General features: G+C 38.9%; 5 protein-coding genes across 8 annotated transcripts; 3 read left to right on the plus strand and 2 right to left on the minus strand.

Moving 5' to 3' along the window:
- Positions 1-5,241: 5,241 nt before the first annotated feature.
- wdr41 (WD repeat domain 41) lies at positions 5,242-14,226 on the plus strand. The gene is made up of 13 exons (XM_086301426.1): positions 5,242-5,603; positions 7,673-7,788; positions 8,672-8,720; positions 8,829-8,957; positions 9,056-9,118; positions 9,684-9,795; positions 9,897-9,959; positions 10,046-10,150; positions 10,693-10,877; positions 10,976-11,097; positions 12,863-12,948; positions 13,384-13,517; positions 13,599-14,226. Exons 1-13 carry the CDS (start codon positions 5,556-5,558, stop codon positions 13,737-13,739), a joined length of 1,353 nt encoding a protein of 450 aa, XP_086157552.1. The 5' UTR covers positions 5,242-5,555; the 3' UTR covers positions 13,740-14,226.
- Positions 14,227-16,495: 2,269 nt separating this feature from the next.
- Positions 16,496-62,273, minus strand: pde8b (phosphodiesterase 8B). Of its 3 annotated transcripts, none has more exons than XM_086301424.1 (22): positions 61,426-62,260; positions 48,950-49,006; positions 42,629-42,819; positions 41,090-41,149; positions 40,034-40,091; positions 39,661-39,749; positions 39,451-39,529; positions 38,876-39,016; positions 38,700-38,788; positions 38,565-38,619; positions 34,753-34,804; positions 33,646-33,723; positions 32,878-32,954; positions 32,116-32,280; positions 30,607-30,652; positions 29,752-29,881; positions 29,371-29,569; positions 28,470-28,687; positions 28,199-28,337; positions 27,382-27,549; positions 27,058-27,187; positions 16,496-20,177 (listed from the first exon to the last, which is right to left on the minus strand). In XM_086301424.1, the coding sequence occupies exons 1-22, from the start codon at positions 61,705-61,707 to the stop codon at positions 20,068-20,070; spliced, it is 2,613 nt and encodes an 870-aa protein (XP_086157550.1). In that variant the 5' UTR covers positions 61,708-62,260; the 3' UTR covers positions 16,496-20,067. The 3 variants fall into 3 exon arrangements, with proteins under 3 accessions (XP_086157550.1, XP_086157551.1, XP_086157549.1); XM_086301425.1 differs by lacking the exon at positions 61,426-62,260 and adding an exon at positions 49,098-49,492; XM_086301423.1 differs by lacking the exon at positions 16,496-20,177 and having other exon boundaries at positions 20,184-27,187; positions 61,426-62,273.
- Positions 62,274-84,153: 21,880 nt separating this feature from the next.
- crhbp (corticotropin releasing hormone binding protein) lies at positions 84,154-88,016 on the plus strand. Its single transcript, XM_086302591.1, has 7 exons — positions 84,154-84,268; positions 84,355-84,448; positions 84,858-85,015; positions 85,477-85,687; positions 86,293-86,438; positions 86,984-87,101; positions 87,188-88,016. The coding sequence occupies exons 1-7, from the start codon at positions 84,179-84,181 to the stop codon at positions 87,340-87,342; spliced, it is 972 nt and encodes a 323-aa protein (XP_086158717.1). The 5' UTR covers positions 84,154-84,178; the 3' UTR covers positions 87,343-88,016.
- Positions 88,017-94,238: 6,222 nt separating this feature from the next.
- Positions 94,239-97,022, minus strand: s100z (S100 calcium binding protein Z). 2 transcript variants are annotated; one of them, XM_086302593.1, is made up of 3 exons: positions 96,991-97,022; positions 96,712-96,887; positions 94,239-95,236 (listed from the first exon to the last, which is right to left on the minus strand). In XM_086302593.1, exons 2-3 carry the CDS (start codon positions 96,850-96,852, stop codon positions 95,081-95,083), a joined length of 297 nt encoding a protein of 98 aa, XP_086158719.1. In that variant the 5' UTR covers positions 96,853-96,887; positions 96,991-97,022; the 3' UTR covers positions 94,239-95,080. The 2 variants fall into 2 exon arrangements, with proteins under 2 accessions (XP_086158719.1, XP_086158718.1); XM_086302592.1 differs by lacking the exon at positions 96,991-97,022 and having other exon boundaries at positions 96,712-96,927.
- Positions 97,023-111,494: 14,472 nt separating this feature from the next.
- Positions 111,495-112,972, plus strand: ch25hl2 (cholesterol 25-hydroxylase like 2). The gene has a single exon (XM_086302594.1). It carries the CDS (start codon positions 111,628-111,630, stop codon positions 112,528-112,530), a length of 903 nt encoding a protein of 300 aa, XP_086158720.1. The 5' UTR covers positions 111,495-111,627; the 3' UTR covers positions 112,531-112,972.
- The last annotated feature ends 7,981 nt before the right edge of the window (positions 112,973-120,953 follow it).

Genomic DNA, 120,953 nt, shown 5'->3' on the forward strand with positions numbered 1-120,953 from the left:
CTTTATGCCAGCAATCTTACTGACAATAAGATGAAATTAGTCTGCTATCAGTCTGCCATTGGTTTGCTACTGAATGGGGTCAAGTCCTCTGATGCAAAGAGACCTGTCACAGATGTGTTGCATTCATCAGTGCAGACTGACTGTTTAAGGAATCTGTCTATATTTATTTATTAGACAGCAATTATTTGCAAACCTTCGCCAATATCTTTGAGAGTGATTGCAATCAGTCTGATTCCCATTGCTGCTGTCTGTAGACTGGTTACTTTGCGCCAGGTGATTTATGAAATCATCCAGAAACAAGCAGTTTTTACTATATTGTGACTGAGCGACACTGACTCTCTTCTTCTCCCTTGTATTGATCTCTCCTCGACTAATTGCATCCACTGAGGTTGACCTGTTCACCATGCTTGCAGTGCTGGTGTCTTTTGGGGGCATTTTTAATAGAATTATGAAAGGCTCCAGCCTTTCACCCAAATATGATTGTATCTATCAATGCGATCATATCAAATCAGACTTTATTTAACATGAGCATAATAAGTGCTCTTTGAAGTTTACATTGCTTAGTTATAGTCTAATATAGATATCAAGCTGACACTATTAAAACCAATTGACCAATACTTAAATAGCAGTGTAAAAATTATATAAAAATTATAATGCAATATATCTCATAAAACAAGCTACAGAGAAAAAAGAAATTTATGTCTGAAGTCAGTTCAGGCCACACGTCCCAAAAATCTTATCCTCTTAGTTTTAAGGGGTACGGATACATTGGTGGCTTCAGATCCATGCTATGAATCCAAATTCATGGGAGCTTTAATGTTATTTGACAGGCAGAGTCTCGTAGTGTCTCGGTGATCGTTATTCCAGATGGTGGCAAGAAAATTCCATTTGAAGGTTTTATTAATTTTCGTTAAAATGGGGAGGTTCGCTGATGCTGTCTTTGCTCACTCGCTGACGAGGCTGACTGACATCTCGCTGCTCCCTCCATTTGTCTTTGTTTGAAAAGGTCTTAATTGTATTACATGCAAATGAAGAGATTTGATTTTTGTCCATTATCTATTCATAAGAGAAAATGAACAGAACATTAGAGGGTCACCAAATGAGGGAGGGGGGAGGAGGAGGGACGAGAGACTGAGACAGTGATGATCAGTTAGGCAGAGAGGAAGATAATACAGAATAAAGGAGAACTGGCAGCTTTATATTGTATTGGTGTAATATCTCCCAAGTTTTGGTGCTGTGTAAAAATAATCTTTCCACCCTCATGTGTAATCTGTACGTATGTAATACTGCAGGTCAAGGCTGATAATTAACCCATGATGACTGAAACACAGCAATTAGAGTCATGCTCATGTGACAAATCACAATGACAGATGCTTAAATGCATTCCTCCGTCCTGGTCAGCCCCAGACCACCATTACCTGCAATGTAGATTAAAGTCAAGTGCACATCCTGTTTCTGTTTAAATTAGGCGCAGGAGGAACCTACGAATTTAAAGGATCAGCACAGGATAACGAAGAAAAGACAATTTTGATGTCAAGAGAAAGCTCAAGATGCTGCTGACAGTCACTTCTGTGGGTTTTTAATCATGACAGCAGCAACACAAATAGACACAGACGTCTCAAACAGCTCCAAAGGTTACTTGTAATATGGAGAAATGTTAACAGTTACAAATAATTATGTGTTTCTAAGGTTTGACTGTGATTAGCTTATTTAATAAACCTAAACTTGTTAGCTAGAGCTATTTTGCTAACTTTCTTGCTATGAGCCTGAACACATCTTACACAAAGGCCTAAATTGCTACTTGCACATCCACTGCATCTACAAGAAAGGAAGGGTACTCTGGGATCATCCTGAAGTAAAATTCATAATAATTCCAAAATAATTCCAAAGACCAGTTGAGCATTCAGAGGTATGCATCAACATCAACGACTGGGTGACCATTTTTGATCACAAGACAATTGCACAACCTGTCTCCAAATTGCTATAGTGTTATATCACCGTCACCAAAGTCAGCCTGAAACTAGCAACTGACTGCAATGGTTGGCTACCTGACGCCTGACTTCAAAACAACCATTTCAAAGGCAACAAAATTGCATGTTCACTGCACATTGTGGCAAAATATTTGACAATGCTCTGATCTCCATCCACGACTTTACCAAGTGTGTCTGTTGCATATAAGAAGGAAGTAGACTCAAAGGTCTGTAAAGTAAATCAAAATGGGAAGTGCCTTAAACATGCTTATCTTCTAATAGCCAGTAAAGGGTGAATCTTCTGGTTTCAAAGGGAACTCTGTACATAAGTCTGTAAGAAAATTACCAAACCTTTCACCATACTCTTCTTTCTTAATTTATGATGGTAGTAAAAATCTTTCGATGAGTTTACAGTCTCAGTCATTTATTTATTTTTGGTGGTATTTAGGTCATTATACTCCCATTTAGAGTGAAATAATGCTAAATGTTACCTTGGTTACCTTTCTTTCGGACAAGTGACTACTATCACATTAAAATGGAGCATCCTCAGCATCCCCAAAAAGAAAAGACGAAACAAATAAACAATTTCAAAGATTTTTATGCAATGAATGTACATAAAGCTGAGTGTCCCCAAACAATTCAGAGAAGCAGAATATATTAATTAAAGTAGCTTTATAAAGAAATTTACAAAATAGGTTTATGTTACATTTTATTTATTGATTTATTGATTTATTTATTTTTTCAATTTTACGTGTGATTTTCTATTTGGCTCTGCAAAGAACTCTGTAATTATGTTTTGCCCTACAAATAAAAGAATATTATTATTATTATCATTAGCTGCGAACTTATAAAGGTGCTGCCCTGTGTGTTCAGGTCTAAGTGGAGCAGGCCCTCAGTAGATAAAGCAGAACACAGTGAACGCCTGATGAAGAGGGACAGTGAAGTGTGTTGGTCAGGAATGAGCCTATCTCTCTACAAGACCCCTCTGAACAGCAAGGGAGGGAGTGTGTTATTGAATACTGTTGTTGGCCCTTTGTTAAATTACTACTTAATTTCTTTTCCATCATCATAACCATTTGTTTTCCTTACAGGCTGGAGATAGGGGGTGAAATCAGGCACTATGGTGGAGAAAGAGGGAGCACACAGACTTCTTTTCTTTCTCACCCTGAATCTGTTGGTCTTTAGTGCTTCAGTGACAATCACATCAGGGCTTTCACATCTTAGATGATTTCTACCATTGGTCATATTTGACACCTCGTCCTCCTCGGCTACTGCACTCAACAAACCCTCTTTTCCACATTTCTTCCCACTGCGCACCTGAATCTGTTCTTTAACTTCTGTTCTCTCTATCAACCTTATTTCCTGTATTTTTCAAAAATCTTGGATTGTCTACATTGTTTACATAATAATATCTGCCACTTGATCCAATTCATTCAATCCTGAAACACTAACAAATGCTACCATCATGGCCACATGTTCTTCTGATTTTTCTCATTCTCTGACTTTTCATCTAGCACAATTTATTCAGTAACAGTAGACTCTCAGTAACAGGATCACGAGTCACAACTTTTCTAATAATTATATATTGATTCAAAACAGTGCTCTGCAATCTAAATTTTTGACCCATCCATTCAGATATCTAACAGATACTGTAGTAAAACAAACATTCTCACATCTAAAACCCATTCACTCCACCTCAACCGATCCCTTGCCCTAACCCTCCTCCTTTCTCTAGCTGCCCTTGAGCTTTTCTATTACCGCATGGAAAGCACCTCGCAGCCCCTGACAAGCGCAGCGGATCGACACTAAATCAGAAATCAGTGCCAGCCACAGATCTGAGCCACCATGAAGGTCACAGGCCCTACACTGCGTGTCGTCTCAATTGGGGGAGCAGGAGCAGACTCAGCTAGGGGTGCGCGTGTGTGTGTGTGTGTGTGTATGTGTGTGTTAACAGGGAATACACTCAAAGAAAGAGATTGTAAAGCTGAGGAAGAAGGTTTGGTTGAAGAGAAGGTCAGCATTATTGCAGAAGTCGATGAAGGAAAAAAAAATAAACAAGAGGAAGAGAGGAAACTGTGGGCAGAAAATGCTGAACTGACCCATCTGTATATAAAAAAAAGAATTACATCATAATTTTTTTATACAAAAGGAAACAACTGATAAAAAAAGGATTTTCCTCACTAGTAGAGTTTTGAGACTTCTTCTGATCTTGTGTTATTGTTACACACTGCCATCTAGTTGTACGAAGAGGAATGACGCTCATTTAAAGATCTGACCTGATTCCAAAATGTGTTTTAGCAATCTTGAATGTTTGAGCTTCATTGTGCAGACTGATGAATGTAAATAATTTGATAGTACTAGGCTGTTTTCATGTATATCTGCAGAATATTTCTTAAAGTGGAGCATAAAAAGCTTCATTTTTGAGTAATAACTGTTTAAAATATTTAAAAAAAAATACATCCAGCTTTCCCAGATTAGACTGTTTCCCTCATTTTCTCAACAGCAAGTAATTTTTGCTGTGGATTTGCAGGCCTTGCATCTGACTCGCCTATGTACCAAAAAGGCAACCTGGGTTTTATTGGTTATATTTAACTAAATCTGCTTATATCGCTACTGAGCTTAAAAGTGCACTGAGACCCAGGTTTGGTGTGACCAACATAAAAAAGTGATTTCACTTTTGACTGAAATTCAACATGTGTTACCTTTGTAACAGGATTCATTGAGGTTGTTCCAAAGACTGACCTTGCTCAAGACCAGATTTCTGTCAGTCCCTGTTCGAGACGGAAATTCATAAATGAGAATCTCAAAGTAAAAAACAAAACAAAAAAAACAACAAAACAACCCCTCCGGATTAAGTTGTTTTTGGTTTCTACAGGTCCACTGCTATTTCTATCAAGATCTATGCTTTCAACGTGTGTAGCTTATTATTTTATCATTAATTGCATTTATGTCGTTATTTATTTATATCGCCCAATTGTTAATTCAGTATTTTTATTATTATTAATAATACATTTCAAGGTTTAATGTAACATTATGCTGAAAAGTAAAGCAACTTCGGAGTGCAGATTTATTAGTTTTAAATAGGCATGGGCAGATTATTTTAAGCAAAACACACAAACGAATACAAACACTGCCTGAGTGGATGCTGGGTTCAGTTTTCCAAGTGTCGCAAAAGTCCATGAAATCATTAAAATGCGCAGCGGTCTAAATATATTTACTTCCCAATTATCATTCGACTTCAGTGAATCGTGTCCATGCAAAGCTTCCGTAGTGCGAGTCACATGAATGGTTTGTTGTGGTCGTGACTGAAAACCTTTTGAAACATGTAGCTGAAAACTGCAGTATTAACGTGACTCTCTCAGTTCTGGCGAAATTAAATTATCTGTCCAACAAACCGAAGCGTTACCCGCCGAAGCTTCCTCACAGTGAAAACGGCGAGAGGCTGTTTCTGTGTGACGCTGAGGACTTTTCAGATAGAGAAGCTTGTAACGTTAGCTAGCTGCTTTGTTGTGCTTTGAGTTTTGGGTTCGTGTTCAGAGAAGCGTTTGTAAAAACTGGCTTTACTGTGTTTGACCGGCTGACGTCATGCTCCGGTGGATTCTCGGTGGTCGGGAAGCTCAGAGCTCAGCGGAGGTAAGCTGAGCCTGGGAGCTCGTGTTTGCAGCATACCTTGTTTGGGAATGCATGTGATGATTTTATGAGTCTACCTTTGTAACTTATGGAAATATGCTGTAATTTGTCCCATAAACGCTCCTCTCCTCCAAACTCCTCCAAAGACTCATGTATTCCAAAGCAGATTGTACCTCCATGTTCAGGAAGCCTGTCTCAGTATGTGATATAAATATCCACTAAATACAGGCGTAAACACTCACCGGTCACTTTGCTAGTTACACATTGCTAGTACTGGGTTGGACACCCTTTTACCTTTGTAGTGGTCACACACAGTTGCTGCCATCTTCCATTCCTTCACATCCCAATCCCATGGTAGACTGGGATTTGGTGACTGGAGACCATATGAGCACAGGAGCTCATTGTCATGTAAAAGAGACCATCTTAATGTGATCTGAGCTTTGTAACATGTTGTGTTCTGATGGAAGCAATCATCGGAAGATGTGTTCACTGGGGCCATGAAAAGATGGACATGGTCAGCAACAATACTCTGATAGGATTTGATGTTTAACTGTTGATCACTTGATACTGAGGAACCCAAAGTGTGCCAAAAAACTATCCCCGACACCGCATCTCTGTGAAGGTTCACAGTCATCCAGGTCATCCAGGCTCTTTTGACTATCCCCAGACCATTTTATCACCACCAGACAGAACTATTCCATGCTTTCAAGTTTTGTTTTGTTTTTTAACTCCCAAATTCTGACTTTACGATCCAAATTTTAAAGCAGAAATGGAGACTTATCAGACTGGGCAACATTTCATATCTGCTTCAAGGTTTGGTGTGTTGTGTCTTCAGAGGTGCTCTTCTACACGCCTTGGCTGTAATAAATGGTTGTTGGATTTGCTTTTATCCCCATTTTAGGTCAAAGCAGTCTGGCTGTTCTCCTTTGATCTCTGACTTTTTCACTGCTGTTCACTAGAAATTTTCTCATTGGACATTTCTCTGTAAACCCTAAAGATGGCTGTGCAGGAAAATCCCAGTAGATCAGCAGTTTCTGAAATAGTCAGACCAGCATGTCCGGCACTCCACGTTCACTCACTTAAATCACTTTTCTTCATCCTTCGCATGCTGAGTTCGAACTTCAGCAGGTTGTTTTTACCAAGTCCACCTGCTAATGAATGCACTGAACTGCTGCCATGTCAATGATTTATTCTGTATTTACTTTAACAATCCGTTAAAAAAGCAGTTAATAATAATAATAATAATAATAATAATAATAATAAAGTGATAAAGTGTTTTTTTGTTATTTTCAGTTTGATAAAAGACAGATAATTTCCTTGTTACTAAACTCAATGCTCAAAATATTTTATGCTGGCTTTATTCTCAAAGTAAGGCCAATATCAGAGATGTAGTATTTTAACATGGTGGTGTCAGACCATGCTTATACTTTGTGGACAGGACATAGACTGAAATGTATGATGGTTGCTGAGAAGCCCACTTACATTATGAAGTAGAACATGAATTACCTATATAATATGTATATCGCTAGCTATTCCAAAACAGTTTAGCCTATAAAACATAGGCCTTATCAGCTGTGTCAAAAAGGTATTTCAGGATAACAATGCAAAGTGCTTCCATAAGAAACCTGTAACAGGCACTAAATGTTAAGCACGTTCATGAGTAGTAACAATATCAGGGAAGTAATGAAACCCTCCACCCATCTTATTGTACATATGACAAAAAACTCCAACATATTGCCAGTTGGGATTTAAGTATGAGAAGCAAAACAACTCACTCTACAGAAAAAGTAACAATTGAACAGCTGGTATATTTGTCATGTTTTTGATATAAAATCAGAATGCAGCGATGGCTATTCTTTTTTTGTAAGATGGGTAAAGTAACAAAAACAAAAGTGAATAAAAATATAAATGCCAATTTGTATCCCTTAAAAATATATTTGCTTAGAAGTACAAGTTTGCTTTCCACTTCTTTCTTCCCGTACTCTTGTCTTCCCTATCTACTCTCAGCCTCAGGGCTGGGTGTACAGCACCGCGGCCTGTTTGTCTCACTGCTTTCCCTCTTGTGTCTGCAGAAAAGCCCTGTGCTGTGCATTGGAGAGGAACAGCCCAAAAACTGCTTCACTGAGCTGCAGGTGCTGAAAGGACATTTTGACATTGTTCGATTTCTGGTGCAGATTGATGACTTCAGGTAAGCCGACCGCAAACGGCCCCCTCTCCCCTTCCCCAACCCTCCCTCTCGCCTCTCCTGCCCTCTCTTATCTCTCTTTCCCTCTATAACCTTTCTCCTCTCTACCCTTGGCTGGCCTCCATCCCACTATGATTGACAGGAGATCCTCACCTACAACAAACTTACAGAGCATGACAGGAGCCCAATCATCACCACTATGTGATGGTGTGTGCATGGTACAGTATAACCAAAGCCTTTTAATACTGTCCGTACACACACACACACACACACACACACACACACACAGGTTTGCACCTGCTCTCCTCGTTTGCGCTGTATTGTGGAAGCATGCTACACACTGGGATGGCAGAGTGGACCTGCATAAGTGTAAGATTGGGATTTATACCCGACCTAAGTGTGTGTGTATGTCAGGGTGGAGGGGGGGTTGCTTTACGCCTGGTCTCCTCCAGTAATCACCTCCTCCTTTGGGTCTCGTCCTCTCTGCTCACAGGTCCACAGTTGGGGGCAAAGGCCAGAAAATTCTCTCCAGATTGCTTTTGAAGTCTGAAAATGTATCCTCAACACTTCCTCTCTTCTCATTTTGTCTCTGTTTTATCCGCTCATCCTGTCTGTTGGTTTTGGGAACAGGCAGTTTGGATGGTTCAGGGTCAGAAAGCAAGTAACGCGATAAGCCCCAGGACAGATGTATTTTTTTTTAACATTTCTCGGTGGAGATGAAGCTGCAGGAAATGATTCCTTGTATGAATAGGTTGTATCTGCAATTGACTAGTCGACCTGCTAAAGCAGAGTCCTGCCAGTCCTACAATTCTCAGCTGAGGGGCCAGTGTGACACAGGAGTCTAAATTCAAGAAATAACTCTTACCTTTCTTCTCATGTTACCCAGATGTGCCTCAGCAGGGGATGATGGCCTTGTTTTGGTGTGGAATGTTGAGGTAATATGCTGCCAGTTTTTTTTCTTTCTTTCTGCGTCTTGCGAAATTGCACACAGCACAGTGGGACTAATTGCTAATTGCTTTTATTTTTGCTTGTCCGATTGCTAGACTGGGGAGAGGCTGCAGGAGCTGAGAGGCCATTCTCAGCAGATAACAGCCATAACCACCATCACCTGCAAAAATGAAGTCACACTGAACACCTCGCTTATCACTGCCTCTTCAGACCGAAGCCTCAGTGTATCCTGAAACAATGCACACAAATGTACAGCAAGTGTTTCATGAGTAATTCATGACTTTGTGATTCAGGCTTGATTCTCCTTAATCCTGCATGTCAGCTGTGGGACCCTGATACAGGCAACAGGGTCCAGACCATTTCAGATCTTCATTCTTCTGTAAAGGTAGCAAAAAACACCTTTGAAATCCCTAAAAACACAAACACACACACACACACACACACACACACACACACACACACACACACACACACACACACACACACACACACACACACACACACATCTTGCATCTGTATTATCAGCTATTTATTTTTGGAAGTGAAAATGGAAAACTGTGTATACACAGTTTTAAAATGCGCTCCAATCCTGGATATACAAATAGTAAAATAATACCAAACTGCCCCACTGACATCTTCAACAGTGTTGTACAAATGTACTCATGATACAGCTTCAATTGCTGGATCAAACCATCCAATTGTCTCTGTCGCTGCCTTCTTGTGAGAATTGGATGAATCCAGAATCTCAGTTTCTTCCTTTTCTTCATTAGAAACGTCAGGATCTGCTCATCATCTCTTGATGTTGGCATTTTTTTCCTTAGTGCCTTTCTTAAGGATGAATTTTCCACCAAATTATTTTGGTGTATATAGAAATTAAAAATCTAAAACAATTAAAAAAAAAAATCTAAAATGATATTTCACATCCTGATCCAGCTGTGTGTCTGTCTCAGTGTTTGCTGGTGCTCGAGCGACTGTGTGTGTGGCTCTCTGGTGGGGAAGAACTATGCGTGTGGAATAGAGACTTTCAGCTGCAGTGTCAGCGACCCAACCACAGTGATACTGGTGAGAAAAAAATGTCCGTCGCACAACCACATTTTTACTGTTACACCAACCGTGCTGGCCGCTGACGCTGATCAATGTTTTTGTGTTTTGACGTGTCGAAGGAATCACTGCTTTGATTGAACTGCCGAAGAACTACATAGCAGCTGCCATGGATAAAAAAATAAGTAAGAGCACAAAATATGGTGCGGATGAACAGATCAGTAGATTAAAAGTGCGTTATTTGAAACAAAATATTCCTTTGTCTTTGCAGTGATCTACAGCTTGACAGTTTCTGCTGATTCCTCTCTGTCAGTGGCTGAGATCCGCTGCCTCTCCGACCACCAGGATCAGATCCGAGCTCTTATCAACGTCAATGGTCAGTCTGAAACTCGGTGTGTCTGTTTGATTTTTAAGCTGCAAAGAGACTGCATTTTGAACCCACAGACCGTGTAAAAGGTGGATGTAGCTACTGAAGATCTGTTTCAAAGGCTTGAGATTAGCGTTTTCACCCTTTGTTATCTTGATTTAAAAACTAAAAAAACTAAAACGGGTCTGACAAAGATGTGCGTGTCTCACTGTTAAACTGCTTTCTCACTGGCTGTCGACTTTCCAATCACCAGCCGTTAGCTAATTAGTGGCCACAGATAATCCTCCTTGGTGAAACATAGTCCAAGATTTACAAAATAGACTTCACTTTTTATCCGAGATGGCCCAAAATGAGGAGCTGAGACCGTGAACTCATTTTTACAGAGTATTTAAATCGGTAAGCTCTTTTCCTGTAGAGTCTCTAGGACTGTTTGCAGCCACAGCCGCCATCACCTGGTCACCAGGTTTGATACATTTAGAAGCTATGTCAACACTTTATTCTCACTGTGTTTGTAGCCCTGGACTCATGCCTTTTCCTCTTGTGTTCTTCAGACGGGCTCTTCGCCAGCGGGTCCCATATGGGTGAGTTGATCTTATGGAATGCGACTGAGTGGAACCTCCTGGCCTATGAACACATTCTCTGGGAGGAGTCTCAAGACTACAATCAGACTGAAATACGAATGGGGGCTCCTAAACCCAGCGAGATGTCCATTCAGCACCTGACCACCAATGGAAATGTGAGGACAGGAAAGGGCAGGATGGGCTTGTATACTGGGACTACTCTGTTGTTTTATTGTCATTTAAAATGAGAACTTTCTGTTTGTGTGTTTTGTAGCTCATCCTTGCTGCTGTGGGCAGCGGTCTCTACGTCTACAGTGTTCAGACCAGAAGCGTGGTGGCCTACAGAAAGGTTGCCCACGACTCTAATGTGTTACACACCATGCTGCTGTCTGACTGGTAAGATCTTACACCTTTTCTAAGACTTCTTTTTTTTACCCTCTAGAACACACACGGGCAAAATACTTTCTGAAAGGAAAACTAAACAACCCACCTAAAAATCAATAGCTGTAGCTTGGGCAGTTTGCACATGCACTCCACGGTGATCTATGCTTACTTGAATACATTCATAAAAAAGAAACCCTCAGAGCTCACTCTCTGGTTAGTATTAACTTTTAAAGGAATACTTTTGTATTTTGTATGTATTCATTTGGTTTTTCTTTGTTCTTTTGAAAAGTACTTGAGCGGTTTGTAGTGTAGTAAAAATCAGATAAGGGTAGCATGATGGAGTTTCTTTCAACTTGAAAGAAAGGCAGATATGAAATGAGGTCAAATGTAAAAAATGAAAAATCTTTATGTGGTACTTCCTACATGCTGACCATAGACACTACAGTTGTAAGAATCATAGTGTCTAAGTTATACCTGCTGTTGGTTGTGGTTGGGGTGACCCTCCAACTCACAGCTCATCTTCATAACCGAACAACTGCAGATCAAGATGGTTGAGTTGGAGTTTGTCCAACTGAAGGATGAGAGTCTGGTGATTGCTATGACGGCAACGTGATTAGATTACTTGTGGGGAAACGTTAGACACAAAGGATCAGTGAAAGCTTAGTACAATTTACTCAACTTTCAAGAGGGAGTGAGACTGACTCTATAGTAACATGTTCATGTTAGAGTAACATGTTCATGAGCAGTGACTGTTAGCCAAATTAATTCAGAGAAGCAGGTCAGCACTGTAATGTTATTAAAGTCTGAGTTAGCCGCAAAATTAAAAACAGTCTCAGTCAGGTTCATAGGTCAGGACATATTTTACTTAATTCTTAAGAGCATGTACAGTACCAGTCAAAAGTTACTTTTATCTTACCAAAGTTTGCTGATTTTACTTCTTGTTTTTTGTCCATGGTTTTATACAGGGCACCAACCAATTCAATAAGTCTTATTGTATAAAGGATCTAAATGTGCAAAATAAGTAGTAACTACAACTTTGAAATAAATGCGGTGGAGTAAATCTCTGAAAGCTGCAGGTATGAAAGACTGGGCTTGTAGACAGTTTAAAAAGATATCTTCCAAATATAAAGATTATGGAAAACTAAACAAGCAGTCATACAGTCAGCTGATGTTTTATCTTGTTCTTAACATATTGTCTTGCTGTGTGAAACAAACTTGTGGTGGAGCTGAAATAATTGCTTTTCCTCTGAAGTTGTTGAACAGGTGTTTTGATAAAGGACACTTTAATGGAGTTACAGGTGCTCAAATCAACTCCAGGCTGAAATATTTTCTCTCTTTCACTGAGTCAACCCTCATGTAGTTCAGCTGTAGCGCCAATACTGCCTTCCTGCTGTTTTCATCCATAACACTAAGGGAAGCCTCATTATTCCTGGTTTATGTAATGTTGAACCCTCATAGACTGAATCTTAAGGCTTTGTTGGCTTCTGTGCCTTCTCTACTGTGAATCAAGCTTCTGTTTATTATCTAAACATTAGTAGATTTATGCCTACAAGACAAGACGGCCACATGATAAATATGTAGGGAGTCATATCTTTCACTGATAAAAGATTTTTTTGGACAGCCATGAACCAGTGCATTTTTAATCAAATTTAATAATTAATAGTTTTGTTTTCAATATAATTATCTAGCAGTAAATCAGCCTGCGACTATTATTCAAATAGCTGTTGCTATGCAGACAATCTGTGTGTGTATGTGTGTGACACTGCCTCTGTTTTAGTGAGCTGATGTCCTGCTCTGAAGATGGCAGTGTGAGGATGTGGGAGATCCAAGACTTGCCTTTGCCGGCTGAACCAGCTTCTTCAGGTGAGACACACACACACACACACACACACACACACACACACACACACACACACACACACTGCTAAAACTAGATTCCCCATGATCTATTACTTACTTATGAATAATTATGACTGGAAACTTTAAAGACTGAGGAATGTGTGTGTGGAGGTGGGAGTGCTGTAATGTTGGCCAGACGTGGTATTGTGTATATGAAATAAAAGTGGTGTGTAGCAGGTTAGCACAAGTCAGTGTTCCTGTCACATCATTATTATGACGTTTAGAGCAGACCTATTAGTTACTATTCTGACAGTCATGGTAATGCTGTTTTTAGCCTATCCTGTCATCTGTCATCTCTACCCGTAAACACAGAAAATAAATTTTTAACAGCAATATCATCAGCAACAAGTACAGTTTCCTTGGGTATCCTGTAACAGTAATTTTCTGTCCACGCGACAGGGTTCTTTGGGATGTGGAGTTTTGGCCGTTCAAACAAACAATCTGGGCCTCCTTCAAAGAAGGTTATAGACATTCCCAACATTAGGATGCTAGAGTTGACTGGAGATCTGATTGGACACTCAGGAGCAGTCCAGGTACATAAGGCTTAAACTAAAGTTCTTTCTTATAATTATGTAATGCCAGGGCTGCAGTAATGTCTTTTGGACTTATTTCAGATGTTCGTAAGTTTCACGGAGAAAGGTTTGGTTACATGCTCGGCGGACCACCTGCTCATTCTGTGGAAGAACGGAGAAAGACAGTCTCGTCTCCGCAGCCTGGCCCTTTTCCAGAAATTGGAGGAGAGGGGAGGACTTTGACATTTATGTCACTCGCTTTAAAAAAAAGTTGGGAGGTTGATGCTTAATGGTGTTCACAAATGATTTAAATGTTAGTGTAATGGTTGGTGTTTACATTTATTCACTTTGCCTTTGGACTGAAGATGTGTATTACCTTAAATTCTATAAACTGTCTGTAAATACCTCATCTTCCAAATGTAACAGTACTTTTGTTTCCACACTGGAGTGTTTGAGCACTGTGATGCTGACATAAGTCATTTTGTACCAAACACAGTCTGTTATGGTTTTACATTAGTACAGCCCAATTCAATTCCTGCTCAGGCTTTACTGTAGATATACATTTGTGCCTCTTCATGTTGTGTAGGTCTGCTTCCATGTGCCAAGAAGCACTGTTGTGATCATCTAGCAGTGCAATGAGAGGAAGGTTCAGCAGCTTATACGTGTAATCATTTGCACTATTGCTGTTTTTGTGTGTTTGTTTGGTTTTTTAATATAGTTTGACAATATGCTTTGTGTTTTTGAGAGTTATGAGAATGACAGTGCTTTAGCAGTGGCATCATTCGATAATGCTTGTATTTTTCAAAAATATTTTCCACACTATACATTATCACTTTTTAATTATTGCCATGATTATGCAGTGTGTCTGGAAAGTATTTGCAGAACAGGTTCCACATGTTTTTCCTGTTACAGCCTTATTCCAGAATAAATTGAATTAATTTTTACTTAAAATTCCACACATACTACCCCATAATGAGTGAAAAGAGTTGAAATTCTTGTGAATCTATGGAAACTAAAAAATGAAAATATAAGATTTATATAAGTATTCATGGCCTTTACCTCAGAAACTGGTATCGATGAAGAGATTGGGGGAAAAAAGAAACATATCTGCAGCATTAAAGGTCACAGTGAGCTCAGTGGCCTCCATCAACCATGAATGGAAGACATTTGGAACCACCAGAACTCTTCCAAGAGTTGGCTGCCTGGCCAGTCTCAGCAATAGTCAGGGAGTTCACCAACAACCCAATGGCCACTGACAGAAATCCAGCGTTGCTCTATGGAGAGAGGAAAACTTTCCGGAAGGACAAGTATTTTTGCTGCACTCTACCCAGGCCTGTATGATACAGTGACCAGATGGAAGTGATTGCTTAGTAAAAGCCACATGATAGTTCAGCTGGAGTTTGCCAAAAGGTACCTGAAGTGCTATCAGATGGGAGCCCTTCCTTTTTATCAGATGAGAAACAAAATTCTCCGGTCTGATGAAACACAGATTGCACTCTTTGGCCTGAATGCTAAGCATCATGTCTGGAGCATCAGGTCTTTTAGTTGCCCAACCAGAGTCCAGACCGGAACCCATACATCTCTGGAGAGATCTGAAAATATCTGTGCGCCAACGTTCCCAACCAACATGATGGAGCTGCAGAGGTGCTGCAAAGAAGAAAAAAGAATGACAGAAACTTCCCCCAAAAAGGTGTGCCAAGCCTGTAAGGTCACACTCAGAAATACTTGTGGGTGTTAAAGACTTTTAAGCATTTTTTTCATTTGTCATTAAGGGGTGTTGTGTGTTAAATTATGTATGAAAATTAATATTATCCATGTTGGAATATGGCTGTTTCATGTGGAACAGATTAAGATGCTATTATTACTTTCCAGATGGACTGTAATATATATAAAATACAGAACTGGCACATTATTGCACTGATGGACATCAGTTTTATTGATGAGAGGAAAATTTGCAATTGATGAAGGATTTTCTTAAAATATAACAAGCTGTTATACAATCTGCTTCTGGCTCAGTAGATTCAAAGCAAAGTGTTCTGTCACTGGCTGTAGTCGAATGTAACTGAGCTCATCATATTCTGCTTCTTACTGCTCATGGAAAAGACTGTCTGACATTTAAATCTGAAATATTTAAATTGTCTGTGTGAATAGAAATCTTTATCGTATACTAGCAAAAATATCTTCTCATAGTCAGTGATAGCAGCTATGAAACATTCAGAGGTGGAACTGCTTTTCAAGTCACCTTGAAAAACAGCAGGAGCACATAACATCCACAATAACATCCACAATAAAAATGTATGAAAGCAAAATATGTAGAAAGCTAAAGCAAAAATAATATTGGCTTTAAAAATCTCGTAGTTGTACAAAACATAGGAAAAAGTCTTGGGAGCATCATCACCGACTCAGAACTGTAGCATAAAAGTGTGTATCACCTCTAGAACACCACTAGATGGAAGTCAAAACATAGAAATCCCCCCCACTGGAAAAAAGAGGCCAAATGTCTTCAGCGTGAATTTTGGTTGCAGAATTCAAGCCGAAGTAAAACTGCTTAATCAAAAACCACGAACGAGAGAGAGATGCTGACTCTGCAGCTCCTTCACACCTTTGTCAGCCCAATGTGGGCTTTATTTAATCAACACGTCAACTAAAGGACTTGATGCACTGCATCCTGATCACAACATGTTTTGTACAACATTATATTATATTATAAAAATACATCCCAGCTGTAGTTTATGTCAATTAATGTCTCACAGATCGGAGATGGTGGACAGTTTTAGTTAATTTTGGAATCTTTTCCAACAATTTTTAAAAAACATTAGTAAATACCTTTAAACAAAATACACATAACTTATTCAGTTAGATTTCAGGATGCTGGTAAGTGACTCCTTTTATTTTGTAAAGATGTATCGTTTAGATTTTGTCCTCCAACTTTTGGGAAGAAGGCAAACATTTCAGCTTGAAAGGATTCCTGTAAAACATCTTTGTGCCAAAAACGTAACAACTTTATATTGAAAGAACTTTTTAATTGTCTCTCACAATACAACTTTGTGTTTGACAGAAAACATCAAAATAAGACCAGAGAGAGCAAAATACATTAAACCTTTTCAACAAACATGGCGGCTCTTACGGAAAGCTTTTGTAACTACTATGCTTGAGGCAGTAACATCTTTGAAAACATTACAGTTCTCATGGCCAATGACCCTCATATTTTTCAAAAAATATTTTTCCGCACTCTATACTATCTATCAATCACTTTCTAATTATTGTCATGGTTGTAAATGATAGAAAAGATAGAACTGGCACGTTCTTGCAGTCACGGCCAACAGTTTTATTGATGAGAGGGAAATCGAAATCTTTGTAAGTGATGAAAGCGTTATGTCACCAGCTGTAATCGAATGTAACTGAGCTCATCATATTCTGCTTTTTACTGCTCATGGAAAAGACTGTCTGACATTTAAATCTGAAGTATTGTCTGTGTGAATAGAAATCTTCATCGTATACTAGCAAAAATATCTTCTCATAGTCAACGATAGCAGCTATGAAACATTCAGAGGTGGAGCCGCTTTTCAAGTCACCCTAAAAAAACCCGAACAAACATAACTTTGGAAATTAACAGCAACACATAACATCCACAATAAAAAGGTATGAAAGCAAAATATGTAAAAAGCAAAGCGAAAATAATATTGGCCGAGTATTTACAAGAACAGCAGATACATTAGGTAGTTTACAGTGTATTGCAACAATAGCAGAGCTACACAGTGAGACGTAACAAGATTAAGGCGTTGATTAAGACCTTCATCGTCAGCATAATGACAACATCAGTGTGAATACATCGAACATGGAGGTGAACAAACAAGGAACGTGCGTTTTATCCAACTGCACCTGGTTCAGCTTCTGTCGTTAAAAATCTCGTAGTTGTACAAAATACATGGAAAAAGCTTCGGGGGCCGTCAACACTGACTAACTCAGAACTGTAGCACAGACCGTGATGCATCAGGCCAAATATCCTAGTTTTAAAAACATCTAAAACACATATGGCTTTTCTTCTTTTTGTGTTTTTTTTTTATGTTTTTGTTTTTATGTCTAGAGGAGGAAATGTTTCAACAAAAATACTTGTGTTCTGTAAAGATGACCAAAGAATAAGGCACCCTAAAGAGCTCTCTGTGCCTTTGGTTAATACTGCTTGATGTGCGTCTCCTGGATTACCACGCACATACTTGCACATGTAGACCAGCAGCTGAGCTGGAGAGTTGGGACAAGAACTGGTAATTACAGAAGTTCACCACATTAGTAGCCTATAGATATCTGGATATCGCCATTTTGATTTTTTGAATTTGTAAAATAATTTATTATGAAAGTCTTTTAAAGATTCTGCTGCTGGCAGTAGTGGATTCCAGTGCTGTTTTCACCTTCTGATATTAAAGCTTAACAGAGGTGATCTTAAATATCCAAGTCTAGTGACTAGTATTATTATAGTAGTATTCCATCCTCAGTCATAGTAGGATGAAATATAATACTAAACCAATTCCAGTCCAGCCACCTACACCCTTTCACTTTGTTTGCACTTTGTGGAGGCCACATTAAGTGCTGTTCCAACAAGCATTATGTGGTGGTGGGCTCTAGAGTCCGCAAAACACCAAGTGTGCACCTGTGCTGACTTACTCGCTACATGGAGGAAACACACTTACAGATAAGAAGGACTGTTTGAAGACTATCTCAGTATGAAAAACACTTTTGTGGAAGTTTTCTACATTTGTACATGTTTTTAAAAGTGCATCTGAATTTATTTGTTCTTATTTTTGTTGCAACAAATTCTAATAACAGAGAGCAGTATGTAAAATCACCATAACGACCTGGAGCATGTTAAAAATACCTGAATCAAACTGAAACACAACACGGCGTATTTTCCAATATGTCATGGACATATTAATACATTCATCTCATAGCGGCGCACATCTCCAAAGGAGCTGTTTGGAAGTACCTGTTTTCACCTGAGAAAGGTGAGGGCATCCCAGACTTTTTCCGCTTTATTTCTGCCCTCCTTCATAATTAACAGACTCTTCCACACAGTGGAAGTGCCAGATTGAAATTGGGCCTTTGTGTTGGTTTGATTTGATTCACGGACAACATGACAAATTTAGAGTCTACCACCTGTAGATGGAAGCCATATCATTCAAATGACACCCACCCCACCGAAAAAGGGGCCAAATGTCTTCAGTGTGAATTTTGGTTGCAGGATTCAAGCCTAAGTAAAACTGCTTAAGCAAAAAACACAAACGAGAGAGAGATGCTGGCTTTGCAGCCGTGCTTTTACAATCTAAACACGGTTTAGCAGCTCCTTCATCTGTTTGTCAGGTCAATGTGGGCTTCATTTCATCACTAAAAACATGTCAACTACAAAACCTGACACACTGTACCCCGACCAATTGCCAAGCATAGGCTCAAATAGAAAGCCAGTAACTATGTTGTTCAAATACTCGCAAGTCAATCATTTTTGGGGGGAGTGAAAATGTCTACAGTTAGTGTCACAAAGCTATGAGTGTAACATCTGGTAACTAAATAGCTCTGATACAGTGCAATTCTGTTCCTCCATTTGTTCGGACATGCAGGTTTGACAAGGATCTTCATTATCCTCACTAGCTGCTTTCACAGTGCACGTAAGATGGTGATGTAGAAGAAATGACAGTAGGTTATCAGGTGGCATTTTACAAGGTATTCTGCAGCTATATGATCTCAGGATCCAGCATTTGTCACGAAAATAGCCCTACAATCGGCAATCTGTGGACTGCACCCTGGTACATAGGTAAGTACTCCTGGAAGTGCCCTTTCTTTTAGATTTTGTCTGAACAGGGCAAATGGACAGGGATTGAAGGGAATTTGGTCCCAGACACAAGTCTCTACGTTGTTTCACAGCTAATGCAAAGATTAATTCCAGCTAAGCACCTTTTACTAGCTGGAACTGTGAAAAAGGAAGTATGGAGATTTGCACTCGCTTGTACTAAAATGCATGCCCAGATCACTTCAGATTCTTGTTTTCAGTCAGTGCCTCTGGCAATTGGCACGTTTTACTTTCCATATTTCTTTTATAGCAGTATACAGATACAGAAAGGAAATATTTGCTTTAAAGAAAACTTCCAAAAGCAAAGTCAACAAAAAGGGAGTTCAAAATGTAAGATGTCATGATTAGCTAAAGTGCAGGTTTCTGTTGTATTACACTGTATGGTACAGATTGTCAGGTGACCTATCAGGTCCACACTGTACCATGGAGGTGCTATCAAGATATACTTTAGGGGGCCATAAAGTGGCAACAGGGAGACAGCCTCCAGTGACCACCTGTTCTCTACTGGTACCACCTCCAGCTAGAACCATACAAGAGGCTGTGATTTGAGATGGAAACGGCATATCTGTGTTCTTCCGATTATAAAATTTTCAGGCCGTATCCAGGAACCCCTGAGAGGTCACGGACTTCTGTCAAATCCCAGCTGAAAAGAGTAACTGTTCCACCGCAGGGCTTCATTCACTGTCCTACCCTGCTTGGAGTGATATATGTAAGGAGGGGATGTGGACTCGGTCACGAAGGAGGCGGAGGACGTAGACTCTTACAGTTCATCTCATCCAAGGTCTTCCAGTATTTGTAGTTCTCTGACAGGTGCTCCATTAAGCCAGGAAGAGTGGCAAAGGCTGCAAGGAGACACATTGAAGTTGGTAGAATTAAAAACAAACATGGCTACACAGATGTGTGTTGTTAGGCAGATTTCAGTCATAGTTAGTAACTAATTATAAATTCAAACCATTAAATCATTGAAATAATATTGCACAGATCCTCTTGGTTTCACCAAAATAGCTCAGACAAAAGACAGTGGACGATATCCTGTGATATCTGGCACCAAAGTGTGAAAGGCAGGAGATAAAACCGTCCATGGTTTGGACTTGATTTTCCATTACATCCCACAATTTCTCAATCAGAACATTTGTAGGCCAAATCATCATCTTGACTTCTTTGTAATCTTCCTCAAACCACTTTTGGACAGATTTGGTGTGTGTAATAGGTAATGTGCGCAGTGCCTTTTTCTCATAGTCCCATGGTTTTCCAGGTAAGCAGTTCATCTAGCTGTCCATGTGACGAAAAAGAAACATCACATTTCTCATACACGGCCATTACTTTATGATCCAGTTCGGACATTGATGGCATATTTGGTGATTGATTAGGTAAGCATGAGCACTCTGACTGGTCTGCACTTATATAGCCCCACACACATTACTCTGACACCTTTGTCATACAAGCAGAATTAAGAAATGACCAGACAGATCAGCCTTCACTCCCCACAAGCATGAGTTAGTGTTTGCCGCCAGTGACCACGTCACTGATTCACTGGTTTTTTGTCCATGGTTTGTTTTTTGGCACTGGGATCTAAACAATAAATACCAGGGACACAACAAAGGAACTGCTGTTTCGAAACCTTCTGCCTTCCAGCCTTCACAAATCAGCCCTTGTCACAGACTCTTGGATACTTCACACAAGCTGAGAGACTATTTGTTGACACCCCTTCAAGATTCAAGATTTACTTTATTGTCATTCAGCACTACCTCAAAGACGCAATGCAGAATGAAATTACGTAGCACAAGCTTACATAAAGACATATAAAAATGTCAATAGAGTTGAAAAAAAAGGCAAATATAATAATTAAATAAATAAATACATATAAAGTCAGTGGTACATATTTAAAAAGCACAAATAAAAAAACAATTCAATTACTGCAAAAGAGAAATGCTGATTGTTGACCGATTGGTAGAGTATAATAATCTAGAGAACAGAAGCTGTTTTTGTGCTGTTCAGCAGTTCGATGGCTGGTGGAAAGCGCCTGAGGTGCGACCTGCACCTCAGGCTATGATACCGTCTGCCTGAGGGCAGAAGTGAGAACAGGCTGGGGTTGGGGCGGAAGGTGTCCCTGATGATGTTTTTTGCTCTGGATAAGGAGTGTTGTTTGGCTGGACCCTCAATAGATGGCAGTGTGACCCTAATAGTCCTCTCAGCTGATCTCACCACTCTTCTCAGGGCCTTTTTGTCTGAAGCACTGCTGTTCCTGTGCCAGAGAGAGATGCTGCTTGTCAACACACTCTCAATGGTGCCTCTGTAAAAGGTGGTGAGAACCCTGGCAACCTCCGGTCACTTAGGAAAAATGTCTACTCTCTGACTAGTTGGCAAATAGTTGTTGGAGGTTGTTGTCAGTTACTGGAAATGGACAACATCAGCCTTCAGCATTAAAAGCTTCAACCAAAGGTGCAAAGGGTGCAACTAGAAGGCATTCTGGTTGTCCTCAAAACTCTTTACAGTATGATTAGTGTCTTTGTAGTGTTTGCAGACAAATCCATGTCAATCAAAGCATTATCAGAGTGCTTTTTATAGCTATGTGCAATTTCTTGCTAGCAACTGGCAATAACCTTCAGCAGCCGGTTGTGGAATACGCACTTTTCCTAGCCATTTCTGGTTACCAGTGGGTCACTGAATGGTCTCTTGGCCTGCACAGCTGGGGCATTAGCAATCGCTTTCACAGCTACTGCCAGCAACTGCACGCAACTGGTCTCGGTATATGTTTTTTTTCCCCAAGTGACTGGCCTCTAGGCCCCTATCCCTGTGTGACTGAAGCCTAAGACTGCAACTAAAAAACTTACTGTTCCCGTTGACACTGTAGTTTTTATTCATTTCACCTGATAGTGGTTTTAAAAAATGTGAAACATATATGGTGACAGATGACAGCTGGCAAAAGATTAAAGGGACACCTGCAGACATAGCCTGGTTGGTCATATGTCTCATATCTATACAAGTAATTTTAATGTATCAAGTCTCAAAATATCAGATTATTCAAAGAACCATGAATAATCCCAGTAGAGAGAATGCAACAAACACATATGTAAATTATATTTTCAAAAAACAAAACAAAAAACAAAGTAACAAACAAACACACACACACAGACACACAAAAACAGGAAATCAGGGATAAACACCTACATTTGCCACTGACTTCCTGTTATCATTCCACACGGACTGTTAACATTTGTAAGCAGGCTATGTGCAGTCAGTTTGTGTACAGTTGCTAATGCTACATAGACTCTACAATGGTTCTCCCACATTAAAGGTCAGCTGGGGCTCAAAGGTCTCTCTGCCTCTCTCTCTCACACACACACCCACAGCCTGAGGCACCACAGCTTCGGCTTGTGTTGTTTACATCCTTGTTTCCGGCCTTGTTGATGAGCCACACTGCATCTGTGGAACTAACAATGACCCCTGCCTTGTCCTGACAGTGACCCTGGTGAATTGAAAGAGGCTGCATGTGTGTTTTAGTGTTTATGTGCAAGTGAAGTTCTGCTCGGCTGCTTGTCGAGTGATTGTAGCCAACCCCTCCACCCTCATCCCTGCCACTATTTCCCTGACTTCCACTCCCCTGATACTCTTGTAATTTCTCCTGATCCCACTGGCGTTTGGAATCTTTCCGTGACATCAGAGCTGACAGTAAACAAGCTGCCTCTCGGGGAGACTATGCTAAGAGGGGAATTCAGTGGGAATGGGGAACTAGTACAAGCAGCATACTATCCCGTTCCACTCATCATCACTTTCTCTCACTATCTCTTTCCTGTCATTTTCTCTCTTGCAATCTACTAAGAAAAAAATCACTGACGGCAATAAAAGAGGCCAGGAGTCAAGATGGCACTGTCAGAGGTTTTGTTTTAGTTGGACTGAAATGCCTAATTGTTTCAATTATTGCATTTGAGTTATGGAACAAACTGGAAATGTGGGAAGTGATTCAGAGGTCTTAACCCAGACTGGTTTAGTGTCCCCAAAGAAAGGTTACACTGAGCAGACACAACATTGCAGTAAGTAACATTAATCATGTTACAATGCAATTTCCTGTTGGGACAGGGTAGGTCCTGGCATTCATGCGGATGTTACTTATCCCCCTATCCAAAATCAAGTGGGATAATGCGCCCCACCACATGCACAAATACAGCTTGAGGAACATTAGAGCTGACCATAAGGCTGTAGCAGGAAGCAAGATTAATAGGTTAGTGAGCTACGACGAGCTTGGAGGTAGAGTCTTCTGTGTCATGAAAGTGGCTCCCTTTCTACCTGGCTAAATCACTATGGTAACTTATGCTGAACAGACAGCTGGAAGAGTCACGTTTTCATTAACGCTTTTATTTTCAGCATATTTTCTCTGGTAGGTGAATAAGTTTTACATGTGCAAGCTGTTAAGCTCTACCTTACTAATGCAACAAATGAAGCCCAGCTGTAAAGTTAGAGGAGAGCAAACTGTTCAGTGATGATAACAAACTGGAGCAAACTGCACTCATAGTAATGATTTTGTGCAGCAGAAGAGTTATATGTGAATGCGCTCAGATCCTGAAAACTAAAACCTGGCTTAACAGAGAAAGAAACCATTAATACATAAATCAGCAGCCATTTGAAGATATTAATGGAGGAGCTTCTTTAAACTGAAATCAAAGCAAGTAGGGATGGGTATCGTTTAGGTTTTATCCGATACCGGTGCCAAATCGGTACTTTTGAAACGGTGCCGGTGCTCAAACGGTGCTCGAACCGGTGCTTAAAGAATGGAGAACACAAACTTTGTCCAAAAACCTCTCATGTTCAGCTGGTTTTTTTTGTAAAAAGATAACAATGTTAGCCTTTTCTGCAGCTATGTGGCATATATGGCATCACTCTTGGCTGGAAGCAGTGCTTAAACAATGGAAAAAACACAAACTTTGTCCAAAAACCTCTCATGTTTAACTGTTTTCCACTTTTTCTTTGGTCATTTTAGCCTTTTTGGCCAGGGTGAAGGGAGTATCTGCCATCAAACAAGAAGACAGCCGCATGTAGCTATGATGATGTTTGCTAGTTCACCTTACATGCATTAATGTAATAACGTGGTTAGCCTACTCAACGTAAATTACACACGAACAACATGAAGCTACTCATGCAGAGAAGAACGGCTGCTGCTGCCATCATCATCCGTCATCATTTCTGCTACACTGGCAGGGCTAGGGGCCAGGACTCTATTCTTCGGGTTTTTGGGGGATGTTGCTCCGGTCCGATAACTGGCAACCCACCCAACGTGCACGGTGTGAGGTCTCGCAGCAAGCTATCAAATACGGCGCATTTCTTGGCTTTTAAAAAAAACGCTATGCGTCGCCAGCTGTTTAATCGGATTCTTGGTGTTACCTCCTTTGACAGTATCACAGTATCAGCTTAAAGCACTTGTTGCAGGCTGCTGAGTTTGCATCTTTTGCTGTGAAGTACAGCCAGACTTTTGACCGCTTCGACTTGGACATTTTTAATCTGTAGCTCTGCTCTAACAGCTCAGGAAAAAAAAGCACCGAAATAAAGCACCGAAATGTGCGCTGCTTTTCGGTCTGGTTACTACCGTTTATGTCAGAACCGGTGCCATCATGGCACCGGACACCGGTACCCATCCCTAAAAGCAAGGTTTATGGTTCAAACAGAAATCATCATCTAGGCTGATGAGCCGAGCCACTGCAGTCTTGCTGTTTTGGAAAAGGATAACTGCAGGACCCTGCACACTCACTGGCTATCAATTTGTGATTGATCCGTTGTTAGCATAACCTGGATAATTCTCCTTTTTCTGATCCAGAAAAATTTAATTTTTCCTGTTTTAGAATCCTGAGCCACAGTATTTCCTAATAATAATCATATTTAAGAAAATGTATATGTTTTATTTCAACATGACCTGACACTTGTGACTGACCACACAAAGTTATTAGGAAAGTGTCTACTGAGATCACAGCACACGAGAGCAGAGGGCTGTTTTCCCATGGACCTCTATGTTACCAGAAGTTGTTTTGCGGGGGCGTTGCATCCTATTGACCACGGACCGGTTTATGTCCGACAGTATTTTCACGGACCGGCCTTTAAGGTGTCGCGGATAAATACAACAAAATAAAACCAGTACCGGTACAAAAAAAATAAGATTTATTCATAACACACGGGAAAAGACCCAGGGAAACCGAGTTAACGATAACGCTGTCAAGTCGAAGCCTTGCAGGCTCAAAGTTTTGTATTATTATTTGATTCATTCAAAGCACCTTCAGGCAACTGTTGTTGTGATTTATTGCAAGTTATTAGGGGCTTGGCTTTGAGTGACAGGTGGTTGCTGTTTTGTCTTGTTTGGTATATAAATTTACAGTTTAGGATTTTCAGTCGCCAAATTTAGTGTTCCAGTTAATATCAAGCTGATTTATGGATGCAGCTTTCTATTCTTTCACTCAAATCTGGCCTTTTCTGGCATCCCAAAAACGAACAAACAAAAGAAAAAAAACCCTTTTATGTCATGGTCTGGGTGTGTGGCTGTAAAATTCCTGAAGGTCTGGACCTCCCTGGTATCCACCCATGGGCAGGGCCTACAGCCTCCCTCACCTGAAGCTGATTGAGGCAATCAGGTTGGAGATTTAAGCTGCTTGCTGACACTGCTTCCTCACTAGTTTGTCAACTACCCTATTTACTCCAGGAAATTCCAGCACACTGAACCACTCATCTTGGAAATCTGGTTAACCCGCCTGCTTTCAGAATCATCTCCTTGCCTCACCTGCCTGCCCTCCTGCCCTTGCACCACCTCGGGACCTTCACCGCTCAGGACAGCTGCCACACACCACCAAACCCACCTGGACCGCACCACCTCTCCTTCAACGCTTCCATCTCCCACCTGCACATACGTACCTAATCACCAGCCAGCTGCTGTTGCTTTCTTGGACCTGTCCCCTTGCTTATCCCTCTCCCCTGACCAAGACCCTCACGCCCCATGTGTCAAGCCTTAAGTCAGGTACTATCGTAAATGTCATTTTTGTGCTAGTTGATAAACCTTTGTTAAACCCTTTCCTCAGCCTCCGCTTTGGGTTTTCTGCACGTGGGTTTGATTTTTGGTACTCGGCCTCCGGCCGTTTTGTGACATTTTAAATGGTGGTCTATGAACCAGTCAGCAACTGTCCAGCTTATATTACTAGTTTTTGACTTTGTCACAGTCTTTATTTTGCAATCTGAGCAAATCTCACCAGTTTCTGTTGATGACAGTGTTGTCGGGAATGCATTTTCTTTTTATCAATCTCACATCCACAGATGTATTTAGAAACAAGAGAACAAGACTGCTTGGACTAACAGAAGCAGGCTGGTAACTTTAGGACATTTAGTAAAGATTGCAGTCACATGTAGAATGTGAAACAATTATCACTTCAAGAGAAAAGATGTGAAAGATCATTTGGGAAATGGTCTGAGTGAAAGCATTAGAGGAATCCTTAGCAAGCAAATGGCTTCTTATAGAACAACAGTTACTTTTGTTCTGTGAAAGTAAACATTTAAACTTGTTAAGCAGCAAGTCCCAATCTATGATTTATGATCCTGACCTTTTAGCTGCACAGTCAGACTTAATATGTGTGTAAATATAATACTCCACTCTATTGAAATGGAAACAAAGAAGAAAATGACTAAGAAGACTGTGTGGAAAACCACCCCTGAGAGAGAAACACAGAACACAGTTGAATTTTTTGCTCTTACCATCCCAGGCGTCAAACATATCAGTGATGAAGTAGTCTATGAAGGAAATCTGAGATTTGGGGACACTGCAGGTGTTCCTGTCGAAAACGGGCATCACCACTGGCAGCCCTTGTCTCTTCTCCTCATCTGTCTGCAGGGAAACACACATAATTCAATAAACAGGGAGCTTAGACGGCAGGAGGCCATTTATCTAATAAAGTATGCAAAGTGATTAAGCAAAAACAAATAAAATTAAATGAACAGTTAACTATCTTCACAGTAATGATTCTGTTCTAAGCTTTAAACCCGCTATTAAACTAAGCTGTTTTACTGATGCTCCCACACCTGTGCAAAGTACTCCTCAGAGATCCGTCCAGCCCACTCGATGCAGAGCTCGAGTGGTCTGCAGGGGTTTGCCACATCTGCACACTTGATCAGCATCCTCTTTATCAGCAGACGATTCTCTGGAGAGTTTCTGATGTTGGCCTGACCCTCACAGTCACTGTTCACGCTCTGTGGGAAAGACACAGCAGATATAACCATCTGGGACATCCAGAAAAATGAAGGACATAAGACACACAAACACATATACTGAGACATATAGTCTCATCACATATCTGTTTTGTAACTCTGATTTCTAATAACTTCCTGGAACGTTTCCTGGAAAGAGCTAATGTGGAACCATTTGTATTGTTTGCAAAAAAAAAAAAAGAAAAAGAAAAGTAAACCAAACAGGAAGTGTTGCTCTTTTTCTCCCCAGGCCTTCATCCTTCGGCAGACTAAGCAAACTACTGCTGACCAGTTAATCAAATTTTAATCTCAGTCACAGTTTCCCCCTCCAGTATTCAATGCATGAGGTTTTGGGAGTTTTTGCAGCAAAAGAATGATACAAATTAAAACTAATCAAATTTAAAATTGATATTTCATTTCTTGTCCTTCAATAAACACTCCAGTTTCAAAGATTAGAACATTCTGGCTACAATGAGTTCATATTTCAGGCTTTATGGGGTTAACACATATATAATAGTCGAGATAAAACAATTAATTACAACAATTAATAATTCTTTCTTTTAAAAAGTTTATTACATTCAGTATTTTTCCAAAATGTATACACCTTATTATTTGCTCTTACTGAGTGTCTCTGAAGCTATCTGACACTTACACTCGTGCTGGTCTCCTCTATGGCAGCCATTGGCTTGTTGATACTATTCACAAATTTGCTGACGTGTTCAAAGTGTCTGGTCATCTCTGTGGCCAGCACCATGTCTATGATGGCCTGTCGCAGCGTTCGGAACTGAGTCCTGTATGCAAAGGGTAAAATAAAATCAGCATCTATTCACATTCTGCATTGTTGCTGCATGCTAATGTAAATCAGCTGTGACTAAGAAGAAAACAAAAAGAAAAAAAAAAGCAGGTGTGCTGCTTCTACTGACCTGTCGATGTTCTTGAAAATGTTGCTCTTGCTGTCACGGACAGTGAGCTGGAAGGCGAGGGCTGCGTGGTGGCTCTCCAGAACGGCCGTGTCATTGTAGAGTATGGCCAGTTCACTACCTGCATTACACAAGAAGGAGTTGGTCCTGCCTGGGTGGTCCACATCGTGGACTGCTGCTGCTATCAGTGCTGCCACCTCATCCAGCTGGTCCAGACTGCTCTGAAGAAAACAGTGGAAACAAAAGGCCACATCAGTACTGGACTGCTCTGCATATATGGATGCAAGAACTTGCTGGAATAGGTCCTGGCATCTCTGTTTAGATTGCTCCCCTCGTGTTCCAAAGCCAGTAGCAGAAAATGATGGATGGATGGATTTTATTTAATCTTCATAATGAATACTATATCTGTATTGCACGATGCTATATGAGGCTTTTTTCAGTTGCAATTGCAAATAAAATAAAAAAGTGAATTTAAATCCATCCACCATCATTTTCTGCTGCTTATCTGGTTTTAGAACACAAGGGGTGCCGTGAACAGAGACGCCCAGTCCTATTCCAGTTAATCTGTATGTGTATCCCATCTTTTTTGGAATTGGGATTGTACAATGAATCGTATTCAGATCTTTTGCTTGTGTTCCTTTTAATAAATGCTGGTATGCAAACATATCTAGAGTTTTTTTTAAATAATCTGCACAAGCAAACAACATCTTCTATCAACAGTATCATTACATTTTTTTGTTAGTAGCATAACATGTTTTTTTTGGGTATATTTTTGGTATATTTTCCTTAATAAACCAAAATATACAATTCATTAAATGTGTATATATTATTTAGTATCTCCTGTTTTAGATTTATCATTCTCATGTGCCGCTCACTCAGTTTATATGTGTGCTTTTCTTCTAACCTTGACTCTCTCTTTGCGTAGGAAGTAGGCTGTAGCGTGCAGCACATCTGCAGCGTGTGTGGAATTGTGGTAGGAGTTAGAGGAGTGGTAGCTGGCCTCAATGAGCTGCAGCCAGGAGCGCAGTGTAGCCTCCGAGCAGTTTAAGAACTCACACACTCCAAAACTTGTGCAAATCTTCAGGCCTAGGTATGTCAGTGGTCTGCAGGGGATCACACAAAGGACTGGATGAATATGCGTGGAACAGGTTAAAGTAAGAAAAATGCAGCAAAACAGATCACTACTGGATAACGAAATGAATTGAAGCCAATAAGCATACGTAGCTTTTTCGAATCCAAGGAATTTGATATTGTTTGGACTCTCTGGATTAAATCATCTTTGTACCTTTTGTGTGTAGCTGCCTCCAGCTCCAGGATGTTGAATTCCCAGCACTCCTCATCATTCAGCATCTCAGCGATGTTTGGAGGAACATCATTCAAAGTGACTGGGATAGCCAGCTGGCTCTGACTCATGTCTAATAGACACACACACATAAAAATGTCACCATAAAAAGATCAACGAACTATTGTACCTGTGTTGGCTCTGTAATATTTATACCAATAGTTGTTCTGAAAATGTAAAGACTGTGGTAGCAATACAGTGTGCAATAAAATTATTTAGAGAAGTGAAGGAGCACCGGTGGTGTTGCAGTTACACTTACAAAGACACAGCTTTCAACATAATGACAAATTAGACCATATCTCAGAAAATTGACTCTTGCTTTGGGTCATCTCTCAGTTAAGTGCTCTTGTGACTGTAGTCATTATAATGGGGTTATGTAATAAACTGAGATGGAAAAATACACACTCTACAATGTTACAAGAACATTGCGACTCTTTCATCCTGCCAACAACAACTTCAAACTTAATATTTATTCAAGAGATTCCATCAAGACAACAGACCACATTCAACACCCAAAAGGCAACACCCAAACATATCTCTAGTCCCACATGTTTTTAACCTAATGCTTCATTAACAGCTAGCTACTATGAAGTTATTGCCCCGGTGTTGCCAATATATTTATACATACATTGAAATATTTACATAATGCACAGGATTATTGTGCAATATATATTGATTTTTCACCCCCTTGTTGTGGATATTCACTCATGAAAACACACCAGTGTGCAATAGTACCCACTGTATTCCTCTGTTTCTTTTTCTTTGTTGCCATTGATATTACAGTGCATTAAAACTTACTTTTGCAGAAAACATATTCATTCCCAGAGAGTCTGCGCAGCCCATCCTGGAGGGGAAAAAAATGAAGAAAATGATTTTTTGAAAATGATTTTGTTTCTTGAGACAGACAGTGAGCCTATTATTCTTAACATCTGACTATTCCATTAGAACCCCAAAACAAATAATGTGGCAGCCATGCTCAATATTTCAACTTGCACACACAGTGCAACAAACTGGAGTGAAAGATGCATTTATTGGGGAGAGTTGGTGGATTAACTAAGCATCAAAATAAACCCAACATGGAAGACAAGAAAACTGCCGTTCTCTAACTGACCACTCGAGTCTGCTTCCAAAAGTGAGCCACTCCCCACAGAGATGGTGAAACAAGTAAAACTTCCAAGGAGAGAAAGCTTTTTAAAACTTTATTTTGCAGAGTTTCTTTTGTAGTTGTGCCTCTGTATACCATTAAAAGTGTGTTTCAATTATTGTAATTCAGTGCAGCGCTTTAACCAATGGAGTTTAAAAGTACTGCATTAACTGTTTAGTTTAGATATTTTTATATACAGTACCTCATCATCAGAAAGGCACTTTCTGAAGCTGATTTTGAGTGTTGAACTTGCATTTGGTGTCTTTGCACTGGAACTCTTAACTATAAGGTCCACAGAGATATTGATGCAAGTGAAGGAGGCCATAATTAAGCAGTGGAACTAAAATAAACCCATCAGAGAGATTTTGATGTGGCCAAATCAACAATCTGGTATATTTTTTAAAAGAATGAATGCACAGCAACACTGAAAGACAACTAAAGGGGATAATTAAAGAATTATGTTCTTGGTTAAGACAAACCTCTTGACAAGAAGACTTTTGTCAAGACTCAAAGTCTTTAAGCAAGAGACGCCTTCATAAACGGACATACAGTGTTTACAACAAGGTGCAAACCATTGGTTACTTTCAAGAACATGAAGGCCAGATAAGACTTTGTCAGAAAGAGCCTGTTTTGAAAAAACTTCTTTGGAGAGATGAATACAAGATGAGCCTGAAGGATGAGCCTGAACCATAACAATAGGAGGAGAAAAGTAGAGCTGGTATCTCCTTTACCATCACATTGTCACTGAATTGATGTACTTTTGGTAGTTACTAGAAAACACAGCAGATCTATACTGCGGAGAAAAATCATACATTAAACAATTTGACTGATAGACTGCATCAGCGGTCTATAATATTGCTGCTGGAACCTAAAACTTGCTTTCAAAACAGAAATGTATGCGTGCAGTGACTCACCTCATAGTTGGGCTTATTCAACAAATTCAAATTAAATAAAAACTGTTGGCAGTACAAAAACACAAGCGTGATTGCTGAAGGCAAACATTTCTCGGCTGAATGAAAATACCTTTTTATATTTTATATGCATGAGGTAACAGTTTTACACTGTGATTAAAAACAGCCTGTTTCTTATGTCTCCTTATAAAGTGTTTCAGGCATCTCAACTTACGAACCAATGTTTAAGTACGTATACTAACTAATTCTTACACTCATAAGCCCGCCAACCAGGTCGCTTGTGTGTGGGTCATCTTCTTTGGAGGCAAGCTGAGGGGAGTAGAGCTCAGTGGTCCTCAGGATCTCCAACACACGGTCCAGAGCTTCGGCTACTGTTACTGGACTGCTCTCCTGAGCTGCATTGATGATGTTTATTACCTGGGAATGAGGGAAAAGAGTAGCCAGTTAGCAGTTAGCACTTCCTGTTATTGCTGTGAAAGGTGGTCCCTCAAGCTACTAAATGCTTGATATGTTAGATATTATAAATGTGTCCAAACACTTCCAGTTTGTTCCTGAGTTACTTGGACAACAGCCACAACAGTGAAAAACATTATGAAGTCACAATAAAGCTGACTTTGGAAATAAAATGCCACTATTTTACTTTTTCACAAACGGATGTTTCATTTTATTTGTGTACAATGCTGTCATCAAAAGAGTATGAAATTTAAAGAGTTATAACCAAGAAAAAAAAAGTGTTTTCGGAGCTTCAGTGACCTTTAACAGGTTAAGTCTTCTAAGTTCTTTGTTGAGTCATTGTGACTTCTTGTAATGAAAAAAAAAAAAACCCAAAACAGATGGATGAACGTACATGCTGAGGGCTGGACAGACAACCCACAAACATATTGTCTCTGGCATCGAAGGATAAAAACACAGTGCAAGTTGTGACTTCTGGTCATTTTTACATAGCATTTGCTTTGGTACATTTAAGGTTTATTTTACTGTAAATGATTAACTCCACTGCTTAAAGCAGCATACCTTTGTTATTGGAGCCTCAATGGTCATAGAATGAATCCTGGCCACAGAAGAGTATCTTCGATTTTGTAAACTGGGAGCTGCAATGTAGAAAACATTATGGTATTGGTATTGTGATCACTATATTATGGCTTGTGGATTATCAGTAATAATAACACGATTTTGGCTTTCATCAAAATGCTCATGAATGAAAGAGATAAAAAAAGAGCAAGAGAAAATATTTTGAGGGTGAGCAGAGGAGAAGCAGCATGCAGCTGAGATAACTTAAAATAGCAGCTGCGTCAAAGTGAGTGGAAGAGGGAGGTATGCATGTTATCAGCCCTCAACATCTCTCTGTACGATCTCTTTAGTTCAAGCACCTACCATAACACAGTCTGACTCACTCTCTCATTCGCTATCTCCAATCATTCCTTCATTCTTTCTTTACCCACTCCTATTTTGTGTTCTCCTTTGCTTTATTCACATTTTTTTATTATGTTCAATCTACTACGGTTGTTTTGTGTTCAAACATCTTCTTCAGATATTTAGCTGTAGACCATGGCTCCCGTTACATTGTGTTGTTTAGTTAGCGCTCCACACTTGCCGTACATCAGGATTGGGGCCTGTTTTGTTTATCTTCTCCTCATTATAATCTTAACTGTTATCAGCTTTAGCCAAGCCAATTGAAAATATGTTTAGATGTCTGGTTGTGCTTTTGGAGTGGCGCAAACTAGAGTTGTACCAATTTAAACAGAGGCTCAAAAACGTAAAACACATTTTAAATATCCTTACCGTCACTACTACGGGAGCTCACCGATCGGTCGTCCATCGAATCTTTTCTTCTGTCTCGGTGTCGTAGAGAATAGCACTCTGCGGATGGAAGTAATGCATGTAATACGATCAAGTAATTTCATCTTTGAGAATAATAACAAACGTGGACTTGTTTACTTTGGTGACCCCCTTACAATATCCACTGACATTTAAAGAGAGCATGGATAGGACAGCGGAATTTAACAAAGTAGATTTACTCAAGGACTTAGCTCGAGTACAGTTTTAATGTACTTGTAGCTTGTTTAAAGTTCACTGTTATTCAGCATTCTGCTTCAACTCCATTGCATTTACAGTGTTTTACTTTATACTCCATCACATTTATTTTAAAGCTAAAGCTACGTAACAGTCTGCAGTCTTAAATACTGGAAATAAGGTTACCCAGCAGTTAATAAGTCATCTACATGTGCAACATTAAAATGAAATACACATTAATGAACCAAAAATTATTAAACCAACAGTGTCATTTATATATTCTGCATAGATAATACTTTTGCTTTAGCTGCTTGATTTGATTTAATTTAATTTAATACACTTAACAGCCACTTTACTAGATACACTTTACTAGTACTGGGTAGGATCCCCTTTTTCCTTCAGAACTGCTTTAATTCTTTGTGACAAAGATTCGACAAGGTGCAGAAAACAGTCCTCAAAAATTCTGCTCCACATGCATTTGCTTTATGTTTGTTGGCTACACATCCATGATGTAAAACGGTTGGTTACAGAACACCTTTGGGATGCGGTGAAACGGGAGTTCTCTATCATATCGAGACTATCTCTCCACTCAGAATATGTGACATTCTCTCACTCAGAGAACCAAGGTTACAATGCCTTATGCATTTGAGTACAGCCCGCTGTCATATTCAAGAAACCAGTTTGAGATGATCCATCCTATTTTCTCATTGTCAGACCATTGTGGATGAACTCTATAATTTACCTTCTCCAAATGGAGCCTATCCGAAAATAATTCCATATCATTCTATATTTATCTATTAGTTCTACTTGCGAGAACCATAAAATACACCTCTGCAATAAAGGAACTGTGAAAGAAAAAAAAATGTTGTAAGATACCTGAGTGAGAATTTTCCCCGCTGTATCTCTCCTCCTTGTTGAACTTGTGGAGCTGGTGGACAGAGAGCAAGAGATGATTAAAATTTAGGTGTGCACTGTGGATATGCATTTACTGTGATGGATATAATCAGACGCATTTGGGGCTAAAGCAAAATGCTGGATTTATTTTAACATTCTGTATATTTTAAGAATTTGTTCCAATCTTATTTCAGCCTTCTGTATCATTGTTAAGATATAGCAGTCTATAAAAATTATTGATTTAGGCAAAGGAACTGCAAGGAATATACAGGTTTGTATTACTATAACAGAGCATTGTGAATACAACCTATGTATGACTGGAGAATTCAGTATGACTATGAATACAGTATTAAAGTCGTTAAGTAAGTAAAGTGGATAGCCTGCAAAGTGATCCAGTGTGTTACCAACGTGTTTGATCAGAATGGATTTATGTAGTATAAAAATGGCATATCATAAAATGTATGTCTGCAGGACAAGATCTTAATAAATATAAACCCACCCTGTCTCTGTATCAGTGACATAGCACTTCTTAATTCAAAGACTAAAAACTAGTAACTACTTAGCATGTTAACACACACTATAGGCTCAAGCGCAGTGACACTAGCAGTATGCTAATTGCGTTTGATTCTTTATATAGTGATATTTATACAATTCTTATGAGTCAAGCTAATGGTAACATACATTTCAATGCACTAAATCATAGATTCATTTATTTTTTAAAAAGTTAAGAAATTTGTGTTTGGTGGATTATGTCTTTATTGTAAGAGTGCTTCTTGGGAATAAATTTTATTTCCTTGTAAGTAAAACACATCTGTGGGTGGAGCAACAGAGTTGATTACGTGGGTTGTGCCCATTAAGAACTTGCAAAATGTCCTCTGCCAATGCTAAGCAGCTTATTCTGTTATTTTCTTTTTTGTGCTAAGGTCACGTGTGGGAGTTCCCTGCTCATGCCCTGAAGCTCTTGGTACACGGTTTTCATGCTGATGTTAAAGGAGTCTGAAGTCTGCACACCGATGGAAAACTTTTTTTCGCTGTGCACTTCTTTGCACTCAGCAACTTTACATGGTCTGCTACTTTGTGGCTCAGGTGCTGTGGTTCCCAAATGTTTCCACTTTGCAATAATGTCTCTTAAGGTTGATTATGGAATATCTAGGAAGGAAGGAATTTCAAGAACTGACCCAGTACCATTGTCACATTCTATTACAGTAACTACTACACGTGATTCAGTGAACCTTTTAGAATGCCCCATTCTTTCACAAATGTTTGGAAAGGCATAACTCATGGCTATGAGCTTTTGTGTATTTCAAATCAAATCAAATCAAATCACTTTTATTGTCACATCACATGTGCAGGCACACTGGCACAGCACATGCGAGTGAAATTCTTGTGTGCGAGCCCCACAAGCAACAGAGATGTGCAAACACAACAACACAAACGAGCAAAATACAAGAAACTTGTTTGCTGTGTCTGCCTCTCTCTCAATATATATGTGTGTTTGCATGCATATATTTAATACAGCATATTTATATAGGTAACAATTTGCATGGTACATCCTGTTAGTCACACTCAGGTTCTTCGGATGGGTAGAGCCTCTAATCAGGTTAAGAAGATTTTCCTTACCCAGTGACTCACTGCACCTATGCAACTTGCTGACAGCGCAACCTGCATGTTTATGCAATCATTTATGCATGTATACAAACACTGTCTATAACTGTAAATCATTTTTACATATTTAGGAACGTGTAATTTCGCTATGGAGCAATGAAAACTATCCCTTGAACACTTCAGCTACATGTCATTTTTAAAATCCATTTCAATCTCATAGAATTGGCTAGTTGGTCTTTCTTTATACCCCCTTTGCTTAAAGTTTTAAGCAAAGGGGGTATAAAGTATTAGGCATTGAGTGTGTCTCATACTGAGTAAATAGGATTAAGACAGTGTAAACATGTCTAATGACATGCAAAGTTTCCAGATTTAACTGGCTACAATTTAATGTTCTTCTTGGGCTGCAAAGCACAAGCAGACATCTAAACATCTTTTAAATTGGCTTGGCTAAAGCTTGTAATAGTTGAGATTATAATGAGGGGAAAGACAAACAAAACTGACCCAAAACCTGCTGTAAGTCTGGAGTGCTAACTAAACAACACAATGAAACGGAAACCATGGTCTACAGCCAAACATCTGGGTGGGAAAAGATGAGGAGTAATGTGGGGCTTTAAGTGCTCAGAGGAAAAGATCTTAAGCGGGTATCCAATGTCACATAAATGGTATCCTGAAATGGCCTTTGTGGCCTTGGGTTGTCAAATAGATAATCTCAGTGAAGATGTACTACATGCCTCGGGTCATGATTTAGTTCTAGAGAGCCATCAAATGCTAAAACTTTGTTGCTTCTTTGCATCAATTCTCTATGGTGTGGTAAAAAATGAATAAAATCTAGAAATGACACTGTGATAATACCATCCAGTTTGACACTGCACATCTTAGGTTGTGGGGGATGACTAGAATCGGATCAGTCGCTGCCATGCCTAAGGATTCCCAGCCCCGACAAGCAGGAATGAGTGCCATTTGGCTTTGGCAGTCAAATGTCAGTGGCTGACTCACCTTATGCACACACGATGAAAGAGAGCAATGAGCTAAACCTAGTGCCTGTGCAGCTTTGCCCAGGGTATAAATAGCCTTGGTGCCTGGCTGCTCGCCTTCCTTAGGCCTTAGTGGGAGATCCTGGTGCTTAGCTGTAGCTTAGCATAGTATGACGTTATTGGCTGGGAACCCAGCTGAGCGTAGCGGCACCTGCTTCAGAGTAGCTGTGCATGGTGCTCAATAGTGCTGGAAGCCTGTGAGCCCACATGTTTTGTTGAGGTATTGAAGTAAATCTGACACTTTAGCCTACAGATCATTTGACGCATTTATATAGATGTAACTGCCAGCAGAGTTTGCAATCAGTGACTAAGTGCAGTTTGGACTCAGTGGTATATTTCATCACCAGACTTGATTGGGCCAAAAAGCACTGCAGCATTAGCGCTGCTGATAGTTTGACATTTGTTTAAGCTCCACAACACAAATAATATTTTGTAGCTGCCCGGTTTCTTCTTCTTCTTCTTCTTCTTCTTCTTCTTCTTCTTCTTCTTTTTTCAACTACAAGCACCTGCACGTAGGAGCTGAATATTTTTCATTTAGGGATGGGTAATAACCAAACACAAGAATATGATTTTTTTTTTTTCAACAATATGACTTTGTTGTTGAAATTGTTCTTGTCTCCTCACCCCCAACTTGGTTGCGGCAGATAGCTGCCGCTTTCTGAGTCTGGTTCTGTTGGGAGGTTTCTTCCTGTTACAAGGGAGTTTTTCTTCCCACTGTTGCCAATTGCTTGCTCATAGGTGGTTGTTATTGTGATTTGGCACTACATAAATATATTAGAACCGAATCATTTAAAGATGTGGCTATAGCAAAACCCAACCAAAACCCCAAGTAAGCAAAGAAAGAGAGTCCCACATTAGAATCCTTAAGTACCTGAATGAGTAAATATTTGATTAAAACCTTTAACTTCTAGTTGTTATTGCCGAAGCTCCTGTTTCACTCCTTGTATAATGACCTCTCCTTTGCCAAGGTTTGTACAATTAGCTTCTACACTAGGTACAGTATTATTAAAGAATTAGCCATGCCTCACTCATACTAAAATTCAGATTGGTATTTCTTTTTTGCAGTGTTAGTGACAAACTGATGGAAATGATTGTCCCTGCCTTGGGTGGAAGGAAACTTTTCAGAGTAAACGATCAGATGATCATTTCACCAACCTGATTGTTGTTGTCAATATGCGGTCTCTTGATGGCTACAAAATGTCGAATTTTCCTGTGGGAAGAGGACAGGAATCAGAGATTTCTTTCTAGGAGCTGTACACTAACAACGTTCGCTTGTTTAACTTGGCTTACCCTCCTTGGCCGATGACTGGTGTTATCCTCACATGCTGTTGTATACTGTCCCCTGATTTCTTTCTGGCATAATAAATGCCCTGCCATTCCTTCAGAGACGACAGGCCAGTCAGGGTATGAAATGCTGTCAGATCTCACAGATAGGTTGGATGGAGATGAATGGGTACAGGACTGACCTTTCCTTTTTTGATACAGTTGTTGATGGTGTCCAGCAGATCAGCTCTGTTCTTGTCACTCTTGGGAAGTTCAGTCAGTTCTTTCCCGATCAATTCCCCTTTGTGATAGCCCATCATCCGTTCAAATGCTGGATTCACGTACTGTGAAATAACCACAAAACTATTAGATTAAAGGAAAAAGTTGTATATTTTTCTTATTGTCCTCTTATGTCTAAATTTCCCTGATCACCTCTTCCCCATACAGAGGGGGAAAGGATAATCTGTCTATAAGGAGGTACATGCTGTTTTGCGGTGACTCGACTTCGACTTTTTTATGTAGCACATTGTTGTTAATGTATGTAAAATCTGTAAATGTGATGCTTTGTTGTGTTTCTATTTATTTCACAATTGCCGCGACCAAGACAAAAACTAAGAGAGACACAGTTTATATGTAAAGGTATTAAAGTCATACACAGTTTTTTTGGATTAACTACTTGAGGATGAAAGCCACAGATATTACACAAATACTGACTATCACTAGCTTTGTGATTTAAAGAAAAGCTTTTGCTGCATTGGAAGGTGTGTAATATGTTTACCTGTATTATGTGGTCCTCACTGGTGATCTCCACAGCTTCTTGGCAGTGCTCCAAGGCAGTGAAGATGGAATTACAAGCCCTGTGGATGAATAAAGCCACCAGACTAAGAATTAGGAAAGTCAGTACCAAAGAACACTTACACAGTATATGTCTGTGCATGTTCACATAATTGCATGATATGATCTATGTGTCTTTGCCCTCCACTTGTACCTGAGTTTGAACTGGCAGCGCACCTCTCCATGCTCCATCTGTATGAGCTCATTATAGCATGCTGACACACTGTTGTTCTCCACAAACCTCTGGAGGCCAAACAAGGTTAAGTGACATTTGAAGGAGAGAAAGGGGGTGGAAAGATTGAATGAGTCAGTAGCAAATCGTATTGAAACCTCCAACGTCATTTTCACACCATTAAAAAACATGGACAATAAGTGCCTCTTTCAAAACTGGCAACACGCTGCTGTTTAAGTGTTTAAAACCTTTAGATGATCAATGAAACGCCTCAAGGAGAAACAAGCATAACACATTGAGGGCTGCATCTGATATAAACAAAGTCACAAGCACAGGCAAAAGTTGTTGGACGTACTCTGCTAAATCCAGCGCAGAGGAGAGGAAGAACAGATGGCTCTTCTTGGTCAGACGGTCTATACAGTGACAGAAAAGAATGATTACCATCTGCAACCACAATCATTTTTCAAAATCATGCTTGGAGTGGTCTGCTCAAACAATGAATGGAAAACTGTGCAGTTTAAACTCTCAAAAGTCAGTCAACTTTTTTTTAATATGAGTGATTGCATCCAAAATGAACAGCACCAATTGAAAATAACAATTGTTTCAATGGAGTTTGCAATGTAAGGTAAAGACTCTACAATAATATAGAGAAAATCCCCAAAATCTGACAACCCCCTATGAGCAAGCACTTGGCAACAGTGGTAAAAAAAACTCCCTTTTAACAGGAAGAAGCCTCCGGCTGAACCAGGCTCAGGGGGGCGGAGCCATCTGCCGTGACTGGGTTGAGGGTGAGGAGACAAGAAGATTTTCAACAGCAAAGTCATATTATTGAAAAAAAAAAAGTTCTTGCATTTGGTTGATACCCATCCTTTTTTAATAGACATTTCTTCTATTTTGAACAAACAATCTTAAAATCAAAAAGTAATACTAAATTATAACATCATCTCGCAACTGAAAATTTGTCTGTTTACCATGTGACTAAAATAAAATCCACCATCCAACCATAACCGTAGACAGGTTGCTGTTGACCTTGCAGATTTTAAGAGAATTATATAAAAATATATGAAAATATTTTGAGGAATAACTTTTTTTTTGGAAAGTGTTGGAATAATCGGTTGATGTGCTGATTTTCAAATTAAAAGTCTAGTTAAAAAATGAACCTGATAGAGTTCATGGTTGCTTAATATGGTTAAAAAAAGTGTAATGCTGTACATGAACCCAACATAGTAAGATAAAATGCCTTTGAAAGACTACCCCATTCAAAGGCATCCATACTAATGGGATACTGTAAACATCTGAAGTTTGTTTTGAAGTTGAGCCTTAAAGACCTTAAAGTCTTATGTGAATAATTTTCTAATTAATTATTAACACAGAATATTAAAATTTACAAAGAAGATTAACTCAGACTTACTTTTGTGGCACAACAGCTAGAATAACTGTGTTTTCAGAGGGCTTTGTGGCACGGATCATCCTGAAAATAACACAAATACAGATACAAAGTCAGCAGGAGTTCAGGAAAAGTGGCTTGGACTCATGTACAGGACAAACATGTGGACAGATTTGGGGGTTGATGTCATTGCCTCAAAAGGAGGACAGAACATTTCTGCGTTTTACACAGAAACACCAAACCAAACATGTACCTCAGAGGATTGGCCACAAAGCCACAAGGCCACTGGCAAAGCGTAAGGGAAAGGGGCCAGGAGGTGGAGGAGGAATGAGTATGCAGTGTTAGAGAATGAAAGCAGGAACAGAAGGAATGGATTATGGAAGAGATCCTCATGGTGGATAAGGACGGGAGGTGGAAAAGGCAAAAAAAAAAAACACATTGAGGAAAGGAGCGAAGGAGGAAACAGGGAGGAGTTGCCAAACTGTGGTATTCTGGAGACAGGGGAGATAAATGGATCTGTTCCTTTACTTGAGGAAATAACGAAGCACTTAAAATAAATCACAAGAAAATATATGGGCACAGCTTTTTACTATAGGCCAATAACTAAAAGGTCTGGAGGAAAACTAAATCAAACACATAAGTAGTAGTCACTTGTCTTGGCTAAAAATAATATGGAATAAAGTTTTTCTTTAAATAGATGCCAAAAAATCGAAGGAACATCCAGCTTCGATTTATTTATTAAAACAAAGAATAAGCTGACTTGAAAACCTGAAAGTCATGTTATTTATGTATCCAGAACACAGGACTACAGGTCGTTCTCAGTAAATAAATAAGTAAATGAATAAACAAATGCACACAACTCTATGAGCAGTAAGGATTTAACATCTGGCACAGGACTGGGAGTGAACGGGATCATTTCGCAGGCGCATATACTTTTGAAAAGCTGCCAGCACAGCCACGGCCACTTTGGACAAATGGGCAAAAAAAGCTTTTTCAGGCTTTTGGCTGATTTCATGTCAGCAAAGTGCAGACTCACTTTAGTGCCTGCTCAACTATGGCTTCCTATAACTTGGGAAGTCAAATATCTTGTACTTCCTTTTGGAGAAAAACTGAATAAAGAAATCTGTAAATATAACTTGGAGCATCAGGTTTCAAGTTGTAGACTTCTGTGTTGCTTTCAGTGAACACCAGATGGCACCAACCAGTTCTTCACAACAGAGTCCCAAAGCTATAGGAGCTTCAGTACTCACTGCTCCTTGCTATAACTTTTGACTGATGTAGTTTGATCTATATATTGCACATGATTACGTGCAAAAAGATATGGATTTGGTTAAATCATTTCTTTGCTAGTATTTTTTTCTTTTTCAGTTTAAGGAGATGGTTTCCAAACATTAAAGAAGTATCAATATACTCTTAAATATGTAATACAACACCAAATTACTTCCTAAAATGTCTTCTCCCAGCTGCTGGGAGGAAACACTCTCAAAACATTCACTGAAGTGAAAATAGAGAAATTACAGAAAATATAGAACCAGTGACTCTGGTCAGAAAGACTTCACTCACCGGCAAACAGCTTCAGGCTCAAAATAGCGTGAGTGACGTCCATCAATGATTATTATCTCATGGTGCTTGTCTAGGAAACATTCAACAGCAGACTCAGGCGTCCGTGCAATGTTGCACCTGAAACCAGCGCGGTCACAGGCCCACCAGAAGGCATCACTTTGGCTGTCCTCCTTTGCAAACACGAGCAAGACCTGGAGAGAGACAAGGAAATGGGCATGGGGGTAAGAGAGTACTTCATTTGCTGGGATAATTATAAAATAGATATTTTACTTTGTCTACTACTCAGACAGGACACTATTCAGGACAGCAAACCAAGAACATTTTATGTGCCGGTTACATTTTTCACAAGGTTACAGGACAAATGAGGCTACTGACATGTATCAGTGAATAGCAACAGGTACAAATTCTGGCTTAAATTATATCCACTCCTCCCTTTTTGTAGATTAACATAATGCACTGTTTATGGAGTAAGTAAGTAACTGGCTGCATGAAAGAAAAATTAAACAGCCTTATGTTGACGTAATGCAAAATTATTACGCTCAAATCCACCGTTTTAAATCCAAATCACCACTTAATCTACCATGCATATCTTTGGACTGTGGGAAGAAACATGTAGAACATGCAAATGGCAAACAGAGAGGCCCCACCCTAATGAAGAAACCAAAAAGCACGAAATACTGCTCGCATCAGGATCGCTGCCTAATGTTATTCTTACTGGAACCAAAAACAGCTCCTTCCTTTGCCTGTGCTTAAAATGTCAACAAATTTTATGAAATCCAGCCTGGTTGTTTCTTGTCTTTTGCTAAGAACAATCTATATCTTATTATCATTATATTACAAGGCTACGAAACATGACAGTACATAGAGAAACGGCTAAAAAAACAGAAACAATTTATTACCTTTAACATGCATTACTCATAAAATAAGTGTGTTATTGTACCTTTAGGGATAGCCTTAGTGATGGCATGTCATGGGGGCAGTAACCTCTTAAGTCTTACCACTGTACCCTCTTTCAGGGTATTTATAATCTGGTGGTTTGCACACTGCAGGGGCTGGTCTTGGACCTCTGGTGTCAATTTTGTATCTTAATCTTGGGGTCTATCTCAGGAGCCTTTTACAGGCGACATGCAACAAAATGTACAGTACAGTCCACAGAGGTCGGCAGTTCATCACAGGACGAACACATGGAGGCTGCCTTTTCACATCCACACCTACATCTAATTTTAGAACCACCAATTACCCTAACATGCATGTTTTTGGACCGTAACAGGAAATCAGAAAAACAGCCTCTCGGCACGGGAAGAACAAAGATCCTAGAGAGACTTTGCTTGGGAACATCTATCTGTTTGGCCCCTGAAATGGTTGTTCCCTTGAGGTCTAATAATGAGCCCTAAGGAGTATATTCATAGATGCACAGAAATCGAATTTTAACATTTCTGAGAAAGTAATATATAAGAATGTATCGGGCATTTGTCTCTAGTGATGGTTTTCATTTTGAAATGAGCACATAATGTTCCCTTAGTGTTCGTGTAGGCTTGACAAAACAGGAAGTTTATCTGGATGTAACGAAAAGCTAAAAAACCGTACTTCATTTGTAAAGCTTGCATAACTGGGTAAAGTAAAACATAGTATTACCACCTTTATTTGTTTTGTTAGTATAGCGATGTGAGTAAAATCAAAAACTGAGAAAAATAAACAGCGGGAAAATGGTCAACTGTGTCATCATCAGTCTTGATTTTCAGTCTCAGCTCTGTTGCTTTTTCTGGGTTGAGTTTTAATTTTCTCTCTGGCGATTTGTGGATTTCCTCCCAGAGTCCCAAGACACGCATGCAGCTTGGGAGAAATATTGGAAATTGTGTGTGCTCATCCGTGTGCTTGACTTTCCTTAGATAAGCTGGCAAACTGTGCATGGTGCCTCTCTATCTTTTGTTAAAAGCATGCTAGGAGAGTCTCCACCTGCCTGTCCCCCCGATTCTGACTGGGGAAATTTAAAATGGATGAAATGAATAGCTGAATAACCGCCATCATGTAAACGTCATGGTAATGCCTTCTCCAAGAGGTGAATTACTGCTTTGACTGAAACTGAGCAGCGCAGAATCATGACAGACATGAAACCTGCAGAGTGAGGACATGTTTTAGATCCCACACTGTGTTTTGACCATGAACACACCAACCACCTTTGGTACAGTGGTGAGGAAACACAACATATACACGCAGGCAGCTGGACTGCAGCCAGAATCAACAGTACTCAGCTCTGCCTCGCAGCAGCATCACCTCCTGACTCCCTCTAAGGACAACAAAGGATAGAGTGACAGATAGAGTGCATGGAAGCACAGCAGAGAGAGGGGAAAGCTAATGAGTGAGTGGGTGAAATAAGCAGAAGGGAGTCCAAGTCATGATTCTCCACAGTAAAATCAGGCAGAGAGCATTTCAGAGTGTTCATATGTTGTCCTTCACAGGCGGCGACAGAAACAATAGAAAATGAAAAAGAAGAGGTGAGACTGCCAAAAGATGATGTCAGAAGGAGAGGACAGGAGGAGAAAATGGGCTCCCATTTTCGAGTGCCTGTGAAAGATCTACAGTCTTTGATCCTGTGCTGGCTTGTGTAACCATGGTGCTAACATGTGAAATTCCACACACACAGTACCTAGCGTACCCTGGGACAACACAGACCGCACACATCTCTGACCTGCCACCCAAATATGTCACCAATGACAAGCCTGATAGGAGGCGCCGTTGGTCTTAATACCACCATCTAATATACACACAGTCAAACATATTTAAACACATGGTTGCACTCCATCACACCAACATCGTATCTGTCAGAGCTAGACGCCTCTCTAAATGCAACTCACTGTTAATGGTAGGCAAATGGATGTGTGTTTATGCAATTAATTGGTTACAATACCCTTAAAATACAATTTAAGTTTTTAAACCTATCAAGCCACCCAAATGACACAGTTAAGTCACAGCCTTCAAAGTTTACATGAAAACACTGTTCAGCTAGCACAAAGGCTTATCCTCCTGGGCTGCTGCTGTTTTCAGAGTTCAGAGGTTAATCTGCCATGTTTGCACACCCAAGTCAGATGCCATTTAACACTGGGAGACTTCCAAACAGATGTGTCACTGGGATAACTACCTTTGAGCCATTTAACTGTATATCAGGTCAAAGGCTGGCCAATGAAATCTTTTCTTTCAGCTTTCCAGCATTTTATTTTAACAATCAACTTTTTTGGGATTGCACAGCATTATCATCCCTTGTTCCCCTGTCCCGACTCTTGTATGCAAAAGCACACACTGCAGGATGTGCATTTTTCTGGATTTTAGCCAATGGATATGGAGAAAGTAGGGGAGGTTTTTATCATGTTCTCAAGCAGGTTAAGTCTTTGCTGGCAATGCTTTGCTCAATGGGGGAAGTTGCAAGACACTACAAGGTCATAAGCTCTGTAGAATTTGGATGAATATGATGGAAACTGCCCCAAAGATTAGAAAATGAAGTGATAAAAAACTGCAGAACAGGGAAACTGTAGTGTGCAGTGATACAGTATTTAAATGTGGGATAAAAATTAGAATTGCCAGGTGTGGCTCAAAAGAAACTCCACATGTGCACGCCTATTGAGATCCAAGGTAATTACAAGACAGAACAGCAGCTCAAATAGCGGTTAACAACAGTTTTGACTGAGCTAGATATTACTGGGATAAAAAGAGAGTACAAGAGTGTAAGATGACTCTCACGTAAGACTATAACAAAAGCAACTTTCCTCACTATAGCTGGGGAGTTGGGAAAGTTAGTTAAAAAAGTTTTTTCCTTCATATGAATGATGTCAAAACTATAACCTGCATAGTTTATCATGTATATTTTGGAGTACCTCCCAGCTTAGCATATTCTACGTACACATTACACACACATCCCAGAATTAGTTTGAAAATTGTAGACAGTGTTTAGGTCAGGCTGTTAATGAAACACTGATTTCATGCTTTTTAAATATAATTATAAAGTAATGAATTCATTAAAAATTACCTTTCAGTCAGCATTCCAGTCTAAACCTTTTTTCTTTCTTTTTTTTTACTTTGGCATATTTTAGCTCTGCTACTTATGTTGAGATATTACAAATTACTTTAAAGTCCCATTTTAAGATGACTTAATGATGATAATTGCACTACTGCAGTTTAAACAGTTTAAAACAAACTCATTACATTTTGCATTGTACAATTTTATGCGCTCCAATAAGCATGTTTTAAAAATTTATCAATAAATTAAAGAAAAACAAAAAATAAGAAGCACAAAATCCTAACACCGCTTACCTAACTAGTTGTGGTAGGATTTGGTTAATGGCCATCAATTTTAACTGGATTTTTATCATTTTCTGAATATCCACATGGAAAATCTTTTAAAAAGAAAAGAATTGCAATAAATAAATAAATGTCTGAGGACTTATTTCAGATAAATAAATAACCAAGTAAATCTGTGTCAAAGTTAGAGGACACAAAGTCTGTATGAATGAGTTGTTTTTCAACATATTATATCACGATAAACTAGATGCAAATCAAAGGTGTGATGCCTTTAACTTACATATAAAATTGTCAAGGATTAATTAGACACAGAAACATTGCTTTTACATTTAACAAGCTCTTATTTTTAGTAAACCAATGATAAAACTTCCTTCCATTAAGGATTCTGCTGATGAACACATGAATTATTTGAGCAACAGCTTCAACTGCAATTGCAGTTGTTTATATAGTTGAGCTTACACACAAAAAGGCATTAAAAGTTTAAAGATACAAAATGACAAAAGTTTTCAACAACAGAATTACCTTTCTTTACATGAATCTGCGATATAATTACAATGCACTTTAGATTATTAATTATGTGTGTAACAAGTGAAACCACATGAAGCATTAGATAAGCTGATGGAGGAGGTATGTAGCAAATCTGAAACTCTCCAGGGCCACTAGGCAGTAATAGTAAATGTCAAGGAAAACCCACAATATATAACTCTCTGCTGCAGAACATTTTATCTCTCTTTTCATCTCTCTGTTCCTGTGGAAGGAGTGAAGTAGAGGAGGAGCGACTCAGGTCATGGATCCAGCAGAAGGTTGGACGTAAAACTAAAAGAGCAGTTTTAGGGTTTTATGGGCCATGAGATGAAGTCAAAAAAGGCTTTTTAATAAAGCCCTCGGTCCCACCACCTGCTTGCATGCTGCCAGAGATTTCAAGCTATAGTGCTTTTGGGTTTGGTAAATAAGGAGGAGGGTGAAGGGATAGAGTGGGATTCTTTAGCTCAGCATGAACACGAGTGGCATGCCAGGCCTCTCACATCACCACACTGGAGTGGGAGCTGAACTGAACTCAAAAACCCCCGGAGATGGGTCAAAGCAGCACAGCTCAAACCAAAGCAAATCAAATAAAAGCAATAAACGAGCAGCTAATAAAGTAGCAGAACTGCTGGAATAAGGAATGCTTTGTAATCTAACCAGCTAGTCACCTCCGAGAGCTCTTACTTTCTCTGTTACATAAGGATAAATCTTGTTAGCACATGTCCTAATCCCTAACCAGAAGATGAGTACAGACAGTCCCTGACTCAACCCTGCCTAACCTCACAATATTACTCGAGTTCTTGATAGGCAAGATGAAATCTTAGCTAGACCGAAATTACAGAGGACGGACAAGGTGTCTACAGGTATTTAAGATGCATAAAATTAATCTAAAATGGCAAACTATATCCAGAAAACATCACAGCAAATATGTCTTAGAGCACTGATTCAAGAATGAATGCAACGCAAGGGATAGAAGATATTATTTCGGGGACATACAAAAGAACATTTTGGACTACAAAGGCAAACAGGGTTTATGTGGCTAAGATCATATTTTACTTTAAATCAAAAAAGTAAATTTATCTTCAACAACTTTAGTCAGGTAAATCATTATCACAGCAAATACTGTTAACCACACTGTGGATAAAGTCACTTTACGAATAAAAATCAATCTGCAAAAGTATTCTCGTCCTTTAGTAGAGATGGAAGGATTTTTTTCTGGGATAAAATCTGAAGAAGTCCTAATGTGATATAAACTATAAGCAGTATAAATGGTATAAGTAGCATAGGCAGTGTATTTGTTTTTCCCTGTTTTAAATGAAGTTGCATATAGAAATTCCAACTGGACACAAACAGGGAATTCATAGTACATTTTGAATCCGTTTTGTTTATCTAGGAGACTAAATTACACTTATGGGGGTGGAAATTTGGTGCCATAAACTGCACTCATCAGTTGTTCTTAAACATTAGATATGAACATGACCCAACGGGCTGTCTTACTCTTACCTGAATTGGCTCTTGAGACAATCTCATGGGTCCTACACATTCTTCTGTAGCTGAAACCTGTTGAAGAAACATGACAGCACTGAGAATGGATAAATCACTCACTTAAAAAAAAATACAGACAGAGCAAAAAGCTGTGAATATTTCTTACCATTTTACCATTAATGTCCAGCAGCATATTAGCATATTGCTTTTCCTTCCACAACCTGTCTGCCCCCGCTGCACTTCACAAACTTTAATCGTCTTCCTTACCACCCACGTTCAGTCCCCAGTGCAACAAGCCAAGTACTTCCTCTTACAAGCCAGATGCGTGAAGTCAAACAGGATAACAAATAGCCTTTTAAATCTACAACAAATATCTGTATGTCTGGAGCCTTAACTACAGATTTTGTGATGACTCTTCTATGCTGCAGACACGCATATTTTCATGCCACAACACCAATCCAGAATGGAGCCGCCCGCTACAAACTTCTTTAGAAGGTATTAACCACCAGCCGCAGATTGAACTCACAGGTTTACCTGATAATCCCACTGCAGGAGCATCACATTCTGCGCTCTATATGTGTGTGCGTGTGTTTTTGCAGCTTGTCTGGACAGCTTCAGCAGGCTCCTTAAGCACATGCGTCACTCTGATGTGAATAAGCAACTCAGCTACATGTGCATCTCTTGAGCATATGCATGCACACACATGCTTACACCACACTTCAAAATACACATTGAGTCAGCAGTGCACCATATCATACTGTATCATAGTGGCCAACATGTGTGCAATACCCAGTTATTTCTTTCTTTCTTTGTATTAGTGGCTTTTTTTCTCATTAAAAATGGAACTTGTTATTGAATGCCTTTTGCTGCTAAAGTGTTCATAAACACAGACTTTTAAACACTCAGTATTAAAATTCCCCTCCCCATGGAGAGAAGCTTGTACTCTTTCTACACGTAAACAGAGAGAGAGATGGAGAAAGAGTGGGAGGAGGATGTCTGTTAATTCCACAAGAAGCACCAGTGCCATAATAACGCATGCTATACACAAACTCTACTCGCAGTCATACAAATTGTATGACTAAAGCAGTGAGGCGGGCAGCAGTCGATGACTTAACCACCCATCATTACAGCATTATTTGTCAGTGGTGCTTAGGCTTGAAGCTGAACATATTTCTGCCCACATTTCAAGAAGCCACTATCACAAACATCAAGACTTCTGGTACAGCACTTGAAATATAAGAAGCTTAATTTTATTAAAGCAAACAGCGACTTCCAGGACTGAAAACTGAAACTAATGGGGAAGTGGCAAAAATGACAATTTGTCAAATAGCCACTTGAGGTTTTAACATCTATGTTAAAATGCAGCAAAATTAGCATCTCTGACTAATATCATAGGCTGCTGTGTGAAGTTTACACTCTAGTTTTTCTAGTCTGTTGCTCAGCACCAACCAACAGATAACTGTGTCTTTACATTACATCTGAGTTGGTCACTTCCACACTGGCTGGATGCTACATCCATTGCATATTCTTCTATCTCTTTTCTTTTAAATGCAGTCTATTGGGCACACATTAACCCATCTTTGCATATTTCCATTTAGTGCCCCTGAACCTTTTCAGCCTCATATGTATAAAGTCCAGCACTGTTTCACCTCTGAGCCACGTAGGCTGAAAAAACCCCCCCATAAAAGCACACACAGAAAAACACCCATTGTCCCATGTTGTCTTGCAAATGACAAAGTACCACAGTTTACTCATGCACAAGAGCATGTGCATTTTCAACTAAAGCAAAACTACTAACTTGAAAAAATAATAAAGCATGTGCACAGAAAGAGAGAGAGGGAGACAGAGTTATATATGGAATGCCTGATTGTAATATAGTGGAGACAATATGTTTAATTTTTTCTCAGTAATAACTTGGTGAAGTTCTGTCATTTTCCAGCAAATGCAAAGCAGGTGTGCAAAGTGCTTTGTGATTTTTCTGCTTCACAGTAAGAAGAGAACTAGTCGCTGTTACTGTAAAGCACCTGTAAAAAGTAATACGTGGATTAAACTTAACATTGCAGACATGCAGGACTGTGTTGTCTCACACTTGTGGTCCTTACATCAGAGATGTTTGTGTCTAAGCACAAAGACATTCCTGGAAAGCTGAGTAGGGATCACTATCTACATAGTGTGGTCTAACAGGACAAAGAAACAAGGTCAACCAAGTAAGAAATGACCCAACAGAGTTGGTAGGAAAGACTCAGAGCATCTGGTGGCTCGGTGTTAAAAGCATAAACGTAGTTATAAGAAGACTGAGGGGAATGAGTCATTGTTTAGTGCTTCAGTGACAACAAGAAGCCCAGTTTCAAAATATATAATTGGGTTTGAGTGTTGGTTTCTTGAGTATACGAGCAATTTTGTTTTACTTGAGGACGATACAGCCAGATGTGAAACAGAACAGGAAGGAAGGCAGTAGAAATGGGACTGTTAACCAGTGCTGAGAGATCAATTTGGAGAAGGATGAGTCAGCTAAGTTAGTTAGAAGATGATGGAAGAAGTGTTAAGGAAAGCCATCATTGGGGACCATCTCTTCTTAGAATAGCTGACAGAGTCCTCACGAATAGACATTAAGAGGAAGTAAGTGAAAGAAGACTTTGGATCGAGTGCAGAGACAGATGCTTCTTCGTGTTAAAATAACAGGTATAAATGAGACTATGAAAGCTTTCTTGTATATCCACAGCAGCTGAAAACCAACAACCTAGCTAACAGAAAATGAAAAAAATAAATAAAGTTGATGCCGATGGCTTATAAATTAAACTTGGTTGAAAGACTGACTGACCTAATGCTTTATGGAGTATTAAAAGAGGCCCATTAACCATGACATGAGACAAAATTTGTTTTCAAAGAACATAATTTGTATCATCTGTTTTTTGTTTGAATCCAACACCAGCAGATATGTAGAATGACAGAGAGGGAACAGAGGATTCTCAAAGTCACTGAACTGAAAAGCAACTACAGCATAATATGTTTATTTAAGCTCAGTCTCAATGTAATGCAGCTGTAATACAAGTTGAATTATATCGTGCAGCCAGTGTCCTGGCAGAAAGGTAAGGTAAAAGTTTTTTCACTCTTCTTTATAAAGTATTCAGTTGTCATGTCCAGGTTTGTGAAACAAGCCATATAAGCCTTTTCTCAAGAACAAGATAAAATAAATTATTGGTTTTAATTAAATGTCCCATACTACCAGCAGCTGTCAGAAATCAGGCAGGTCGTTTTAGGACAATCTTCTTGTATAGCTCCTGTACAGAACTTTTGCTCTGTTAAAACCTTTAAAAAAAATCATAATCTACTTTTACACACTACACTGTTACAGCAACAAGTCGCAAAATATACTGCAAAGATACACTTTAACAAAATGGCACAAAAATACACTAAATTACAGTAATATGTTCTTTGTAAACAGAGCTAAACACTGTAAAAGGATGCTGCTGCTGTACAACGTACAGTACAACACAAATTAACAAAAAAAATAATCAAGTCATTTCTGTTTATTGATTCAGGCCATAATTAATTGCCAAATTATGCTGCATGTCCCACTACCTCATGCGATGTAAAGAAATTAAGAAACAATGTTTGTTGATTACACAAATGAATAATAGGGGTTTAAAGATTTATTGATCTACAGTATTTAAACACATATCACATTTTCATAACATCTTATTATGGCGATTACAGTGGAAACAATAGTGTAATAGCAAAAATTAGCAATATTAAACAGTCACTCAATGACCTCGCTCTGTAACTTTCTGTGTTCTGACACTTGGCAGTTGCTGTGGTTCCAAAATACCATTTACACTTAATTGCAGGATATCTAGGAGTGAAGAAACTTGATTTCTTGAAGAACTTGAAGAAACTGATTTGTTGCAATGGTGGAATCCTATTATAGCACCACACTCAAATTCAGCGAGCTCTTTAGAACAAACCATTCTTTCAAAATGTTTTGAAAGGCAGACTGCACGGACAGGTCTTTGACTAACTGTAGCAATGGGACTAAAAACACATGAATTCAAAGATTAAGACGTGTGGCCCATATAGTGTATGCTAGTATCTATGATCACAATGGACAAATAAGCTACTTTGCTGTACTGAATTGCTGGTTACGTTTTAAGTGAGCTTTCAAGGATATCTGTAACTCTGGAAAACAAACAAACAAAAAACTACAGAGTATAACTTATTATAATTGTATATGTACATGTAGTATATGTACCCTATCTCCTCCTTAATGGGCGAGCCAATCTGAACAACACTTTGCACAAACATCGTCACACACAAAGTGACTATTATTTTTTATGTGCTTTTAAAAATCCAATCTCTTTTGATTTTCATGAAAATGTACATTGAGTGATTCTTATATAGCGTTTTTCTACTCTCCCGGAGTACTCAAAGTGCTCTACACAACATACCACATTCACCCACCTATGCTTTTAAGCGCTTACTAACTACCCAAGGATATTTGGCATGCAGACAAGTGGGAGACAGGGATCAAACCACCAACCTTCCAATCAGTAGATGACCTGCTCCACCTCCTGAGCTACAGCCACCCCAAAATGTGATGTTATACTCTCCAGTTGACAGTCAATATGCAGTGGTTCTGTATATAGTGTTTGATTTGGCATTTTAAAACATGACACCGGTGTTCACAAAATTCAGAACAACTCAGCAGTAGATAGATAAGTATACAAATAGTTAATATGAATAATCATTTGAGTCTCTTTTCTTCCAAGCAAAAATGGGAAACAAAACAAAACAAAAATCCCCTGAAAAGGGACGGTTTATTGGTTTTTGTTTTATTTTTGTTTTTTCACACATTTTGCTAAATTAATTATACCACAAAGTAACATACAACACACAAACCTAATATTTCACGTCACACAGCCCTTCCTTCCCACCCCCCTTAAAAATGGCTTCGGTTTTTAAGCCTATGACTTAGATCTTCGACTAATTACAAACTTCTGAACGTTGGAGCTGCCTTCATCTTGGAGTAATTTCAGTCTTTGTTTTTGTGAAGCACTTTGTAATGTTGGCTTTGAAAGGTGCTGTATAAATAACCCCTTAATTGTTTCCTGAGGCCAGGTATATAATGTCATTGCATATACTGTACACACATTGTTATGATACAGATCAAACATTGCTTTCATTGTGAAGGACCATCAAACATTTCGCAGCACATTTAATTGAACAGTTTATTCCCCAGAATGCAATAAACGTAACAAACTTAGTGTATGTTTGATGTGGTCCTTTGAAGGTGTTTTCTCTGTTGATGTTAGATTATGAAGATGACTAGCTAGTTTACAGCATGGCTAGAGAACAGAAACGCTTACGGGCCAGAGTGTAATTGTTTTGAGTAATGACAAAGCGGGGGAATTTCTCGTGTAGATTCGACCTTATGAGTGGCTCTTTTGTTGAAAGTCAGACTGTTTAGAAATCAGAAGTGATACAGAATGACGTTACTGTGTCCTTCAGAGCAGGGATAAATCTTTTTTTCTGCTTCTATGCATTATGTCACTTTCAAGTTTATCGAAACCAATAAAGAAATGTTTTGGATTTTCATTTTGTATATTGCCAGATAAATACCAAACACTTGGCGCTTATCGAATTAGGTTCCTCATCATTGTTAACACCAGGCCTTGGTGTCTGCATGAATCACAGTCCTTGCAACAAGGCCTCACCTTATCTGCACTGAAGTGGCCTTCTTAGAATGTCTACATGGACTTGAGGTCGGCCTCTGTCTTATCTGTTAGACTTCTGTCCACAGCATGAAGTCAATGATAAGCTTTCAGTGAGAGTCTGATATTTTGACGTGGCTTAAAGCTGTCGTCTGAACAAACTTCTTGACTGCTACCTTTAGATGTTAGGTTCATCCTACAAGTAACAGCAAACTGTAGAACTGTAGAGAATAACAGCTCTTGATCACGTTTCTGGATTTATCATGTTTGGTTTGCATAATTTAGCATTTTGAAAACATGCTAAGATATTTTTATTAGAATTGTCAATGTTATTAGTTAATGTCAGGGAATAAGTTAAACATTACATGTTAATCTAGTCATTGTTAGGAAGCAGGTTGGCACTCAAAGAGCTGCCACACAGAACAGCATTTGAAGAAATCGGTCAAAATCAAAGCTTCTCAGTATGCCTCTATGTAACGATCTAGGTATTTGCCTTAAGGTTGAGTCGGGTTGAGTCCAACACTTTGCACGCCATGTTGACTGAGGAGTCCAATTTGACTGGAGCTGTAAATATTAACAGTATCAACATTCACCCTGTTTCAGCTGCAATGTAACTGCGAACTGTTTAGTTTATTCTGTTCCTATTTATATGCTGGGACTTAAGGAGGTTGCTATTGTAGTGTTACTCTCCAACTTACATGAGTGGATTGGGAACCCAACCTAAGTCCTGCATCATCCTGTAGGTCTCAAGCAGGAGGAGCTTTCAGTCAACTTTATGTGGAGTAAAAAATACAGTCGTTTACCATTTGGCGAGGGAAACTCAATTTCAGTATTTAAGCATGATTGTTCCTGGTACTGCTCAGTCACCATAGAAAAAAACTAAATAAATAACACAGAAAAGCTAAGTACACCCTCACTGCTTCATCTTGCAATTAAATGCACTTGATTAACTGATCATCAGCAAGGGTGAGCTCCTCTACAAAAACAGAAGTATAGGTAGTTTACTGGCCTGAAGCATTCAGGTGTGTGTTAACACAGTGCCAAGGAGAAGATAAATTACCGATGAACTTAAAAAAGGAATGTATGCTGCCCATCAGTCTGGTAAGGATTAAAAGTAATTTCCAAACAATTTGAAGTCCATGATTCTAGACAAAGAAAGATTCTTCACAAGTGGAACACATTCAAGTTCCTAATAATCCGCTGACTGGATGTACCAGCAAATTGATCCCAATGCTCAGAAATCCTGAGAGCTACATGTCAGACTCTACAGGCCTCAGTTAGCATGTGAAATGTTAAAGTTCAGTACAAATAAGCCAGACAGTACAATTAGAAAAACACTTGACAAGTATGGCTTGTTTTGGAGGGTTGCCAGAAGAAAGCCTCTTCCCTCTTAAAAATAACATGGCAGCACATGATTGGTGAAAACCAAACACAGCATATTAGCACAAACAGTGTTAATTATGATGATGGTGTGGGCTTGTTTTGCATTCACAGGTCCCGTGCACCTTGCAGTCATTGAGTTGACCATAAACTCCTCTAGAGGCATTCTAGAGTCAAATGTGAGCCCATCTTTCCAACAGCTAAAGCTCAGCCAAAAAGGCTTCGTGCAATAGGACAATTATCCCAAGAAACACCAGAAAATCTGTAACAGAATAACTGGAAAAGAAAAGAATCACAATGCTGCAATGGCCCAGTCAGAATCTAGAGCTGAGCCTGATCAAAAAAGAAAGCTGTGCATAAATGAAAGTCCATAAACCTCAATGAACTGAAGCAATGTTGTAAATCAGAGTTGGCCAAAATTCCTCCATGGTGATATGAAAGACTGATGAAGTCATACAGAGAAAAACTACTTCAAGTTACTTCAAGCTATTCTGCTAAAGGTGGTTCTACAAGCAAATGAATCACGGGGTGTAGTTAGTTTTCATAGTTTCTACATTTTGGCTCAGCTTTTGTTAAATAAATAATGACACTACAATACTTTGTGACTATTATTTAGTATCTATAAGATTTAAGATGATTTTTATTATATTCTGACATGTAAAACCTTAGAAAATGAAACCCAATATATCAACTTAGGGTTACCTAATCTAGCTACAAGAGCATGCAAATACATAACTACATATGACCACTTACAAACATGATAAGTCTAACTGCAGCAGAGCAGCATATTTTGTAAATAAAGAAAAACTATATTAGAAAAATATGAAGAGATTGATCACATAGTGCAGACCCAGAGCAAGACAGCCACAGCAGTGCTGTGCTAGTGTGTTTGTATGTGTATAATAAAAGTGCTGTATTATTGTGTGATTCTACTCAAATCAACGAAGGAAAGATGAGAAGAACTGGCAAGTAGGCTAACTTCAGGAATGGTGAGACTATGTGCCAGAGAACTGCCTGGCCAATTTGAAGTGGTTTTGTATGCGATGATCTCTTATCTCAAGCAAAACCTCTTCACGAGTAGGCTAAACGTGTTACTGTGACGATGAACCCACCTTGGTAACACAGAAAACCCAGGGTTAAAACTGAAGTTGGCTCGCTAAGCCCCTAATCCTGCTTTGTAATGCAGGCTTCTGTTGAATTCTTCTTCTTGAACCTCTGCATTAAGATGTCCATGGGCCTTTCCCATCTGTGACTTTACGATTCACTTGTTCAGTGCTGTCATCCTTACAAACAGCTAAAAAATTCACTGCTGCATCAGTGCTGTGTAAAACACTGACATAGGTTTCCCACCCCCCATCCAAACAAAAAGCTCATTTGAATGTTTTTAATATTATATTTTATATATATATTATATTATATATTTTTATGTTTTTAATCTTATATTTATGGCAAAAAAAAGTTGTTTTTTAGTGTGAAAAACAGGCTCATACCTAAAATAAAAAGAGAACACAGAGCTTGCAGTGGATGTACGAGTTCTCCTTAATAGCAAAATAAATTGTTACATTGTTACTTCTTACTGTTATGCAAGACATCACTGATGTGTTTAAATGAAATCAATAATCTGAGTTAAAGAGTAATTAGAGAGGAGGAGGGACTCTAATGCTTGTAGGGCTCTTGCTTTGGTTTTGATGCATTACAAAGGACGTGAGGTTTGTGTATGCTTAGCTTTGGTTTGGTGTGCATACTTGCACAGTTGTCATGTGTAAATCAAAATTACAATCTGGAAAGCCAATGAAACAAAGTATAATGGATCCAGTCTCACAATTTATATGATAAACATTTTCTTGGTTATTATGTGTTTTGTCTGTTTATTAGATATGCTGACTTTGCAGAATAAATAGCATCTTCACAAATTATATGGTGTATCTTCTCATCATAGCACTGGTCTGTTTGTTGCTGACCTACAACTTTATGTATTACCAGCAGCAACATTCTGTTCCAATCCTGATCTCACTTTTGTTTGCCAAAGAAAAAACTTAAAATAGACCTTCTACAAACTGGCATGAATTTATAAGAATTGTGTTAACTGGGTTTGGTCTGGTTTATTTTATTTTTTAAGAACACAGAACTTTATCATTGCTGAATTTTTGCATGTTTAATCCACGTTGGACTTGTTAAATATGAGTCAATCCCCAGGGACTATCACGTTATAACATGTAAATAATGCATAGCCTGGTACAAAGGTTTTTGGCCTCTAAAGCCGATTTGCTCCAACAATATAGAATTCATTAAATAATATATAATTAACAATTAAGGCCTAGAGTTAGAGGCATGGCCTCTTTTTTAACAGGAGTGCTAATATGGGCAGATCGTATCTGCTATGGCTCATGTCCTCTAATTAAAGTCTCTATAGTTGTGGTTATGATTGTTGTGTTGGTCATTGCGGATGCCAACTGTGACATCAACCTGCAGAAATGCAGTGCTTGAGGTACGTGGGATTTTCTGCAGTTTTCTTCAGAACGTCTCATCTTTTCCAACTGATGCGGCACACTCCCTCTCTGTCATCTGACAATCTCTATTCCCCTACCCTGAAGTGTTATTAAATGCTAGTAAAGACAAACTTATTTGTACATTTGTGTCTCTAACCCAGCCTCTAACACTGGGTTACCGAAACTAAACTAGGTGCCGAAACAACACCAAATGTGTTAGCATCTGCTACTATGCAAGTTGACATTTGCATGAGCAACACTGACAACCATAACGTACTAGTGAACTAGCCGTCTTTAGAGTGTTTGCGCTGATTTGAGCATTTTCAATGAAATTATCTAACAAATAACATGCGTGCTGTCTGAAACAAAGACTGGGATTCCGGTATTTAAGTTTGTTTCTCTGCAGTATAAGCAGAAATGTGAGTCTGTGTAATGCAGATGCACCTTGCTAACCAAGTTTGCTAGCATAAGCTGATAATTTTGCACTTCACCCTATGGTCTGAATATGGTCCCTTGTGACCTTGGAAACCATCAGCACCAACAAAGAGGAGTTGCAGACTCCAGGAACCAGTGGGTCACGTCACAAAAACTACTTCCATCTTTTAAATACAGTCTGTGTTCTAAACAAAATGTGTCTGGTTGATTGTGAGAATCTGCCAATTCATGCTTTTGTTGGTGTATTCCTTTTTTAAATCAGCGCCTTGGCATAAAGCCCTGTGGGGAAACCAGTACCGGTTCTTTACATGTGACTGTTCACACTCCTGATGTACTGACCAGAGGGGTAAACAAATGACTGGTGTATATAAACATGCACACACACACACACACACACACACACACACACACACACACACACACACACACACACACACACAGGAGTGTGATCAACACTGTGTCAGATGATCAAGATCCTGCAGGGTAAGGCAGATGGCTTTAATAATAAATGGCATCATTGATCCTGTCTCAGTCATGGAGGGGGGTACTGAGAGAGAGCGGTAAGGAACTGCTGACAAACCAGGACACACACACACTGTCTGAGCTACACTTAACTCATGACACAAATCTATAAAAAGTACTCAACTGCTGAACCTAAATGTTACCAAACTGTTTGCTATAATTCCAGCTCCTGGCAAGAAGTCTAGGTTAAGGTGACTAAATGTTTTCATTCGTGGGAATGACTCATGTCATATCGATGTCTTGTCGTTTCACGCGTGCCAAATTTCTTCCATATTAGGAGCAGACAAGACAAATATCAGGAAAAATGAATGAAAAGTGTTAAAGACTATCCACAAATGTGAAATAAGGACAATTTAAAAGCTTTTTAATATGAACAATCAAAAACAACTGGAACCATGCTAGCCTCAGAGATAAAAGTCTCTGAATCTCATCCAGGCCTGAATGGGTTAATGTATTCTCAGAGTCTGATGACACGATCATCTGCTAGACTACTTCTTAGCAAAACACAGTTATATCCTCTGGGGTTTGATCATAAATATGAAGAAGTATCTGTTCACATGCTTCCTCATGAGAGAAATCCTTCATCAAGTAAAAAGCACACGAACTTCATGAAAAGATTTGAAAACTGCTAAGCAGAGCAGAGCAGCGCTGTGCTCAGTTTTGTCTCAGTTTTCACGTGGTTATCAACGTTTTAAATATCTGCAATATGTTGATTAAGTGAGCCGCTTACCATTTTTTTCAGTATAAAAAATAGTGTTTATTTTTAAAAAACGTGTTCTCTGAAAACTTTGAAATACATTTAATGTACTTATCCACAAAAATGTGGCTGTTTCCGAAAGCTTGACTCCTGCATTACAGATTATTACATTAAATTAATAGCAATTAATTCTTTTTTCCACGATGACTCAAATAATAATCCTCTTCATAATGACTTAATTTATTAGATTAATAGGTTTTTACACATCTTAAAGCAAACAGTGTCATAAATGGGGTTGATATAAAGGATATAAACCAAAGTTATCAAATCTGAGCTGATCCTCTGACTTTAGGCAATCTGAAACACACTTTGCATTTTGTTGCTGAAGTACTGACCCACTGCATGTACAGTTGCTCATTTCACGTCTTTGTCTGCTTCCGGGAACCTCTGCCTGGAGCTTTGGGGCTGTACTCAGAGATAATAAACAAAAGCCTGCAAACAAGCTTTTGTTATAGCACAGATTTAGACTACAAGAGATGGCTGATGGCGAGAAACACGCTAAGTGGGGATTTCAGGGAAAGCTAGACCCGAGTTTGGGTTTTTTTGTAAAGTAAAAACTTCTGGTAACTCTTGCCTTTAAAACTCTGTAGTACTTATATAGAACATGGTTTCATAACACACTGCAGAGTACATATGTAATCATGTATAAGTGCTTAGTAACGCATTTATGAGCAATTATAACTCTCCTGTGGATGCAATGAAGTGGAGTGTGGTGCAAACACGTGTTATAAAGAAATACTAAACACAAATATGGTCCATCTTCTGCAGGTACTCTTCAATAGAAACTTAAAATGCCCTTATCTTCTTACTGTGTTACACACTGCTACAGAGTCCTCAGTCAACGTGTAAGCTCATTCTTAAGATTAACACATTTTGTGCATTAAAATGCAATTATGCAGCATAACACCCTGCCTACACCAGATCCTTTAGTAAGGCCACTGTCATATGTCATACATTCAATTATCATCATTGTTACACACATGGCTGGCTGCAGGCATGGCTTGACACAGGGCGAATTAATGAGGAGGGATTGAATGAACTGCAGCCAGATTTCTAATCCCGGACCCACAGGTTTGGGCCTCATCAACTAACAAACAACAACAACAATGGCCCTCTCGCAAGTGCGCTTTTCACTCACGACTCTGCTGATGCGGTGACCATATGCCAGCACACCCATGTTCGGTTCTGTCACAGCCACTGTACCTTGACGCTGGTGTGGCTGGTCTGCGTCTCGGCCTCGATGCGGATGTGCCCTCCGCTGTTCTCCTTGCGATCCCGGCACGAGTTGTTGCGCGAGTGCCGACTCTGGTAGGTGATGACGGAAGGGATGGTCTCGGCCGCATCGGTCTTGATGAAGAGCCCGTGGAGCGTGGTTGCGTTGCCCTGAGAGATGGTGGTGGTCTGGTGGGGGGAGTTGGATTCGTCTGAGTCTCGGCAGTAGATCACCCCGCTCTGAGAGACGTGGATACTGGGAGCGCAGCCCATACCTCAGCGACGTGCCTCCGGAGTCAGATCCCAGATAATAAACACCGACTCGTGGGTACCACCTTCCTGTTGTCCACAGCTGCCTGCACACAGGCTGCTTTTTTCTCCGGGCATCGGCTGCAGGGTCGAATCGCTCTGTTCTCCACACACCTCCGTTCGAGAACATCAAGGGAGGGAAAACGTGAGATGTAGATAATTATTTAAAACATGCGACCTACGAATTCGGTTTTGTTCCCAAGCTCCCGCTATTGGCGGATTTTGGACTTCGACTTCATATTGAGGACAAAATGTGTTTCAGGCTATGATCTAAAGCTTCCCGATAACCCGTTCTCCCCGCCGGCGCTTCCATCAAATGACCCGGACTAATGAATAAAATGAATAGATGGTCTAAACCACCTGGCGGCTCTTCATCACCTCTTGCTTCATATCCGGCTTTATTTCTCCGATCGTCCTCGGTGACATGGTCGCATTATCGGCCTGTGATGAGTAGCCTTTATGAAATCTCTTCTATCTCTCTACTTTAGCTATTCTGCTTGCTGATCATTGGCCACGGTCCATCTCCCTCTCTTCCTTTCTGCTTCCTAGTCTCTCTCTCTCTCTCTCCATCATACCAACATTGTATAATTTTTGACTCTGCAGAAAACGAGCATTCATAACTCCCAAGAGGCCATGCTGTGACTCCAGGGGTCCTTTAAAGCCCCACGTGAATTATGCATAATGCTATCACAGTAATGGGGACCTGATGAAACACCACTTACTGTTCAAACAACCCCCTGCCTCACCTTTAGGCACGTGGTTAATTTAGAGAACAGGGTATATTTACTCTTCAGCCGAAATGGGGGGGGGGGGGGGACGACGACATAATTGTTTCTTGAAGAAAATGTTTTATAAAATGTGCTTATAGACCATTTTTTATTGCCTTTTGTTACAGTTCTGCTGCAAAAATAAACTAGCGTTTGACATGTAAGCACAATAATCATTATAATATTTCTATTTAAACATTCTACTATTCTTCCACTCAAGATTAGGATAGTTGGTAATAACGTGCTTATTTGTTTATTGAATGTGATGCTAACTGGATCAGAAATTCTGTAAATGCCAGTTATTATTTGATATTTTATAATTTATCCTTAAACATAATTATGTTTTTCAACTGAGTATCTAAGCAGATGTGTCACATAATGCATTTAAACTGTAATAAAACTGCACTCCATTGTATTTTGTATTAAACTATTTGCTTTGATATTTTGGATAAAAAGATATTATTATTTTCCATCACTAAAATTAAATGTGGGCTCTAACAATGTGGGCTTGTTACCGAAGCGTGACCCGGTGATGGGTGTAATCTTAAACCTCTCTGGTCAGTGGTCAGTTCTCCATATATATATATACATATATATATATATATATATATATGTGTGTGTGTGTGTGTGTGTGTGTGTGTGTGTGTGTGTTAGGGAACAGGGCATTAGGGAACAGGAAGTGAAGTATAGAGCTGAATAGAATAGAATAGTCACAAAGCAACATAAATTCATATTTGGCACATTTGGCTTTAGAGTAAAAAATTGCAGTCTGTAATAATACAAGAATATGACAACCAAAAAAAGTCTTCAAAATGAAAGCAAAATTAAAATAACCATCTTCCATGACATCTTATTTAAAATATTCACAGCTGTAGGAATAAAAGATGTTTTTGTAAACCCTTTTCTTACCCAACACGACTACATAACACTAGTCTGATGTTAACAACTGAAAGGACTGATGGTGGGGAATTAATCTGACCTGATGTATAACTCAGAAGTTTTCATGATACTACTTGCATATTGCTGGTATTCCATTACTGAGTTCATGATGGCCATAGCGTCCAGGTCTGAAAATCATAGCCATAACTACAATGAACATGCATTTTTTTGTGGCCCCTGGGGGCGTTACCTGTGGTAGCAGAAATACTCCAGTTTCTTTGGGAGAATGATCCTCTGCCCTGACCTCTGCAAATACTTTCCTGATGTATTTATTGTCTTAGTTATACTTTTTAAGTCATATTAAATAAAACATTTAGTGCACGTTAGTCCATATATATCAGAAAAAGAGATTTTTCAGTTTAAGCTAACTTGTGACTAACAACTGATTAGACAACAAGAATGTGGTTTCACAGTCAGATCCACCTCTAGTTTGTCATACATGCTTTCAAAACACCAAGACGGTGACAGCATGAACACTCAACCCGAGGATTCAAACTGAACCTCACCAGCCAGTTGGTGATGTCATGGTGGCTATATCCATCTTTTATACTTTGCACTTTTTGGTAGGCTACCTATTACTACAGGATGCAGAATGACCATCAAAACAAAATAACAATATTTCAGGAAAGGTACAGTGATGATTTCTACATCATTAATAAATGCCTGATATACAGTCCATGCACAAACTCTTAAACTTACTGTGATGTTTAATATACTCATTCAACATGTGATAAACTTATTTTGCTCTGGACATACAGTCAACTGCATATCATTTACTTAAAATCTAACTGCACAGTTTATTCATATTAACTTATGTTAACTTTGTGCTTTAACTAACTAATTTAACGAGGTACTTTGTCCTGAATTATTTTTTCACACTAGCAATTAAGGACTTAAACCACTAACACACTTTGCTCAATATTCTATTATTATTTTCAAGTTTCAATCATTTTAACCATCAAGCAAAATGAATAAAAATTACATGAACTGCTTAATAATTCCACAAACAAAAGAGTTTTTGTTTTCTTTTCATTGTCACTTTATGCTGTGAATTTGAAAGCACTGGATGACAAAACAAGCAAACTGAAGACATTGCCTTGGGGTCTGGGAAACTGTGTTGCACTTTTTCCCCCCTTTTTTGTGAATTAAACAATAAATTAGTCAATTAAAATTATTTTGAGGCCATACCCTCCATTATAATTTGTAAAACTTTACAAATATGAATGACATAATCTCAGAACATATAACAAACATTTGTTTAAACATATTCTTACTTAGTGCTGCATTTAGCCGTAAGCAAAACAGTCATATTTAGCTTTTTATTTGCAATCACCCACCCTTTATTCATTTAGGCAAGACTCCTAAATGAGGACTGCACATAAATAAAATATTATTTTTCCAATCTATTCTATAATGTTTAAAAAAAATTGCTGGTATATTTCGTCAGTGGAGGGGGTAGTGTTAAAACCTTTCGAAAGTATTCCTGCTGATAGTGCTTTAAAACAGTTATTCATATAACTGTATGAATATAGGGAAAAAAAGGCTAGCCATCAAAACAAAGCAAAAACATATACAGTTACAGAGTGTTTTCTACATGAGAATATATTAAGAGAAGCACTTTAGCAGTGCCTCTAGCAGCAGGTCTGGTTTATGTCCATGTGGGCAAGCAAAGCATATAATTTCAGTGAATGATTCTCTCAGCATCACTTCAGCCATTCCATCCACATGTACCACATAACTATACAACTGATTTGATTTATTGACCTGACAGGTGATCCCTAGAGACAGACACATAGAAATAAGATATGGAAGAAATGGTCCCATACTTTTGGAGGTTTAATATTCAAAGATGAATAGGGAGAAGTGAAAAAGCTGTATTGATAAAGTTTTTGTCCTTTGTCAAAAGTAGCCACGTAGTACAGTTAGTAGTTGTTTTAAGCTGCTTTCCTTCTAATTCACATTCACTATGGGATAGTTTACTTTTGCTCAGCAAAATATGTTTATTTATATATATTTATTTAGGCATTTATAATATATAAATGCAAATAATTAATTAATAAATCTTTATAAATTCCATCCATCCATCCATTCGCTTCCGCTTATCCTTTTCAGGGTCGCGGGGGGCGCTGGAGCCTATCCCAGCTGTCATAGGGCGAAAGGCGGGGTACACCCTGGACAGGTCACCAGTCTGTCACAGGGCCAACACACAGGACAGACAACCATTCCCACTCACATTCACTCGCACATTCACACCTAGTGGCAATTTGGATTATCCAATTAACCTATCCCCACAAGCTGCATGTCTTTGGACGGTGGGAGGAAGCCGGAGTACCCGGAGGGAACCCACGCAAACACGGGGAGAACATGCAAACTCCACACAGAAAGACCCCGGCCTGATGGTGGAATTGAACTCAGGACCTTCTTGCTGTGCGGCAACAGTGCTAACCACCGTGCCACCGTCTTTATAAATTAAGTTAAAAAAACCATATAACATGTAACTACACTAAACATGTGATTTTCTTATAATTTGTGTTACATAAGTAACTCTATTGAACCACTTAACAGTATGTAAAAAACACTGAGCTCTCACAGTTGCAACATTTGAAAGCTGTGTACACATGCTGTCACACATACGTCACTAATACTACAATGTTACATTCAGTTTTTTTGTTATCAGCTGCAACAGCGTAGCACTATTTCCCTGTGTGATACTGTGTGTGGGTGTGTGATCATGACAAAGGCAATTTTGAGCACACTGGCAGGAGTTTATGTGCCTGTCAATGCATTTGTCAGCACACTAGCGTCAAAACACTTCAAGATGCAGTCATAAAACTTTAGTGGTGTCTAGCTGAGCGTAGAATAAAGATTATGTTTATGTGTGTATATGTTTGCACTGATTGCCTTAACAATGTGTGTAATCCGACCCAGTAAAGAATGCCAGAAGTAGGGGCTTAGATAAAAACAACAAACATTCTGGCACAGTTTTTTGTTTTAATCTGGTGTGTAGTTTGTTCAATTTCACACATGTATGTAGTCCAAGAACTCACTGATGTCACTCCTGTGAAGTGATCGAAATATGGTCTCTGGTTTAAGGATCTAAATAAATAATAAATATATGGATACCTAAATGAATACAATTCCTCTAACGCTGTTTTTAAATACAAAATGTCTGGTTACTTGCATATAAGAGCACTGAACCTACAGTGAAACCTAATTTTACTTGCTCAGTATGCAATAGGCTTCTGCTTAGAAGGCCCTCTGGTGGCCGAGCTCATAAACTGCTGGTTTACATGGTAAATAAACAGAAAGAAACACAGTCAGGTGGTTGTACAGGATAAAATATCCTCATACGTGCTGAGGGTTCGTCATCGCAGCTCTTCAGTTATCTAGGCTATATTTTAGGGGAAAATACTTGCTGTTCATTTGCCAGCTTGGCTGACGACAACTACAAACTATGTAGCGATGTTAATGAGCTTTTCTGACGTGGTCTGCTCAGAGTTTTACACATGACGCGTATAAAACAAGACAATCTAATTTATGATTTGATTATTTAAATAAAACAACACAACGTTGTTTTTTTCAAGAACTACACAGAAATAAAATAACGGCTATGTTCCAATTAAGAACAGATACTACCACTTTTCACGGTAGTAAGTGTAATTTATAATCTTAGATTTCAGCCTGTATTATTTCCTCTTTTTTAGTTCCTTGCTACTAGCCTTAAGCTATAGGCAGTAAGTCTGGAAGTGTACGGTGACAACTAACATAAAGTTTTTTCACTTTAAGCCCAAAATAAGAGTTGGATTTACTTCGGCAAGCGCCTACCTTTCGTGGTCCATTAGGGGGGAAAGACTCTGGTGACAGTCCGCTCATGTTTCAAAACCAAATATTTTGTCCTTCAGTATATAATGCAAGCAGCGGGGAGTTTAAGTAAGCACTGGTTCCGCATCTGAGACCTGTAGGAAGAGCGGCAGAGTTACGTGGAGCTCCACAGGTAGAGAGTGCTGGATGGTTAGTTAGACGCTGGCCTCTGAACTCCATAACCTAGGTTCAGATTGCACCGGGCAGGCCCGGTGTCCGTGCGGCCCTAGTGCCCTTTACACGGCCTGGTGAAAAGCAGTAGTAATGTGATATTCTGTGAAGTTGACACAAAAAGAAAAAATGGAAAAAGTTCAAAATTTTGTATAAAGACATGTAGGAGGCATTCATACTCCACCATCAGGTTATTTAAAAACCAGTATATCCCACAGTTATAGTCAGCACCGCCTGAGCTCACTTTCCAGTATTCAGCAACACATTTTCAATATAACTTTATGTTAGTAATAATACCTGTGCATCCTTGTAATTTTATAATCTGCATTTACCACAAACTGCAGTCTATTTTCAGCCTGTCCCAAGTCTCTGCCTTATGGTATATTATTATACAGCGCACAGCATATTATATGACTATTTGAAATTGAAATCTCAGAAGCTCAGAAGAGTTTATCAAACACCACGATTGCATAATTTGAATCTGGAAAGTCATGTGAATACATTTCTTTCACCAGCTGCCGTGATACTGGCTGTACTTCCTTTTATTTGTTTAACAGCTTTAAAGTGCTCTGCTTCTAAAGAGCTCATTATCATCACAAACTGTGTTCCTATAGATTAAACTACCAAAAGAGATATTAAGTATATTTAACTCCACCCTTAGCATCTACAACAGTACAAGACTACTAATAGTACTATTGGGTTAATCAGATGCAGTATTTGATTTGCATGTTAAGCAAAGTTATTATAACTTTTTAAAAAATCACAATGTAGTAATTTAGTTTATTTTTAGCATGATTTTGCTAATTTCATACTAAGAGGGATTTTCAGGAGGAAGACATGAGAACTTTAGAACAGAAGACAAACTGTAGCACAGAAATGCATAATCAGTTTGTGAAATCCTCAGACTCACAGTCAGGTAGACATTAAAGTCTCAATATGCAACAATGTCTCCTTAGACTAAAGTGACCAACTGTTAAAGAGAATCTACCTGTCCCCCCTTTAATTTTAGTTTCTTTTGTAAGTGCATAATTTTGTTTCAGTACTTTTTGTTTGTGTGTCTTCACACTTGCAATAAGTTAACAATAATAACACTGACAGTAAGACACCAGCTTTTACAGTCAGATAGACAGACTGTTGTTGAGACTGAGTCAAAGTAGTAAAATGATATTCTGATTAAAAGGGACCTTCAGAAGTCAGACTTTCTGTTGAATTATGCATTTAACCTTTCCTGTGAGAAATAAAAGCATATAGCCTACAATAATGACACATTAGTGTCCTGGACATGTATTTGTCTGTGTGAATACAATTATTTTCAAGACATATTTAAAAAAAGAAAGAAAAAAGACAAGAAAAGCAGAATGTTTTGCATGTAATATATAGTATTGCTTCAGGTTTGCTGCTTGTATACTGGCTGGGAGTTTTTATGTGTGGAGTTTGGAGACATGCATTAATTGGTGATTCTAAATTGGCTATGAATCAATGTCATCTCTGTTTTAGCTCTGTAATAGACTTGGGCCCTTTTGATGGTGTACATACCCTGCTTTTTGCTCTGTGACAGCAGAGGATAGGCTCCAGCTCCCCGTAGCTCCTAAATCAAAGAGGAGGATCATAAGATGAATGCTTTTTTATGATAACTGCAGTGGAGATAGACACAAAAATTGCAAGCAGAGAGGTTAAAGAAGAATTCTCCCTGAGAGGGAGTGGAATGGGGGCTCCATGTGACCATGTGGTCTTAACCACTGTGCCTGGAACCTGAAAAATCATTTGAAACTGAAAAATAATGGACGTCATTTTGTTATTCTTTAGGCTTTTATCTCCACACTATCCATATTAAGCTTGCTGAAATCTGATACAGTAAAGTAAAAAAAAAAAGCAATATGATCCTTAATAATCTACATATTTACAAGTTTTGCTGTCTTGTTCAGTTTCATCAGTGGACTCTTTAGTGCTATCACTAAACAAGCTGTAGGTCACATACAACTGGAAAGTGGGATGCAAGAAAGCGAGGGCTTAAAATTTTTAAGTCACTGATTAAAATGTTATGAACAATATTTACAAATGAACACAAGAATATTTACTTTCAATTCTGGAGCTTGAAATTTGCTAAATGGTAAATGTGCTTTGTGTGTTTCTTACTCTGTTTGAGCACTCCAACCTACTTCTATGTTTAAGTGCTTCCTAGCAAACATTCACCTCCTGATGAATGCATCAGGAGCAGGTTGGGGTTCAGGATTATGCCCAAAATACTGAACCTGAGAACTGCAGACTGGATGGACCGACCTTCTGAGATGACCTGTTGGATGTCCTGAGCCACAGCCACATCCATTTGCACAAGTCTTCTTCCGCAACATTTCCAGATATGAATTTTATTGAAACATTTTATATCTTAACCACTTATCCAGCTGAGCTTGGATGTTGTTTAGTCAGCAGTCATCACAAGGTTAACCACACACACTCTCGCCAGTTACTCTAATAAGCACGCTTTTGGATTGTTTCCTAGAGAAAACCCACACAAACAGAGGCAGAACATCCAAAGATCACACAGGAGGTGGGAACTCAGAACCCTCTCGCTGTGAGGGTGCCTATCTAATGAAATGTATCTCATTTTGTGAGTCAGCAACACTGCGTGTGCATACAGTTTGAGCAGAAGCTGAAGTTAGAGCCAGCACATGCATTTAAAATATGTCATTTGTAAAGAGTGAAGATGCATGATTAACTTTGCAAATGATAACTTTCAGCTAACTGTTAAACTTCTGTCTTTTGATTTGCACTGAAAATTCACAGAAACATTAATGATCAGTAAAATATGTAAAAGCTGGTGGACAAGCTGAAAAAGGTGGATGTGAGTTACAGGTCCATCATCCAGCCAGCAGAGGGCATGAGAAGTACAGTGGATGACTTCCCATTACTGCAATATATACTGACCATTGAGAAGTTTTTCTTTTTCTTTAATATTATTAAAAATTGTTGACTGTGTGGAAAACAACATATGCAGTAGTTATAATAAATATAAACACATGTAAAGGGCTATAAAAAGGCTTGCACCAATTTTGTCTGCTTAAAAAATGAGGAAATACCTTTCTAGGAAGACACCTACAAGCTAAAGATGCTGAATATGCTCTCACCCTGTTTACCAGGAAGCTGGATTTTAGTCTCTTCTGCCTAACGTGCAAGAATGTGTAGCTTAAACTGTTATGACATAAGCAGGCCTTTGTTTCTCTAAATCTGAATTATGCATGGCTGAACTGAATCCTTCTCACACACACACACACACACACACACACACACACACACACACACACACACACACACACACACACACACACACACACACACACACACACACAAAAGCCTACTTCATCCATCAAAGTGTACAAAACATAAGCCTTTGTGTAAGTGTGTGTGTGTGTGTGTGTGTGTGTCTTTGTATGCATGTTTGTCCAAATATGCATGAGTCCATGGATACATACCTTTCGGTTCAATCATCACTTTTCTCTGTGGATGTCACTGTGTAGGACTGTTTCATAGAAAGCAAATGTATTTTAAGATTATTGCATTATTATTATAATATAACATTGCTGATGTAATAATACATATTCTAACAATTTCTCACCCCAGAAATAAATCTGATATGTATGTTCAGTGGTGTAAGAAGTGTAATATTTCTCTGAAATGAAATGTAAGTGTATTAGTATCATGAAAAGTAAACAGGAGGAATACGATACAAACAAATTCGAGTTGTCAGTGGAGCAGGATACAAACGTGTTATTAATATCCCTCCAAAAGTTGTCATGTTTTCTTCACTGTTTATGTTTGTGTCTTCAAATGAGCCTTTAGTGTATTTTTTAGTAACAGGGTAATATCAACAGCTGTCCCAAGGATCCACAGTTCATTGCTTCTCTACACAGAAAGGCCATGACCAGATGGTGGATTTGAACCAAGGACCTTCTTGCTGTGAGGCAACAGTGTACCATCACACTACCCAATATATATAACATTTTTTTCAACAATCTACATCATACAGCTCAAAGACAAGCTATGTTATGCTTGAAATAATATCACATCAAAGCATGTAATAGACACGCCGGTCCACTGTGTCCTTTTCACGCTTTGCCTCTCCAAAACATGAAATGTACACTCATGCAGAAGTTGTACTAAACTGGAATAACAGCAGAGGGAGGTATTTTATTTCAAGCCAACATGAAAATAATCATGAGAAAGTGTTTAAACAGAGTTATTAATGCACTTACATGTAAACATATATTATCCCCATAGCTAATGATCAAGTACTTTGTGGCTTTAAATATATTATCTCCCCCTGCTATTAATGCAACTTCTGCATGCCCGTCCATTTCATGTTTTGGAGAGGCAAAGCATGAAATGGACACGGTGGACCGCTGTTGCCTTAATGCTCTGTGAACTGCAAAGTAAAGAGCCTGCAATATTAATCCAACAGTCTCATTTGCCTCCATGAGCAAGCACTTGGTGAGAGTGGGAAGGAAAAACTCCTTTTTAACAGGAAGAAATCTCTCCAGTGGAAGTAGCAATGACTGAATGAGGGTGAGGGGAAAGAATCGTCAATAGTGATGCTGACTTGCATTCAGTATACTCATCTGTGCATATTTGTTTGCTTACTACTGAATAGCAAACATTTGTTGCAAACTTGTATTCTGTGCATACTGAAACACATTTTTATTATTTGTGAGTGTTATGTATAATTGTGTATTTGTTTGCATGTATCGGCTTTAAAATAACAGTTCATGTAAGTTCCAGGAGCTGCTTTGTGGTTTGGATATCACTTAGGATAATTAGCAAAAAGAAATCCATACAGTAAAGCAGAATTTTTTAAAATCCATTATTAAGTTCTCTATAAAGAGGGTCATTGTTCTCAGTATCTTCCACTGAAAATTCAGTTCAATTAGTGCTAATGAGGCGGACAACACCACAAAGTCACAAAAATATGGATAGAAATTGTAGCAAGATTATACATTAGTGGCAAAGCTTTATCAGTGAGATGAACAGGTACTGGTAGATGTGTCTCTGCATGCCCCCTCAACAGGTGGTGATTGAAGAAGATGGCACTGTGGCTTAACAATAAGCTCAGAATGATATGATCAAACCTGGACCTGTTCAGCTATTTATATTGGTGTGAGCATCAAACTGTAGAATCGGGGGACTATCTGTAAGGTGTGACAATTTATGGTGTGATGAGAAATGCAATTTTTTTATTAATGAAAATATATTAGCGCCAGAAGAACTGCAATTTTGCTAATGATTTAAGTTTTCATTAACTGACTTTCCAATGATTGTGAAGCCATTCATCAGTGTCAGAGAAGAGCAGATACAAGACAGTGTCAGAGTCAAGTCACAGCGTATCAGTCACACTGTTTGGCTCCTGTGAGGCAACATGTTCAGAATTTGTATTGGCACATTGAGTGCTGTTATCTGTACTATGCATTTATCTGTTTTGGCACATCCATCTTCCCAAGAGAATGTGTTATAATGATTTGTCCTTTAGCTCAACCAGCAGGTCATGGTTTCCACTGACCTGCACATTATCTACACACAGTGGATTAACACTTTGTTGTCTGTCAAGGATATTATCGAAAAACCACTGAGCTGGTGTCGTGAAACTTGGAAGAAAAATGGGGACCAAGCAAAAACAGAACCCAGTACATTTTGGTTTGGATCTTTAAAGCTGCCATAGCTCATTTGCTTTGTTTGATGGTGAGGTTTCCAAAAGCCCTTCTAATTATTATTGTTAATAATTTGCCATTTCATTGTGTACACAGCATTCTGCAACATACGTTCTGTGTCAATGTTTTTGGACAGAGTGATGGATGGATAGATGGATGGATGGATGGAACCGATACTAAGTCCGTCTTTTATGTAAATTCGATGGACATCACCTACGCTTAGTGACCCCTGCTACTCAGCAAAAAGTCTTACTGCCAAACGAAAACCTACAGAATCCCTCAGATGGCCAGAATCTTCTCAGATTAATTAGCTCATCAAAAGACTTTTTCCACACATGGCTTAAAAGTGACAGAAGATATATTGCTCGAATGCTAGAACGATAACAATTTGTGTGCTTCGTGCAAAGTGTATTTGCGATTGAAAATATATGTTCTTTGCAAATTATGTGCATGTAGAATTTCTACCATAGAAACGGCCACAGTATATTTACAATAATGAAAAACACTTTGCCTTTGTTAGCAGTTAGGTCCCAGCTACCAGGTGAGATGCATATAGCATTTGACATTTATTACTATTTACAATAATAAACAAAGGATAAAAGCTTGTTTATTACACTCCATTTAAAAAAATGGTGTGTGCCTGTTCAATATGCATAGCAAGAAAAAGATTTAATTTGTTTGCATTTTAGCCTCTATGTTTTTACTTAAGCGTAATACAGCCGACTAGCAACAGCTTGACCACAGCTCTGCCTCACAAGAGAGTAAAGACACAGTAAACTCAGCTCCTTTACTGTTTGAAAGGCACTTAGATTAAACTTTTATTTGGTCAACATGATGATAAGCTTTTATAGACTGATGTCTATCATCTCTGTCAGGAGAAATTAAAATCTCACCGAATAAAACTTAACTTGCATATCTCTATGATGCTCTTTTAAAAAGGCAAAGTTTCTGGTTTCTTCATGAAGTTTGGATGGTAGTCCAAATGTCTTTAATGACATTTGCCATATAACTAATTCCATTACATAACATTTAACTAATAGTCCATTGACAATCTGTAGTTTGAGCCAACATAGTTGTTTTGTATGGATAACTTTAAAAGCCAAACCATGCTGCTTACAGACTACTTCAAATCACTGAGAAGAATTTAGGAAAAAAACCCAAATGCACAAAACATCTTCTTGAATCTCTTGCAGTAGGAATATCTTATACAGTTACCCATCACTTTATTAGGTAAGCCTGTTCAACTTCAAAGCAACATTAACATAAATATCTAATCAACCAATCCCAAGGCAGTGAACCAATCCTCTTGGGCATCATCAAAGATGATATGAGTGACTTTGAAGGTGGCATTGTTGTTGGTATCAAGCAGGCTGGTCTGAGTATTTCAGAAAACAAAGTATTCCCTCTCATTATTATTAAAATAATATTGTTTATATCAATATATTACTATATTTGCTTTTTAAATAATAACCTTGAACAGTGGGGGGACAGGTATGCAATTACTTTTACAAATGCTATATTGCAAAAACATACATAAAAATTCGATTTGCCTTAAGGGTGTGTGAAAATACGGTAATACATTTTCCAGTTTCTTTAAACATAGTCTTATCTTGGAGAAACAAACATGTTGTTTTGAGTGTGGATTACACCGGCATTAGAATGGATTGACCTTTTCAACAGCCAGAGGCACCTGCAGACCTCAGGGACTGAGCCCAGACAGGTGGGAGACAAGTATTCTGTGTCCTTGACTCTTAATGAGAATGCAACTTGAAACTTTTCACTGCAGTATTGCACTTTACACAAATAATGTGTGAATATGCCTTTTCAGACCCGGAAAATAAGCAAACATTCTTTACAAATGCAATTTGTTTTTCTGTTAAATCATATTAATTAACTATGGTATGAGTTTCTCTTGGATGAAAAATTTTAGGATGACATTTTAAGACACTGCGTGGTGTTTTGTGTTTGGCTCGAGTTTTCTCACCCTAAAAAACAAGTCAGACTACAGTGCTGAAAGCCCCCAGGGCTTGTTATGACTACATAACATGAGGCAGGCGTAGTGAATGAACTCTGGGTGAGAAGTGAATGGTGTGGAAAACATTGAAGGTTGTTACATGAATCAGTGTTTTTTTGGTATAAACTTCCCATTAACCAACTGTGCTGTGAGACAATCATCCTCTGTCTCAGCCTGTGTTAATCTAGTTTCTGTTGTGTTTGACATTCTCTACATTATTATTTGAGTTAAGAGTAAGCTACACTGTTAGTTTAACTATATATTTGTGCTTAATCTACTAAAAAGTACAAACAGTTTTTGCATACATTCAAACAGTCCAGAGTAAGAATGATCTGACTTTTTCATTCATTTTCTTCAGTCCTTATCCAACTTATCCAAAGCTGACACTAAGAAAGCGACAGGGTACATCCTGGACAAGCCACAAGTCTGTTGCAGGGCTAGCACCATGCCTCAACAGCACTATCTGTATAGTGCTGTTGAGGCATGGTGCTAGCCATGCCTCAACAGCATAAAGGAATGGAGATGGTTAGCAACAACACTCAGGTAGGTTGTGGTGTGTAAGGAAGAGGACTCCCTTACTGCATTTATTTATATTGTATTGTCTGTATAGCACTTTAGAGCACACCTTTCACTTTATTAAAAGCACCTTATCAAGCACTTTATGTAGCATTGCACTTTAAGCATGGATTTGCACACAAGAAGTTTAAATATTTATTGACTATTTATTGGGAATTTTAAAATCAGTTGGTGGCCTTGTTTCAGATCCTGCACAGCTGCTCCTCATCAAGGAATGTGGTGGTTGTCTGTCAGGAGAGAAGAATGGTGATTGAGATTGTGATTAAGGTTTACCAATAAGGAAAACTAAGGCAAATGTGTGTGTGAAATCTAGGGATAAAAGTGGTGCAAATAAGTGTTTGTAAGTTAATGATTACTCACCTTTCTTGCCTGTGTCCTCTTCAAGGTGTTTGGGCAAATGTTTCCCCGGGGGTCCAAACACCATTTAAAGGTTCCGGGAGAGACCATGGTGGTGAATCTTTTTGTGCTTGGGTTTCTGGGTTTTTATAATATTGGGTTTTGTGTAACATTAAAGTGTGAAATATTTATTAATATGTAAATGTGAAGATGTATTTATGTATTTATTTATTCTTATTGATATATTGTATACTGTGGTGGAAGGTTGGGATTTAAGAATTTACCTGAGAGTGGAATAATGGTTAAGTCTGTGACAGCTGAACATATTTAAGGCTGCCAGTTGTCATTAGGGGATTTTTGTGCTGTGAAGAAGCTCGACAAGTTAATTGTTTTAAGGAGAGCCATATAGCAAATAAATACTTTGTTCCACTACACTTGCCTTGGTCTGTCTCACTGTGTTTCCAGCCGCTAAGGGCTGCCCTGTTACAAGTGGTGTCAGGAGTGTGTCACTCATGCCACAGTGAGAAGATGATGACAAGAGGTGGAAGAAAGCCAGGCCAAGAGGAGCAGCCTGATGAAGGAGTTGGAGCTTCATCTGAGCTAGAGGCCATGGCAGCAACAAGCCCTGAGGACAAATTGGAGGAGTTAACAGGGTTGGTGAAATCTCTTATGCGGTCTCAAGCAGCCAGAGACCAAAAGTGGGAGAAGGATTTGTCACGTCAGGAGCAAAGGTGGAAAGGCATGCAGCATCAATTTCAGCAAATCCAGCTACAAGTTAACGCTGTAACTGATAAGCCTGACCCACCAGAGGCGCCAGCGCCCCCTACAACATCTGAAGAACAAGAACTTGGATTCAATGGTGAAGACATTCCAGTGGCCAGTGGGTCCAGGTCTTTAATTGAACCAAAACTTTTTCCTCTGTCACCAGAAGATGACATTGAACATTTTCTGACTACGTTTGAAAGAATGGCAAACGTGTGTCGATGGCCCAGAGATGAGTGGGCTATTCGTCTGGTTCCCCTGTTGACAGGTAGAGCCCGCACAGCCTACATTCTTATGGATTTAACAGACTCTGAGAATTATGATAAGGTGAAAGAGGCAATTCTGGCAAAATATGAGATCACTGCTGACACCTACAGACGCCGCTTCAGATCTCTGAAAGTTGAGCCAGGTGAGACGCCACGTGAACTTTATGTAAGATTGAAAGACCTGTTTTCAAGATGGATTAAACCTGAAAAATCAACTGTAGAAGAAATATCTGAGCAGATAATTCTGGAGCAGTTTTTGAGAATGGTTAATCCAGAGCTGGAGATTTGGATACGTGAGCATGACCCGAAGACTGCAAAGGAAGCAGCTAGCCTCGCAGAGGTTTTCACTTCAGCCAGAAAAGGAAGCAAGAGCACCTACTTCAGCCGGGAGACCCACTACGCCCAACCAAGTAAGTCCATTGGGGGTGAACAGGGTTCTGGTCAAGTTCAGGCTAGAAATCTTTCTAGTTCTAGGCAGCTCCCTTCCCATAGACCTCACAATGTGAAGAAATCCTTTAAGTCTTCAGTTCAGGATATTAAATGTTATCACTGTCATAACTTTGGCCATACACAACAATTTTGCCCTGCACTTAAGTCAAAACCATCTCTTTTATGTGCAGTTCCAAGACCAGCCACAGAGCCAGTAGGAAAGAAAGCTTGTACTGTCCCTGTTTTAATTAATGGGCGTAAAGAGGAAGCTTTGCTTGACTCTGGGTGCTTCCAAACTCTTGTACACTCTAGCATAATTTCAGGAGAAAAGCTAAGTGGGGTTGGGGCTACAATAAGTTGTGTGCATGGAGACGAACACAGGTACCCCACTGCTGAGGTTTACTTGACAGTAGGAGGTCAAACCTACTTGTTAGTGGTAGCTGTTGTTCCCAGTTTGCCATATTCAGTGATACTTGGTAATGACATCCCCACTCTTTTTGATCTAATACACCAGTCAGATTATGACCCTCAAGTGAGTGCTGAGAAAGACATTCAAGGCTTAGGTGATGAATCTGGAAGCTCACTTCCTCTAGATATGACAGTTGAACCATTTAAACCCTGTCATGTAGTCACAAGAGCACAAAGTGCAAAGGAAAGGATGCAAGAATTGCCCTTTTTTGAGGAGTCTCTCGAAACGGAGCCAGGGAAGATTAGGAAGTCTAGGGCTCAGAAAAGAAGAGAAAAGTTCAAAGGCTCAGGGGAAAAAGGTACAGCATTGTTCCCTAAGCCAAATAACCAACTTGAGTTTGATGTTCCCTCAGATTTAGGTGCACTCCAAAGAAGCGACCCTACTCTAAAACCCTGGTTTGAGAAGGTAACAGAGGTAGAGGGGGCTAGTCAAGGTCAGGTAAGCTGTCTTGCAGACACTGTTTACTTGATTAAAGGAGGCATCTTGTACCAGAGAAAGGGGAAGTGCGAAGCTGTGGCACTCCCACAACAGTTCAGAGACAAAGTTATGGATTTGGGTCATTCAATTCCATGGGCAGGTCATATGGCTTTTCACAAAACACTGAATAGGATCAGCAGCCGTTTTGTTTGGCCAGGGATATATGTCCAGGTTTCTGAGTTTTGCCGTTCCTGTGAAAAATGTCAGTTGACCTCAGGCAAAGGAGTAGCACGAGCCCAGTTGCAACCACTGCCAATTATTGAAACACCGTTTGAGAGGCTAGGCATGGATATCGTGGGCCCTTTAGAGAGGAGCTCCACCGGTCATCGCTACATATTAGTCATATGTGACTATGCAACACAGTTTCCTGAGGCCTTCCCACTCAGATCAATTAAAGCTCGTCACATTGCTAATTGTCTTCTGCAGCTTTTCTCTAGGGTAGGCATACCAAGAGAAATTCTGACGGATTGTGGAACGAACTTTCTATCCAAGTTGTTGCAGCAGGTTTATAAGTTGTTAGGGATAAAGGGACTTAAGACCACCCCTTATCACCCCCAAACGGACGGGCTAGTGGAGAGATACAACCAGACTCTCAAAAGTATGCTGCGCAAGTTTGTCTCTGACACAGGTGCTGACTGGGATCAATGGCTGCCATACCTTCTGTTCGCCTACCGGGAGGTCCCGCAGGTTTCCACTGGCTTCTCGCCTTTTGAACTTTTATACGGTCGCCAAGTGAGAGGCCCCCTGGATCTGCTTAAGGACTGCTGGGAGGAATCCAAAGCAGAGGGCGAAAACATCGCAGCCTACGTCATCACCATGAGAGAGAGGTTGGAGAAAATGGCATCATTGATGCAAGACAACATGAAAGCTCCACAAAAACATCAAAAGACTTGGTATGATCAGAAGGCCAGGGATAGGGTCTTCCTTCCAGGTCAGAAAGTACTGTTATTGCTTCCCACCAGCGATAACAAGTTGCTGACAAAATGGCATGGACCATACGAGATCGTCAGACAAGTGAGTAAAGTCACTTATGAGCTGAATATGCCAGAAAGAGTTAAAAAATATCAGACATTTCATGTGAACTTGTTGAAGGAATTCCACAGCCGACAAGAGCCGGTCTATCAGTTACTGGTGCGTTCGGTTAAGGATGAGGAGGTGACTGAGAAGTTCTTTCCAACTAACATTCAAGTTTGTGCTTCAGTTGACCTCTCTCATTTGTCTCCTACTGAGCAGGCTGATATAAAACCACTTGTGGACCCACAGCTCTTTCGAGAAACACCAGGCTTCACATCACTGGTTCAGCACAAGATACGGGTGAAGGAGGATGCACCCGTTCGACAAAAGAGTTACAGAATTCCTGAACGGTTGGTGCCAGTGCTACAGAAAGAAATAAAACTGATGTTGGACCTGGGAATCATTGAGGTGTCAAGCAGTGAGTGGTGCAGCCTGATTGTTTTGGTACCAAAGAAAGATGACACCCTGAGATTCTGTATTGATTTCAGATATTTGAATGCATTATCCAAGTTTGATCCCTACCCAATGCCCAGGGTGGATGACCTGCTGGAGAGAGTTGGATCAGCAACGTACATTACAACACTTGATTTGTGTAAAGGATACTGGCAAGTGGCTTTGGCACCAGAAGCGAGAGAGCTGACAGCCTTCAAAACTCCTTTTGGTATGTACCAATTTAAAGTCATGCTATTTGGGCTTCAAGGTGCACCAGCGACATTCCAGCGATTAATGGACCATGTACTGAGAGATGTGTCAGCATTCTCTGCAGCATATCTGGATGACGTGGTGGTGTACAGCCAGTCCTGGGAAGAGCATGTCATTCACCTACAGAAGGTGCTACACTCCATCAGAATGGCTGGACTGACTATCAATCCCAAGAAGTGCTCCATAGCCAAGAGAGAAGTGGAGTACTTGGGCTGTGTAGTTGGCTCTGGGAAGATAAAGCCGCAGGTTGGAAAGATTGAAGCAATTCAGTCCTTCCCAGTTCCGACAACTAAAAGGAAGGTGAGAGGTTTTCTGGGTCTAGTAGGCTGGTACCGGAAATTCATACCTTCTTTTGCGGAGCGATCCACTGTACTTAATAACCTCACAAAAGGCTCAGCCCCTAACAAAGTGCGTTGGACGGAAGACTGTGAGCGAGCATTCAGAGACCTCAAGGAAGCAGTTTCCACACATCCAGTTCTACACAGTCCAGACTTCAACAAGCCATTCATCTTGCAAACTGATGCTTCGGGGGTTGGCCTTGGTGCTGTCCTTCAGCAAGAGGTGGATGGTGAAAGAAGGCCTGTGGTGTTTCTGAGTCGGAAACTACTCGACAGGGAGACGAGGTACTCGACGGTGGAGAAAGAGTGCTTGGCCATGAAATGGGCTATTGAGGCCTTGAGGTATTATCTTCTGGGACGTCACTTCACTCTGGAGACTGATCATCGTGCCCTCCAGTGGTTGAACCGCATGAGGGATGCGAATGCCCGCATTGCAGGATGGTACCTGTCTCTGCAGCCTTATGACTTTACGGTCCAGTATAGGCCAGGGAAGTCAAATGTGGTTGCTGATTGTTTATCTAGGATGACAGAGGACTGAAGCACTTCGTGCTTAAGAGAGGGAGGAGGAAATGTAAGGAAGAGGACTCCCTTACTGCATTTATTTATATTGTATTGTCTGTATAGCACTTTAGAGCACACCTTTCACTTTATTAAAAGCACCTTATCAAGCACTTTATGTAGCATTGCACTTTAAGCATGGATTTGCACACAAGAAGTTTAAATATTTATTGACTATTTATTGGGAATTTTAAAATCAGTTGGTGGCCTTGTTTCAGATCCTGCACAGCTGCTCCTCATCAAGGAATGTGGTGGTTGTCTGTCAGGAGAGAAGAATGGTGATTGAGATTGTGATTAAGGTTTACCAATAAGGAAAACTAAGGCAAATGTGTGTGTGAAATCTAGGGATAAAAGTGTTGCAAATAAGTGTTTGTAAGTTAATGATTACTCACCTTTCTTGCCTGTGTCCTCTTCAAGGTGTTTGGGCAAATGTTTCCCTGGGGGTCCAAACACCATTTAAAGGTTCCGGGAGAGACCATGGTGGTGAATCTTTTTGTGCTTGGGTTTCTGGGTTTTTATAATATTGGGTTTTGTGTAACATTAAAGTGTGAAATATTTATTAATATGTAAATGTGAAGATGTATTTATGTATTTATTTATTCTTATTGATATATTGTATACTGTGGTGGAAGGTTGGGATTTAAGAATTTACCTGAGAGTGGAATAATGGTTAAGTCTGTGACAGCTGAACATATTTAAGGCTGCCAGTTGTCATTAGGGGATTTTTGTGCTGTGAAGAAGCTCGACAAGTTAATTGTTTTAAGGAGAGCCATATAGCAAATAAATACTTTGTTCCACTACACTTGCCTTGGTCTGTCTCACTGTGTTTCCAGCCGCTAAGGGCTGCCCTGTTACATGGTGTCTCAACATTGCTCAGGTGGTATTAAGGGGTCCAGAATATGCAAAAAAAAAAATCCCTTACACAATTGTACCACTGCCAGCAGTGTGATACAAAGCATGTCACAGTAAAAATCTAGACTCATCAGACCAGCTAATCCAATCTTTTTTTGTGCATTCAGAGATGCTCTTGTGCATATTCTGGTTGTAACAAGTGGCTATTTTAGTTATGCTTTGATTATACTCCATTGCAGAAGCAGACATGGAAACCTGAGAGTTGAGTAATCATTCTTATTATGCTTCTTAGATGTCCACCACCTGGATGCATCAGTAGTTGGTGCATTTTAATGTAAATTCTGCGCAGACAAGTGTGAATGGTCACAAAAAGCAAGCAAGTACATGGATGCCCACATTGAAGGTTCTAGAATATCTTTTACCTTGACAAGACCAAGGCCATGGTTGACTACAACTGGTAGTTTCTCTTTGCCAGGGAAAAAAGGATTTGTTTTAGAGTGCTTATTGTTTTAAACAGTGCCAAGAAAAATGAATTTCAGTGAAGGTCTAAGAAGAATTGTAGATTTATACAAACTGGGAAGGTCTCTTGGAGTCATTTCTAACCAACTGCAGATTCCAAGATCATCAGTTTAAGAACCGCAAGTTCAAGTTATTTGCATTTATGATGGTGTCGACCAAGAAAGAAGGCCCTGCTCCAGGACTGACACTTTCAAACCTATGAACACTGTACAAATGTCAAGCATGGTGTTGGTAGTATTATGCCACCATGGGGTTGTTTTGCTGCTTCATGGTACAGTTACATTACCTCCAGGAAAATGACCAATTTAAATGACTTCCATCCATCCATATTCTAATGCTTGTCCGGGTGTTTTGATAGCATAATCATTTCTTGTTTGCTCCCAAATAAAATTTCAATTAGAATTTATTGACATAGGTCTTAGAAATTGTAAAAGGAAAAAGAATATTCAGTGTGTCATATTATTTTCATAAAAGATAACTGCCATCATTAATATTTTGTCCCACGAAGAAACAGTGCTTTAATTTGTCACTTACAGATGTAACTTCTGATTCATCAATGAAAGTATCCATAAAGCAGAAAGGGGAAATAGGTCATGTTCAGTTAAGCTCAAGTAAGGAATGTGTATTTTGATTAACAACACCATTTAAGAAGTCATGCTTTTAAAATTTTTATATTTCCTATAATGAATGGGCAATGCCTAACATTTCCAAACATGCATCTAAAGTCATTTAGCCCTGGGGCAGACTGACAGAAGCGAGGCTGCCATATTGCGTCATCGGCCCCTCTGGCCAACACCAGTAGGGTAAAGTGTCTTGCCCAAGGACACAACGACCAGGACAGAGAGCCCGGGGATCGAACCGGCGACCTTCCGGTTACAGATACACGTCCTAACCCCCTGAGCCACGGTCGCCCCAAGTCATGGACATCAAGTCATGGACCACATCAAGTCATGGACCATGGATTGGCCTCTGAAGAACCCAGACTATAGCAATATTGAGAACTGAAGAAAAGGTAACCAACATTCAGACAAGAGCTTTGAATGTCCTCTGAGAATCCTGGAGGACTTTTTTTTTTAGCTAATTCTGAAGACTATTTGAAGAAACTGCAAGAAAGCATGAAAGGTGGTCATAACAACGATGCACAACTATGTTTTTGTCTTATATAGTTCATGTTCATGTGTGTTTTCACATTTCTCAATAGATCATTGCACCTGTGTTCAATAATCCTATACAATATTTTAAAAGGTGTGGCTCAATACTTTTGCACAGTACTGAAAGGATTTAATATCCTTTTTGTTACACAGTGTAAAAGGCCCTTGTGCATGCATCACTCGTTTCACTTTTGATTTAGAACAAAGAGAAGAGGGCAAACATGTTCAATGTGAGTTGTTTAATGATCGGTATGAGTCTGGGAGGGCTGCAGCAGCTACCTGAGTCGCTTTGAGGGAAGATGAGTGGGAAGGGAAGATCAGCTTTTCCCTTTCTGTCTTTGTTTTTTCATCCATTCGTCCCTTGCTCTCGTCACAGCTACGCAATTGGCTGCTTAAGGAGTGGATCGTATGGGAGGGGAGGGCGTCCACGGTGGGCGAACATGTCACTTGGTCCTTACAGTATTTGCTCCTATAAAAAGCAGCGCTTGTCGCGGAGGAGCTCAGACTTTCTCCGCTCAGGTGAGCCTTGCAGACAGAGATGCGCGTTATGGAGCGCACTTTCCGGGAGCAGCTCTTCTTTCTGGTGTTGTGCTTGTCCGTCCTCAAGGGAGACTCCAGGTATATTGAGGTAAGTGTCCGGACAGATACAGAAACTTCTTAGAAGATTCAAAGGTACAAACGAGACGCGCCAAACTTCTCTCCCACTCTCTGTAGAACAACGAAATCACAAAAGATGAATTATATTCATTTTTCAACTCGGAACTCAAGAGAGAAATGCCCGAAGAGTTGATGTATCGCCGACCTTTACGTAAGTCACGTGACATCTATCTATAATATTTTAAATAAACATATAATTGATGGTTTATGCTGGTTTTCCTTGTTTTTGTTTTTTAATTTTTGCAACTTATGCGTTTGAAGAACAGATAAAAGGGGAGGTAGCGTTTTTGTATACTTTTGGTAAATTAGACTTGTTTTCTGTCTCTTAATTTTGGTTTTACCAAAATTGCTCTCGATAAACACCTAAGTATAATCAATAGGCTAAAAGAGCTGGAATGTAGAGAATGAATGAAAACGCAGCAGAAAAAGATATTTATATTAAAAAAGGATAATAAATATAATAAATAGTAATTAGAGTAGATCAATGTGTTTTCATTTATTTATAATTTTTCATATTTGGTTGGCAAAGTTTTCACATTCTTTCCTGGAATGCCTTTCAGGTTGTCTGGACATGGTTGCAGTGGAGGGCCAGTTCACCTTCACAGCAGAGCGCCCTCAGCTCAGCTGTGCCGCTTTCTTCATGGCAGAGCCCAATGAAGTGATCAGTGTGGATTATGACAGCGTTGACATTGACTGCACGGGAGGAGACTTCATCACTGTAAGCTAACAGCGCTTCTCGTGAAACACCTTCCCCCTCCTCTTATATTGAGCAAAATATCACAAGATGGGTAGATGCATCTGGTCACGTTGAGCTTGAAGGGCTTAAAACGTTATTTTATTGCATAATTTTTGTATAATTACAGGAAATGACATAGACTTTTTTGTGCTTTTGTGATAAAGCTTTTGCTCTGTGTTTCCATGTCACCAAATACTGGGGTCTGTTATCTTGGTTCCTAATTAGACAAAATGCTCTTTAAACATAAAGTAATTGGGCACAAACCTGCTTCCTTTAGATGAGCTACCTGAAAATCACTTCCCTATTGTTTGCATACTGGTTAAGTTTCGGCCTAAAGAGTTTAATATTCTTTCTCATCATTAGTAAAACCATCAAGAAATAATTTGCGATTAAATATAAAATTCTACTTAAAGCTTCTGTCTTTTAATATATATCCCATCAAGGTGTTCGACGGCTGGGTGATGAAAGGGGAAAAGTTTCCCAGCACCCACGATCACCCACTGCCTTTGTTCGAGCGCTATGTGGATTACTGCGACTCTGGATCGCTGAGGAAAAGTGTGCGCTCTTCTCAGAACGTGGCCATGGTCTTCTTCCGCGTTCACAGTGCCGGCAGCAGCTTCACCCTGACAGTCAGGAAACACACCAACCCCTTTCGTATGTAGACGGTCATTTTCAGAAGTAAACTCTAAAATTCCCTGCATGCACATAAACATAACCATTTGAGCTTTCAGCCCATTTACACTGCAATTAATGTGTAATTCAGTGGTGATACTGGCAGCCTGACATGGTGCTTTAGTCATCACTTGCACCATTAGTAGACAGTTTGCCACCACTGTGTTCCTGGATGAGGACCAAGGACAGGCTGCAAATGCTCTCCCACAGTAACATGAAAGGAAAGGGCAACTTAGATGATGAACCTGCTTTTTAAGTGTTTTTGAGATTGACCTCAGTGAAGGCATTAAAGTTTTCTTCATTTTCTTTGAAACTACCTGATCTTTACTAATTAGATATAATAATAATAGTGAAATAGTGCTTTGAAAAATGCTTGTGTAACAGACCACAAGCATAGAATTATTTTTGACCTTTTGACATTTGTCATTCAATGCAACAAATTGAAGAGGTACTTTAACACCATGTATATATGAATCATGCATGTACAACCCCAGCCTTTAGGTTATGTGTACATTCCTATGCTTCTATCTGAACATCCATCAAAGTGATCATATTTGCAACATCCACCCTTGTCTATTGTTTTGCAGCCTGCAATGTCATGTCACAGTCACCAGAGGGCAGTTACACAATGGCGATCCCACAGCAGCACAGAAACTGCAGCTTCTCCATCATATATCCAGTAGAGATCAGCATCTCAGAGTTCAGCCTGGGCCACTACAACCACCTCCCCAAGGTAAAGAAAGTCACTAAACACCCTTGAATATTGCCGCAGTGCTTTTAATTCATCTTCAGTGTTACAGGGTTTCTCAGTTTATATAGCAACTGAAACCTTAAGTAAAAAGTGATTTTTGCATTGAGAATATTAGTGATTTTAAGTGACCAGACCCCTAAAATTATAACAAATTCAGATCTCATACTAAGGTATAAGGTATATAAGGAATAAGATTCAAATCAGTTATGGAGTGATTTAAATGAGAGTCACAACAAGGTGTAGCTCCAAGAGATGAAATGGCACCAGCCTGTGCTTTCTCTTAGCTCTAAACAGAATAACATCAGCATAAAAAAAGGTAAAAAGCTTTTAAAGTGTGCTTGGTAGGACATTTTCTTTTTTTACAAACTTAAAATAATTTATCTTAGGATATTTTTTTATTAAAAAACACATATTATCATAATATATGTTGTCCTTAAAAATTCACTATATGTACCTTTATTTTGCACAATAAGTATTTAGTATTTGTTAGTTAGTATTTGTATCACACTCTATGTTGATTTCCATAGAGATCCATGCCCGGATGTGCAGAATCAGGAGACTTTGTACAGCTGCTGGGGGGAAACGGCATTGATACATCAAAGCTGCTTCCCATTACTGACCTCTGCATCGCTTTCACTGGACCAAGTAAGTGCACACCATCTCTCTGCCTCCTCTTCTCTTTAAATAAAACACCAGTCAAGACTTAAGATTTCCTTTTGCTCTACCTGCAGCTCACATGAAGATTGGCTGTGATAACACTGTGGTGAGGATGGTGTCCAGCGGGAAGTTTGTCAACCGCGTGTCTTTCAGCTACAGGCTATTAGACAGCCAGGAGCTACAGACGATCAAACTCAACAACGTGGAAGATTTCTGTTTCAATAACTGATCCTAACAGGATCTTATGTGACAAATGTAGCATTTGACTGCAAATGTTTTTAAAATGGCTTTAAGTGAAAGTAACAGTCAGTCCCTCTGATTAGATAAAATGTCTGAGGACATTGAAATAAAAGTGTATGAAAAATAAAAGATAAGTGTCATAGGACTATTATGATATTACACACTCGACTTTACATTTATTAAAATAGATTTTTCTTTTAAATTTCATTCATCTTATTGTAAATACATTTAATTAAGTGTCCTTTTGTGTTTGGTGGAACCACACTTGTTTTTATATGCTGTGAGCGCCCTGTGTGCATTTATCAGAATTAGACTTATAATGTTGTTTTGGGAGTTTGTCATCAACATTCTTGATAAGGAATGGTGCTAAAATGAATGTCACCTTCTGTTTGTGTGAGTACTGGTGATGTGCTGAATCATGGACATGGAGGGTGAACGTAAAGTGAGGGAGTATGCCATCGCCATTATGAGGGGATTTGATTAAAAAAAAGACCAAAAATGTTTTTTGTAATAAAATGATATTGCATGACAAAGCACTCAACCGGGGTTTTCTTATTATAAAAAAAAAAGAAAGAAAAAAATGGACTCTCTTTTAATTCATTCATAAAAAAGCAGTCAGATCTCAGGTTTTAAGATATTACCTTTATTTGACCTTTTGACCTCTACTTTGACCTTGGATTTGATCTCCTAGTACCAGAAAAATTTTTAAGCATATTAAAATATCCCAAAGATAATATAAGCTATTAACGTGGGTCAGATCTATCTATCTATCTATCTATCTATCTATCTATCTATCTATCTATCTATCTATCTATCTATCTATCTATCTATCTATCTATCTATCTATCTATATCTATATCTATATCTATATATCTATATCTATATCTATATCTATATATATATATCTATATCTATATATATATATATATATATCTATATATATATATATATCTATATATATCTATATATATATCTATATATATATATATATCTATATATATCTATATATATATCTATATATATCTATATATATATCTATATATATATCTATATATATCTATATATATATCTATATATATATCTATATATATATCTATATATATATATATATATATATATATCTGACCCATGTTAAAGTAATGGACTGAACATACACACACCCACTAGCACTTTATATAGCCTCTGTAGAAATTAGCCACATATTTAACTTATCTTAACTGCACTACTGTATAATTCTGTATAAACAATCATTCTGTACAATATGATAATTATAATTCTACAACTGTTTATAACTTGCATATTTCTGTATAGTTTCATATTTATATCCTCTTCATAGACTGTACATAGCTTGTATACCCACTACAGCCTGTACATACTTATAGTTATAGCATATTCATAACATACTTTCATACCGTGTACATTGTAACATACCCATAATAGACACATTTTTGTACCTTCATACCTATAACAGACCCATTTCTGTAATATATCTATATCATGGCTAAAGCACTTCTGGATGGATGCAAACTGTATTTCGTTGCCTTGTACTTGTGACATGTGCAATGACAATAAAGTTGAATTCTATTCTATCCTATTCTATTCTATTCTAGTTTACATCGACTGGTTATTTTGCTAAATGCTTCCTAAATCTTTTTTTTTTTTTTTTTTTAACTCATGTTCACCCTCTAGCATGCTTAAATAATCCAGTTTTTGGCTCCATGCTAACATTTGGTGCTTTTAATCTATATACACAACATAGAAATATTCATGGTAAATGTAGATTGCCAAAAAACTAAAACAGAGGTGGAGTAGGGTCTGCAAATCTTAATAAAATGTGTCTGTCATCTCTGTCACAACTACAGTTATGAATGAGTTATTTGCAAAGATATAAGAAGAAACATGGATTCACTGTTGAAAGTAATTACGTGTCACCAGTTAAATGCAGGAGATTTAGGGCATATCAGGTGAAGTCAGACATTGTGGGCTCCTGTCTTAGCAAACCCATGTCTGCAAAACCATCATGTGTTCAGTGGAGTACGTGTTTCTTCATCATTACCTCATATGTGGAATGATGTCACTGCCTTTGATGACTGTCCTGGGTACATAACGAACTCTTGTTGTCACTACAGAGAAAACAGCAGGCAGTATCTCTAAAATATTAATGCCTGAATCACACAAACCAATGGGGCGACCTGTGATTAAAGGCCTGAAGGTGTATTATCATTGAGAGACATGTGCAGGCACAAGCTGGTGATGAACGACTGCCCAAGACTTTATAGCCAACAACTGTAGGTCTGTATGCGTGTGTGTATGTGTGACAGTGTCCTGAAGCCACATTGGTGGTCTTTATCTTTTTTGAATAGTGTGGACAAAGTTGGATACAAAACATATGTGCCGCTGCTGCTATTGACGCTAAATAATAACCTTGTATTTATATTTTGTGAATATCAATGAAGAAAACTGTCACCTGTGCAACAGTGTGCTTCACAAAGGTGTTGTTCTTAATAGTTTGTGGATACAAAAGCAATGAGTGGCAAGACCATTAGGATCTCAGATGCTTTACAGCAGAAAATCCTTTTTGTTAAAGCCTATGTGTTACATGTTTTTCTAATTGCACGAGTGTACATTACACCGACTGTACCATCATTCTCAATTATGTTTATATGTTTAAAAATGTGTTCGGTTGCACTGTGTTACTAAATCAAGCAGCTTCCTATGTATTCTCTCTGTGCTCAGTGATGTAGTTAATGAACAAGCCAGATGACGCATTTACTCCATGACACAAAGAATCTAAGACATTATTGGCTTTTTCCTGTCCTGTGCGTACAGTATGATAGACGTTGAATCGTCAACCAAAGCTTTGCAGCAGCCACATCACATTCTTTGTATAAAGCCGTAGTTTAGTTCAAATGTTCCTCACGTGTGTATTTTGGACTCACAGCTTGCTTTTGATGCTGTCAGTTATACCGAACTACTCTGTTATTCTACAGAAAATTATGTTTGACATTTGAATCTGGCCTTTCTCAGCGAAGATGATTAATTATTTGTCGATCACTCAACAGGAGATTAGAGCAGATACAGGCACTCAATATTTTGAGTGCAGTGCATCTCAAAATATCACAGTTGCATAATCACGACGCCACTTTTCAGCAATATTTTTTGCTTTTATAATATCCTGTATTGCATTAAATCTTTACAAGAAATTCAAGACTTTTGTACCCTATACATACACACATTTAGGTTACACACATTGTGGATCTTGAACCACAATGTCACATGATGAGGTACTAAAAGTGTTTCTTACATTTCCATACAGGTTTGAAATTGAACATTATACATTTAACAGACCCACAATTCCTGTTATAGATGAACAATTTATGGAAACATGAGCACTGTCTTGAAGTCCAGAGTACTTCTCCTGGTCGTGTAGTTTCTTTAAACCACAGTAATATTGGAGTTCAGGAAGTGTCCTCTTATTTAACAAATGACCCCAAATACATTGTAGCTCAGTGACACAGAACATGCTCAGTTTCTTGCCAAAGGTCACTACTTACTGAAAGCCGTAAAGTAATAAGACAGGCAGGTGCCAGCAGTCGTCTTTGGTCACATATCAAATCCTATTTAAAAATGATCTTTGATATTAAATATCCTTTATACTGAAAATCATATTTGCTGATCTTCACTGACAAAACTCCAAAGAGTCCATACGTCTGTTTTGACAAATAACATTAATGATTAATTGATGTCCTTAATTAATCATTAATGACCTTACTGTAATTAGAAAGGCCTCCTGGGAAGTTTAGCTCAAACCCAGATTTCGTCTTGAAGCAGCTTCAGTTTAAAATCTCGGCATCAGTTTAGTAAATTCTTGAGTAGAACAATTTTCAGTGAAGAACTGCACCAGTAAGTGATACAAAGGCTGGACTATCAATGAGAGACAGATCAGGCCATACATGTTCCAGCAGGGGCAGCAGGAAAGTGTTTTTTCTCTTGTCCTCTTGTCATCCTCTGATGAGCACACCACTTTCCCAGATAAGGCAATCTGTTGTAGAAAGTCTGCCCCCCTTATTTGTTACTAAGCAACACCAATATGTGTTTAAAATAAATATTAATTTGTTCTTTACAAAAACAAAAACAAAAAAACCCCTGTCATTTTCATTTTCTGGCTGAGTCACAGGGGAGGCTGACCAAGCAAACATGACCAGACTTCATAAATGAAGCTAACTATACCATTTTAATCAAAATACATTATCATCATACATTAAGTACAAGGTTAGTACACAAAGACAACATGCTTTATTCCCCTAAATACAATCTAATAATCTGTTAGGCTGCTTACCCCTCATGTGTGGTGTCGTTTCCACAACTGAGTTCTCATTTTCTTGATTCACCTAGTTATATGAGAACCAAAAAACCAAATACAAAAAACAAGCATCTAGTCCTTTTTATAAATCGGTGGTAGTGGGAAATAAAACTTCATGAATTTTTAACAGAAAACAACTTGGACCTTCTTTATATTTACAAAAAAAAGAAAAGAAAAGAAAAGAGCCACAGTTTGCAGGTGAGTCAGAAGTGGATGGGAATACACAAACCACACGCTTGTGTATTCCCACTGATATTCCCAAGCCCTAACCCTAACCCAGACAGTGTCTGATGTAATACCCTGTGCCAAACCACATATTTTATTGTTAACCTCAAAGAAAATCTATTGAATAATGTTGCCTTGACATTTTCTTAGACTTTGAATTTAGTTTGTGTGATATATAAATAAAACGTTGCTACTAATAGCACACAGTCAGTATTGGAAAATAAAAAGAAATCTCTAATAGGGGATTTTATATTATATTTAAATTATCTTCTCTTATTAGTTTATGTCTTATTATTACAATATTTCTTTACAGATGTAAACAACAAATGATTTCAAATTTAAATGCTCTCTTCACAAAGTTTTAAATGCTTATCAGAAAATTAAGAAACCAAAAGCATTACACACACACTCACAAACACAGCTCACTCCTAATGAGGAGTTCTGGCACGAACGGTGACGCACAGAGTGACGAAAAGGGGGAGCGGACAGCATGTGGGAGATAAGGGCTCGAGGCATATTTTAAAGACGTCACAGGTAGCAGCTACATTTGGATGGCTGACACTTGGAGTGAGGAGAAACTGTCCCAAAAAGCTACAACTGTGCTCAACTCAGTCAATTGAAATCACAATTTTTGTGCCATATTTGGTAAAACTGAAAATACTAATCTGAGGCACATTTCCTGGATTGATTTCCTGATGCAGTTTTATCTAGAGTTTTATAAACAACAACAAAATGTGTTCAGGGAATGAGTCTTGTACTTTGCCAAGTGCTAGAGATCAATAATACTAATAATATTTCATCAGTTGTCTCTTATGTCCTCTTTAATATCCCGTTATCTCTCTTTGAAGTGTCAAAAACACTCTTCTTTTTTTTAAACAATTGTTTAATATTTAATATTATTTGTTTTCTCCATCCTCTTACATTATATTAGGTATAGATTAAATTATGCTTTTTGGAATTATAGTTTTTTTTTTAACAAATAAGAAAATTACTACATTATATAAAATTTCTGCTTTAAAAATCTCTCTCTAGTAATGTCTTTGTGCTAGAAAGATGCAATTGTGCTTTAGGTGCAACCACTTTTATGTTAACAATTTCTTAGCTGCCCCATATAATTTGGATGCATTTCCCCCCACAATAGCTGAATGAATACACTGACACAGGACATGAAGATCTGATCACGGCTGATGACTCAAACTTTGTGTGATGGGTAGGGTTTTTTTTTTTTTTGCTCTGCTAGAAGCCAGTTCCTGAACATGACGCTCACAGGAAATAAAGAGACAATCACATGAACATTCGGAAGAGGTTTGTGAAAGTGGAGGGCAATCACACGAGTGAGAATATAAATATCCACATTTCAAAATTATCAAATGACACTTAGAATTGATTGCAACCTTTTAAAAATTGAACAAAATGCACAATTATGGCATGGCATCTTCCCATGGGGTGATTATCCTGCTCGATTACAGCCAATCACAGACAAATTGCATTGTCGTGGTGAGGGTTTGTGCAAGCACCATCTGCTCACATAAAAGCATCAGACTTGCCTCTGGATTTTGTTTCAGTAATTTTGTCCACGTCACAGCTGAGAATATCACTGCAAATGAACTGTCTAGTTTGGTATTTTGGGAAATGGGCTGAGAGCAAGAGAAAAAGAGAGAGAGAAAGGGAGGAAAACCCTTAGAAAATACAGCTTCAGTGTACACTTTTGTCCTTCCCAAGGTGAGAAAAATCTGCATTTCTGCTTGAGGGGATGTTGTATCTGTGTGTTTGGCTGATCCAGCTGGACCCAACTTGGGATCACCATGCGTCATAAAGACATAGTACACAGTCATTTCCCAAAAGGGAAACTCAGTTTTATGCTCATCTAAACTCATTTGCTTTACCTGATTCAGTTTGTATGCATATTATATATAACTGCACTGCAATAAACTGCACTCCATCTGTGTAGTCTTCCTATATGTCCTTAACGGGCCTGAACAGCTCTTTCAATTCAAAATTGGATAGAAATCGAAACAAATTAATCCAGTTGTGCCACAATAAAGAGCTAATAACCCCACAGCTGTGTATTGTGAGCCTTTGGAGAGGTGTGGGTTCCTTGCAACCTTTAAAATTGTATATTAAGTATTTAACTTGAACAGCTATCATTAAATGCCTGATGCTTTTCACATATTTTAATTAAATCAATTACCTGTTTTCTTATGATACAGTTTTTGGTACAATGTTGCATTTACTATAATAGTAATTTTATACTGTAACAATTTACTGTTTTACTGGAGTTTGAATGCACTGTAAGCTTTACAGGATAATACAGTCGTGCAAGACAGTGGATCAGCATAAAATAAGTCACACAGGATAGATTTACATTTATTAAGTGCATTTACTTTTAACATGATGTCTTCAAGAATCTTTAGTAGGTTTCATTTGTGGCCATATAAGAAATTATTGAAAGACAACGCTGAAGTCAAATCTTGTTCAAAAGTGCACAAAATACCACACATGGCATATAGCAGTGAGACATTTATTCCTTTTACAGGGGAATGCTTGGCTAAATCACTGTGGGCCTGCGTATTTTTCCACGACTCTAATTTTGTGCCAGGAAAAGGTAATTCCCCTTAGGGAATGGAGGCTAAGAGTAAATGCGAAACTGTTCATTGCATCCTTAACATATTAAATGAACATATGACCTTTAAAACTTCCAGACATCTGTTGGAACAAAATCTTGTAAGGATTTAGGAAAGGTTTTTAGATGACCACATTATCATTTTTAAGGAAAATACCTCTGAATTAATCAACAGTAAGTTATTCTATTCTTTCTTTTGCAGACTAAACTAAAAGAAAACCAATTACACATTTATGCACAAAGGTTTGGATGAAACACTTCCATACACAAAAAAATCAACAATAACAACACCATGGAGGGCTTAAGGAAAGGGTTTTTCTAGTTATATTTATAACAAAAATAATAAAATAATTTGTAAAAGACAAGGTCGATGTGAGATCAAGTGATTGTTTAACAGCTCCAGTCTGTACATTGTTACATTTACATCCACAAATGACAATCCTATGCTCTGGGAAAACTACGACACAATTCAGCTACAGCTTAAAATGTGGATGGACATTGGGTTTTTTTGGACACCTATTTCTTTTTCTTCTGTTGCTCTTGGAAGAAGTCGTTGCAGGCAACAGTCAGAGCTGCCACCAACACAACAAACTCATTGAAATCCACCTCGTTGTCCTTGTTAGAGTCCAGGTCATTCATGATTTTCTCCACCAGCATGGGATCTTTCTGAGACTGAAAACAAAACACAAACAGATAGTGATTCAACAAATATGCAACTGGAATGATTATGTCTTTGTGACTCTTGTAATGCCTTGTAATGATTTTTCCATAAAACAAACTTGTTACCAATATTATCAACTTCTTAGCCAAATACCTTCAACGCTTCTAAGCTTCCGGTAATAATGCATAAAATGTGACTGTTACTGGTGGTTGATATTGACTCAAGGCAAAGCCCCATGTCCGGTGGTGAGCAGAGTGATGCTGCCACTAAATGACCCGTGAGCCTCAGCTAATCAAATGCGACATTTATTACTTTGCTCATTTCCTCCATGACTGGGAAACAAGACGTTTTTTTATTCGTCCTCTAACCTCCAAGGCACCAGTGATCTTTCTGTTGTGGCACTAAAGTCAGCATTTCTCAGAAGGTTAAAATTAAAATCCACACTGGGGGTTAATTTAAATTAGAAAAAATATCACCACAGCAGTTTTGCATTTTCTAATGTAGTTTCAATTTAAATTTGGTCTGAAAAGCTCAAAGCTACGTTAAAATACAAAGTCACCTTGAGTGAGTCGACAGTAGACATAAACATGAAAAATGCAAGACTACCATTTTATCAGTAAATAAATCTAACAATCTTAATCAAGAGCACACTTAATTTGAATTTTGCATTACTTTTTTAAAATTCTTTCAATTCTATCAAGACAGAACATGTAGTAGTAAGTACTGTATCATGCTTTGGTTGTCAAGTGTCAAAGTTTCCTGTTGGCAGAAACTCAGGGTGAACGCCACTGTGTCTATTCTCAGAGGTGACTACAGCCCACAGGGATGTGATGACATCACAAGGGTGTCTATATTTGGAGGTGATATGGGTCACTGATGATGATGATGATGTGTGAGCACCTGAGGCCTCCCACCCACATGAAGGGGGACGGACAGTAACAAGAAAGATATCTGAAGGCATCAGGTTTTAGACCTTGGCTGTTTTGTTGATGCTGTGGTCTCAATCATTTGAAATTGCAGGCTTGTACGCGCTGCTATCACACAGACTCAGGGGCAGGGATTTATCTCAAATGACCTTATCTATCTCTCTCCCCGCATCATTTATTTGCCATGGTGGTCATGCGAGAGCCACAAGCAGTTACACTTTGACAGCAAGAAAGCAATCAATGAAAAAACAATTTCCTCCAACAAGGTCAGGATGTTACATCATTTGAACACATCACTCTTAAGATTGACTTTTAAGTGAATAAGACTTCAAAGTGTTCAAGATCCATAAGCAAATTAATGCAATTACTATTGGTCATTATAGTTCAGTTAATGAAATGCATAGTCATACGTCAGTACACCAGCATGTTCCCATTAATTTAAATCCATACAGGGATTGTGCTTCCTGTTGAAAATTCTGCATGACATCAAATCTTTGTCTAAATGCCGAACAGATAAAACAAACAACAAAATAATCATTGCATTTAAACATCAGCCTTACCGTGAGGAAGTCAGTGAGCTCACTGTTCAAGAGTTCCTTCAGCTCACCCTTGTTGAGCTTGTATTTATCTCCATCATGTCCCGAGTAATTGTAGAAAACTGTCATCAGTGCATCCATTGCACTCTCAAGCTGGCTTGGCATTTTGCTGGAGAGATTAAAGGTGCGCTTGCAGTTTCCTGAAAAATAATGTAAAACAAATAATACAAAAATACACATGCACACACACACATATGAAAAAGCATTACAACAACTATTAGCTCATAACAGTGGTGTTCCTACCTGGTTAGAGTCCTGCAAAAATGAGATCACAGACTCTTCTGAATGGCTTGTTTATCAGGAAGTCAGAGGATGCAACGTGGGATAATTAATTCCACAGGTGAGACCCCCATGGCAACAGTTCTTTCCAGGTTTTAATCAGTGTAGCTAAGTGAAAAACAAACCATGTATCATGGGTATTCATCAAATCCTGAGCCAGACGTGAGCCTTGACGCATGTGTAACTTAATATATCCCTGAAGTGAGTTCAGTACTGTGCAATATACTTCATTAGAGATAGAATAGGTTAAAACTTGCCTACCTGCTCTGATGTGTTACTCATAAAAGGGCAGCATGGAGATACTACTTAGAGCAGGTGCTTTCTGATCATAACAATGACAAATGAACACGAAGCATCTCATGGCTTTTATGCCTATCCTTTAAATATTCATTCATTCCTTTTATTTATGCATTTGCATTTTCTAAGGCATTAGGCATGGGCCTTTCAGCTGGATTAGCTATGAATGTTTACGCAATGAAAGATACAACTTCTGCCCAGTTGCAACTAGACACACTTTGTTGTAAAATTTGCTAAAGTTTCTCATCCTTTCTGGACATTGGTGTTTTTTTCATTCACTTTTAGTCTAGTCCTTGTGCTGACTGTCAGGACTAACCAAAAAACCCAGCTCAAGAGCAGAGACCAAGACAGGATTATAGCCGTAATAAATACTTTTATTGGCTAGAATGGTTTGAGGCTCCATTTCAGTCAGTGGTGTTTGAGATTTTGTCAAAATTGATAGAATTCTGAAGACATAAAAATAATCTCAGATTGTGTTCTACCATGCAATACCATCTGAAAAAATTCAGAAGCAAGAGCTTAATTTTGCAGCATATCAGTCATACCAAATACACTGCCAATGCAGTAAAAGCATACCTGGATAGAAAAACACAAACTGGAAAACTATCCGTTATGGACTGATAGCAGTGTGGGAACATCTTGAAACCAAATGCATATTGACGTGGAAAAAAAGGTTTGAGTGTCCTTCAAGAAGGCTATTCCTGAAGACTGCTTAAAGAAGAGTGTTAAAGAATAAAGTTGGCTATACCAGATATTGACTTCCAAGCTTTCAAGAACTGCAGAAATTTCTTTTTTTGCCTTATATACTGAATTTCCATGTGTGGAGAAGTTTATAAAATGAAAGTTGCATTGAGTGACTTTGCTGCTTTTCTTCTTGTTCTCTCAGGCTGACCTTGCGATTCAAATGTTTTGATGTTCTCGTTCTTGGGTTTATTTTTAGTAACTGCAGCTTTCATCCTTTGTCATTCTGTGTCCCTCTCATACACAGTCGCCCCTCCTTTGTCACCGTGTCATAACTGAGAGAGGAGAATAACACTCTATTCAGCTCCGAGCCCTCGTGACAACACCTGAGAGATGTTCGTTGTCAGGTGTCCCTGCAACTTCTCTCCCACTTGCAGCCACTGTCACAAAGAAAATGACTTTCCATTTGTTAAGGTGATGAAATTGTTTCCTTCACAGCTGCTGTTAGTAATGATTGTGCAGAAGGTGCCCTGTAAAACCATAAACTGGCATTACATCAAACACTGCAATGTGTCTCATTACACAATTATCTTTCAATAAATACAAAATTCTTGTATTTTCCGCAAGATGATCCATGTCTATCATGTACAACTTAACAGATGTAGAGTGAAATTCTAAGCAACAGGCACTTTGATGAAATGATGCACATGATCACAATACTCATCACTATAGGCCATTAAATGATCATTTTTTTTACCCTATGATAAACCAGGAATCTTGTTGCTATTTGAAAATGAATTTAAAGACACGCTTGTCTCCTGCTCACTTGGCAGATGCTCTTCCACTTTAGATCCCCTCATGTTCTCTCTCGTCATTTGCAGCAGCTTTAAGATCACTACAAAGAGAAAAGATGATGTGTCCATTTTGTTTACAGGTAAAATTTGACCTTTTTCATTGCAATAAAGAAAACATGGCTTCAATATAATAACTGTTTTTAACACTAATAATGTCCAAAATTATGCATTTAAATAAAAGGCTATCATTAACATTCCCATTGAAGAGCGCCTAATATCTTTAATTGAGGAGATAGGAATTGAACTATGAATAGCTAAGATAAGAAGAAAGTGTGTTCAACATCTTGTGGATCAATTCAGAATACATAAATTCGTTTAAATATGTTATTAAATATTACTATATGCATTTTTTGTTTTTGCACTGTATTTGTATTTGCATTTCAGCCAAAGCTATCACCCCCAAGTAACCATCAAAAATAATGTAGGTTTAAGATACAAAGTACTTACTGTAATTGCAGACATGCCAGTGGAGTTATTCTATTTTATCGTCAGAAAGTATATGTAGTGTTATGTACTGTCAGTGTACCTGGGTCATTGACCCAGTGTGTTCAGTTTGGACTTTTGTCAGTTTAGTTCTATTTCCTGTGTCAGTGGTGTTCTCGCCTGTTTCCAGTCATTATCATTATCCAGTCTATTTAAAGACTGGAAGAAAAAATATGTGGAAAAAGAAAAAAAAAGAAAAAATATGTGGACTATGTACAAAAGTTAGAAAAAAAATAAAACAGAAGGAAAGGCCCATCATCACTGACTAACATGTATGGAGTTATGACTCCATGACTCCATAACTGTGAATTGAGGTTGCGTTTAGAAGTTCGATTTAAAAAAAAAAAAAAAAACTGATAAGGAATGAAGCAGAAATGCAGAAGAAAAATTGTTTAATTCTTGAAAAGCAGATAAAAAGTAGGAAGAGCTGAAGCAAAGTATGGCATGGCTGGTGTCTCCAGAGAGATTAAAAGAGATCTCAAAATGCTAGTGGAAAAAAATATTGTTGATCATTTTGAGAATAAAGTTGTAATTTTGAGATGAAAGTCGAAACAGTATTTTGGGAAAGAAGCTGAATTATGGTTTTGAGAAATTGTTTTTTAGAATTTTTGAGATCACCATTGTTTCAAGAAACACTGCCATGTTTGCAATATCCTCTACAAAATGCCCTGTTTAGATGAGTGGCTGCATTGTAATCAGTTGTTGGGAAAATTACATCATGATTTTACTGTATACTTACAGAACTTTAAATATGTTAAATTCCTTTAAGCATCAAAGCAATCTGGGAACTTTCAGTAGTTTAAAAAAAAAACTTTGGAAGAATTTCCAAAAGCCTGAAGTTCAACAAGAATTTGTTCAAGATCATCCGTCCATGCATTTTCATCAGCTTATTCAATTCGGCATCACAGGGGTGAAGGATCTGTGCCAGCTATCACAGGGTGGGAGAACAGGCCGCCTATCTGTCACAGGAGCACTCAGCACTTTAGACCACTCAGCAGAAAGACGTAAACTCAAAAACACTGCTTTAATAGCTGTGATTAAATTTGAAGTAAACAAAACAATAAAAATACAAGACAGAAAGAAACAAATTGGTAAATGGAGATTCCTTAAGCTGGAAGCAGATTCCAGCTCACCCCTCCTGTGGAGCATCTGTAGTGCCTCCTGCACAAACTGATTCATCCTAGTTCTGGATCCTAAGTCCATTATCTTCACATCACAACCTGCCTGCCACGCTCCAGCATTGCCACTAACCTGTTCCCGGGAAAGGAAATATTGCACCCTTCTCGGAAGCCCCCATGGAAAAAGTAAGACTGTCATCCAATATAAATTCTGTTAATCAACGGCCTGGAACCAATTAACCTTCTCTCCTTCGCTTTAAGATCAGCCCTTGAATTGCCTTGTTTTTCTCCCCTCACTGTCACTTTCTTAAAGGTGATGACAGCACGGGAGCCCTTACTGAATGAAGCTGTGTCAGACTGGGAATAGGACCTTGCGTTGCTTCAGGATCTTTTTGGGAACCTGGTCATTTACACTAGTCTGTTTCTTTCAGCTCCGTGCCACAATTCTTCACCCGCTCTGTCTTCTTGAAATGGCTGGAGACTGTCTTCCATCATAAATTCTATTAATTTATGGCCTGGAAACCTGATTAACCCCCACTGTCAATTTCTTAAATAAAATTTCTGTAAACCGCTCATTGGTTGACAGAAATTTTCATCTTTTGAATTTTGGGTCCTGACTTCCTAAAATTATAACAGCATCCTACTGCAAGTATTTCCTCTGCATTCCCATTAGAAATTGGTTCTCAATTAAAATAATTCTACCATAGCTGTAATGTACAAATTATTGTAATAATTTATTGTGTGAAGAAAGAATGACAAGCAACAGAAAAATTGAAATTAAACAACAAAAACGCTGTTTACGTGCTATTAAAGATTCACTCCCACTAATTGTTGCATTTTGGCAAACATTTCAATGTTGTTTAGTACAGATATGTTGGAAGAGAAGAAAATACAAATTATATGAAAGTGATCCGTGGTGTTTTGTGCAAAGCTGGAAGACTTCACTTGTTCTTTACTGACTGATTTCTGACCAAAAATCTATCAGCTCACCATAAAATGCATGTTGAAATATGGTGTTTGTAGGAAACTCCTACAAATACTTATGAATTGCAACAATAACATCTAGGATCTAAATTTAGATACTAGTGTAAAACAATTCTTTAAAGTTGTAAAAGTTCAAGTACATCACCTTCTTTACTCAATGAAAGAACCTAATTCAGACTTGCAGGGGACTGGAGCCTATTGTTCGGGGTCCTTTTGACTTGATTTTGTGTTTCTTGTGTTTTTATGACCTGTTGTGAAATGAAACTAGTTCATGCATTTATTATTTCTAGGCTGGACTACTGTAATTACTACTGTATTATCAGGAAGTGCTAAAAACTCCCCGAAAAGCCTTCAATTAATCCAAAATGCTGCAGCAAGAGTCCTGACAGGGACTAGAAAGAGAGAGCAGATTTCTCCTGTTTTGGCTTCCCTTCATTGGCTTCCTGTTAAATCCAGAATTGAATTCAAAATCCTGCTCCTCACATACAAGGTCTTAAATAATCAGGCCCCATCTTATCTTAATGACCTTGTAGTACCATATCACCCTATTAGAGCACTTCGCTCTCGCACTGCAGGCCTACTTGTTGTTCCTAGAGTATTTAAAAGTAGAATGGGAGGGAGAGCCTTCAGTTTTCAGGCCCCTCTTCTGTGGAATCAGCTTCCAGTTTGGATTTTGGCTTTTTGCTAAAGCATGTAGTTTGGGCAGGATCAGGTGACCCTGAATCCTCCCTTAGTTATGCTGCAATAGGAATAGGCCATCCTGTTCATCTCCCCAAGTGTCTCTCCAGCTACATTTCCATGTTTCAGGTTGTTTAGTTTTATGTTTCTAGTTTCATGTTTAGCTGTCCCCAGTTTAGGTTTTTGTTAGTGGTTTTGTGGTAATTCTTACAGCCACAGTAAAGGCTCATTTTCAGTTTGAAACAGTCTCTCCTGCATCATTTTCTGTGCCTGGGTCCACACCTCTCAATCTCCACACGGTTTGCCTCACAAACCGTTACAGCTATTCCACCTGTCATAAGGCGAGACACCCAATCTATTCAATTCAATTCATCCATCCATCCATCCATCCATTCGCTTCCGCTTATCCTTAATCCTCAATTCAATTCATCCATCCATCCATCCTCATCCGCTTTGTCCGGGGCCGGGTCGCGGGGGCAGCAGCCTAAGCAATTCAATTCAATTCAATTTTATTTATATAGCGCCAAATCACAACATAAGTCGCCTCAAGGCGCTTCATAGATACAGAGAAAAACCCAACAATCATATGACCCCCTATGAGCAAGCACTTTGGCAACAGTGGGAAGGAAAAACTCCCTTTTAACAGGAAGAAACCTCCGGCAGAACCAGGCTCAGGGAGGGGCGGGGCCATCTGCTGCGACCGGTTGGGGTGAGAGAAGGAAGACAGGATAAAGACATGCTGTGGAAGACATGCTGTCTCTTGGCCTATTGCAGGCCAAGAGACAGAAAAGACATTATTTGTCTTCAGATCCTAAGACCATTTGTGTGCACAGCAGGGGTGATTCGAGGATCAAACCGTTAGGGTGGCTCAGCCCCCAATAATAATTTCCTGTGTACAGTACCATATAAATATACTCAATCCTTTTCATCTTTGCAAACATCAGTTCAGCTGGCTACACATTCAAATGTTACCTTCAACAGCAATCTAATTAGTTGGATGACTTATTATAGTGTCTAAGAGTGACACTACAATAGGTTTTGATTAGCACCACAGGGACATTCTGCAGTCCAGCCTCCAAAGTTATGCATCGATATCGATAATTGAGAATCACGGATCTCAAGAAGACAATCAATAACTGAGCAAAGCATTGACATCTTGGCAACAAATAATAATGTATAACGCAATAACGAAGAACAAACTGAACTGGCGAGACAGATGAATCACTGTAGACACTGGTATCATCATACTTAAACATAAACATTTAGCAGCTAACGTGATTTTTTTCTCAGGAGTTGAGTTGCTGAAAGGTTAAATATATAAAAGTCATGTTCTTCAAGCTGTATGTTTATGCCATCTCCATCTTGGATTTTAGAAGCCAGCCATCAATTGCATGAGGAAACTGAGGAGAATCACTCCAAATCTTTTCTGCCTTCAGGGCCGCCCTCCCTCTATACAGGAGGACAAGATCATTTAGCTTTATACCTGCCAGTTTGCTACACACTTTAATACTTTGGTCCAACCTTTTCTCATTCTTCCAGCTAAGAGACCCGGACCAGCAGAACACAAACAGGGGGCAGGGATGACATTTTTTGTTTAAGATAAGATAAGATAAGATAACCTTTATTAGTCCCACACGTGGGAAATTTGTTTTGTCACAGCAGGAAGTGGACAGTGCAAAAGTTATGAGGCAAAAATTAGAATACAATAAGAATAAATACAGTACACAACTGTACAGAATAGAATAAAATAAAATACTATATACAGTAGAATAAAATAAAATAAATATACAATAAGATAAAAATAGAATACAAATACTATATACAACTGAGTAAAAATACAACGATGACAGAAAGGATTATTGCACTTAGTATTATTGCATATGTATGGATGTGTGTGCTTGATCAGTTAAAGTCTTTATTATGGAGTCTGACAGCAGTGGGGAGGAAAGACCTGCGAAATCTCTCCGTCCCACACCGTGGGTGCCGCAGTCTCCCACTGAAGGAGCTGCTCAGTGCTGTCACAGTCTGCTGCATGGGGTGGGAGATGTTGTCCAACAGGGATGACAGCTCAGCCGCCGTTCTCCTGTCACTCACCACCTCCACTGGGTCCAGAGGGCATCCTAGAACAAAAATCAATAACCATTTCCTTTGTTTTTTAACACCCAGAAAGGACTGTCCATACCATGCTACAAAGTCATCTGCAACTGGGCCATGGTCACGATCTGCATCCTGGAGCAGAGAGACATTCACTGAGTCGTCTGCAAACTCGATTATATGTTTGTCCTGGTAGAGACTCTAACACTCATTTTTATTAAGGACAAATAAAAGTGGGGAAAGGACACACTCTCACGTGGAAGATAAAAGTGCATCTGATAAGATGACTCTCCCTTTCTGAGGACTATCCGTTAGAGTTGGATGTCTCAAGACCGGCCTCGAGACATCCAACTCAACTCTTACGTGGTCTTGGTCTTGTCTTGGTCTCGACGGACTTTGGTCTTGGTCTTGTCTTGGTCTCGGATCCTTCGATCTTGTCTTGGTCTCGCTGTCTCGGTCTTCCTGTCTCAGCTCGACATAGTGGTCGGGAGATTTGGAGTCAACAGTATCCATGACACACAACGTAACGGTCGATAATTTGTCATGTGCATCAGCTCTAAGAGCCGTGCTTAGAGAGTGCTTTGTAGTGAATCAGAAGAGTCGACTCCTATTGAGTGAGAGCCGGCTCCTCACTTAATTTCCTTTTGCTGCTCAGCTCTCACACAGTGGCTCAGCTATGCTCCAATCCCTCCATATTGTGGCCAATCACATGCGAGGATATAGGATAATATCATTATGTGAAAAACAGAGAGGGTGAGAGACGCGACAGTCAAGTGGAGCGTGTGTCTGTCCTCTCAGTAAGTGAGTGAGACAGTAGACAGCGGTGAGGAGGGCTGTGCGAGTGCATCGCAAAAACACATGAATATGCCCGACACCCAGAAACGAAGCAGCATCTGGCTGCAGTTTAAAGACTTTTTTGTCTCAGTCTCGGTCTCGTCTCGACTTTGTTTTGGTCTTGACTCGGTCTGTCTTGGTCTTGGTCTTGTCATGGTCTCGATACCCTCTGGTCTTGGTATTGTCTTGGTCTTGGTTTAGGCGGTCTTGACTACAAGTCTACTATCCGTAAGTCAATAAGCCAAGAAATCAGATCCAAATCAAGATTACGTGTACTGGTGAGATGTCCTGCTAAAATATGGAGCTGGATACAAATAAAAACAGATCAAAAATCCACAAAAACAAACAGTTTTGGACACCATCCAGGTACTTTAGAACCATATGGAGCAAGGTGCACACAGCTACCCCTCTCTCCCCCTATCTGTTCAGCAAATTGGAGGGTCAATTCAAAAATTCCGTTTTTACAAGTTTCTTGGATAATCTCATCACAGGGGAAGTCAAAGCAAAAGGCTTTGCAAAATCATTTAAAAATTAAGTGCTTTCACTTTAGGCACTCGTACAATAGTCCTTCTAGATTTGAGGGACTTTCCAAAACTCAAGAGACTTTAAGAAATGAGGAGAAAAAAATCCCAGCCAACTCATCCACACAATTTTTAAGGAGAAGGCTGTTTATTTTATCTGGGCCTGCACCTTTCCTCTCTTTCACGCTCCTAGGGAAACATCCCCATACTTCACATGTCTGTGAAGGTTCTCAGTCATCCAGGTCATCGTAGTCAAAGGAGCTTGGAAAGAAAAGCATCTGGACTTCTTTAAGTTGCTTGAAGACGTTTCACCTCTCATCTGAGAAGCTTCTTCAGTTCCAGGGTCAAATGATGGAGAGTCCCATTTTTTTGGGCTTTCATCAAGTCAGGAAAGATGCACAGTAAAGAAGATCAAACACCAACTAGGTAGGATCAGAAAGACAAATGCAACAACATTAAAGCTAAAGTTTTGGTTTTTTTTCTCTTGTCTTCTTTTTTTCTCTCATGCAATTGAGTGTTTGTGTACTGGGCTTTGTTATACAGTCCTTGCAAATGAGTGTTTTTGCTCACCGTTGCTTGGATTTTGCTCTGCCTTTCTCTGCATATTTTCTCCAATTCTTGTTTCTCATCCTCAATATTTCAAGATTTTTGTACTTTGCTGCATTGCAAAACACTTGCAATTCAAAATCTTTCAGAACTTGTTGCATCTATTTCTGCATCTCCTCCAGTTCTTCCTTCTCTTTTAGCAGTTGGGTATTTCTTTACAGCTGTTCCACACCGTCTCCATACTTTTGTCTTGCCATCATTCTGGTAGAGGTTGATCTTGGCTTCATCTGTCCAAAAAATATTTTTCCAGAACTGTGCTGGCTGTTTTGAAGGGGTTTCTCTTCACTATTGAAATGATTCTGTGATCATCCACCACTGTCTTCTTCTGTGGATGTCCAGGTGTTTTTGCCTTGCTGAGTTCACCAGTGGCTTCTTTATTTCTCAGGATGTACCAAACTGTAGATTTTGCCAGTGCTACTATTGTAGCAATTTCTCTGATGTTTTTCTTTCTGTTTTTTCAGCTTAAGAATGGCTTGAACTCCTCTGAACAGGTTGTCTGTTCACAGCAAAATCTTCGCATTAACAGGATTTTGCTTGCTCCAGGCCTTTTATTTGCTTAATTGATAGTGACATAACGACAAAATTGCCCACACCTGCCTTTGAGTCCAATTACTTTTGGTCCCTTTAAAAAAGGGTAGCACTTGTTAAGGAGCAGAAACTCTTAAACCCTTAATGCAATTTGAATGTGAATACCCTCAAATGAAAACTGAGAGTCTACACATTATGTCCATTATATAATTATATTTGGAATATGTTTCGGTGAACAGGTATTACTTTTGTCATTGTCCAAATATATATGAACTGTAAATCCTTTGTTTGTAAACAGTCAGTTAAATGTTGACAACTACTCTTTCAAAAGACTCCTAACAAATATCAGTAGTTATTAGACTTGCTGTACTTAGTGGCAGATTTGTGGGAGACTGGGAGTAGAAATTTCAAGTACAGGGGAGCAAAACAACAGGTAAGAACAACTGAAAATATTTTTTTGAGGGTGGATAAGGCTAAGAGTCAGGCCTTGAAATTAATTACAATTTTGTCTTGGTGTTTGGTTGACTATCAAGCTAGAGTGAAAGATTGCTGCCACCTGTGCTTTGAGGATTCTGACAGTTAGGATGACTTGGAGGTGTTGATTTATTTAAACTAATATAATCATCCTGCTGTACCCAGGTTTCTGCAATGCAGATTAGATCAATATGTTGATTCATTATTAAATAATTTGCTAGCACAAAGAGACCTAATGTTTAATACACCACATTTAATTGATTTACTCTTTGATATAATGGTAATGGTAAATGGACTGATTCTACAGCACTTTTCTACTCTCCCGGAGTACTCAAAGTGCTCTCTGCAGTTGAGGTAGTTATAATATTCTGTCTTTGTGCATTTTTATACTAAATTCATATTTTTATGATGATATTTGTGATTATTTGGGGTTTGTCTGAGTTTTGCTCTATCTATAGTGGGATTGATGTAGTCTCCTCATAAAATCAGGTTTTCCCCAGTAAGGTTTTCAATTCAGTTATCCATTATTGAATTAAAATGTGGCTAAGCATGTCAATCCTGGTCTGACTTGGAAGTGGACCAGAGAAAAACTACTTTAGCAAAATTACATGTTGACTCAATATTAATTTTAGTGATTCAGCCAGGTGTTATTACTGCTATTGTCAATTAGAGTCTTACCAAATCTGTGCCTATAAATCTATACGATGACACATTGACACGTGACATTGCCCCCTAAATGAACAAACTGATGCTTCCACAATGATATTCAGTTCTTTTTGTTTGTTTGGCAATAAACTGACTGGAGGCTTTGCTTTCCACTCCAGCAGAATCTGTTACAGTGAATGTAAACCTTCACCTGAAGATGAGGCCAGACATTAATCTGTCGCTGCAGGTGTAATCCATGTTTTCACTGGTGTCAACACATACTATCACACAGCCTCCAAGAGCAGTTACACAGAGGAAGGATGATAAAGACAAGAAAAAGATAGCCCTTCAAACTGCTCAGCCCTCAGGTGTTTCCAAGAGATTTGGTGTTGAAAATATTGTTCTGTGTATAATATTCACACAAATATATCAAGGCCGGCTTATCTACGTCAACTCTCTTGAGTGAGGCATCAACCTTTAACCTTTTAAGTTTTCCCTAAACTTTTGTATTTGTTACTATTTTTGTGTGTTGCAAGTGAAAAGAGTACTCTTTTAGTTACTAACTTATCTTACTAATTACTCATTTCCAGTGCATTTAAAATTATCAACATGACAACTCGTGTCATAAGTAGATATTTATATATTTATACAGATATTTTTATATTTTATATATTTTTATAGTAACAAATAGTAGTATATGTAGGTTCCATTGGTGTGGCTGTCTTTCTTCTCTTAACCTTCTCTTTGGTAAAAGAGGCTGGTGGCTTGCAAATGCACAGAAACTGTGGACAGGCTAAAGGAGCTTTAAATATATGGGACATGTGAATAGGATTTGTGGGGCCAATAACTAATCTCAATGGCATGGACAGTGGCTCATTCCAGCTAGTGTTTAATTTAGCAACCCTGCTCTAAATATTCTATTTATCATTTAACATTAAACTTTAACATTAAATGTTTTTAGCTTGATACATTTATGGACCCAGAGGTGCTTTATGATTTCTATGGCAAAAGCTAATAGAAATTTCATAAAACAAATAAGCCAAAAATGGCTAGTGATTAATGTATCTGCTGAAAGTATTTATTACTATGTCACTAAAGCAACTATGGTAAGTAGAAGTTCTAGAAAGCTAAAGCTTTGGGTTGCGTTAGTAATACATCTTCACTCTGTGTTACCATTTTTAAAACATAAAAAAAGACATTCAAACATCACATTGTGCATCTTCTCTGCTGTGTGTCCATTCCACTGATTATGTTTATGCTACACAGTGCAGTTCCTCATCCACTGAGGAGGATTTCCTTTTAGTCACTGCTCTCTTGCACTATATTCTATGACTTCTCTGCTCGAGACTTGATTGCTACTGCCCTCTATTGGCAGCTATAAAGAAGTGTGCTGATCACATAAGAAATGAACATTTTGTGCAATTGGACTCATGATGAAGTATTACGATTATCTTCTTAATACTTTGAATTTTCTGTTGTGTTCAGTGAGTCGCTGGGCGTTCATCATAATTTTACTCTATTTTATTATACATTTCAGTATACACAGTAAAAATTGTTAGTTGTTATAACTGAAAAACTAAAATAGGAATGTATTTAATGCACTGCACTGTGTGTGGAAAAGTACAACCTTATTTGTCATCCACATGAATTAAAAGTGCTGTAGCAGCCAGGTACTGCTAAACAAATCCACTGAAATAAATGATCGTCAGCAAGTGACCATAAAAGCAGTTTTAGCAGTATGATGCAGGGAACACATTAGTGTGGTGGTAAGTGTCATTGCCTTGCAGTAAAAAAGTTTTGTGTTAAAATCCAAACAGGACACTACTTTCTGTTGCTTCATATCCGCACTGTGCCTTGGGTTCTCTCTGGGTCCTCCAGCTTCCTCCCACAGTTCAAAGACATGCAGTGTTGTGTTCAGTCATGATTCTAACTTGGCCATAGATGTGAAAATCTCTTTTGTGTCAGCTTTCCCCTTTGACAGATGGGATAGGTTCTAGTGATCCTAAACTAGTAAGAAGATGGAGGTGTTGTACAAGAAACATGCAGCAGGCAGAAAAAATATAATAGGAGACAGAGTCTTATGGAATATGCAGTACATACAAAAGAAATATTTCAGTAAGTCTTCCATTTGACTTGACCTTGCTCTAAAAATACAAACTCTTAAGATTCTAGCCTAACTGTGGCCCTGAATTGGATAAGTGGAGAAGGTCAATGGATGGCTTGTTTGGGAGAAGATTCTTCTTTTCTCTAAATGGGTGATGTTTGCAAAGTTGCATCTGAAAAAAAAAACACTCAAGGCTTCTGGACAGACATGTCCAAAGTAGAGCTGTTTGGCCATAATGCACAAAACCACATGACAGTTGATGATTTAGGTTTGTTTTAAAGCCACAACACCTGGCCTTGTAATCATTAAGTCAATCACAAACTTCTCTGTATACCAAAGTATTAAAAAATTAAATGTGCCATCTGCCCTGGCAGCTAATACTTAACTTAAGTTGGAGTCATACAGCAGAACAGTGATCCCAAGCATGGCAGCAAGTGACCGCAGAATGGCAGAAACATGTTGCATGTTGCTTTCAGCCAGTAAATACAGTTCATGACTGAACTCATCTACTAAGTAAATGACATCAAACACACTGGAGAGATGAAAGCAGACTGGACTATGACAACATTCACATTTAACTCATGTAGTTGTTACAGAATGGAGCTCTGCTAGTTGAGACTGCAGGCAAACAGGTGTTGACTCGTGCAGTTTAATCATTTTTCAGGTGATTTTTTTAAATCTTTATTGTGGAATGGGTACAACCTGAAATACAGTAAAGTAAAAATTTGAGACAATGCACAATTACAAGGAGTAAATAAAAGTTTTTATTCTACAATGCAACTGCTTTTCCAATATCATAAATTTTATGTTTTATTTGTATTATTTTTAATTTACCCTTTGTAAAGCTAAGAAATGTGTTTGTACAGTTTAAGATGTGTGTGATGGTGTTTAATGAAACATAGCTGTTGAAGACAGAAAACTGACCAAATGTATGCCTACAGAACATCACATGAAACCTATTAAAATCTCTGCTGTGCAAAATTATTTTATCATACTATAGAAGCAAGAGCTGTGGTCTCTGCCCCACTTATGAATAATAGCATCATTTCTTTTCTGTAAACAAGCTGAAACTGAGCAACAAGCCAATTACTATTCAGCATCAGAAAGGAAGTGCTTTTGAATGCATGTCTCATTTGACAACTTTTTAGTGATTAATTACTGTTTTGGTCTGATGTTGTGTGTATTGGTGTGTGTATGTGCGTGTTCCCTGTCTTATGATTTGAGAGTGAGGGGGCAGAAAAATGAAAGGGCTGATTGTTAACATGCAGTAGTGAAAATATAACTTGGTATGTTTTTTTCTGAGAATGTTAGGAGCTAAATGACATCGTCTCCGAGTTGAATTCTCAAGGAGACGGAAGCTCCCTCGATGATTTGGGTCAAAAATGAGAACTGTTGAGGCCCGGCTCCTGAGTCCTGGCTGCAGTCCTTGTGCCCATGAAAAAGGGCCTTTAAAAAGCGCCTTCTTTTAAAATGCATGGGGGTGGAGGGGATGGTGGAGGTGGGGCTTGAACATACATAAGAGGCTAAGACAGTCCACCAGTCCAATTTGGCACACCATCACCAGGCAATTTGCTGTCGCTTAACCTATTACGAGGAAGCTTGGATCCCTCTTTTCATTCAGACCCTCTTTATCCTCTTTGGTTGCTTGTTAAAAATAATCCTATTGGATCAGCCATCTTTGGAAGAGAAACGCCACATTAATGATGAGCGTGGGCGGGTTACTCAGAACTGAGACTTTATCTTGGATGTCATATGTAGACAATGTGACTGGGGATTATTCCCAGGACTTGGTCCTGCAGCCTATTTGGGACTATCTCCGTCAGAACTACCACGACCTCCTAAGAAGTCCTCTCTTCCCCGTGGTCCTCTCAGTCACTACCTATTTTCTCCTGGTCGCTCTTTACACTGTGTTGGACCTGCTGGCTCCCACCTGGCCGTGCATCAACCGCTACAGGCTGCATCCAGACAGACCCATCACCTGGCCTAACATTTGGCCCACCTTGGGTGTCACCATTTACAACCACCTGCTTTACATCTTTCCTGCTGCAGTTGCACAGTGGCTGTGGAGGCCACCAACCCCTCTACCCCCCGAAGCCCCCACTCTGTTCAGTTTTTTCCTGGGCATCCTGGGCTGTATGGTGGTCTTTGACTTCCAGTACTACCTGTGGCACCTGCTGCACCACCGGGTTGCTTGGTTGTACCGCACTTTCCACGCCATCCACCACCAGTACAACCAGCCTTTCAGCCTTGTCACCCAGTACCTGTCTGGTTGGGAGTTATTTAGCGTGGGATTTTGGGCCACAGTAGACCCCATCCTGCTGCAGTGCCACTGCCTCACAGCATGGAGCTTCATGGTATTCAATGTCTATGTTTCCACTGAGGATCACTGTGGCTATGACTTCCCTTGGGCCACACATAACTTGGTGCCCTTTGGCCTCTGGGGTGGTGCTCCGAAACATGACACTCACCACCAGAGACCTGGCACTAACTTTGCCCCATTCTTCTCTCACTGGGACTGGCTGGGGGGCACCCACACTGTACCAACCGCCTCCAGCCACTCTGCCACGGGAGAGCCAGAAGAGATGAAAGGAAGAAAAGACTAAAGAACTTGAATTAATCTTTCAATGACTCCATCGCTAGTTTACTCAAACTGCCTCTTTTGTTGATGCTTTTATTCCAGCAGACTCATTTTTTCTCTTTACTCTCCTGCAGACTAATTTCTCTCTTTTACGTCTCCCACTCTTAACTCTCACTTTGATAATAACGATTTCCACTATGTGGCTATCTTTGACTGCATGGATATTTTTCACATTTTACGAGCTGATAATCAATCTAACATTGTTTGACAGTGTGGTAAGTTGTCAAAAGATATTTTTTATGTTTGTATTTTGTACAATGATAGTATAGATTATCTTATACTTTTGTGCAATGAACATATATCTCTTATTCATAGAGATTTTCCACTTATGTCAGTGAATTGATGTGCTGTTAATTGTCTCAGTGGCATTCTCAGGTCAGGTACCTTACATGTGTAATTTGTTTGGAGCTACCAGAAATATAAAATAAAATTTAAAAAATCATTTGAAATCCTTCCTTGATTTGTCGAATGTCACTGAGTAGCTCTGAGTCTTTGCTGACGGAGGATGGTGTGATCTGTCAGAGTGATTACACAGAAGTTTGCACGTACATTCTTCCTCTCTCCCTCCTCAGCAATGACCCTCTCACTCCCACGCATGAATGGCTGCCTTTTAGCTGCATCCCAGTATGATGCGTGGGCGCAATACTAATCCATCATTCTCTCTCTTTGAGACAAAATGGTCCTGCAGGAAGAGTTCTTAATTAAAGCCCCCGAAGAGAAACTGCAATAGCTGCCCTGACAGCTAATACTGAACTGCAGGTGCTGTTCTTTTGAAAAATTTTTATTGACTACGATAGAATATTATTTGTTTTTATGAACATCAAATGATTTTTCGCTCTTTTTGATTATTTTTTTTACAAATTATTTAAAAGTAGAATCACAACCTTTTTTTCAGGTACAGTTTTTCCCAAATAACTTGGTGTTTAAATAAAATCATGAAATCCTAGTTTATATTATTACAAAGAAACCAGTAGGGGTCAGTCTTTTTCCAAACCACAAAAAGAAGAACAAGTGTACAAATACATGTAAAGCAAAAATTACATCCCACTGGGAAAAAACAAAAAAAGACCAAAAAAACTCCCAATGCATTCTTGGTTATTTTCCAGTTATGCTTCTGGTTATATCACAGTTCTAGGCGATAGGGATTCATAGTTCTGCAGTAACAGTTATTGTGACTTATCTGTCCTTGTTATTCATCACTGTGCGTTCCTACCTGCAGTCTGAACCGGTTTAGCATGTTTTTTGTGCTCAAACATGTTGCGTTTATTTTAGAAACACTGCAGACAGGGCTCTCGGGCACAATTTATTCTTTTGTTAATCCTGTTCTAATTATGGGATATGCATGTTGAGGAACAATATGAATAATGTGTATATTTTTAACATGAACTATTTTTTTTTATTGCAAATGAATATATGTAACACAAGAGTAATATAGGTATTTTCTTTCAGGACAGTATTGAGGTTTAACTTATTTGCCTCAATTCTTATTTGTTTAACTCTTCTCGGAAAAAAAATCTATTCCCTTGAGCAGAAGTTGTTCTTGTTGTAATATTAAATTCAACAAGGTTGTGTTAGGTCTGTTATCTCATTTTCCATATGTCAGTTAGAGCACGCTTCAAAAACATTGCATGTGTAGAGCAATGACAAGAAGTGACATCATCATACACATCACATCTTCGGGGGTGGCTGTGGCTCAATAATTACCTCTTCCAAATCATCAACGTGTCTTTCAGAGCCCATTCCTACAAAACTGCTCAAAGAAGTCCTGCCATTAATTAATTCTTCGATCTTAAATATGATCAACCTATCTCTAATAATCGGCTATGTACCACAGGCCTTCAAGCTGGCTGTAGTGCTATGCAGAGGACACCCAGCTCTATCTATCTATGAAGCCAGATAACACACACCAATTAGGAATGTCTTAAAGACATAAAGACCTGGATGGCCGCTAACTTTCTGCTTCTTAATTCAGATAAAACTGAGGTTATTTTACTCGGCCCTGAAAAGCTTAGAAATATGGTATCTAACCAGATTCTTACTCTGGATGGCATTACCTTGGCTTCCAGTAACGCTGTGAGGAACCTTGGAGTCATTTTTGACCAGGACATGTCCTTCAACACACATATTAAACAAATATGTAAGACTGCTTTCTTCCATTTGCACAACATCTCTAACGTTAGAAATATCCTGTCTCAGAGTGACGCTGAAAAACTAGTTCATGCATTTATTACTTCCAGGCTGGACGACTGTAATTCATTATTATCAGGAAGTCATAAAAACTCCCCGAAAAGCCTTCAGCTAATCCAAAATGCTGCAGCAAGAGTCCTGACAGGGACTAGAAAGAGAGAGCAGATTTCTCCTGTTTTGGCTTCCCTTCATTGGCTTCCTGTTAAATCCAGAATTGAATTCAAAATCCTGCTCCTCACATACAAGGTCTTAAATAATCAGGCCCCATCTTATCTTAATGACCTTGTAGTACCATATCACCCTATTAGAGCACTTCGCTCTCACTCTGCAGGCCTACTTGTTGTTCATAGAGTATTTAAAAGTAGAATGGGAGGGAGAGCCTTCAGTTTTCAGGCCCCTCTTCTGTGGAACCAGCTTCCAGTTTGGATTCGGGAGACAGACACTATCTCTACTTTTAAGATTAGGCTTAAAACTTTCCTTTTTGCTAAAGCATATAGTTAGGGCTGGACCAGGTGACCCTGAATCCTCCCTTAGTTATGCTGCAATAGATGTAGGCTGCCGGGGGATTCCCATGATGCATTGAGTTTTTCCTTTCCAGTCACCTTTCTCGCTCACTATGTATTAACAGACCTCTCTGCATTGAAGCATATCTGTTATTAACCTCTGTCTCTCTTCCACAGCATGTCTTTTATCCTGTCTTCCTTCTCTCTGTTAGGTATGGCTGTGTGCAGGCAGGAATAGGACCCAAGGTGCAGACTCTGGAGACAGACGTGAACTCAAAAAGGCTTTAATTTAAGACTCAAAATATAACATGACTGAAAAACTCAAAACAAACTTAAACTAGAAAAATGACAAAACACACAGCTTGGTAAACGGTAGATCGCGACACGGACACAGAGAAACACAGGGCTTAAATACACAGAGGGAGCAATCAGGGAATGAATAACAGGAGGGAAATACAGCTGGGGCAAATCAGAACTGACGAGACAAAAGGAAGCGTAAACTGAACACACTAAGACAGAGACCTTCAAAGTAAAACAGGAAACACATAACACAGACTCACATGCAGGCACTACAGAGGGAATAGAGACGTGGGACCAGGGCAGACACAAACACTGACTGAACACGGGGATATAGGAACTAAGGATACATAGAGACGCGAACTAGACAAGGGGATGCAGGTGATAGGGGAGACAGAGCAACTAAAGAAGACAGAGACATAAGCCATAAGACGGAACTCAAAGAAACCAAAAACTAGAAATTATAAATAATAACATAAACTCAAAAACCCTGGGTCGACGACCCAGGCATCCTAACACTCTCACCCCAACCGGTCGCAGCAGATGGCCGCCCCTCCCTGAGCCTGGTTCTGACCGAGGTTTCTCGAGTTGGATGCTCGGATGGAGCCCGAGTAACATGGAGATGGGGAGGAGGTGGATTGAACATAGGTGTCTGCGAGGTGGAATGACAGATGTTGGCGGTGTGCAAAACAAACCATGACATGAGTGGGGCAATGACAAGAAGTCAAATCAGTGGTGAAAAAATTATTCAGACATTTATTAAAATAAAGTTTATTCCTACAATCACAACTTTGCCATTAAATTATCAACTCATATTGAAGAAACTACTTATCCTACTTCACTGCTGAGTGCTGTATTGGACAGACATGTGTTATATTCTTTGTGATCACCGTGTGTAGTGTGACTATATCTCTAAAAAAAATTGTTTTTTCATTTCACAGTGAATTTAGAGTGAATTAAACTATAAAATAGTGACTTATATAAGGGCCAAATGAGTTAGAGTAAATACAAAATACAAATACAAATACAAAAGTGTCCAGATGGTGGATCAACCTTTAGACTAGTTTAAAGTGTGTTTAAATGTGTAACAGAAATAGAATGACTTCCTTTGGTTTAAGCATTTTTTAAAAATTATTTGTTAAATGAGCTAATGTTTTGTCACAACATCCTTATTGAGACAAAACATGTGATTGCTTAATTCTAGGTGACGTGTTATTTAATTCCCTTTAATTCCATTTGTCATATGTGAAAAGTCTTTTGGCTCTGGTCTCTTCGGACCGTAATTAGTTACAGCTGTGATCCCACCTGTTTCCCATGCTCTTGTTGACCTGTGTTGACCCCTGCTGTTTTTAACTTAAAGTCCTAGTTTGAAACCTGCAAGAGTTGCAGGTAGTATATTTATACAGCAAAGGTCACAGTGGTATAAGCATGCTACGTAAAAGATGACAAATGTACAAAATGTGTTGTATTTATAACTAGACGAGGTGTACCTCTTCCTGTATAGACAGAGGTATACTTCAAATAGATCTGTGTATGCATGTGTGCATTTGCTCAGCATAGGGGGGAGGCAGAGTAAAGTGCATGACTGCTATGAAACAACCTCTTTTATTATGGTCAGGACAGGAACTTCATAATTTAAAATTTCCTCCCAATACATCAGTCATAAAGTCAACTATTTGTCCTAGATGTTGTTAAAGCCAAATTAAAGCCGTACAACTATGACAAAATTACGTGTTACCTAAAATCCTGCATCTTCAAATACCGGTATCTGTATTGTAGGGCAATACTGACCTTGCTATATCATGATTGTGTTCAGTATTTACAATCAGCTTAATGAAAGATGTAATAAATAGGTCCAATAAATATGTTATGAATACAAAAGTGTTCTCTTTATCACAGTAATGTGGAGGAGGATACTATGTTATCTCTTCTGTGATTCATATTAATGATCTATGAAAATTCATTTATGTTGGGTTTAAGTGGACCCTGCTGGTAAACAGAACCTGTTGCTGAAAGCAACCACACAGACACCAGTGTACATTTTACTTGCGAGGGGAGCGTTGGAGAGCAGTGAGTGCGACTCGCCTGTCCAAGCAACTCCAATTCCTCTGCGTCCGCCTCACTCTTATTGACAACAGAGGTTACACATATTTCAGCTAACCACGTGACAGTTTTAAGCAGGCATATCTGTACAACATCAGTGTCTGTATTCTGTGTGTTTCCAGCTATACCATACGTAGGCATACGACCTTTCAATGAATTTAAACTGTGTATGAGGTATGCAGAAAAGCAGAAGTAAGCATCTTGCTAAAGTATAAAAACAGTGACCCTTCTGTGTTTGTGCTTTAGTGTGTCCTTTCTCCTGTGTCACAGCATCTGTAAGTTCTTTGACTTTTTGTTTTAAACTCGATTAAAGGTCAGTTTAACTTCACCAGTTTGGACATTTCAAAATGCAAAATCTTCATGCATTTTGAACATTTTGTACCTTGTTCAATAGCACACTGTTTTGTAACATCCAACACTCCTGTGCTTTATTAAAACCAGGTTCTCAAGGTCAAGGTAACTTTATTTATACCCAAAGGCAAGGTAAATTTGCTTTACAGAAAAATGACAGCATTTGGCATCCCTTTAAAAACACACATACCTAGTATATATAAAACTCACTGTGGCACATATATAGTAGTTTTGATATTTCGAATCAAAAACAGTTTTTATTTAATTCAGTGACAGCAACGGGGACAAAGCTATTTTTATAACGCTTTGTCCTACATCTCGGAAATAGAAACCTCCGTCCTGAGGGAAGAAGCTGAAATTCACCCCTTAGAGGATGGGAACCATTTTTAAGGATTGATAAAGCCATCCTCTGTACCTGCTTAGAGTACAGGGAGGCTAAACAAGACTGTGGCTCACCTATCAGACGACTGGACCATCTCACTATCTGATTTAGAGAGTTTTTCTCTGTGACAGAGGTCTGACCAAACCATGCCACCAAACAAAAGGATAAAACAGACTCAATAAAAGAACGATAAAACAAAGTTAAAATTTTTTGGTCAATGTGGAAGTGAACAAGTTTCCTAAGACAATAAAGGTGCTGGTGACCCTTTTTACAAACTGATTTGCAATTTTGATCAAAGTTCAGTTTTTCATTTATTATGGTCCCAAGATATTTATATGATTGTACTTGCTCTATTTTCTGACCTTTAATTAAATCTGGTGGTTAATTCTTGCCTCTTTTTGGTTAAACTATCTTCCTTTCCTTTCTTTTTTTCTCTTTTTTTTGTGGCTTACCAATATTATGCAAACTCTATTTCTAATTCTAAGGTGTGAAACCCATGACACACCAACAAATGGTTTACTCTGGGCAGACGTGTAAAACCTGCCATAAAAATGTAAGTCGCCCCTTTACTGATGAATAGCAAATTGAGTCGGGGCCTAAGAAAGAGCCCTGGGGAACACTAGGGATGACTGGGGAAGCTTGTGATGTGAGATGTTTTAACTGTACATACCTGATTACAATCTGAGATTACAATTTACAACATGACATGGAAAGTGCCTTATTTAAAAGAATATCATGAGAGACAATATCAAAGGCAGAGCTCAGATCAAGGAGCATTTGGTTAACAGCCCAGTGTCAGCTGCCAACAGAAGATCATTTGTGATTTTGACCATGCCTACCCCTGCTCTATGAAGTGGCTGAAAACCAGATTATCTATTTATAATTTTATTTATCAAATAATTCAAAAAGATGATTGCTAATAAGTTGAAGTTAGATCTAAACAACAAGAGTTATTTCCCAAAGGTAAATTAGCATATGGACAATAATTATTTGAAAGGGTCTGTATGGGGTTTCCTAAGAGTTGGCATTATCATTGCTTTAAGCGGTGCAGGAAAAAGCCAGATATTAGGGAAGAGTGAATAATATCAGCTAAAGACAGAGAGAAGATAAACAGGATTTAGCCACTTGAGTGAGAAATGGGTCTTTATTAAGATTTCTTAATAAATCCAGATATTTCCCCAACAGTCAGGAGGAAAGAGTCCTACTATTCCCTTGAGCAGACCTGATGAGTGTTGTATAATATTCAAATTAAGGTGTAGACAGGGCATCCTTATTGTGGTGCATGTGTTCCTGATACATGAACCAGGGAACATAGTGGATGAAAGAGAGTCTGACAGTTCTGTGAATTTTCAAAGGAGTGAAGTCCATAATTGTATTAAGACACCAGTTTATCAGGAGTACATAAATTATCTCTTCGAGGCAGACTGTCAGTTACATGGGAGAAAGTAGTTATGTCAATGTACTACTTAGGTGCAAAAAGGCAATACTTTTTCCTGTGTGATTTCTCATTCTTACACATAACTTAATTCACAAACATCTGTGATTTTATTTCTTTATATGGGTGGAACACATGGGTTGGTATTTGGTACTGACATCTGGTGAGAATTTTATGTCAATAGCAACTTTAGAAATATATTTATTTAGAAAATTGATGGCGTGTTCATTACTTATTTTACCCTCTGAATATTATTAACCCCCCAAAAAATAGCAGTGTGGGGTAAATAAAGATGTTTATATTAATAAAGGCATGGTTTGGTGACCATTAGAATAGTTTCGGAGAAACTGAGACCCTCACTAACCTTTGATGTACACTATAAGCAGGCCTGTAATATGAAAGAAACTGCTCAGTTCAAAAAAGTTTTAGGCACCTAAGAGTCTAAGGTGGCACCAATTCAGCGTGAGAAATTTATTTTCACCATTTTACATTTTGCATGTGAAACAAAGCTTGCTTTGTCTGCGGTTCAGCATGTCATAACCACAGTGCCATTGGTTTTATTTGGTCTCACGCACTGCTACTTCACTGCTAGTTAAATGTAGCAGTAGTTATTGCCATTATTCCAGCATAGGCAGATCATTCAAAAAAAAAAATGTCTTACGCACACAGAGGTTAAAGTGAAATTTCCACCATGCTCACTGTCTGCATTCTTTGTTTACTTTAATAACATAAAACCAGACTTCTGTTAAGTGGAAGTCTTTTGGCTTAAACCACAGGCTGCATTTCCTCTTTTCTAGTTGGCCCAGCTGGAAACCGTGAGGTCTTTCGGTAAATAAAATGAGTTGCAGAATGAACAGCAACCAATAGCAGTCTTTTACATATACAAATTTACATGGAAGTCTGGCTCATTGGAAGCAACATATTCAAAAAAAATAAGTGGCGATCAAGACATTTGCAGAGTATTGTACATCTTGCATATTGTCTGATATCCACCACTGTAAAGGTCAACAATGGAACACATTGTACTGTAATCATATTAAACAGAAGTACAGAATCACTGCAGCCATTTGCGTTGAGACTGAACCTGTGCACTGACTATTTGGAGAGCTAAATGTGATGTGGAACAAACC

This window comes from Aulonocara sp. 'chitande type north' Nkhata Bay, linkage group LG7, assembly GCF_057382095.1.
Source record: "Aulonocara sp. 'chitande type north' Nkhata Bay isolate Kocher_YH1m ecotype deep benthic linkage group LG7, A_spYH_male_GT1.1, whole genome shotgun sequence".
Lineage (NCBI taxonomy): Eukaryota > Metazoa > Chordata > Actinopteri > Cichliformes > Cichlidae > Aulonocara > Aulonocara sp. 'chitande type north' Nkhata Bay.

Coding starts and splice junctions, on each gene's coding strand:
- crhbp (XM_086302591.1), top strand. CDS start 84,179: ATGCGCGTTATGGAGCGCACTTTCCGGGAGCAGCTCTTCTTTCTGGTG. Junction 84,449..84,857: donor GATGTATCGCCGACCTTTAC/GTAAGTCACGTG, acceptor AATGCCTTTCAG/GTTGTCTGGACATGGTTGCA. Junction 87,102..87,187: donor CATCGCTTTCACTGGACCAA/GTAAGTGCACAC, acceptor CTCTACCTGCAG/CTCACATGAAGATTGGCTGT.
- s100z (XM_086302592.1), bottom strand. CDS start 96,927: ATGTGTATTTTTGTATTATTTGTTTTACATTATTTTTCAGGAAACTGC. Junction 95,237..96,711: donor AGCTCACTGACTTCCTCACG/GTAAGGCTGATG, acceptor TTTTGTTTTCAG/TCTCAGAAAGATCCCATGCT.
- pde8b (XM_086301423.1), bottom strand. CDS start 61,707: ATGGGCTGCGCTCCCAGTATCCACGTCTCTCAGAGCGGGGTGATCTAC. Junction 33,724..34,752: donor CGGGGAAAATTCTCACTCAG/GTATCTTACAAC, acceptor TTCCATCCGCAG/AGTGCTATTCTCTACGACAC. Junction 32,281..32,877: donor TTGAGGCTCCAATAACAAAG/GTATGCTGCTTT, acceptor CCTCATTCCCAG/GTAATAAACATCATCAATGC.
- ch25hl2 (XM_086302594.1), top strand. CDS start 111,628: ATGATGAGCGTGGGCGGGTTACTCAGAACTGAGACTTTATCTTGGATG.
- wdr41 (XM_086301426.1), top strand. CDS start 5,556: ATGCTCCGGTGGATTCTCGGTGGTCGGGAAGCTCAGAGCTCAGCGGAG. Junction 9,796..9,896: donor ACCCAACCACAGTGATACTG/GTGAGAAAAAAA, acceptor GACGTGTCGAAG/GAATCACTGCTTTGATTGAA. Junction 11,098..12,862: donor ACCATGCTGCTGTCTGACTG/GTAAGATCTTAC, acceptor CCTCTGTTTTAG/TGAGCTGATGTCCTGCTCTG.